The sequence below is a fragment of the Crinia signifera genome, chromosome 6 (genome assembly GCF_055691185.1).
Source record: "Crinia signifera chromosome 6, ASM5569118v1, whole genome shotgun sequence".
Lineage (NCBI taxonomy): Eukaryota > Metazoa > Chordata > Amphibia > Anura > Myobatrachidae > Crinia > Crinia signifera.
The window spans coordinates 239,915,665-240,059,843 of record NC_139222.1 but is presented as its reverse complement, the minus strand read 5'-3'; the positions used below and the strand labels follow the sequence as shown (position 1 = coordinate 240,059,843).

Genomic DNA, 144,179 nt, shown 5'->3' with positions numbered 1-144,179 from the left:
GACAAGAGGAAGGTTGACATTCATTAAGTAGCCCACTGAAGATCAACATTCATCAAGGTCAACATGTCTGAAGGTCAACATGGGGTTAGGTCAACAGGGTCAATAGGGCGACACAAGAAATTGGTCGACATGGGCAAGGTCGACAGTCAAAAGGTCGACATGTGGTTTTTCACTTTTTTATCCCGAATGTCAACATAGTCAACATGGACACTAATAAAGTGCACCGCATCCCCTCACATGGCTCGCATGCTTCGATCACGGTGCCTCACTACGCTCTAGTGGATGGTAGGGCATGAAATACCACCTGCTGGCCCATGCTGGCTCAAACAAAAAGTGAAAAACTCCATGTCGACCTTTTGACTGTTGACCTAGTCCATGACGACCCAATGCAGGTGTCAACCTAATGTCCCTGCTGACCTAACCCCATGTCAACCTTCAGACATGTCGACATTAATGCATGTCAACCTTCAGAGATCAAACCAATGCATGTCGACCTTCCCCTTGTCGCCCTAGTGACCGTATCCCACCAATTTGTGTCCTAGAGAATTTTTTATTTGACGACAATCTACGTAATAGATGCTTATTCTTTTTCTATTTTTTTTTGCCATTGAGAGATAGGAAATTATTTAGAGATATTGGTGACTGTATTTTAATATATTGTGAAGATTCTGAACATCAGCCATATGAATATATACGGATTTACGCGTGTTAAAGTTGATTTGGGAAAATAGAGAAAGAAATCTGTAGATTTAGAAGCGTTAAGCTTGTAATATGAAATTGCTAAGACTTTCCTCTTTGAGTAGAGATGTTGTTGAGGTTATTGGGTATAACAGAGAGAGTGATATTGTCAGCGGGAAAGTGAGTTTTATATTCAGAGACAAGAATGGAAAGTTCATAAAACACAAGGCCCTGTCTTGTCATTTGAACCAGCGGTTCTATTCCCAGTGAATATCACAGCGGAATGGAGGCATCCTGATCTAATACTGTTTGAATTATTAAAAGGTTTGGAGACAAATTCTGAATAATTAACAGTGTCTGAGTATACAGTTATAATAGCATATAGGAAAGAGTCCAGGAGGCTAGATATTCATAAAGAACCAATGTACTGTATGTGAACAAATGCATTCAGTGTCTACGGAAAATCAGAATGTTGGAACCTGTGTAGTACAGGTGTTTAATAATATATGAAACACTTCCATAATAAATATCTAATGGGCAAAAAGGCATGATTGTTATGCTGTGTTGATTTTGGGAGCAAAAAATATTGCCGGTTGGCAATATTTTTTTTTAATTGCTTTGTTTCTTTAAAAAAAATGCTCAAAGCCATCAATTAAATATGTATTCTACTTTCCAACCAAAGTACTTATTAATACAGGCTTCTTTGCATCACGCAAAGAAGCCTGTATTAATTAGTACTTTGGTTGGAAAGTAGAATGCATATTTAATTCATGGCTTTGAGCATTTTTTTTAAGAAACAAAGCAATTTAAAAAAAATTCTAAACAAAAAACAATAAATCCACCAATCAAATGTGCTTCGTCTAGTTGAAGTTAATAATTAATTTGACTAATTCTCACTTATCCCATTCAGTATTTAAGGATTCATTATTTGATGACCTATTATCAGTTTCTTTTTAAGAAAGTCTTTCTCTGGAGTCCAATTGGTATTGCTGTCTGGGAGTCCTCTTTAATGTTGTACTATGACAGTTGCTAGGGGGTGTGAGGAGTAGCTGTGCTGGTATTTTGGTGTGACCCACTCGGATGGTATCCCCGAGTAGCAGTGATGAATGATGTGCACACTATCCGCAATGTGTTTGAAGAGGCTAGGAACTGTCCAGCAGTTTCTGGAGGTATGGGTTTGCCCCAGCATAATCAGGACAGGGATGTGAAGCACAGTCATGCCCCAACATGTTACACACCATATAGTGTACACAAGCACATTGCCACTTTTACTCAAAAGGAGTCCGCTATCGCAGCTGTGGAGTTTGATTGTGTCGGAGGTGTAACGGGAGTGATAGAGGAGGCAGACGACAGAAGGTTTTATGAAGTTCTTGTTCATAAATATAACAGGTGATCCTGAAGAGCATAAACTTCAGAATAATTAAATAAATATCACAGTCCCCCAGGTACCCATATGGATATTCTACTGGAGAAGGGGACCGATAATTTATGTCAAGGTAGGTATAGAATGTATGGGCTACATATGGAATAACGTTTTATTTTTCTGGTGTGTATGTGTGTTTTTTTGGGGCTATTGGTTCTGCTGTGGAACTAAGAGTCCCAGTGTGCCCATTAATACCCTACATGCTGGGACTTGTGGTTCTCCAAGTCCCAGTATGTGGGGGAGGCTTGCTGGGACTCATAGTTAAACAGCAGAACTCAACAGTTAATTCTTCTATTTTTTATACCAATGTCATCAGTCCGATGACCACCACCCTGGGGCACCGGGGGCAGCCCTGTGCTTCAGCCAAGCAGGGTTATTCCTGGAGGGGGGACCCTTTTATTAGGGGGGTCCCCACTCCCCCAGGGACCCTGCCCGGGCTAACTGTCAGGGGGTTAATGGCTTGGCTGGGGAAAGTGTTATAAATAGATTTCCCCAGCTGTGTCATTACCCTGCTGGCTGGTTGGGCCTGATGCTGGTTCTCAAAATATGGGGGCCCCTATTCATTTTCTTCCACATATTTTGAGCCTGGTGCTGGTTTAAAAAATTATGGGGAACCCCTATTTGGATTTTCCCCTGAATTTTTAAAACCAGGACTGGCTCTTTGAGCCCAGGGCTGGTTACGGCCGTGGGAGGGGAAGGGGGAGGGGACCCCATGCCATTTTTTCCAATTATTAATTTCTTTCTATTTTTTACATCGAAGCCTGCACGGATCACTGCCGACTCGTATTTGTATTTAGCAGCCATATATATGGCTGGCAAATACGAATACGACAGCATAAGGCCTCCTATGCCATCAGGGAAATGCGAATCCGTAATTTTCCCTCACAGGTTGGTATTAATTTCATGAATATTTGCCCATATCACATTTATTATGATCAGGTTATACCACGCATTTGCACATTCAGCCCACCACCCCCCTGGGGATAATGAGCTGAAATGCTGGTGAAAAACAATTGAATACCACCCACAGTGTTAAATGCAGTTTACTTTTCCCAGATATTGTAGTTAAACTATGCACATAATGATTTAGGGCGGTATTCAATGTCAGGGTCACGGCAGTCGAGCTTGCTCGACCCGTGACCCAGTCCCGTTCTCGGTCAGGTCGACCGAGAACACGCAGGTGGGATTCAATGTCCCGCCTGCCAGGGAGCGAGAAGGGGGCGTGGCCGCGAGTTGCGGCCGGTAAGAGGCGAGCTGCAGCCGGCAGCTCGTCACTTCCCGGCCGTTCTCGGCAGAACGAGCCCGACAGCTTGTGATGTCGGGCTCATTCTGCCGAGATACCCTGCTCAATGCTGTCGGGGAAGACAGCATTGAATAGGGCCCGGCGGGCATCTCCCCGATTGAATATCCCCCTTAATCTTTCAGCCCATTAAAGAAAAATGGTAGTAATAATTATAATGACAAATACATTGATTGTACTTTATTTTTGATTGCAGGGATAGTACTGCCTGCTTTTGCCTGCAACATACACTGTGATTTGGTATTGACCTAAATCACCCCTACATTTTAAATCCCCCCTCAGTGTAGTGCAGCGTGTAGTGCAGCACGGTTTAGTTAAGGTGCAGAATTTAACACTACAATACTAAATTATTCACTTTCAATTTTGGTTTAGAATTGACAAATTTGAATTCTCATAAGTGAAATGGATCATTCAGGAACAACACTTTACTGACATAATTATGGTACTGTACTGGGTACTGCAATTTGCTGAGTAACAGTATTACATACATAACTACATTATACCTTTTTGTTTCCGGTGAGGTGTAAAGTAGCAAAACTCAGTTTGTCCAGAGAGAATTTAGAGCCTTCTTAAGCTTCTGTGCACATTTTGATACAGTATTAAACTATGCTTGCTGGATGACTGGATCATTTGGCCAGACTTGGAAGACTTACTATAACAGATGTTATTTGATGACCTGGCGATGAGATTCACAATGATGTCTCTTGGCTGACAAACCACACACATCAGTTGACCGACCAGAGCAGTAAATAATGTTTGGCCCAAATATGGAGCTACCTAGGGACAATTTATTCTGAATGAGCAAATTGTCTGATAATATCTATATGGCTAGTTTTACAATGGATTGCTTAAACATAATTGATTTGTAAAGGGTTTAGTTGTAGTCCCTTACACTTACCAATTTAGTCAGATTGCATGGGGCTTTGAGGGTGGTAGGGAAATCGTGCCCAATTTAAATAGTGAAGATCAAACTGAAGAGGAAGATGAGTTGACAGTTGAGGAATGATACACTATATCAGAGAGGAGAGGGAGCTCGCAGCTGAGGAGTGATTAACTAACAGGGGAGGAAGATGACAGTTAGTTGAGGAGTGATTAACTAACAGGGGAGGAAGATGACAGTTAGTTGAGGAGTGATAATCTAACAGGGGAGGAAGATGACAGTTAGTTGAGGAGTGATAATCTAACAGGGGAGGAAGATGACAGTAATGCTGTGTACACACGGTGAGATTTGACATTAGATTTTGACTATATAGTCAAAATCACATGCAGATCGTAAGCAGATCGTATGCAGATCACACAGGTTTTTTTTACCTTGCAATCTCGATGTGCTCTCCCGTGACAGAACAAATCAAAGCCCAGATAGACAGGGCAGCAATGACTATATAGTGAAAATCGAATGTAGATTGTATGAACTGTATGTAAATAGTGCAGATTAAGCAAAGATCGCATAGCACTCGAATCTTAAGTGGAATAGCAAGGGAATCTCACCATGGGCCTTATTCGGATTGACTCGCAAGGCTGTGAAATTCGCAGCCTTGCAAGTCCATCAGACGCCGCCCTCTGGCAGCAGTGCCGGCCGCCCCCTCGCATGCCGCGCCCCCCCCCCCCCTGCACGGCTGCGAATGGATCATTTACATAATCATCCATTCGCAGGTGGGGAGAAATCATTCGATGGTCACCGATCATCAAATGATTTCTCCTGTACACGCAGTTCAGAGTGACCTATATAGTCTCTCTAAACTGCGGGCACCCTGTGCAAGGACAGGGCGGGCAGCCGACATCCCGTGATGTCATCTGCCTGCCCCCCCAGCATATCAGTCACGGCTTCATTAATTAAAGGAAGATGACAGTTGGTTGAGGAGTGATAATCTAACAGGGGAGGAAGATGACAGTTGAGGAGTGATAATTTAACAGCGGAGGAAGATGACAGTTGGTTGAGGAGTGATAATTTAACAGGGGAGGAAGATGACAGTTGAGGAGTGATAATCTAACAGAGGAGGAAGATGACAGTTAGTTGAGGAGTGATAATTTAACAGGGGAGGAAGATGACAGTTGAGGAGTGATAATCTAACAGGGGAGGAAGATGACAGTTAGTTGAGGAGTGATAATTTAACAGGGGAGCAAAATGACAGTTAGTTGAGGAGTGATAATTTAACAGGGGAGGAAGATGACAGTTAGTTGAGGAGTGATAATCTAACAGGGGAGGAAGATGACAGTTAGTTGAGGAGTGATAATTTAACAGGGGAGGAAGATGACAGTTAGTTGAGGAGTGATGATTTAACAGGGGAGGAAGATGACAGTTAGTTGAGGAGTGATAATCTAACAGGGGAGGAAGATGACAGTTAGTTGAGGAGTGATAATCTAACAGGGGAGGAAGATGACAGTTAGTTGAGGAGTGATAATTTAACAGGGGAGGAAGATGACAGTTAGTGGAGGAGTGATAATTTAACAGGGGAGGAAGATGACAGTTAGTTGAGGAGTGATAATCTAACAGGGGAGGAAGATGACAGTTAGTTGAGGAGTGATAATTTAACAGGGGAGCAAGATGACAGTTAGTTGAGGAGTGATAATCTAACAGGGGAGGAAGATGACAGTTAGTTGAGGAGTGATAATCTAACAGGGGAGGAAGATGACAGTTAGTTGAGGAGTGATAATTTAACAGGGGAGCAAGATGACAGTTAGTTGAGGAGTGATAATCTAACAGTGGAGGAAGCTACCAGTTTGAGCTAGAGAATTGTGATGTTTGGAAAGGAAGACATTGAGGTCATATTGCTGATGGTTATACTGTTGCTTTTGGGAACTATATGTTTGGAAATCTTATAATATATTAACCCCTTCCCGACAATTGACGTACATTTACGTCATGGTCGGGAAGTACTTCCCGACACATGGCGTAAATGTACGTCATGGCTTGTAACTGTCACCGCGTCTATAGACGCGGTGACAGTTTCAACATGTCTGCTGTCCCTGACAGCAGACATGTCCGTGCATGCCCAGGGGGGGCTGCGATGCCGCCCCCCCGTCGGCGATCGCTGTGATTGGCTGTTCAGTGTGAACAGCCAATTACAGCGTTTTCTGTGTCACCGGCGAATAACGTTCGCCGGTGACACGCGATCGGAGGTGATTGGTGCTGTAAAGTACAGCACCAATCACCGCGGGGTGTAAGGGTGACACTGGTGTCACCCCACCTCACCCCGCCCGCCCCCAAAGGCCGTGATTGGTCCGTCGGACCGACGGACCAATCACAGCCATGGAGGGGGGTTTAAACTAACGGTGACTGCACTGCAGACGCCATTCCGGTCTGGAATTGCGTGCAGTGCGGTCACCGTGCCTAGCTGCCGCAGTATACTGACCTGAACCTTGCCAAATACTTACCTGATCCTTGCAAATATCTTGCCTGCTTCATCACTGCTTGTAGTGTGCTGGATGCTTCCTGGATCCTGTTACTTGTGACTTCCTGTGTTGTGAACTTGTGCTGCTGCAGTGTAATAGCGTTAGTTAGATAGAGAGAGATAGAGAGAGATAGTGTCAGAGAGTGCTATATTTTGTGCTGCTGCAGTGTGATATAGTTATAGATAGAGACATAGAGAGAGAGAGATAGAGAGAGATAGAGAGAGATAGAGAGAGATATAGAGAGAGATATAGAGAGAGATAGAGAGAGAGATAGAGATAGATAGAGAGGCCTAGTGACAGAGAGTGCTATATTTTGTGCTGCTGCAGTGTGATAGTTATAGATAGAGAGATAGAGAGAGATAGAGAGAGAGAGATAGAGATAGTGACAGATTGTGCTATATATTTTTTATATAACTGACTGCTGCCCCCCCTTTTGTGCTGATCAGTATAAATTAACTGATCAGCAACTTTTTGGGGGCGCAGGTTTTTTTTTATATATATATATATACCTGTCACTGCTGCTGCTGCAGTGTCATAGAGTGTTAGATAGTGAGAGATAGAGAGATAGAGAGAGATAGTGACAGAGAGTGATAGAGAGTGCTAAATTTTGTGTCTGCTGCCCCCGCCTTTTGTGCTGATCACTATATCTGAGGTGATCAGCAACTTTTTGGGGGTGCAGAGGTTTTTTTTTTTTTTAAATATACCTGCCAGTTGCACTGTCAGTTGCACCAAAGGTTGTGCACCTGCTGCCCCTCACTGGTAATCAGTGTCGCATCACTGATCACCTTTTTTTTTTGTGTGTCTGCTGTGGGGTCTTTTTTTAATTTTTTTTTTACACACACTGTGATTTTGTGGGTGTCCTGTGGCTGCTGTGCGCTGATCAGTGACGTACATCACTGATCATCTTTTTCGGCACAGGGTTGATCTATTTTATTTTTTTTTTGATCAAATTCCTGTTGCCTTTGAGCGCTGTTCAGTGACGGACGTTACTGACCAACATCTGTGCTCAATTTTTGGCGCAGGACCTTTTTTTTTTTTTTTTTAACCCCTTCAATTTTTTTTTTTAACCCCTTCAATTTTTTTTTTGGGTATAAAGTATTTTTTTTTTTCTGCACTACATACACACTACACACTACATACCCCCCGGGTTGAAATAAAGTTTGTACCCCCCCCTACACTATACACGTGTTGAAACATTTCACTACCAGTAACACAAAAATAAAAATGGCATCCCAAATGTCATCCCAAATGTCATCCCAGTCATCCAGAAGAATGTATTCAGCGGAGGAGGCATATGCCATGCTTGCTTCTGACTCTGACACAGCCAGTGATGCAAGCGGGGAATTTGAAGGATTCGCCTTAAGCTCCTCTTCCTCCTCTGGTGATGAGGGACCCCCTCAAAGACGCCCCCGTAGAGCAGCTGAGACCCCCCCCCAATAATTGATCTCGTATGGACCCCACCACCAGACAATTTTGAGCCCCAGGTTCCTGAGTTTTTGGCCATGCCAGGAATCCAATTTGATTCCACAGGTCTCAGAGAAATTGACTTTTTCAAATTATTTTTCTCTGATGATTTTATAAATTTAATGGTGGACCAAACTAATTTATATGCCCAGCAGTTTATTGCTCAAAACCCCACGTCATCATTTGCTAGGTGGACCCCTGTAGATGCAGTAGAGATGATGACGTTTTGGGGTCTGGTGTTTCATATGGGCATAGTAAAAAAGCCAGAAATTAGGCAATATTGGAGTACAGATGTTCTGTACAGCACCCCATTTTACCGTATGGCCATGCCCCGGGCTCGATTTGAGACGATCCTTAAATTTTTGCATTACAACGATAATGCACAGTGCCCACCCAGAGATGATCCCACCTTTGACCGGCTATTCAAAGTCAGGCCGGTGATTGATCATTTCAGTGCCAAATTTGAAGACATGTACATCCCAGATAAATTCATTTGCATAGACGAGTCCCTTATACATTTTAAAGGAAGGGTTAAATTCCGCCAGTACCTTCCCAGTAAGAGGGCAAGGTATGGCATAAAAATGTATAAGCTGTGTGAAAGCACCTCAGGGTACACTCACAGGTTTAGGGTATATGAAGGGAAGGATTCAAGAATTGAACCGCCAGAATGCCCCCCCTCCCTCGTAGGTGTTAGTGGAAAAATTGTCTGGGATTTAGTGCACCCCTTCCTGGATAAAGGTTATCACCTCTATGTGGATAACTTTTACACCAGCATCCCCCTGTTTAAGGCCCTTGGTTCAAGAGGTACAGCAGCTTGCGGTACTGTGCGCAAGAACCAAAGAGGCCTCCCAAAAACGCACATTGCCCAAGTAATGAGAAGGGGTGAAAGCAGGGGAATATGCACCGAAAATATGTTGTTGGTCAAATATAAGGACAAGAGGGATGTCCTTATACTGACAACAATTCACGGAGACAGTACCACCTCCGTCCCTGTACGAGGTACCAGTACCCACACCTCAAAACCTAATTGTATCCTGGATTACAATAGGTACATGGGCGGAGTGGATCTTTCAGATCAGGTACTGAAGCCGTACAGTGCCCTGCGGAAAACAAAAATCTGGTACAAGAAGCTGGCCGTGTATATCATCCAGATGGCACTGTATAACGCTTACGTGCTATTCCGTTCTACCGGCCAGAGGGGGACATTTATGCACTTTCAAGAGGAAGTCATAAAGGGCCTAATATTTGGGAACCAGCAGGCAGAGGGCCCCAGTACTTCTAGTACTGGCCCCCGTATTGTACCAGGGCAGCATTTTCCTGATGAAATCCCCTCCACTGGAAAAAAGGGCAGGACACAAAAAAGGTGCAAAGTTTGCTATAAAAAGGGAATAAGAAAGCAAACTATTTTCCAGTGTGACACTTGCCCCGACAAACCCGGCCTATGTATAAAGGAGTGTTTTAAAATATACCACACATCTATGGATTATTAGGTTCATAATTTCACCGTGCTTCGGGGGTCTTGCTAATGCCACATAGCACCCACCATTCATTCCACCAGAATCTGAGCCGCAAAATCCAAAAATCACTCCTTCCCTTCTGAGTCCTGCCATGCACCCAACTGGTATTTTTTGGTCACATGTGAGGCATTGCCGTACTCGGGAGAAATTGCGGCACAGATTTTGGGGTGCTTTTTCTCCTTCATACCTTCTGAAAATGCTAAATTTTGAGCCAGAACTGCATTTTTGTGTAAAAAAATGTAATTTTTCATTTTCACTGCCCACTTGTATCAAAATTGGTGAAACCCCTGGGGGTTTGAAATGTACACTATACCCCTAGATGAATTCCCTGAGGGGTGTAGTTTGCAAAATGGGGTCACTTGTGGGGGGGTTCCACTGTATTGGTGCTTTGGGGGTCTTGCTAATGCGACATAGCACCCACCATCATTCCACCAGAATTTGTGCTGCAAAATCCAAATATCACTCCTTCCCTTCTGAGTCCTGCCACTTTTTGGTGACACATGAGGCATTGCCGTACTCGGGAGAAATTGGGGCACAGATTTTGGGGTGCTTTGTCTCCTTCATTCCTTCTGAAAATGAAAAATTTTGAGCCAGAACTGCATTTTTGTGTAAAAAAATGTAATTTTTCATTTTCACTGCCCACTTGTATCAAAATTGGTGAAACCCCTGGGGGTTTGAAATGTACACTATACCCCTAGATGAATTCCCTGAGGGGTGTAGTTTGCAAAATGGGGTCACTTGTGGGGGGGTTCCACTGTATTGGTGCAACATAGCACCCACCATTCATTCCACCAAAATCTGTGCTGCAAAATCCAAAAATCACTCCTTCCCTTCTGAGTCCTGCCATGCACCCAACTGGTATTTTTTGGTCACATGTGAGGCATTGCCGTACTCGGGAGAAATTGGGGCACATATTTTGGGGTGCTTTTTCTCCTTCATACCTTCTGAAAATTAAAAATTTTGAGCCAGAACTGCATTTTTGTGTAAAAAATGTAATTTTTCATTTTCACTGCCCACTTGTATCAAAATTGGTGAAACCCCTGGGGGTTTGAAATGTACACTATACCCCTAGATGAATTCCCTGAGGGGTGTAGTTTGCAAAATGGGGTCACTTGTGGGGGGTTCCACTGTATTGGTGCTTGGGGGGTCTTGCTAATGCGACATAGCACCCACCAAAATTCCACCAGAATCTGAGCTGCAAAATCCAAAAATCACTCCTTCCCTTCTGAGTCCTGCCATGCACCCAACTGGTATTTTTTGGTCACATGTGAGGCATTGCCGTACTCGGGAGAAATTGGGGCACATATTTTGGGGTGCTTTTTCTCCTTCATACTTTCTGAAAATGAAAAATTTTGAGCCAGAACTGCATTTTTGTGTAAAAAAATGTAATTTTTCATTTTCACTGCCCACTTGTATCAAAATTGGTGAAACCCCTGGGGGTTTGAAATGTACACTATACCCCTAGATGAATTCCCTGAGGGGTGTAGTTTGCAAAAAAGGGTCATTTGTGGGGGGGTTCCACTGTATTGGTGCTTGGGGGGTCTTGCTAATGCGACATAGCACCCACCAAAATTCCACCAGAATCTGAGCTGCAAAATCCAAAAATCACTCCTTCCCTTCTGAGTCCTGCCATGCACCCAAATGGTATTTTTTGGTCACATGTGAGGCATTGCCGTACTCGGGAGAAATTGGGGCACAGATTTTGGGGTGCTTTTTCTCCTTCATACCTTCTGAAAATGAAAAATTTTGAGCCAGAACTGCATTTTTGTGTAAAAAATGTAATTTTTCATTTTCACTGCCCACTTGTATCAAAATTGGTGAAACCCCTGGGGGTTTGAAATGTACACTATACCCCTAGATGAATTCCCTGAGGGGTGTAGTTTGCAAAATGGGGTCACTTGTGGGGGGGTTCCACTGTATTGGTGCTTGGGGGGTCTTGCTAATGCGACATAGCACCCACCAAAATTCCACCAGAATCTGAGCTGCAAAATCCAAAAATCACTCCTTCCCTTCTGAGTCCTGCCATGCACCCAACTGGTATTTTTTGGTCACATGTGAGGCATTGCCGTACTCGGGAGAAATTGGGGCACATATTTTGGGGTGCTTTTTCTCCTTCATACCTTCTGAAAATGAAAAATTTTGAGCCAGAACTGCATTTTTGTGTAAAAAAATGTAATTTTTCATTTTCACTGCCCACTTGTATCAAAATTGGTGAAACCCCTGGGGGTTTGAAATGTACACTATACCCCTAGATGAATTCCCTGAGGGGTGTACTTTGCAAAATGGGGTGACTTGTGGGGGGGTTCCACTGTATTGGTGCAACATAGCACCCACCATTCATTCCACCAAAATCTGTGCTGCAAAATCCAAAAATCACTCCTTCCCTTCTGAGTCCTGCCATGCACCCAACTGGTATTTTTTGGTCACATGTGAGGCATTGCCGTACTCGGGAGAAATTGGGGCACAGATTTTTGGGTGCTTTTTCTCCTTCATACCTTCTGAAAATGAAAAATTTTGAGCCAGAACTGCATTTTTGTGTAAAAAAATGTAATTTTTCATTTTCACTGCCCACTTGTATCAAAATTGGTGAAACCCCTGGGGGTTTGAAATGTACACTATACCCCTAGATGAATTCCCTGAGGGGTGTAGTTTGCAAAATGGGGTCACTTGTGGGGGGGGTTCCACTGTATTGGTGCTTGGGGGGTCTTGCTAATGCGACATAGCACCCACCAAAATTCCACCAGAATCTGAGCTGCAAAATCCAAAAATCACTCCTTCCCTTCTGAGTCCTGCCATGCACCCAACTGGTATTTTTTGGTCACATGTGAGGCATTGCCGTACTCGGGAGAAATTGGGGCACAGATTTTGGGGTGCTTTTTCTCCTTCATACCTTCTGAAAATGAAAAATTTTGAGCCAGAACTGCATTTTTGTGTAAAAAAATGTAATTTTTAATTTTCACTGCCCACTTGTATCAAAATTGGTGAAACCCCTGGGGGTTTGAAATGTACACTATACCCCTAGATGAATTCCCTGAGGGGTGTAGTTTGCAAAATGGGGTCACTTGTGGGGGGGTTCCACTGTATTGGTGCTTGGGGGGTCTTGCTAATGCGACATAGCACCCACCAAAATTCCACCAGAATCTGAGCTGCAAAATCCAAAAATCACTCCTTCCCTTCTGAGTCCTGCCATGCACCCAAATGGTATTTTTTGGTCACATGTGAGGCATTGCCGTACTCGGGAGAAATTGGGGCACAGATTTTGGGGTGCTTTGTCTCCTTCATACCTTCTGAAAATGACAAATTTGGAGCCAGAACTGCATTTTTGTGTAAAAAAAATAATTTTTCATTTTCACTGCCCAGTTGTACCACAATTGGTGAAACCCCTGGGGGTTTGAAATGTACACTATACCCCTAGATGAATTCCTTGAGGGGTGTAGTTTGCAAAATGGGGTCACTTGTGGGGGGGTTCCTAACTTTTAGCATCTTATGGTGCCTAGAAACCTACATGGTGCCTAAAAAATAATCTCATAAAAAGGAGGCTCCAAAATCAAGTAGGTGCTCCTTCTATTATGAAGCCTGTGGTTTGGTCAACGTGCACACTAGGGCCACATATAGGATATTTATGAAAACAAAAGAATTGGGGGAATCAATTTTTAGTCACATTTCTCTAGTAAAATGTACTGTGTTCCTTAGAAAAATGTATTAAAATTGCAAATCTGCAAAAAAAATGAAATTTTGAAATTTCACCTACACTTTGTTTTAATTCCTGTGAAACACCTAAAGGGTTAACAAACTTCCAAAATGCTGTTTTGAATACTGTGAGGGGTGCAGTTTTTGAAATGGTATCATTTATGGGGGTGTCTCACATACAAGTCCCTCAAAGTCACATCAGAACTGAACTGGTCCCTAAAAAAATCAGTGTTTGAAATTTTCTTGAAAATTTGAGAATTTGCTATTCATATTGTAAGCCTCCTAGTGTCCAAAAAAATTAAAAGGAAGTTGAAATAATGATGGAAACATAAAGTAGACATATGGTCTATGTTAGTTATTAACTATTTTGAGTGGTATGATTATTTGTCTCACAAGCAGAAAATTTAACATTTTGCAAATTGCAAAATTTTCCATTTTTTCACGACATTTTGGTATTTTTCACAAAAAAACACAGACTGTATCGACCCAAATTTACCACTAATTTGAAGTACAATGTGTCACGAAAAAACAATCTCAAAATCACTGGGATAAGTAAAAGCAAAAAAAAGTTATCCCCACTTAAGTGAGACATGTCAGATTTGAAAAAAAGGGCTCTGTCAGGAACGCAAAAACTGGCTCTGTCAGGAAGGGGTTAACATCTTTTTTTCATATAGATAGAGCTAATGGACATCCTAATAGCCTACATCTTGTGGGGTGTGGTATATTTCCCCGACAGTCTGGATTCCGTCATTACTCCGTCATCTGTCATTACTCAGACGTCGGAATCCCAACTGCACAGCGGGGGGAGCGCAATGAAGCCCCTTGCGGGCTAGCTGCGCTCGCCACCTATTTTATTCTCCCTCTATGGGGGTCGTGGACCCCCACGAGGGAGCAGTCGGGATTCCGACGTCGGTGTAATGACTGTCGGAATCCCGACTGTCGGGGAGCCGTCCGGCACCCCATCTTGTGGGAGCAGGTGGAATTCTATTGAGGAAGTCATTAAGATTTAAAGAGTCGAATTAAACTTCGAAAACGTTTGGGGGGATGGGCGTGATCACGGAACGCTGCACGTAGGGCGGGAGCCTTTGGCAGTCCCTGGCGTGATGGGAGCTGCACGGTAGCTGAAGCTGTGCAGCCGCAATAATTGTGTGCCCGTGGACCGAGGGAGCTTGGTGAGACTGGCCGCAGCCACCTAATAATAGCAGTAGTTGGAGCGGGAGAGACGCCAGCGCTATTCGTACCGAAGACGCTGGCAGATACTCGGCAGAATATACGTAGAAGGAGGAAGAAGGAAGTGACGCGGGCGGAGTGAGTCAAGCTGGCGTGTCTGGCGTGTCTGGGGCTTGGTGTGCGCCCAAGCCTGAAGACCGGTGACGGCAATACTGTGCAGTGATCAGGAGTAAAAGGAGGAGTATGTGAAGCACCAACGGGGCCGCGAGAACAGTGGAAGTGAGAGAAAGCAAGGGAGGCAGGACGCTTCTCCCGAGGCTAGCCCCAGTTGGCTGGGACGACCTGGGTTGAAGCGGACAGTCCCCGTACCCCCACAGGAGTACCCGTTTGGTAGCAGGACAGGATAAAGTGCTCTACTCCTCCAGAATAGAGGTGTGGTGGGTGGAAGACCTGCACTAGGTCCCGGTGGAGGCCCTGCTCCCTGGGGTCGCCCTGTGTCCAGTGGGGCTATCCAGGTTGTAGCGGGAGCCCCCCCCCCCCTTCCCACCATCAGGAAAGGATATAATCTGCAAGCCAGTGAGTATCCGGCCATTATAAGGTGCCGAGGAAGACCCTCAATCCATAAGGTACTGTGATTGAATAAAAACTGACCAGCTCGTGTCTTGAGGCCCCAAGGACTGGTGCAAAGACGGGGTAACTGTACGGTGGCAAGATGGGTAAAACAGGCCAGGCAGCGTCAGCAGCTAAATTGGATAAGTTTCTAAAAACTTCTGGGGGACCACAGAAAGCTGGGAGCCGGGACCCTAGAGAATCTATGTCACCAAACAAGTCCTTGGGAGGGGATCAGGGCCCGGTAGAGATGAGAGGGGAAGATCCGGTACAAAAATTACTTGAGGCAATCAGCGCTAGTGAAGCCAGACTGGGGGGTAAAATCGAGCAAACCCAGTCAGAAATAGTGCTGTTAAGACAGTCCATGCAGGCTGTGCAAAGTAGAGTCGCAGAGGCTGAGACCAGAGTATCCAACCTGGAGGATGTACAGGGCCCACTGGTGGAGAAAGTAAAATCTCTCGCTGGATCGATAGAAAAAATCCAAAATAGATTGGTGGAATTAGAAGGGAGATCCCGCCGGAACAATTTAAGAATAGTGGGAATACCCGAGAAAATGGAAGGAAATGATCCAGTGGGATGGGTGGAGGGCTGGATAAAATCCCAGATTGGAGTAGAAAATCTGTCTCCTCACTTTGTTGTTGAACGAGCGCACCGGGTCCCCTCTAAACCTCTGCCACCAGGATCTGCACCTCGGACTTTGATTATTAGGGTGCTAAATTTTCGGGACAGAGATAACATATTAAGGACCGCTAGATCAGCCAAAAAAATTGAAGTTAATGGTTCAAATGTCATGTTCTTTCCAGACTATGCTCAAGCAATTCAACAAGAGAGGATTAAATTCGTAAATATCAAGAGGAGATTGAGAGATATGAACATGCAATATTCTGTGTTATTTCCAGCGAGGTTGAGGGTTGTGGCTGATGGTCAGTCACACTTCTTCTCTAGCCCAGAGGAAGCAGTACAATGGTTAGATGGCCAGAAGATATCGAAACAAAGGAAAGGGGCTTAATATGGACGTGACAAAGAGTGCTACATCTCTTCCTTTAGGACTTTGAGCCTCAAGAGTGACATTCAAGGATGATTGAGATATAGATGTATACACCGGGTTGCTAGGGTATAATGTTTTTTTTTTTTTTTTTTTTGGGCTTTTGTTTGGTCTCCGCGTATGCAAGATAAGGGTAATGTATAAATAAGTAGGGGTGGGAATATGTAGCTATGGGTGAAATGCAAAAATCTGATAACATGCTGCTATACCATCATAAATATAGGATGTCGACGATGAGATCAGTGAATGGATACTAGGGAGTGGCAGTAATGTGAAACAGAGTAAGATTCATATATTCTATCTGTACTAGGTGCTTTAGTACCTGTGAAATAGAGTAAGACTCACACATTCTATCCGCACTAGGTGCTCTAGTATTGAGAGAGAATTATCGCTTGCAAAACATGGGTGTTTTTTTTTTTTTCTCTAGCAGAAATATAATTATGACCCGGGAGTATGTATTAAAGTAAGGGAAATGAGATGAGAAACACGGGAGTGGTTAGGGATGATACGATTCAAACACTGCCAGGGACGCCGCGTGTAGAGGGTGAGCCCAGTGAATATGCCCAAGGGGGGGAGGGGGACGGTTATGGATTTCAGGTGGGGGGGCTGGGGGAGTGGGGAAGGGGGGGTAGGGACAGGGGTAAGATATACCTTGGGGAGGCAGGTATATAGGGTGGGGGGGATGGGATGGGCTGGTGTGCTAATGTATTTGGTAAGGGCGGGTGGATATGGCTGGTTATATAGGGGGAATTCAGTGTGGTGGGTGATGGTTTACTGTTGTGAATATAGCAGCAATGGGGGTTAAGATAGTATACTGGAACACACGAGGTCTCAATGACAGATATAAGAGAGCGTTGGTGTTTAATCATATTAAGGGCCTCGGCCCGGATGTCGTATGTCTAGCAGAGACGCACTTGTTAGGCGATAAGAATCTGGCCCTAAAGAGAGCCTGGGTGGGGCAAATGTATTATACAAACTTTTCAAATAATTGTAAAGGAGTTTCATTGCTAATTCATAAAAGGGTACCATTCAAGTGTATGAGGAGTGAAGTGGACTCGGCAGTAAGATATATTTTTATCCAATGTCAAATGTTTAATGTGAACTATTGCCTGTTAGTGGTGTACATACCGCCACCTTTCCATTATGAGGTACTACGGAAGGCCGTTGAATTCGTGGCCGGGTCCGAGGGGTTACCTGTGATATGCATTGGAGATATGAATAATGTACTAAACCCCATTTTGGATAGATGGTCCAAGGGAGGGATCCCAAAAGTAGGAAATAAGGGTTTTGACAAATTCTGCCAAGATGTTGGATGGGTTGATTGGTGGCGAAATGTACACCCTGATACTAAAGCATACTCATGCCACTCACAAACGTTTCAGTCATTTTCAAGAATAGATATGGCTTTGGTCAGTATGGAAATGGCAAGATTAATAGATAATGTGCAATATGGTACGAGGGGGATCTCTGATCATTGTCCCATCGTTGTTACAATACGGCAAGAACAGGAATGCGGGTATAGGGCTTGGAAGTGTCATCCGAGCTGGCTCGAGCAAATTGGATCTAAATCGGAGGTGCAGGAGGAATGGTTAGAAATAATCGAGTCCAATAGTGGGTCAGCGGGACCGGATATAGTATGGGACACAGGCAAGGCATTTGTTAGAGGGATGCTGATAAAAAGAATTGCATACATAAAAAATAGATCCAGACGGGAAGTTAAACAACTGCAGGAGAATGTTAGACAACTGGAATCAGAATATATACAACAAAACACACAATCAGCTAAGGAAAAATGGGCAGAGGCAGTCCAGAAGGCTCTAGAGGAGGAACAGAGGCGTACTGTTAGACAAGAGGCATTCAGAGCACATAGTAGGTATCTGGAGCTTGACAGGCCGGGTAGTTACTTGGCCTCTCTGGCGAAAGGGGACCGACAGGGACAGGGAATCATGAAGATCCAGGATCAATTAGGGGAGGTAGCGGTGAGCACCCCGGCGATCGCGCAGACCTTCGTGAGATATTACAAAGAATTATATGCTAAGACCACCACAGGGGATAGTAGACAAATAGAGAAATTCCTGTCTGGGCTTGAGCTTCCAAAGATAAATGAAGAGGAGAGGGTTGAATTGGAACAGCCGATTAGGGTGGAAGAAATTAAAAAAGCTATTAAGATGTTAAGGATTAAGAAGGCCCCGGGACTAGACGGCTTACCAATTGAATTATATAGCATGCTGGATACCCCGATACTTCAAAAATTAACAGACACATTAAATGAATGTGTGCAGAGTGGAAGGCTGTCTCAGTCTATGCAGGAAGCAGTAATAACGGTAATTCTGAAGGAGGGTAAGGATCCGTTGCTGCCTGAGTCGTATCGACCAATATCTCTTTTAAATTCAGACGGTAAAATCTTGGCCAGAGTACTAGCTAATAGGTTAGAGAAGATTACAAGGAAACTGATACATAAAGATCAGGCAGGGTTCTGTAAGGGATCCTGCACAGCTACGAACATTAGAAGGTACTATGTGTCTACACAAATGGTACGGGGAGGCGTCGGTGAGGGTGGGGTGGTCTCACTGGACGCTGCCAAAGCGTATGACAGTGTCGAGTGGGACTACCTGTGGCAAACCCTGCGGAGGTATGGAATAGGGCCAAGATTTATTAAGATCATTCAATTAATGTATCAAAACCCAAGCGCCAGAATACAGGTTAACGGGTATGTGACCGAAGCCTTTCCCCTGGCAAGGGGAACCAGGCAAGGTTGCCCCCTGTCCCCCCTGCTGTTTAATCTGGCGATAGAGCCGCTGGCCTGCGCCTTGAGGCAGGATGAAATATTGGGGAACATGGGTGAGGGCAAATTGCTATCATTATATGCGGATGATATTATGATTTTCTTGGCAGACCACAGGAAGGGCCTCCCAAGGGTATTGGAGAAAGTTGAGATATTTAGCGAAGTGGCGGGAATTAGGGTCAATTGGACCAAATCTAATGTGATGCCACAAATAGGGACATGCCAGAGTACCAACGATACCGCCAGAGAGGGAACAGTGCTGAAGTGGGTAGATGATATAAAATATTTGGGGATTCAGATATCAAATAAGCCAGAGGACTTTGGGAGGTTGAATTTAGATCCCTTTATGAGATGGTACAAAAATAAAGTAAAAACCTGGGTGAGATTGCCACTTTCTGTAACAGGGAGAGTCAATCTCATCAAGTTGATCGTACTTCCTAAATTTCTATACGTGGTTAGACAGGCACCAACGTACATCCCTAAAAAGTTCTTTGGTACCCTTGATGGCGTGACATCGTCACTAATATGGGGCAGGAAAAGATCAAAAATGAGCATAGAAGCGCTGGCCAGAAGTAAAACCCTGGGTGGTATGGGCCTTCCCCTCTTCAGATACTATTACATAGCCGCACAAATATGGCAGATCAAAGGATGGGTGGTAGGGGAGTGTGATGACAGTATTAAAAAACTGGTAGCACAAATAAAGTTAAATTACACACCCAAACAATTACTGATAGTGGGGAGAGGCGATCATGTACATAGCGCATTAATATCTCAGGCCGAGAAAGTGTGGAACCAGGCGAACAAGATATGCGGTTTTGATGGGAGTGATCCGGAGACTCCGATTTGGGCAGGGAACCCTAATGAAAAAGAGGGGGATGTAGCAAGAAATCGAGAAATAAAAGTGTTCTGGGGTAGATATGGTATCGAGACTGTGAACCAAGTATATTGTGAGGGCAGAGTGAAGTCGTTTGAACAAATTAAAAGAGAATATAAAGTGGACAATAACGCGATGTATAGATATATCCAGCTTAGGCATAGGCTGCAGGCAGTCTTTGGCACACAGTACGTGAAGATAGAGAACTCACCAATTAAGGTACTAATACAAAAAAACAAGGAAATCGGGGTATCAGGAATCTATAAATTCTTGATGTCACAGAAGGATCCCCCTCAGCTAACTAAAATAGAGTCACTGTGGCGCCAGGATGTGGGTGATTTATCTGAACTAGAATGGCATAAAGCCCTCGGTTCCCCCTCTAGAGCAACTTGTGCGGTTAAACACCAACAGGTTCAGACCTTCGTATTAAATAGGGCATATTTGACACCTGTTAGGATCAGTAAGTTTGATAAAAGGAGAAACGACAGGTGCCCTAGATGCCCTAATGAAACTGGCACGTATATACATATGATCTGGAAGTGTAGACAGATACACTATAGGTGGGAGGAGATTGGACACATTATAAGGAGAGTAGGAATAGAGGGGTTCGAGATGAATATGAAGGCAGGATTGTTGGGGGTTATCCCTTGTAGGGGTATCACAAAATTTGATGCACAAATGATTGAAAAGGTAGTGGCACTGTGGAAAACATTGATAGCTAGACACTGGATGGCACCTGATACACCAACCTTGAGTCAGTGGATTAACTTGGTGAACGACACATTGAGACACGAAAGATATGTTTACACTAAGAGACACAAGAGTGATACATTTCATAAAATTTGGGATAAATGGATAAGATCAGAATATTATAGTCACCTGTAAATAGGATAAGGTAGGCACAGCATGTATATATAGTAGAGTGTGAGGTATTGAAATGATTAGAAATGCACACCAACTCAGGGGTGGGGTGGGAGGGGGGTGAGGGCAAGGGGAGGGGGGAGGGATGGTATGGGGGGTAGCATAAGTGGATAATAGGAATATCAGTGAGGAGGTAGGCCCAATAGGCAGTATCAGGATGTGTGCATGTAGGGCAGAACAGTATGATCCCCAGGTGGCTGTGTAGAAAGAGGAAGTGGTGTATAAAAGGGGCAAATACTAGGCCACAAGGGAAATCATGAAGGTTGAGTATGCTCTAGTAAGTCCGCTTGGAAATAGTACTGTCAATAGCTGTCTACATGTGATCGTATCTTATACACTGACTTGGTGAATGTCATGTTCTTTTAAATGTAAGCAATATATAAAAATTCAATAAAGAAATACTTGACATAAAAAAAAAAAAAAGATTTAAAGAGTCAATACAAAGAAAGACAAACCAGGTAGACACTTTGAATCTAGCGGCTATTTCACATTGTGCCTAACCCCCGCAAAGCCTTCGCTTTTTCATTTAGTCCCTAGTATTTATATTTTTTAACATTAATTAGAATTCAGGTAAGACTGTGTTTGTGGGTAGATTGAGCATAAAAGGTGGCACATACAGTATGCTGCCCTTACCAAGCTGAGCACATCTTGTGAATACGGCAAGCTTAGCAAAATGCACTACCTTTAGGATGCATTTAGTGATCTAAATGCAAATTCCATCCGACCTGGCATTATAATAGCACCACAATTTACAAAGCTAATTGGTGGAAACAGGAAACACTGGAAAAGAATAAGACAGCAGGTGTACAGTCGATGCTTTTTATTGCAAAGTATACAAAATATATATTAGAAAACACAATTTTTCTTTAACAAGGTAACAAGAGTCAAACCATATAAAACACCACAGACAGCCAAACAAGATATCTATGTAAATATGTGTGTACAGGCTAAACTTGCTGGAACACACACATGCAAACAATGTGTGCAACATGCCACTCACAATTCCCTCACATACATACATTAACAAGGACAGGCAACACAAAGTAAGCGGTAAACACAATTAGCCCTCTTCCAGAGAACTCCTTGCCCACAGAGACAGCTGTCTGCTCTACTAAGCCAGATGCTCAATAATTAAACAAAGCTCAGTGTGATTCCTTCTTCGTCCAAAAGATTGGTTGAAAGCAGGTAATAACGCTCCCCCCTTGTGGGATTGTGTCTCTTACACTGATTGTAACAGTTACAGTACTTGGAGAAATGTCCAGCGTTTGTGATCAGACCATTTTTCCTTCGGAAAACCTATTAAGAGGTTGCTCTAGGAAGGGAATTACAGAAACAGGCAGAAGATAGACATGTTCATATGTTTTCTTTGTTTATTTTAGCACCCCCGATATTTGTGTTGACTGACATTTGGACCAACTAAGAAATAAAGTGTAAAAGAATGCCACACAGATCGGTCATGGAATTGGTTGTTGCCCACAGTAATTGCACATGATTTTCCACTCAGGGATGTTGATAGTTATAAAATATTCATATTGCCAGTAAGTTTACTGAGGGGTGACAATCATGCAAATAACCAAAATACAAATGTGTCCATGCATTGTTAGGTTCCTCACTGTCCTCATTGTCAATATAACTTGAACTAAAAACAACATGTCAGTCAACTTTTAAGTGCTGCAAATAAGCTCTTTAAATGCCAAAATCACTGACAACTTATTAGAAATAGCTCTCCTGTCAATTTAACATAAAACAAATTAATAATAATACAGGTTGAGTATCCTTTATCCAAAATATCCCTTCTTCGTAGTTTCTAGAATGCAATTTTATTTTTTGCTAAAATCACTACTGGGACATCTCTAACTGGCACTACTGAGGATATGATATGTGACTGGCAATAGCTGGGACATGATGTGTAACTGGCACTACTGAGCATATGATATGTAACTGGCACTACTGGGGATATTATATTTAACTGACGCTAAATATGTGCAATGATTGATTGACATTCAAATTCAGCATCTGAGATTAATCCATTATCCACATGAGCATTTTGGACAAGGGATACTCAATCTATAGTAAGAAGAATAATACTCGATGATATTGAAATAGGTTTGGAATTGTCATCTTCCAGCAGTCCTCCCAGATCACGTCTTGATTTCCTTTTTCTCATATACAGGTATAGGGTAGAATGAAAGTGTGATTACCTTCTAAGAAGACAAGAATCAGGCCTGGACGTTAGCCATAACATAAAAAAACAAAAAAAACATTTGCATTGTGGCCCTTGGTTTTTAAACAAAAAACAAGATATACATTTACCTACAATGAAACAATGGGAGGTTCACGATTATCCCCGATGTTTCACTAATATTTATTTACAGGGTATCCCATTAGATCTCTGGTAGAAAACATGAGAAAACACACAGGCTCAGTGAAACCATGAAAAACCGGTGTTTTTTGAGGAATTTGAATCGGTGAGGCAAAATCCCCTATAAGTTGTGGCTCGTACCAGCTTATCAGGGTAATAGGATAGCCCCCCTCACAAAGCACTTACCTGAAATCAGTGATACCTGTAAGGTGGCAGAAGCTGTTTGGCTCATACTTTGGGGGTATTCAATCCCTGCCACTATTTCGGATGGGGGAAATAGCAGGGGGTGCCTATTCAATGCTGTCTTGACCGACAGCATTGAAGAGGCAGATTGACAGAACGGCCCAACTTTAAAAGCGGTTGGACTCGTTTGTCGTGATCACGTATGGATCAATGCACTGCCGTGTAAGCGGACATGCTCCCTTTCCGAGGATCGGCTGGCGGGACATTGAATCCGCCTCTTGATTTGCGGTCGAGCAAAACGAAAACGGGCCAGGGTCATGGCTGTCGGGATGTACCGACAGTCATGACCCAGGATTGACTACCCCCCTAAATTTCTCTGCAACCTTTGATATGTCTTACCCATAGCATCTAGAAATGACAGAGATGGGTTTAACATGTTTGAGGAAGAAACTTGTTTAGCAAGCATGGCTGTCCTCTCAATGTTCTTCAGAACTTTTCTCCAGAAACTCATCCCCCATTTTACTTTTCTCTGGTTATACCTCCAATTTACATTCTATGTAAGAATTAACAATTAATTAACCCACTGCCCAGAGAAAATGCCCCCCTGAAAAATTGTGAGAGAATTGCTAATGGATCACTAATCGAAATCTACTTCCAAATCCATACTCAATTCCCAAAACATTGAAGAGATTTTGCAGTCTGTTCAAATCTGAATAAATATGAGGTTGCCACTAATCTGCGATTTTAAAGGGCTGGAAGTGGTCAGCGCTAACATCACTGACCCTCCCCCCAAAACTCCTGGACATGCCTGCATTTTTTCTGACACACCCAAAAAATGGCAAGTTTCCACCCACAAATGCTGGCTTCCTGAAGGTCAAACTGCGAGTGGACTGCATTTTACGATCCGTTCGCATATTATGTCACTATTTCCCCTTGCACACGAGAATTGCTAATGGTACATACACACAGTTATTTGATAATCACTCAGTTTGCCTATTCACTGATTAGCGATTCAGGGGGAGATTCTCTAAGAGTCTCCGCCCCCCTTCGCATTTATAATTATCGCATATGTTCTAACATATGCGATAATTATAGCAAAGGACAGCTCTTGCGTTGCGGTGAGAGTCGCCGTGTCCCAGCAGGTCCCGGCGGCTCCCCCCTCCCTCACACACCTGGCGCTGCTGCTGTAGCCAGGCTCTCCTCCTCCCTGCACCCGGAAGAGGATCAGTGCAGGGAGGAGGTCACAGGTCCGGGCAGCACTGCTCTGTGCTGCCCGGACACAGGTGAGGGGGCGATGTGGGGCGGCGGGGGTCCGTGCAGGGCGGCGTTGCGGGGCGGCGGTGGGATGTGGTAGAAGCCCATTGCCTTCTATGGGGCATCGCCAGATTTTTCTGGCGATGCCCCCCGCCGCGTTAACCCGGCGGGGAATGCTTACAGCATCCCAAAATGCAGTAAAAACCCAGATAACGGGGTTTTTACCGCATTTCTTGTTTAGAGAATCTCCCCCTCAGTCAGTTAAAATAATTTGAACTCAATAAAGTCCTCAGTTTTGATACTTGACTTTTATTCTTACACCCTTTTCACATCGCAAAGCCGAGTCAGACCCGAGAACGTCATTCCAGGTCAATCACTTTTACATTAAGCCCGTTCCGCACATTATACAGAGGGTGACCCAGGTTTAACCCTTCTTATAACCCAGGTAGTATTGCTAGGTTGGTCAACCTGGGTTATTAGTTGTGGTGCACCACACCTCGACCTGGGTCTATACGCCACCAATAACCCTGGTCCGACTTGTGATGTGAAAGGGGTATAATAGTAAGCAATTAGAATTCATATTTTTTTGTTACATTAAATATTAGTGTTTGAGTTATAGATAATTTTGCGGTAATTTAAATATATACTTTTTTTTAACGCAATAGTACTATTGGGCTATCCAATTATAGCCTGTTTTTTTTTAGTATGCTGTATATAGCCCATGTATTGTGCGATAATACGTGGGATCCAGTATAAATTTCCAGACCCATGTGTTGTCTGGGATATTGTCGGAAGCATGGAAAGCCTAATCCCCAGTAAGTGCTGGCTAATGGGGCTAATTGGATACTCTGTGGATCTATTAGCTGTTACTACTAATACGGCCCATGTTACAGTATATAAAATCCACCAACAGTCGAGACGTCTGTCAGGTACAAGGGGAACTACCCACCCAAACATGTCCGCTTGTGCGGAAAGAGGGTAGTATTGGCGAATCCACGATGGGGATATTTGTCACATAGTTTTCCATGATATTTGCTTGCGAACATGATTTGTTTGATTCCCCTTGAAAGAAAGAGGTTAAATTATTACATATGGTAGATTAAAACAGAAACGGGCTCGGGGGAACTCTGGAAATTAATGGCGCATTTTCCCAGAATGCAATGTGTGTGGTGCTTGGATTCAGTCACTGTGAGATTAAAATGCAGACTCTAAATGTTTAATTCCTTGCAAGAGCCTCTTATGGACCATATGGCAGCCGTAATGGCTTCTATCTATTCTCGCTGTCTCTCTGCATACACTTTTAAGACTTTGCCGTAAGGAGCGTAACCCTCTCCATGCGGAATAGAGTTGGACTGCATGGAAAATGAGCTGCACATAGTGTTTGTCAGCACTGAAGGGGTTATTCCTGGGTTACACAGGTCTTTGTACAAGCCACGCCGCTGTGGACAGAAGTAAATGAAGTCTGTGAGAGGGAACAATTCTAGGCTACTTTGTGATCAGATGTAGTTAAGAGGTCAGTTTGGGCACTGAAACTTATGTTGCATGTATATAATAAGCACGGATAATCTGTAAAGGCTTTTGCAAGCAGGCAGATAGTCCTTTCCCCACGTCAGGAAAAAACTCAAATTGGATACTTCAGTGGCACTAAAGCCCCATACACACTCACATACACTTGTTGATGCCGGCGGGAATAGAATAAGGGAGCGGCGGCCATGCAGAGGCAACAGGATGTCGGTCATTAATGAGGACCTAACTTGACAATACATGGTCATTGCACACATCGTAAAGCGATATTGTGTGTACATGCGCACATTAGGTATGAGCGACCTTTTCAAAACGGTTTTACAAAATAGTTGCTTCAGTTAACACTTGGCTGCTAAATTGGTTCCTATTCCAACCACACAGCAAAACAAATTAATCGTCATCCCAGCTGTATTCACCAACTGTAAAATGCAAAAATATTGCAGAAAGGAATTCTGTAGACTTACGACACAGAAGCCAAACTGGAAGACTCCTCTGTTATATATCATCATTATATATGCCATCATTGGATTTCTAATGAAATTTGCTATGACTGTCTCATCTCTACTGAGCAACATATATCTCATTATCAATAAAGTCTGTACGTAATCAGGTGTGCTCATTATAGGAATATCCCGCAAACTACCACTATATACAATGAGAAAAAGAATACAATCTTTAGCACAAATGAGGGCTGCCCTTAACCAAACTGGGAGTTACTTTCCCAGTGGAGAATAAACAGTGGTAAATAGATAGGCAGGAAAAAAGCGCCCAGTGGTTAGGTATACAATAATAATGTGATCTTACTTTTTAAGTATATCAAATACGTCTCCTGTAGTCCCAAATGTAAGGTTCAGCAATGTCCAGAGTGGATAATTCTTGTATTCCTCTCCATCAAGATCATGAAATAAAATACAAAAACATACAATGTGTAGTCTCGTTTATACAACAAACTACTATGGGGATCCCCAAGGAAGTATTTAGTCCTTAATGTAGTTCTTCCTTCTCCCACCAGTGTTCTTTCAGATCAAAAAGGTATAGGTTCACCACGTGTCATCCACAGTATACTATTCTTACATGTATGCTTACATGTAGGAAACACCGTCTAAGCACATAAAGGTTTCTTTATTCTGATATGCGTACTTCTATGCTTACTTGCAAAGTATGTGACTCCTCCTATCAGGGTATCTTTATACGAACTCCTCAGACAGGATAATGGTCCAAAAGGTGTGTTCGAAGATTAAGCCAAGATAATGAAAAGCCGGTCTATGGAGAACGGCTACTCGGAAAAAATATAGATGAGAAGATTGAAGAGCAGCCAAGCTTCAAATAGAAGGGTATAGTCATAGTGGAGATCACATGTACTGTAGCTACTCTCCCAAATTCTAAATAAGTTAGGCAGCAAGAGGCGTGATTCTCGGCCTGTGGGGGCGGAGCCAAATGATGTTGAAAGCAAGTTTGTCCAACAGAGAACAAGAAATCAGGTGAGTGAATGTGTTTAGGAAATGTGAGGAAGTTCCATGTGTTAGTAGGCATCCCGTAATATATTCACAAAGTTCTAAATGACTACTGCTGCCATATTACATCATGGGACATAGGGCCTGATTCAGATCTATCGGTGGGCAGCCGAGCACACAAGAGGAAAATCGTTCTTGATCACTCACCAGCGAATGTTTTTCCCCCATGTGCGCGGCGCTGAGTAAGTCTAGACATGCTCGGTGCTGTGGTGGCCATAGGGAGAAGGAGGCCGCTGTTGTCAGCAACCTCCCTCCCAATGGCTGGGCAAGGCCTGTGCTTTCTGGGCCACTGCCAGAAACCTCCGGTGTGGCGCCCCCACACGCCTGTCAATCAACTTGCAAACTGCTAGGTGAAGGGTGCAAAGCGGCACCCTTCACCTAGTTTAAAGGAGACTTTGGGCCTGATTCTGGTTCACCTTCAGTGGACAAAACCATGTGTACTGCAGGTGGGGCAGATGTAACATGTGCAATGCACATAGTTTTTTCCATAAAAGAAGGAGTTTGGCTTTTGTGAGTGAACCAGAATCAGGCCCTTTATGTAAAACAATAAAATCCATAGATTCTGTTTAGAAAGGGTTACATGAGGGATTTGGGTGCTTATTTTAAATAAACTGGTACATAATTCAATGTATGTCAATGTGAAACAATTTCAACTATTAGTTTAATTTGTGCAACCATATGTTCCAGCAGCTGCTATTGATATACTGGGTCTGGTATTTCTACACCCACCAACAAAACCACGCACACGCAATGACTTTCTGGGCTAGATGAGACTGTGAGGTAAATTTATTAAAGCTTCTAGAAATTAAGGCCCTTATTCTGATCGGTGCGGTGTTTTCCGCTTGCGGTCGTACCGCCGATGTTTGTCGTCTGCGCATGTGCAGAGGTCACTCTGCGCATGTGCAAGCGGTTTCGCCGTACGTTTTTTTTAGACGCCGCACAGGGGGCAGAGAGGGGCGTGAAGGGCTACTTAGCCTCATTACCCTATGCATACGCCCCGCGTTTCATGGGCATTCCCATGCAAACGCTGGGCGTATGCATGGTAATGAAGCCGTGACGCATGTGTAGGGGGCGGGCATCTGACATCGCCGGATGTCAGCTGCCCGCCCCCATACATGATTTCATACGGACAAGTGTCCGTGTGGTCTAGGGTGGCGGGAGCTGGTGGAGCGTGCGGCCCTGCATTCGATGGTCGGCGACCATCGAATGCAGGGGCTGCTCCCAAGATGGAGGAGGCGTATCCCCGTCCACTTTCATGCGGACCGCCACATATCCGCGTACGGACGGAGGTGGCGATCCGTATGGAAGGCGGGGATTCGCCTGCACGGTCCTGGCCGCATATTCTGATCTGGCCGTACAGATCAGAATAAGGGCCTAAGTGAGGTGATGTTATCCATAGCAACCAATCAAATTCTTTCTTTCATTTTCTAGGATGCATTAGAATCTTATTGGTTGCTATGGGCAACATCATCTCTTTTCATTTTTAGAAGCTTTAGTAAATGTATCCCCAATAGTTCCACACATGACTTTCTCACTTTAAGCATAACACAGTAAAGCTGGCTACACACTAGTACCTTGATGGCTAACCTCTGATTCAGTTTGGCTATTTGGCTATGCTAAACCTGATGCAGAGCATGCTGAGATGTGTAGTTCAACAACAGCTGGAGTGTCAAGGTTAGCCATCAAGGCACTAGTAGATATATCTGCAGATGAACTGGGTATCGTGTTCTCCATAAACGCTGCCCAATCCATCAGGACTGAGATCCCAAATGTGCCCGACCACTGAGCTGTCAATCAACGGTGGCTCCCGGCATGGCTGTACAGGTGGTTGGCGGATCGCCCTTATACACAGCACGATGCGCCGATATATATCTATGTTGCACAGCCGATGCAAGATATCTGTGAATGCGGCCTTTCACAGATATATTGATTTGTACAGTGTGTACGCACCTTTACACAAGCAATAATACAGATAATACAATACAATAATAATACAGACAGCAACTTATCAGATTCTACTTCTTATCTATTTATCACCTTCTAGAAGATAAAAGCTAGAATCTGTTTGCTATGGGCAATTTCCCATCTCCGGCCACCCAGCAATTACCCAGCATTTTTGAATGACAGGTCATTTTGCCAGGTGTAGCCTGACCCCAATTCACACCAGAAGCATATTCCCGGTTTAAAGCTTTTCAACCCAGGAATTTGCTGAAAAACCCAAGTTTTTCTTTGGTGTGAAAGGCTCAACACGGGTCTTAAATCCCGGTACTCCGACCCTGGTCAAGAGCAGGGTCGGAGTGCTGGGATTTAAGACCCGTGTTGATCCTTTCACACCAAAGAAAAACCCGGGTTTTTCAGCAAATTCCTGGGAATTTGCTTCTGGTGTGAAAGGGGTATTAGTAAACTTACCCAGTTTTGTCCTATTGCATTACACACCAAAGCTGCGCAAATCAGACTCAGGGACTCGCTAGGCCAAAATCTACTCAGGTGGCTATTTTCTTTTTAACCGTTATCTATACAAGTAACATCATTATATCGTCCTTCTATTGTAGATTTATTGATCCATTACTGTAAATCTTTCACCTGCAGACCCAATATTCCTGAGAATGTAGAGCACCAGCTTTATACGTCATGCCTCTTTGATGTCAATGCCGTTTTGTTGCCTTTTCATTAAAGAAAAACCTGATAAATCGTCCCTAGAACGGTTTGTTGTCTTATTTCTGAATAAATCCAGGACACAGAAATCACGATAAGACTTTCCTATCCGTAGGTGGACACTGCTGGGCAACGCTGATCTAGACATCTTCATTTTCACTCAGAAAACCTGCTTCCTCCTGGACACTTAATCTAGCAATCTTCACCTCTGTGTATCCCAATTGTTTATGTGCAAAGCAATATCTGCTAATAAACAAGACACCGGTATCAAACATCCCCGTAGTGTCGTTTGTGAGCTTGAAATTGTACTTTTCGTTTAATAATGTAAAAATCCAATATCACAGTGTTAACCCCGTCAGTGTCAGAGGACAGCCCTGACGATCTGTCTGTACTTGCTGCTGAGGATGTGTCTGGCAGAGATGAGGTATGATCGGTTTAATTGATGAACACAGTATCTGGCAATGGGGTTATATCCAGGTCTGACAGAACACGAGGCAGCACAGCAACGAAGGATTAGTTAATATGAGAGCGCTGTGTAGCAAAGTGCTGGCTGAATGCATTTTCTGCAGTAAAGACTTACCTAATATAAATAAAGGTTACAGATCGCCATCAGCAACTACAGCAACAGAACTATTAGCCATGGAGTCACACAATACTTTATAACTAAGCTCAATTTGATGACATCCCCAATCACTAAAAGACATATACATCTATCCCCTATTGATGGTTCCAGTGTGAGCAGCAAGGCAGTGTCCTTCTGAACCAGGGAATTCAGAAGTAAACTATAGATGCCCATACAACAGGGTGATTTCATGTTGATTTTGTCACTGTCATCCGATTGCGGCGATAAATACTGTATGATAATAAATGTTGCGTGAGCATCACATCGGAGCCTGTGCAGCACAGTAGATCTGTCACATCGCCAGGGATTTCTCCCCTCAGAGAAGTGACCCTAGTGTATGGGCACCTTAAGAGGACTTTGTTGGAGTGCAGAGCACCACAAGAAAGACTGGGCTTGTTATGGCAGCTATATTATGTACTGTAATCTTTTTCTAGTGGCACTTTTAGTGATGCTATTGCCTAGAGTGTTGGTTCCCAATGTTTTCCTGTTCAAATAAGCCTATGGATAAACCTCACTTCATGATTGTAAAACCAAAGTCTAAATAGCTATTGCCATATTTTCAATCTTTTAATTTCTTAGCATCCAGTCTGTTTTACGCCGACCTTTGCATCACTCCCACCAGTGGCGTAAGTTCGTCCCAATTGCCCGGAGGCAAGATAAATATTATTGCCCCCAAATACCTCAAACAGTAAGACAGGTCATAGCTTCTAATACAGGGTGTGGCACTTGCAAAAATGATGTTAGGAGGGGGAGTCAGCCACAGAGGCCATATCAACAGCTTTCAATTGAACTGATTCAAACGTTCATTGGAGGAGAGGTGCCCCCTTGGGAGGAGGAGTCTGGTGGCAGATGACTCCATTGCTTCCCAGAGTTACGCCTCTGACTCCCACACTTATTAGTAAGGCTCACATCTACTCCTGCTGTGCCACAGTGTATGGTTTGGATACCAGCACCCTTTAGAATATACTTATAGTATAGTGCTGTCATTATATGGTGCCGCTGATGGCTGCCTAGGATCTGTGCCGCTAGTCAGAACATGTACCCCGTGTCTCCCCTGTCGCGTTCGTTATCTGTACTGTTTTTTTTTTTGTTTTTTTACCTGCTACCTATCTGGCTGTTACAATCGCCAAGTGGCTCCGCTGAATGGCTGCCTGGGTGCTGTACAGCTCAGTAGATATATGTTCCCCATGTCCGTGTCCCTCATCAGGATGCATCTAGTGCATATACGTGTGTCATATATATCTGTACTGTCACTGTTTTACTTGTTCCCACCCTGGCTGTTGCACAGCAATCATAATATACACAAGTATACCTGGCCGATAAAGCTGATTCTGATATAACACTGTTATAAGTAACAACATTATATTACTCTGCAACACACTGTGGTTTAGTTATATACACTTTTTTTCAATTTACTTAAGTACATATAGAAAAACGTAGAGGTTAGAATAGTAGAATAGCTAGGATCTATAATGTTTGTAAATGGAAATGCTGTATATCAATGGTCCACATTTACAGTTAAGCATCACAACATGTTACTGTTGCTGCTGCTGCTATATTGTACTGGGCAGTATAACAAGCAAACTCAGAATTCACTGAGCTTTGTTAGACCTCAGAGACAGTTATGACAACAGTATTCTGAGCTTTCAATCATTAAGGGGTCTAGAGCGTCCCATAGCACCGCAGCAGATAGTCTAGGATTCTGCCGTAACTAGGGGTATGCGAGTGGTGCAGCCACCTCCACACAGCACTCATATTCAGCTTGCAGGGTCCTGAAACCCTGCAGACTACGGAAACCCCATATAAGGTGCCGCAGGCATAGCTCCTCATCCTGGTACCAACTGCCCCATCCCCTCATTGTGACATCATAACACCAAATGCTCCTGGGCCCGCCAGCAGGGTGGAACATTGCAATATTTCTGTGCTGGTCTGGGAACCAATAGTCTAGTAATTGTGGTAAGTAGGAAACACCTCCATTGTATAATGCATACACATAAAAAAAATAGAACAGCAAATAACAAATATCTTTGGAATGACCTGAATCACAGAGTAGGCCACAATGAGAAGAGGCTGGTCCACTGATCAATGATTGCATGGACGAGTATAGTGGTTCATATGCTTTCTGCACATCACAAGACTGACACTAATGCCCTACTGTACAAAGACCCTGGCTGTACGTATCATGCAACGACACCTTCCCAATGCTTAGTGGTTACCACCACCAGTCTGATCTGTGCACTCACAGGTTACCAGAAGATAGAGACAGCTTCACATGCATCATATCGATCTTCCGTTCAAACCCACATTACGGGACACCTAATGATATTACATGCATGTACACTGAAACACATCCATCATGTCCTTTTCATCAGTGCCACACACTGAAATGTAAGTGCTGAACTGTGAGACTTCGCACATTATGTGTTACACAGCAACACAACAGGGAACATGGGAAGTGCACAATGATGTCATAGGATTCCGATACCTGATGATGATGATGATAAGTGCGGCACTGGACATTGTATGGAAATATTGAGAGACAGTGGCAGTGTGAAGATTCCTGCACCGTTTTGTGACAGAAAACATGGGTCTCCACACACGAGGATGGATTGGTCATGGTAATCTAGATAAAGCAGGTCAACATAGCTCAGAGTAGTGACACAGCACCGTCAGAAATAATGTATTAGATTCCTTATGAAGACTGAGAAGTCAGCAGATGATACTATGCTTCCTGGATGTCACAGAGGCTAGGGAAGTTGTCACTGCACTTATTGCAGCGCTGGTCACACACACAGAGAATGCCTGGTACCATACACACACAGTGCAGGAAACCTCCTAAATGAGGCTATGTGTGGCTACGAGTCAGGTCAGACCACTTGCTGGTCATACGGGGCCCTCTGTCATGCCCTCATGCATCAATCCTTCAGTGTTGTCTGCGACTACTGGCTCCTCCTTCTTCTGGACGCTGGTCTGACAGAGGCATACAGAGGGACGGTGGCAGGAGGAGTGCGTCAATGCAGGGTAATGCTGCCGGTAGCACACATAGGCTAAGATCAAACCAATCACACCTCCGACAAAGGAATCTGTGAAGCAAAGAAAATAAAATGATGCCAACCTATTCATACCCACAAGGAATAGAGAAAATGGGCCTCAGGGTAGGTGGTCTTAGGCTGTGCCAAGGGGTAGCAGGGTTGGAGAGACGGCACCTGGGTTTCTCTCTTCCACTTCCCTCACCTCTTTCTCCCCTTCAGTCAACACTCCACAACCACTGAAGGGTGGTCAAGAAATGTAATATGTGCTAAGTGAATCAATTCCATCTGCCACCTTTACCATCCATGGAATATGATAACCGTCCCCCCTGTGCTGGTTATCAGTGCATGAGTACGTGAGTTACTCAAGAGGAAAAATGCTGAGGAAAGCATAAGTGGCATCTATGGGGCTGATTCGGCATGGATAACAGGAAAGATCCTCGTTATAAATGGGCACAACAAAAAGGGTGTGTTTGAGGGCTCCTAAAATGTATGCCTACAACTGGGCAAAGGTCCATTTTTGATTTCCCTTTGGCTACTGCTCCCCCATTACACTTCCACCAGCTGCTCTAGAGAAATTTTCAAGATGGGTGTGAAGGGTTTACGGACAAGATGTGGCCTGTATAAATCTTTCCGACTCTTCCTCTGATAACAACACATGTGGTTCCAAAATGATAATAGAAACAAATCAGGCGCAAAAATAAAACAATTTAGAAATTAATAACCGTCTAATTATTTTGAGCGTGTATGCAGCTCCCAATTGTAATCTGGAGTATTACAATAAAATTTAAGAACAAAAAAATAAAATAAAATTAAGAGAAATATCCAAAATGAGTACAATGTCAAAGGGAGACTTGGTGGGGTAAACTTTTACTAAGATGGGAGTTTCATTGCAGGTGGGATGTTACCCATAGCAACCAATCAGATACTATCTATTATCTTCTAGAACACAGGTTCTCAAAGTCGGTCCTCAGGACCCACACAAAGTGCATGTTTTCCAGGTCTCCTCACAGAATCAAGTGAAATAATTAGCTCCACCTGTGGATCTTTTAAAATGTGTCAGTCAGTAATGAGCGCACTTGTCGGGTGACCTTGAAAACGTGAACTGTGTGGGGTCATGAGGACCGAGTTTGAGAACCACTGTTCTAGAATGTGCTAAATAAATAAGAAATTAAATGTAATTGGTTGCTATGGACAACATCTTCTCTTTAACAGAACTCCCATCCTAGTAAATTCACACCATTGACCTGTAGGTATGGTTGTAAACCAAGGCAGACGACTTTCATCTACCTTTGTATTTTTTCACTATGCTGTGCTCTAATCCAAACATTATTCTCATCAACAAGTCCCATAAATGACTAGTTATGTAAAAAAAATAAACTGCGGGGAAAAGCTGTATCTCGGTCGATTAATATGACAGAGAATAGATCTATATCATTTGCGCGTTAGCAACATAGCAAACATTTCATGATTCGGATGGGACCAGTAATTTACCATATACCTCTTGGTACTAGGACACCGTTAGCCAATCATGAATAGGTTACAGCCATGATTGGCCCATGTGTGTCAGACATCATTGGTGGGCCGGAGGAAGCTCCTCCTCCATCACCTAGCACTGCAGAGCTCTTACCTTGCCAGTGATGCTTGTAATCACACATGCGCGACAGGGCGATCATCATGGCACAATACAGGGGCAGGATTGCTGCACAGAGACGCCAGCTTCTTCCTTGCCCTAACTCTGTGAAACAGTGCAGCTTGCCTGCCAGGTAGAAGGAGGTGAACCCCAGACCAGAAAAGGCAACTACAACAGAGAGAGCACAGAAAGACACAGTGAGAGTCCGCTGGTGAGAATAAATAAAATAGAAAGAACAATAGATTTGCTTAGTAATATTAATAACTTGCTATGATTGTATATTTTGAAATTTTGCAATTACATTCGGAAGCACAGATATACTGCATGCCCATGTACAATAATCATTAGGGATACACAGAAAAGGAACCAGATATTTCAAATAGTCTCAGCCCAAAGACAGTTCCCAATAAAGCACTGATTTACTTCTTTCTCACTCTCCCATAGGCAAAGAGACTTGGTGCAACCCTTAATGAGTATTATTCATGACCCCATGGCAAGCCACATCATCATTCCGAGCTGTACAATGATTTACTGCAAACTTTGATTCAATTTTACTGCAATACATCTAGGACCATTATTAACAGGCAACCCAGCTCATAATGCTATTAAATGTCATCTCTGCAAGGAATGGATTTCCCCAGAACGTGCACTGCTCTCCATAAAACAACAGTTACTAGATCATTGCTTAACTGTACTTGTTCTCTGTGTCTGTCATCCCCTCCTTGTCACCCTCTCCCCGTCACCCTTTCCCTTATCACTATCTGTCAATCTTCTCAACTCTCTGCCTCTCATTGTAATCCAATGCTTCTCCCCCATCACCTTTTGTGAACTTTTTTCTCTCCTGTGGGTACCTATGTGTGGGGTTTTTTCTTGTGTAGGCCTATGTGTGTGTATTTTTTCCTATCGGTACCTATGTGTGGTACTTTTGTGCTTTTCCATGTAAAGCCTATGGTTCTATTATATTTCTGTTTGGGTTATGTAGGTTGTTTTCAATATCTGTGACTAAGGTATACAGTATGGGATTGGTTTGAAATCCCGGCGGTCAAAATCCCAACGCCGGAATCCAGACCACCAAAATCCTAACAGGGAAGGGGGCGATCCACGCCCCTTGCAGGCTCGCTGCGCTCGCCACGCAGCGGGCCCGGTGTCTTGCTACGCTTGGCACACTAATTTATTCTCCCTCTATGGGTGTCGTGGACACCCACAGAGGGACAAAGTGCAGCGATTTTGCCGGTCGGGATTCCGGCGTCGGGATTTCGACCTCCGGGATTTCAACTGCATCCCTACAGTATGAGTGTTTTTCTTGGGTTGGGGCCTATGTGTGTTCCTATTAGTGCATATGTGTGTAGTGTGGTGAAACGGTTAGTTGCACCAGGGAGCGCAGTATTTTTTCCTGCCCACAACTTCCCTGTAGAGGATTAAAGAAAAGCTATCCAGCCTCAGAGATAGTGGTTTTTAGGTAAGAGAGCCTAGTTCAGTGCAAAGTGTGCTTGAGGTAGAGAAGGTGGTATCTCAAGCACATGGCTCTGGTCCAGGTTTTTGGACCTACACAACCACAGCTTGAAAGTGATCTGGTTGCAATAGCAGGGATTTAAACCCTGCTCAGCCTGCTGCTTGGCACGATGATGGCAAAGAATGGCTAGTTCCTAGGTCCTAAGCATTGTAGTGCCAGGGCCTTGGACTGTCAGTGAACAAGGGCACTGAGACACCGCACATACGGAGTGCTGGGTGGAGAAATGTGTTTCTTCTGTTCTTCATCTGACGTTTGTTTGCTAAGTTAGTTTTGTGCATGTATGCCATTAAGTACTTGCACAAACACTGAATACTGCCTGCTGCTAGTTTTTCCTGTTGGAGCCCATGGAGCTGATTCAGTCCTGAACACACGGCTGCTACGGCACCGCTACAGTGAAATTCTGTCTTGCAAATTAATGTGCACATGTGTACAGCTGCACATCCATTCGCAGCAATACCAAAATGTCCAAAAACCATGGTATCAGGCTCACCATAGAATGATTTTTACACTGGCCTCCATAGCCCTGGACTTACTTGGCAGTGCGATGGGAAAAGGCATATCCGGCCTGGAGCTGATGTCACAATCACTCCCATAAAAAGCTTAGGCATTCCTAGCATGTTCCAGGAGACTGCCAGCATTTTTCTAGGCACGCCTGCATTTTTCTTAGCACTCCCACTAAACGGCTGGTTTCCACCCCCATATGCCACATTCCTGTCAATCACCTGGCGATTGCTGTGCGTTTAGAAAAAGTTGCAGGACTTCATTGCAGGATGGCCTCGCGCATGCGTACTGTGATCTGTATGCCTGCGCAGTGTATCGGTAATCGGACGCTGTGTGAATTCGCAGCTGTGCACTCAGGTCTGGATCAGGACCTATGTGTATTTTTTTGCTGTGGGTGCCTCTAAGCATGATTTCCCCCCCCTGTGGTAGCATATGTGTGCATGTGTATTGTTTACAATGCGGTCTATAAGTTTAATTATTTCATATGTGTGTGTGTTTTCCTATTGGTGCCTGTGTGTGTGTTTTCCTATTGGTGCCTGTGTGTGCGTGTTTTCCTATTGGTGTCTATATGTGTGTGTGTTTTCCTATTGGTGTCTATGGCATGTATTCAATGAGCCTGATTCGCCATGTTTTTATGGCGAATTTGTGCTGTTTGGCGAATTTTTGACAAAAACGGTGAATCACCCTATTCAATGACCACATGGCGAATACATTTGAAGGTTTTTTTCGCCATGATTCACCGAGTAGCAATCGCTATCTTTTTATGGAGAAGTGGAATGTGAACTTTTAAAATAAAGTGTTTTGTTTTTTACATTTGGTGTCAAAAAATCAGGAATTTTATTCTAAAGAGGGGCATGCTATTTTTATTCATGTGCTGTAAGCACATGAATATATATTTAATTAAAAAAAAAAATATATTTTTTTTTTATTTTTTTTTGCAGCCAGCAGGGGGCGCCGGAGCCGAGCCGCTCATTACATATTCATATATTCACTGCACCCGATCGTTACGATCGGGTATAGTGAATATACGGTCCCCTGCTGGCACCCCCGTGGGGCAGCCTGTGCTGCCTGGCACCTGGGGAGCCCACCTCCCCCCCACAAACGTTCTGGGGCAGGCAGAGAGACTTCCATCTCTCTGCCTGCCACCGTCCTCAGGCTCGCTGCGGCATTCGCCGCAGGAGCTCATATTCACCAGTCAGGGGCAGCGAGCCCCTGACACGTTGAATACCGGAGCCGGCGAGGCTCCGGAACGTGGCGAATGTGCAGCGAATCCTAAAAAGGATTCGCTGCACCTCGCAGGTATTCTCATTAAATACCGCCCTATATGTGTGTGTTTTCCTATTGGTGTCTATATGTGTGTGTGTGTTTTCCTATTGATGTCTATGTGTGCGTGCTATGTGAGGTATTTTTTAAAGGCACAGTCATTTATAAAGGCATGATTTTATCTTGCAAATGTAAATGATTACCCCTTTAAAATACCTCCGGCCACACCACATTACATCTGGCCCCATAACTTACTGTCCCATTACATTTTTCGGTACTTGTTTCCTAGCAGGGCGCCACTGATTTTAATTGTATGAAATCGGGTCGATCGCATCGCATGCGACAAAATCGCATTGGAAATCGCATTTTTACATTGGAACCAATCCACGTTGGCATGGAGTTGATCTTATATAGTGTGGCGAGCGCAGCGAGCCACCAAGCCCAAAGCGTGGCGAGCGCAGCGTGCCCCGCAAGGGGACGCGCATTAATTCAGACGTATTACGCGTCCCCTCGCCACGCTTCAGGCTCGGTGGCTCGCCACACTATGTAAAATCAACTCCACGCCGACATAGATAGTGGGGGTATGAAAAGATCGGAGGACGCGTACCGCTGCGCTCGCCACGCTTCGGGTTGACGTTGATCGTGGCGTTGCGTTAACAATGGGGGGGCATTTCACATAATTAACCATGAGGGTGGGTTTACAATTAAAAATGGGGTCTGGGGGGCATTTAACATTGGGTCCAATTTAAAATCGGGTCTCAGGGACTATTTTTACATTGGGTCAAATGTAAAAATCGGGTCGGTCGCATCGCATCGCATCGCATCACATGCCATTATACGACGGGCGCCGTGCTAGGAAACAAGTACCCATTTTTCATACCTCCTACATTAAAATAACCTTGTTTTGCTTTAACCCCTTCCTGACACAGCATGTTTTTGCCTTCCTGACAGAGCCCTTTTTTTCAAATCTGACATGTATCACTTAAGTGGGGATAACTTTTTTTTGCTTTTACTTATCCCAGTGATTTTGAGATTGTTTTTTCGTGACACATTGTACTTCAAGTTAGTGGTAAATTTTCGTCGATACAGTCTGTGTTTTTTTGTGAAAAATACCAAAATGTCGGAAAAAAATGGAAAATTTAGCAATTTGCAAAATGTTAAATTTTCTGCTTGTGAGACAAATAATCATACCACTCAAAATAGTTAATAACTAACATAGACCATATGTCTACTTTATGTTTCCATCATTATTTCAACTTCCTTTTAATTTTTTTGGACACTAGGAGGCTTACAATATGAATAGCAAATTTTCAAATTTTCAAGAAAATTTCAAACACTGATTTTTTTAGGGACCAGTTCAGTTCTGATGTGACTTTGAGGGACTTGTATGTGAGACACCCCCATAAATGATGCCATTTCAAAAACTGCACCCCTCACAGTATTCAAAACAGCATTTTGGAAGTTTGTTAACCCTTTAGGTGTTTCACAGGAATTAAAACAAAGTGTAGGTGAAATTTCAAAATTTCATTTTTTTTGCAGATTTGCAATTTTAATACATTTTTCTAAGGAACACAGTACATTTTACTAGAGAAATGTGACTAAAAATTGATTCCCCCAATTCTTTTGTTTTCATAAATATCCTATATGTGGCCCTAGTGTGCACGTTGACCAAACCACAGGCTTCATAATAGAAGGAGCACCTACTTGATTTTGGAGCCTCCTTTTTATGAGATTATTTTTTAGGCACCATGTAGGTTTCTAGGCACCATAAGATGCTAAAAGTTAGGAACCCCCCCACAAGTGACCCCATTTTGCAAACTACACCCCTCAGGGAATTCATCTAGGGGTATAGTGTACTCAGGGGTTTCACCAATTGTGGTACAACTGGGCAGTGAAAATGAAAAATTAATTTTTTTACACAAAAATGCAGTTCTGGCTCCAAATTTGTCATTTTCACAAGGAATGAAGGAGACAAAGCACCCCAAAATCTGTGCCCCAATTTCTCCCGAGTACGGCAATGCCTCACATGTGACCAAAAAATACCAGTTGGGTGCATGGCAGGACTCAGAAGGGAAGGAGTGATTTTTGGATTTTGCAGCTCAGATTCTGGTGGAATTTTGGTGGGTGCTATGTCGCATTAGCAAGACCCCCGAAGCACCAATACAGTGGAACCCCCCCACAAGTGACCCCATTTTGCAAACTACACCCCTCAGGGAATTCATCTAGGGGTATAGTGTACATTTCAAACCCCCAGGGGTTTCACCAATTTTGATACAACTGGGCAGTGAAAATGAAAAGTTACATTTTTTTACACAAAATGCAGTTCTGGCTCAAAATGTTTCATTTTCATAAGGTATGAAGGAGAAAAAGCACCCCAAAATCTGTGCCCCAATTTCTCCTGAGTACGGCAATGCCTCACATGTGACCAAAAAATACCAGTTGGGTGCATGGCAGGACTCAGAAGGGAAGGAGTGATTTTTGGATTTTGCAGCTCAGATTCTGGTGGAATGTTGGTGGGTGCTATGTCGCATTAGCAAGACCCCCGAAGCACCAATACAGTGGAACCCCCCCACAAGTGACCCCATTTTGCAAACTACACCCCTCAGGGAATTCATCTAGGGGTATAGTGTACATTTCAAACCCCCAGGGGTTTCACCAATTTTGATACAACTGGGCTGTGCAACTGAAAAATTACATTTTTTACACAAAAATGCAGTTCTGGCTCAAAATTTTTCATTTTCACAAGGAATGAAGGAGACAAAGCACCCCAAAATCTGTGCCCCAATTTCTCCCGAGTACGGCAATGCCTCACATGTGACCAAAAAATACCAGTTGGGTGTATGGCAGGACTCAGAAGGGAAGGAGTGATTTTTGGATTTTGCAGCTCAGATTCTGGTGGAATTTTGGTGGGTGCTATGTCGCATTAGCAAGACCCCCAAAGCACCAATACAGTGGAACCCCCCCCCACAAGTGACCCCATTTTGCAAACTACACCCCTCAGGGAATTCATCTAGGGGTATAGTGTACATTTCAAACCCCCAGGGGTTTCACCAATTTTGATACAACTGGGCAGTGAAAATGAAAAGTTACATTTTTTTACACAAAAATGCAGTTCTGGCTCAAAATTTTTCATTTTCATAAGGTATGAAGGAGAAAAAGCACCCCAAAATCTGTGCCCCAATTTCTCCCGAGTACGGCAATGCCTCACATGTGACCAAAAAATACCAGTTGGGTGCATGGCAGGACTCAGAAGGGAAGGAGTGATTTTTGGATTTTGCAGCTCAGATTCTGGTGGAATTTTGGTGGGTGCTATGTCGCATTAGCAAGACCCCCGAAGCACCAATACAGTGGAACCCCCCCACAAGTGACCCCATTTTGCAAACTACACCCCTCAGGGAATTCATCTAGGGGTATAGTGTACATTTCAAACCCCCAGGGGTTTCACCAATTTTGATACAACTGGGCAGTGAAAATGAAAAGTTACATTTTTTTACACAAAAATGCAGTTCTGGCTCAAAATTTTTCATTTTCATAAGGTATGAAGGAGAAAAAGCACCCCAAAATCTGTGCCCCAATTTCTCCCGAGTACGGCAATGCCTCACATGTGACCAAAAAATACCAGTTGGGTGCATGGCAGGACTCAGAAGGGAAGGAGTGATTTTTGGATTTTGCAGCTCAGATTCTGGTGGAATTTTGGTGGGTGCTATGTCGCATTAGCAAGACCCCCGAAGCACCAATACAGTGGAACCCCCCCACAAGTGACCCCATTTTGCAAACTACACCCCTCAGGGAATTCATCTAGGGGTATAGTGTACATTTCAAACCCCCAGGGGTTTCACCAATTTTGATACAACTGGGCAGTGAAAATGAAAAGTTACATTTTTTTACACAAAAATGCAGTTCTGGCTCAAAATTTTTCATTTTCATAAGGTATGAAGGAGAAAAAGCACCCCAAAATCTGTGCCCCAATTTCTCCCGAGTACGGCAATGCTTCATGTGTGACCAAAAAATGGCAGGACTCAGAAGGGAAGGAGTGATATTTGGATTTTGCAGTTCAGATTCTGGTGGAATTTTGGTGGGTGCTATGTCGCATTAGCAAGACCCCCGAAGCACCAATACAGTGGAACCCCCCCACAAGTGACCCCATTTTGCAAACTACACCCCTCAGGGAATTCATCTAGGGGTATAGTGTACATTTCAAACCCCCAGGGGTTTCACCAATTTTGATACAACTGGGCAGTGAAAATGAAAAATTACATTTTTTTACACAAAAATGCAGTTCTGGCTCAAAATTTTTCATTTTCAAAAGGTATGAAGGAGAAAAAGCACCCCAAAATCTGTGCCCCAATTTCTCCCGAGTACGGCAATGCCTCACATGTGACCAAAAAATACCAGTTGGGTGCATGGCAGGACTCAGAAGGGAAGGAGTGATTTTTGGATTTTGCGGCTCAGATTCTGGTGGAATGAATGGTGGGTGCTATGTGGCATTAGCAAGACCCCCGAAGCACGGTAAAATGATGAACCTAATAATCCATAGATGTGTGGTATATTTTAAAACACTCCTTTATACATAGGCCGGGTTTGTCGGGGCAAGTGTCACACTGGAAAATAGTTTGCTTTCTTATTCCCTTTTTATAGCAAACTTTGCACCTTTTTTGTGTCCTGCCCTTTTTTCCAGTGGAGGGGATTTCATCAGGAAAATGCTGCCCTGGTACAATACGGGGGCCAGTACTAGAAGTACTGGGGCCCTCTGCCTGCTGGTTCCCAAATATTAGGCCCTTTATGACTTCCTCTTGAAAGTGCATAAATGTCCCCCTCTGGCTGGTAGAACAGAATAGCACGTAAGCGTTATACAGTGCCATCTGGATGATATACACGGCCAGCTTCTTGTACCAGATTTTTATTTTCCGCAGGGCACTGTACGGCTTCAGTACCTGATCTGAAAGATCCACTCCGCCCATGTACCTATTGTAATCCAGGATACAATTAGGTTTTGAGGTGTGGGTACTGGTACCTCGTACAGGGACGGAGGTGGTACTGTCTCCGTGAATTGTTGTCAGTATAAGGACATCCCTCTTGTCCTTATATTTGACCAACAACATATTTTCGGTGCATATTCCCCTGCTTTCACCCCTTCTCATTACTTGGGCAATGTGCGTTTTTGGGAGGCCTCTTTGGTTCTTGCGCACAGTACCGCAAGCTGCTGTACCTCTTGAACCAAGGGCCTTAAACAGGGGGATGCTGGTGTAAAAGTTATCCACATAGAGGTGATAACCTTTATCCAGGAAGGGGTGCACTAAATCCCAGACAATTTTTCCACTAACACCTACGAGGGAGGGGGGGCATTCTGGCGGTTCAATTCTTGAATCCTTCCCTTCATACAGTATACCCTAAACCTGTGGGTGTACCCTGAGGTGCTTTCACACAGCTTATACATTTTTATGCCATACCTTGCCCTCTTACTGGGAAGGTACTGGCGGAATTTAACCCTTCCTTTAAAATGTATAAGGGACTCGTCTATGCAAATGAATTTATCTGGGATGTACATCTCTTCAAGTTTGGCACTGAAGTGATCAATGACCGGCCTGACTTTGAATAGTCGGTCAAAGGTGGGATCATCTCTGGGTGGGCACTGTGCATTATCGTTGTAATGCAAAAATTTAAGGATTAACTCAAAACGATTCCGGGTCATGGCCATACGGTAAAGTGGGGTGCTGTACAGAACATCTGTACTCCAATATTGCCTAATTTCTGGCTTTTTTACTATGCCCATATGAAACACCAGACCCCAAAACGTCATCATCTCTACTGCATCTACAGGGGTCCACCTAGCAAATGATGACGTGGGGTTTTGAGCAATAAACTGCTGGGCATATAAATTAGTTTGGTCCACCATTAAATTTATAAAATCATCAGAGAAAAATAACTTGAAAAAGTCAATTTCTCTGAGACCTGTTGAATCAAATTGGATTCCTGGCATGGCCAAAAACTCAGGAACCTGGGGCTCAAAATTGTCTGGTGGTGGGGTCCATACGAGATCAATTATTGGGGGGGGGGGTCTCAGCTGCTCTACGGGGGCGTCTTTGAGGGGGTCCCTCATCACTAGAGGAGGAAGAGGAGCTTAAGATGAATCCTTCAAATTCCCCGCTTGCCTCACTGGCTGTGTCAGAGTCAGAGGCAAGCATGGCATATGCCTCCTCCGCTGAATACATTCTTCTGGATGACTGGGATGACATTTGGGATGACATTTGGGATGACATATGGGATGCCATTTTTATTTTTGTGTTTCTGGTAGTGAAATGTTTCAACACGTGTATAGTGTAGGGGGGGTACCAACTTTATTTCAATGTAGTATGTAGTGTGTAGTGTGTATGTAGTGCAGAAAAAAAAAAAAAAAAAAAAAAGGTCCTGCGCCAAAAATTGAGCACAGATGTTGGTCAGTAACGTCCGTCACTGAACAGCGCTCAAAGGCAACAGGAATTTGATCAAAAAAATTTGATAAAAAAAAATTAAAAAAAGACCCCACAGCACCCTCAAAAAAAAAAAAAAAAGGTGATCAGTGATGCGACACTGATTACCAGTGAGGGGCAGCAGGTGCACAACCTTTGGTGCAACTGACAGTGCAACTGGCAGGTATATATAAAAAAAAAAACCTCTGCACCCCCAAAAAGTTGCTGATCACCTCAGATATAGTGATCAGCACAAAAGGGGGGGGGCAGCAGACACAAAATATAGCACTCTATCACTCTCTGTCACTATCTCTCTATATCTCTCTCTATCTCTCTCTATCTCTCACTATATATCACTATCTATCACTATCTATCACTCTATGACACTGCAGCAGCAGCACTGACAGTTATATATATAAAAAATAACCCCTGCACCCCCAAAAAGTTGCTGGGGGTGCACAAAAAGGGGGCAGCAGACACAAAATATAGCACTTTCTATCACTATCTCTCTCTATCTCTCTATCTCTCACTATCTACCACTCTATGACACTGCAGCAGCACTGGTATATATATAAAAAAAAAACCTGTGCCCCCAAAAAGTTGCTGATCAGTTAATTTATACTGATCAGCACAAAAGGGGGGGCAGCAGTCAGTTGCACACGCAGTACAGCTGTATATATATAAAAAATATATAGCACAATCTGTCACTATCTCTCTATCTCTCTCTATCTCTCTATCTATAACTCTATCACACTGCAGCAGCACAAAATGTAGCACTCTCTGTCACTAGCCCTCTCTATCTCTCTCTCTCTATCTCTCTCTATCTATAACTGGAACACACTGCAGCAGCACAGCAGCACAACACAGCACAGCACAACACAGGAAGTCACAAGCTCCAGGAACGCTACAAGCTGTGATCAGGTAAGTATTTTGCAAGGATCAGGTCAGTAAAACGGCAGATTGGCACGGTGACCGCACTGCACGCAATTCCAGACCGGAATGGCGTCTGCAGTGCAGTCACCGTTAGTTTAAATCCCCCTCCATGGCTGTGATTGGTCCGTCGGTCCGACGAACCAATCACGGCCTTTGGGGGCGGGTTGGGTGAGGTGGGGTGACACCAGTGTCACCCTTACACCCCGTGGTGATTGGTGCTGTACTTTACAGCACCAATCACCACCGATCCCTGTGTCACCGGCGAACGTTATTCGCCGGTGACACAGAAAACGCTGTAATTGGCTGTTCACACTGAACAGCCAATCACAGCGATCGCCGACGGGGGGGCAGCATCGCAGCCCCCCCTGGGCATGCAGGGACATGTCTGCTGTCAGGGACAGCAGACATGTTTAAACTGTCACCGCGTCTATAGACGCGGTGACAGTTAAATGCCATGACGTACATTTATGCCATGTGTCGGGAAGTACATCCCGGCCATGACGTAAATGTACGTCAAATGTCGGGAAGGGGTTAAAAATAATTGTTGTTTTAATCTACCACCTACTATATATATAAAAGCATAGGATATTACATTTTAGTAAAATGAGTGAATGCTGAGCTTTGCAAACAACCTCTGTCTCCACCATGCAGATGTGTCCATATACACTTATAATCAAATGTGCCAAAATCCCCCATTTAGCATGCCATATACTGTGCAGTAACCACGGCAAAACACTAAAAACAAAATACCTAATACACTATGGGAAAACTCTGGGGAAGATTTCACAATGAGTGATAATTCTTATCAGCACTCATTAAAAACGCTCCAACCAAACTGCTCCTAGTTGTCATGTGTCTGAAAAATGACAGAAACTGACTGGAGGGAGCACCATTTATAATTCATAACGATTGACAACAAGAATATCACCCGTTGTTAACATTTTTATCCTATAAAAGTACATTGGAATGCAGGAGCATTCGCATGTGGTTAAAAACCACATGCGATGCTCGAATGCAATCCGCTGGTGGGGGGCAGAGGGAATGCTTTTTCAGCGGCATGGGGATGTGGAGAGGGGGCCGGAGGGACGGTTGACGGCGTGGGAGACGGCGGGCAGAGGGCAGTGTTGTAGCTGTAGTGCTAGCAGGCGGCGGGGGTCAGTCAGCGGTTGTGGCAGAAGTATTTAAAACACTGGGCAGCCCTCTGATTGGATGAGATAGCTCAGCCAATCAGAGGGCTGCCCAGTGTTTTAAACACTTCTGCCGCCACCGCTGACTGACCCCTGCCGCCCGCTAGAGCTACTTCTTGCGCTACACAATGCCGCCCTCTGCCCGCCTTCTTCCAGCACCCGATGTGCCATCTCAAGATGGCATGCGACATTGGGTGCTGTAAAGGGGGCACTTTAGCACCACAAGATGCGATCAGGTTCCATGGACATCGCACTTCGATGTTGCATCGAATCCGATCGCACAAGTGTATGGGCAGCATAAGACTTAAGATTGTGGGGAGAGTAGCAAAACTGAGGACAAAGTATGCAGCCAAGTACCAAGTACACTATGGTGCTGATTCAGACCACACGCAATGTTTAGCTAGTCCTGCTATTTTTTGCAACGATGTTTGCGCTAAACTTCCTAATACCCTTAAGGCACATGAGTTAAACAGAGTGTACAAAGAAAGGCGCTGTTGAGATTGATACACAGGGTACCAGCAAAGTGATGGGCATTGCTGGGCAGTTATGTTATATGCATACAAAAATGTTCCATTCTGTGGGCGTGTTATTGGAGTGTCACGGACCTGTCAATGAAAGCAGCTGTGTTGAGACGCACAGCCATAGGAGGCCACAGTCAGGCAGAGATGCTTCTTCTGCAATGGGGCTTTAGTGATGTGACTGATGAAGGTGTCTAGATGCACCAGTCAGTATTTCTCCATGTACATTGAAAGTGAGAGTTTGTGGTGGCATTTGGTAGTAGGTACTGTAGTTGGCAGGTGACCACCAATAAACACTGCTGCGTCCACTTCCATCGTCAAGCAAAATGGAGAAAACAAGTAGCTAGCACAGAAATCGCTAACCGTAATTCATGCCAGGTATCCTGTACCATATGGGAAAGCTGTACATTTGTTTAAGTAAAGTCCTATCATACCTTCCAACATGGCCCATTCCAGGAGGGACACAATGCTCTGTTTCTGGACTTTCCTCAATGTATGATTGCCAACACCTGTTTTAAACAGGTTAATGGATAAGAATGGTGCTTCCACACAGGTGATGGTTATCATAAATCAATAAGAAAGTCCAGGAATAGAATATTCTGTCCCTCCTGGAGAGGGTCAAGTTGGGAAGTATGTAATATGAGGACGCGGTCATTAGGTTGACAGCATGCTGGTTGACAGTCATTAGGTTGACACCACTAGGTCAACATGGGTCTAGGTCGACAGGTCATTAGGTTTACACAAGCATTAGGTCAACATGGTCTAGGTCAGGGCTGGCCAATTGCAGCCCTCCAGATGTTGATGAACTACACATCCCAGCATGCCTTGCATCAGTTTCAGCATGGCCACATAGCAAAACTAATGCAAAGCATTCTGGAATGTGTAGGTCATTAACATCTCGAGGGCCGCAATTGCCCAGCCCTGGTCTAGGTCAACAGTCAAATGGTTGACATGGGGTTTTTTTCTTTGTCTTTTGAGCCGACATGTGCCGACAGGCGGAATTCCATGCCCTACCATCCCCTAGGGCGTGGTGGGACAATAAAATAGTGTGCCGAGTGTAGCGAGGCACCGCGCCTGAAGCATGGCGAGCGCAAGCGGTGCACTTTATCCTGTGTCCATGTTGACATTCGGGTAAAAAAAAAAAAAACAGTGAAAAAACACATGTTCCATGTCGACCTAGTGGTGTCGACATAAAGACTGTCCAACTTATGGTAGACCATATGACCCACACCCGTCCTATGGCAGGAATATTTTATACATGCATCTCTAAATATTTATATTAGACAAAATCAAAGGGAAATCTTTAAACGAGATGCCTTTGTATATCTTTGTATAACCTATTAATGTAGCACAATAATAGTATAACAGTGTCTCATGTTATAGGCTTATATATAAATTATCGCATGCTTCTATTTTTACACCGTTTGCTTTCATGATCATTTCATTAGATAATTTTATATATATAGTTTATCATCTAAATATCATGTTATAATGTAGCGCATAATTAATGTCAGAGCCAGCACTCTCCCTGCACAAGTATATGACAGGCAGGCCCTGCACTGACAGCTGAGATAAAACGGAAATTCTTTAATCACCGGTAAAGCAGATCAAAACATCCTATTAATTATCAGCTGCAGAAAATGAACAAATTCTATCCAGAAACTGGCCTTGATTACAAAGCTCCCGAAGCAAGAGAATGACACAAATTGTCTTGTCACCTCCGGGAAATTAGTTATATTTTCAGAACACTTAGAAATATGATGCCACAGGATGATAAACGTGCTGACAGTCGCGGCGGTTCTAGATTGCCATTCATCCAGGCAACAGGTTCAGCTCAGGCAGTCAAGCTGAAATCTTTCTAATAACCATTCTCCCAGCATGTACCACTTTGTCTTTGTCACCGTATTACAGATCCTGGATACAGAACACTGAGCTGTCTTCCTGAGTTTTAGTGAAATGGTTAAGTGACGGAAGAGAATTAACCATCCATTGACCAGGGCTTGAGTATATTTAATACCAGTATTGTTGAGATTAAAGGCACACATCACATGAATTTAAACAGACATAAATTCAAATTGAAGTTACTAGTTTCCACCATATTGGCTGTTTAACCAGTGGTTCCAGAACATCTCATAGTCTGTAAACCAAATCACTGACTGAGCTTGTTACAGTGGCGCATGTCAAGGGGTGAGAATTATAAAGAAATATGTGAATTCTTAGTTCTTGGAGGTCATGTGTTCGAAGAAGGAAAAAAGGGAGCGCGTAAGGAACTTAGCAGATTTACTAAGCGCCGTGAAGAGATAATGTTGCTGGTACTTTATTACTGCTACTGTACCACAAATTGCTGGAAAAGGTAATGCTGACTATGATAGAAAGCTGTTCAGAGCACAAATCGCAATGCATCTTGCTCCGTATATGGGTGTATAGCCAGAGATCATTCTGACTTCTCATGTTAACTTCTGTCTACCGCCGAAAACACCCACAATGGGCACATAAGCGTCAGAACTGGACCAAGGAGCAATGGAAGAAGGGGGTCTGATCTAGTGAATTACGTTTTCTTTTATAGCATACATATGGATGGCCAGGTGATTTTGGTCATTAACCTGGGAAATAGATGACACAAGGATGCATTAGGGGGAAAAGGCAAGCCGGCGGATGCAGTGTGATGATCAGGCCAATGTCCTGTTGGGAAACCTTGGGTTAAGGCATTTATTTGGCTGTAGGTTTGACATTAATATGACTGACTGGGATGGATTACATGGATTCTGACCATACTCTAGGAGATGTGTATACACAGAACTAAGGGGGTTATTCTAGTTCATTCTTTCTGACAAAATCCTTCTTAGATGGACAAAACCATGTGCACTGCGGGTGGGGCAGATGTAACTTGTGCAGAGAGAATTAGATTTGGGTGGGATTTTTCTTCAAAGTGAGATCTATATTGCAGTGTAAAATAAAGCAGTCAGTATTTTCCCTGCACAGAAACAAAATAACTCACCCAAATCTAATTCTCTCTGCACATGTTACATCTGCCCCCCTGCATTGCACATGGTTTTGTCCATCTAAGAAGGATTTTCTCAGAAAGAATGAACTAGAATAAACCCCTAAGTACAAAGTCAAACATGTCAGTGGCTTTCACCCGGGACCCCTGAAAGGCCACCAGTCTGGCTATGCATGTACAGATTGATGATATGAAGGAAAAAAGACAGCAGAAGTTGGTCGATGGAGTGAATAGGATTGTAGGTCAGGAATGTGGTAGGAGGAGTGAGCCCATGAGGCAATGTGGTGGGAGGAGTGAGCCCATGCTGCAATGTGGTAGGAGGAGTGAGCCTATGTGGCAATGTGATGGGAGGAGTGAGCCCATGCGGCAATGTGATGGGAGGAGTGAGCCCATGCGGCAATGTAGTGGGAGGAGTGAGCCCATGTGGCAATGTGGTAGGAGTGAGCCCATGTGGCAATGTGATGGGAGGAGTGAGCCCATGCGGCAATGGCCCATGTGGCAATGTGGTGAGAGGAGTGAGCCCATGTGGCAATGTGGTGGGAGGAGTGAGCCCATGTGGCAATGTGGTGGGAGGAGTGAGCCCATGTGGCAATGTGGTGGGAGGAGTGAGCCCATGTGGCAATGTGGTGGGAGGAGTGAGCCCATGTGGCAATGTGGTGGGAGGAGTGAGCCCATGTGGCAATGTGGTGGGAGGAGTGAGCCCATGAAGTCAGAGCAGTACATGCATCCCCATGTATCAACTGCCAGGAACAGTCACAGCAACCAGACTCCAATCACTCTTAGCATTACTCCTTTGTATGGGGGAGGGGGGGACGGGACTGAACGTCTTGCAAACTATTTTGGGGGGAATTTCCAAACAGGTTGAGCGAGGAAACCTGAAAACTTTAATAAATAAATAAAGTGAATTAATAAAGAGGTAAATCTGCACTCAGCTATTGTAGATTGGGCACTATTATTGACAACCATGCTGCTTTATTCAGCATGTAACCTTCTCGGTGATACTGTATGATGATTAACAGAAGTGATACCGGGGGAAAAAAAAAAAGTAGAATGAGTGAACATTGGGTTTAATAAAAGATCACCTTGAACTTAAGTGATAAGTGTGTCTACAGCTAAAGATCAGGGTTTTTGGTACTTATGTAATATCTGGGCTCCCATTTTTCTGGGATTTATGAGACCGCATCCCCTGGCGGGGCTCGCTACGCTTCGGGCACGGTGGCTCGCTGCGCTCGCCACACTATATAAAATCAACTCCATGCATAGTTGCATTGTAGGGGTATGAAAAAATGGGGTGCATTTGACATGGGAGCACAGATAATACATAAGTACCGGGTTTTTTTCCCCCCAATATTAACTCAAACGGTGCCAGAAAAGTCTAATATATAGTGCTGCAACAATTATGTTCAGTATATATTTGTTCCATAAATAGATAGGATGGACCATGGTTCTATGATTTTTGTTTATTTTTTAAATGTATTTTTATTGAAGCATAACCATCACCTTATAACAACACATTAGTAAATACAACACATACAAAAAGTTGAAATGATGAAGCTACATTACCCCCCACTTCAAAAAGCCATAGTATATGTTACATATAACATGTAATGAAAAACCACAATAAGATTGAAAAATATTTAAAAAAGGGAAGAAACAAAAGCACTATAAAGCGTAAGGTGGTGCTAAGCTTACACCACATATTTTTCAATATACCCAAATGTATATTTTTTAATTCCAATAGTACAATGCAGATAAACCAAAGCAGTATATATATATATATATATACAGGTTGAGTATCCCGTATCCAAAATGCTCGGGACCAGGAGAATTTTGGATAACGGATTATTCCGTATTTCGGAATATTTTAATATTTCAATGATGTATTTTGAAGTATCTTGCATTTATGCTGTATAAACACATAATATACACACAAATATATTTTATTACCACATAAAATACACACAAACATATTTTAATTGTTCAAAAAACAAGGTTTCAAAACGTGAAACAAAATGTGTGTACTATCTCAGCACTGAATTTGAATGCCAAGCAATCATTGTCTTGCACATATATAGTGCCAGTTACATATCATGTCCCCAGTGATGCTGTTACATATGTCCCCAGTGAGTTTTTAGCAAAAAAAATAATTTTTTTCACTTTCTGGAATGTCCGTATTTCGGAATAATTCGGATAACGGATATTCGGATACGGGATACTCGACCTGTATATATATATATATATATATATTTATCCTTATAGAAAGAGAAACAAACAAATGCAAAGGGGAAAACAGCAGGGGAGGGGTGATGGAAGGAGTAGAAACTAGCCCTAGGTCTAAGAGAGAGAGGAGAACAGAAAACAAAGAAGCAATAAAGTTTGTGCCCAATCTTATTTACTGCTGCTGGAAAGGAGGGAGAGTCATGATGCTTCCAATGATGTAGTAGGCAATGGACTGTGTTAAGCATCTGGGAAACTAGTTGATCTAATACTGTATCTTAAGAAGCTATGGGGAACCCTAAAAGAAAAGACCATGGATCTCTAATAATCACAGAGTTGGTCACCCTACTCATCAGGGCTGTCACAAAAAGCCACTAATTTTGGGCATGACCCCTAAATGCAAATAAAAGTGTCAGTCCCACCAAAACCCCTCCAACAGAGTGGAGATGTAACCAGAATATTCTATTCAATCTGGCAAGGACAGAAATGTATTATGTTGATTATTCTTATTTGATGTATTTTTGGTATTCCGGTAATCCAACCATTGAGCTCATGGACTGCTCACTTATAAGAGAAAGTAGGCCTATCCAGGAGTCTGGTTAACTTTATCTGGAGTCCAGGATCCCTCTATAGAAATGTGCTAACCGCAGACATGTCAGCAGGAGTTCACCGGCCTGCTGGGTTTATTAGCTCCACACTGCATGCATGGCAGGAGCAGGTCTCGTGCATCCAATCACTAATTATTCACCTGTCTGCAGCCAAAATTCCAGGGAAGTCCAGTAACAGAGCATTGTGTCCCTCCTGGAGAGGGTGATGTTGGGAGGTATGATCAAGTGTATCCATTTTCTATCAGCGTTCCTATACCCACAGGTCACTCCAGTCCCCTTGTTTCCTGTATACCTTATCCTGTGGGGCTGTTTGCTATTGTTATCTTTATCAGTAGTGGGTGACACGGGCAGAGGCAGGGGCGGATTGGCCATTTAAGTCACCGGGAACTTTCCCGGGAGGCCGGCTGCATGTGAGGCCGAATGTTGCCCAGACATGGATGGCTCCACCCACTCGCGGGTGTAGCGCCACCCACACAATTCGGCCAGGGAATCAGCTCATGTGGCCTCATTTCCTCCCACTGGTGAACTTGCGGGAGGAGGCTCGAGGACTTGGCACCACCCCCGGCGGATGCTGCCGCCGGGACCTGCGAAGGGGTCATCATGTACAACTTGCAGCCCCTTGAACAGCCGCAGGTACTGCAGGCTGCCAGTTCTCTGCTTCCTGTTCCTGCCCCAGGGATTATTAGAACAGACACGCTGAAGTCCTGCTGCGCCGCCACCGCTCTCTTCCTCCTAGACTGCACAGCACTGACAGTGACTGCCAGATGCAGTCACTGTGCTTTGGGCTGGCTGCTGTAATCGGGACTCTCAGCTCCGATCAGGCAGCTCAGCAGGGACCAGGCAGCAGCAATTGAGGACAGCGGGTAGGTTTAAAAATGGCTATGGGAGGAGGACTGCTTTGCCTGACCAGCAGTAGCAGCTCCTCTTCCTTCTCAGTATGATTTAGGGATGGGTAATCATATGATGTTTCATCGGTAACATCGGATTTATGGTTTCAATGTTCGATGTTTAACCCTGCAATGTTGAGGATCCAATGTTTCATCTACATCGCTAGATTTCTCCCCCGATGTTTTTTTCAATCTTCCAATGTTTTTTCTTTTGTGTGTCAATGTGTGCTGCTTTCAATGCTTTGCAGCCAGCTCACTCTCTCCTTGATTTATATTCATTAAAAACTTAAGAGACTGATAAAAAAAACATTAACAAACATGACAGTATCGCTGCTGGCTGGGCTTTCATATGTGTGTGTGGCTGTGTGCTTCTGCTGTGAGTGGTAGCTGACAGTGAAAGACAGTCTGGCCAGCCATTCAGCAGCACACAGGACAGCCCCACCCCTGCCTCACTGCAACTGGTGCTGTTAGTGAGTCACTGTTGCAAAGGTCTGGTTTGCATATCAGTGCTGATATACAGACCACACTGTGCTAGAAGCACTACAGCAAACAGCGACACTCCAGGCAGGGAAGAGGAACTGCATGGGTTTTCAAAGATAGCGGGTGCTAGAATGAACAGTATAATATGATAGTCACTAGTAGTGACATTGTGGTGAACTCCCTTCATATTTATTTATTTATTAATAGTTTCTTATATAGCGCAGCATATTCACTTGCGCTTTACAATAGGAGACAGTGATACAACAAACTGGGTATTTACAGTCAGTCAAAGGTATGAGGGCCCTGCTCGCAAGCTTACAATCTATCAATTGATTTATTATTATGCAGCAAGCATATCACAGCGCCCTACAAAGGGCCTGATTCAGTTGTGGATGCAGACATGTGCACAGTTTATTTCTGTGCAGTGATTTATTAGTAACAGCGGCTGCAGATACTGAGTGACAGGTACAGTAGTTTCTATTTGAGGGAGGGGATGGGGGCTGGTTTGTCAAATGCAGACGTGTTTCAAATATTAATTTGCAGTTGCACTGGCTCCAGCGTCTTTGTTCTGATGGTTATTCTAAGCAACAATAGGGTTGCTCAGATGTTTGATGTTGGCAATGTTGCATCTTTTATACTTAAGTGGTGGATTTGAGAGTGCAACTGCATCCACCTCTGAATTAGGCCCAAAGTTTTTTCATATTAAAACAGTCGTGATAAATGTATTTAAATTAAAGTATTTTTTTTATGAATTAGCAATAGCTTGCTATTAAAAATGCCAGCATAGTCATGTTTTTTTATAACTTGTTACGGAGAGTCAGAGAGTATCATGGAGAACCCACTAATATTCTGGAAAATTATGGAACCAACATACCCAAATCTTGCCAAAATAGCTAGATGATATTTAACAACTGTGGCCACTTCAGTACCTTCAGAACGCCTGTTCTCTAAAGCTGGTGAAATTAAAAGTAAAACGAGGAATAGGCTAGATGGGAAACTACTGTCAAAATTACTTTTTTTTCTGCACATGAGGATATGAAAATTTGGGGGCCAGTTTGAAAGAAAGCTGGACTGGAGTCTCACCTTCCCCAATTTATGTTATTCTCCCCCCAGTTTTTATTTTGTTTTATCCACCTGTATTGTGAGGCCCATAATTAATGTACCTCAATAGTAGATTCCTATTTTGCTACAAAGAGTTTTTTTCAATGTACTATGTGATTGTTCTATGTAGTATGTTCTATGTTGCACTGTGTGTACAGTTTGTTTGTTATTTTCTATGATCAACATAAGTTATTAGCCTGTTGCTACAGTTAAAAATCTAGGTAAAAGTAGCAGATTGTGAGTTGTTGCAATAAAGTTTTGATAGTTAATGCTTCATGTTTTTTTCCTTCCGTAACAAATTTGATTTACCCCAAAACATGAATCATATACCCATTGTGTGTGTAGAAACTGTAAGCCTCCAACAAGATAAACTTAATAGAGGGATTATTTATCATTTCAGAAGCTTATTAGTGTATTATATGCTTTGGTAACCAGTTTATTTAAAAAAATATCGAAACATCGGTTAACATCGGGTTCACAGTACCAATGTTTAGGTCTAAATGATGTTTTGCAACCAATGTTGAAAAACATCATTTGACCGATGTTTTCTTTCGATGTCCCATCCCTAGTATGATTCATTGTAGGGGGGGTGATTAAGATATGACACTAGATCTCATTAAATTGCGTCATATTGGCTCCGCCCCCTCCCACCGACCCGCGATGGGGAAGCTCAGTGCTTTTTTGGGCACACCCACCATTTTTCTGCATTTGGATTCCCTATGCACCATCCTCCTGCCCGCCCTAATGCCTGTGAACACCTCGGCTTCTCGTAATGTGCCTGCAAGATTTTTCAGGTGCATTGCTATTGTGCGAACACTTTGCTGCACAGCATAGTGCTCGCACATCACCAGTATCCCCCTAGCTGCGAAGCCACAAATATGCCACCCCCAAACAGTCTGTACACACCTGGTTTGTCCAAACTGCACCCCACCATCCTGGCAACGGTCCATCGCTTCCCCGTTGCACTCCTGTTGCTCACCCTGCCTTCCCCGCTGCACCTTAGACTGTGGTCGTTTTTCTTCTATGATATTATCATTTTGGTTTGACAGTTCTAGTAATTAGCACAAGAACTTAGCAGTATAACCTATTTGCTACTAAAAGACAATAATATATCACAGTGTATTCAGAAATACAGAAGTCTTTTATATACTCACTTCAGCAAATGTAGCATCATTCTCACTGTCTTGTCCATTTTGTGAGCAGACATGGAAATAAGGTGCAAGGGTGAGAAAAATAGGAGGGAGTGGGATGTGGGAGTGATGGAAGGAAGGCCTATGGTGCATGAGTGGAGAAAGATAGGAGGGTGTCGGGATGAGAGATGGAAGGAAGGTGTAAGGTGCAGGGGGTGAGAGAGATAGAAGGATGGAGTGGGGATGAGAGAAGGAAGGTGTATGGTGCAGGAGTAAGAGAGAGCGATAGAAGGAGGAAGTGGAGTGCAAGGATGAGAAATAGAAGGAAGGCATAAGGTGCAGGGGTGAGAGAAATAAAAGGAGGGAGTGATGTACAAGGGTGAGAGATGGAAGGAGTGAGTGAGGTGCAGAGGTGAGATATGGAAGGTGGGAGTGAGGTGCAGGGGTAATAGATGGAAGGGAGTGAAAAGTGAAGGGCCATAAGACAGAGGGTATGAGAGGTGCAGGGGGTAAGAAAGGGAAGGAGGAACATTGAGAATCAGGGGTGATATGAGACATTCAAAAAGGGGAATAAAACAGATAATGTATGGGGAAGAGGATGATGGACACGGGAGGTAGGGAACACAAGTTGGGTAACAATATGGTTACTTGTACTATGTATAAAAATAATCTGAAACTGATTTTATGTTAGGGAATCCCTACATTTTTCTGTGTTTCTAGGTATATCCCAGACCCTGGTTAAAGCAGTGGCACTTGGGTGCTGGTGCAAAAAAAGGTATATTTGTGTGTCACATATTCCATATATGTGTGACACACAAATATACATTTTTTGCACCAGCACTGTACTGTGGTGAAACGGGTAATAGCGGCTCTACTGTGGTTTAACATGTATACGGGGCTCTACCATTGTGTTGTGTGTATAAGCAGCTCTACTGTGGCATAACATGTATATGTGGCTCTACTGTGTAGCGTAACGTGTATTAACAGCTCTCCTGTGTGATGTAATGTGTAAGTTTCTCTACTGTGTGGAATAATGGGCCTTATTCAGATCTGATCTCAGTACAAATTTGTTTGGAAAATGGGCAAAACCATGTGCACTGCAGGTGGGGAAGATGTAACGTGCAGATAGAGAGTTAGATTTGTGTGAGTTATTTTGTTTCTGTGCAGGGTAAATACTGGCTGCATTATTTTTTCACAGCAATTTAGATTTCAGTTTCAACAGACCCCACCCAAATTTAACTCTCTCTGCACATGTTACATCTGCCCCACCTGCAGTGCACATGGTTTTGCCTATTTTCCAAACAAATTTGTACTGCGATCAGATCTGAATGAGGGCCAATGTGCATAAGTGTCTCTACCTGACATAATGTGTGCAGTGAGCTCTACCTGGCAAAATGTGTATAAGGGGTTCTACCTGGCATAATGTGCACAAGGGGCCACTCACTTCAAGCTGCTCTATAGAGTTCCATACAGGTTCAAGTGACCTGTCTAAGTTGGCCAGAAGTTAGGGACACCAAACTAAAATTTTACTTTCTCCCTCATCCAAAAATTGTTCTGACATCTCTGCATACAGGAGAAGTTCGAGAGTCATTTGGCACACTTCATTTATCCAATTGATGATGTTATGTTATGTTGGCTACGCCCATCTTTTTATTTGGTACAGCCCACACGAGGCCACTTCCAGAAATTTTCCAGGGCCACTTTTAGTCCCCAATCCGCCACTGGGCAGAGGGCCACAACCTGCTCATCAGGTGCCACTAAGTCCATGTCTCCTTGCAATCAGCCTCTGGTGAATATGCATGCTAGACCCCTCGTCTCTGCCTTGGGTGTAGCCAACTATCCACTACTGATTCAGTACTCTTAACAACATGTATGTAACACTTAAGGATAACAATACACTCTATATATTTTCCATTGTCATACAAGCAATCCCTACTCTATGCATTTGGTTGACTTGCAAGCAGCTTTGATATATGCTACACACAACACTTACTCTTCCTAGACTTCTCACCTACATCCAGAACCAATAGTGATGAACAATCTTAGCACAGATACACAACCAGACGCTTCTATTCTACAATAATAGAGATTTTCAGGGTGAAATGTAATAGGATGAGACATTCAGAAAGTGAGAGATTTGGTAAGAAACCTCCAGGTTTTTTTTAAAGCGGCAATCATTTACACTTCAAAATCAAACTGGCAGTGTAAATGATTGCCGCTTTAAAAATCAAAACTTGAGAATTCTTACCAATCTCTCTGAATCTCTCATCCTATTAAATTTCCCCCTCAGATGTTGTTTGATATAGCTCAGAATTCTGCCAGGTTTCGTGCACAGTGCAATGGTCTGCTACTAGAACAATGAAATCATAACTACTGTTGCATCTGCATTTATCTAATGATACCTTCCTTCCTGTCTAGTCATATGAAAGCTGCAAAAGAACGTAAACAACCGTACTTCCAAAGTGCATAACATAGCTCACCAACCTGCAAAAGGCTTGAGGCTTGCAGGAAATGACCCTCTCTTTCTACCACTAGGTGGCATCTGTGGACATGGCAAAACGTGCCTGCTTTTACAATTATAAACTGTATTCCACACTCAATGCAGCACAACCGAAGTAGTGACATGTGTAGTCCTTATTGTGTGTAGTCCTTATCCTTATTATTATTATCCAGTTGGCCTGATAGTCTTGCTTTTATTACAGGAGACATAGCCTGGTATAATGGTCACAACTATGTGTTTGTGCAATCCCCTTATACCATGTAGTGATGCCTCACAACTGTTCATTATAATGAATGATGTAAACATAAATTAGATAATAAATCATGTATTAGACACTACAGAAATACAGAAATAATAACGTCCCAGACAGAATTGAAAAAAGTATAAGTTATTTGGTACTTGTGAGTTATCTGGGCGCCCGATTTCTAAATCGGGTCGGATCGGGCACATCGCATCGCATCGCATGCGACCATCGGATGCGATGCGATGACCCGATTTTTCCATAGGAATCAATGTTAAAATGGACTGAGTCCATTTTAACATGGAATTCAATGGGAAAAAGGGGTCCTTTTCATACCCCTACTATCCAAGTGGGCATGGAGTTGGATATAAACCTGTGTCGAGCGTAGCGAGCCACCGAGCCCGAAGCGTGGCGAGCGTAGCGAGCCCCGCGAGGGGACACAGAATACCGTCCCCTCGCGGGGCTCGCTTCGCTCGCCACGCTTCGGGCTCGGTGGCTCGCTACGCTCGCCACAGGTTTATATCCAACTCCATGCCCACTTGGATAGTAGGGGTATGAAAAGGACCCCTTTTTCCCATTGAATTCCATGTTAAAATGGACTCAGTCCATTTTAACATTGATTCCTATGGAAAAATCGGGTCATCGCATCCGATGGTCGCATGCGATGCGATGCGATATCGCATCGCATCGCATCTGATTGTATGCCTTAACTTAAGGCATACAATCAAAAAATCGGGCGCCCAGATAACTCATAAGTACCAGTTATTTTAAAAGTAAAGATAAAGATAAAGTAAGATAAAAGTAAATATTTTATGTCGCAGAGACAATTGCTTTCATCCTAAAGATAGTTGTCGCTGGAATTTATTCTTGAAAGCTCTAACAGTGAAATCCCTTCAATGGACCAGTTCAATAGAACTATTAGGCTTCAAAGCTCAAGCCCGATCACACAGGGCACGTACATTGCTTTATATCCTGAGCCCCTGCAGTGTTACTGCTAGTAGATAGCCGTCCAATTCAAATCTGCCCTGCAGCGGTCTGTGTGCTGGTACTGCTCTCACTGCTGCAGGGAAACATTGAATTAAATGTCAGTATAGATACCCAGACGCTGAGCATCTCCGATCAATATTACCCTGCAGAGTTATCTGCGACACCAGCGCTGCTCTCTCCCTGCCATGTGTGTGGGCCGCTGAGTTATTGGAAACAGGATTATATGTCCTGCTAAAAAATCTTTATGTGCAGTCGTTATATGGCCTTGGAGCGTTGACGTTAACTTAAATATCCTTTTCTTGAAGTATTCCATTATAAAAGGTACAGATTATGGGGGGCATTCAATGTGTGCTGAAATTTCCAACATGCGGAAATATCAGCATACACCTATTCACTGTGGCCGTGGATCGCCGAAAATGGATGCAAATTCGACAATTTAGGGGCTGTTTTCGCCAATTCAGATTCAAGTTTTTTAAAAGCCGAATCTGCATTGGCAAAAACAACCTTTAAATTGTCAAATTCGTGGCCGTTTTCTCCGATCTTCGGACTAATCGGCATAAACTGAATAGGTCAAATGTAAATTCGCAGGGAAAAGTGCAATATTTCCGACTTTCGGAAATATCAGCACAGATTGAATTATATTTTCCCCCATGGAAAAATAGCTAGAATTTTGTATGATACCAGTGAATCCAATTGTGAAAAATATGTCTACACTATCTATATACAGGTGAGTGCTTTTGTACAGTACTAGATGCGATACGATCTAGTACAAAAAGTACTGCCACATATATATAGTTTTTAGGAGCTCTGCGATGTGATGTGCACAGGAGAGCGCATCGCATTGCACCCAAAAAGCACCTTTTTATGGGCAGTTTAAGCCCCCGATTTGTTACATGTTGTTGTTGCAACATCTGAATACAATAGACAGCTGGATTGTTTTTATTACTGATTCACAAAGTATTTAGTAGCATATTATAAAAATAATAGGGCAGTAAGACCTTCTTCTTCTTCGGACTGCCACCATCCTCTCCTTCTGGAAGGCAGAGCCAGCTGAAGGAGGAGAGGGAGGTGGGGGCCACCTACAGGGAGAAAATGTGTGGGTTCCTGAGGGGTAAACTTTCCCATTGGATCTGCCATCGGCTGGTTTTGCCTTATAACTGATTGTTGATAAAATCATGCCAGTTACTTTATATCAGAACCTATTGTGTTCCATGGTGTTCAATAAAGTCTGTTGTACAGAGGGAGTCAAAATGTGTATGTTTAATTTGTACTGTGCCCATAATTTCTGATGCCGGCCCTAACTGCAGACAGACATTTTGAATTATGATGTATGATTTTTTTTTTTCTTTATGACGATTACTGGCAAAGAAGCACAAACAGGTGGGCAGTCACAAGATGGAAACCAGCGCTGTCCATCTTGGAATAGAGTTACTACAATATAATATTTTGTGAAGCCTTGTACAGTGCTGCTATGTGTGACTTATACAAGGTTGGACAGACCTTGCTTTGATATAACTACCCATGATATCAATGTATCATTGGCCACGTTTTTTATTTTTTACACCTATTGTGAGCTTCAAAGATATATGCCAGAAGGAGGAAGTGTGTTAATTATTAATACTTCCCTCATGCAGAGCACTGACAGCGTAATGTGATGCCCTTGTGGGCTGCGGTGTAAGTCTTGGAACATAAATCTGCTTTTCATGTATTCCAGTTTATTCAGTAGAGTTTCATTTAAAACCATTTAGCAATTTTTAAAAATACTTAGATGCTGGAAATATTTAATCCAGAGGGTGGTGGACGCAGTATATAGTACCAATAAGTCTAGATGCAAAACTGCAGTCCAAACTGATTCTTTGGATGCTATGGGCCTTATTCTGGTTCACATGAAAAGCTGGGAAATTTGCAGCTTTGCGTGTTTTAAATGTTGCCCGCTGCCCGCACCAACACCGGCCCCCCTTGCACACTGAGTTCCCCCGCGCACGTCTGATTAGCATAAACATCCATTCGCAGCTTGTGTGCGGGGAGGAAATCATCCGATGGTCGCCGACCATCAAATGATTTCTAAAGCACTCGCAGATGTAAGACACCTCATCTGCAAGCGCCTTGTGCAGGAAGTGGTCGGGCAGCTGACATCCACTGCAGTCAGCTGCCCCCCCCCCCACACACACACCATTGGGGAAATACCATGAGTATGCCCAGGAGCACAGCCCGTCCCCGCCACCCCAAGCTTGCACTGCTAGATGCAGACTGGACGGCAAACAAGCAGTTTGCCACGCTCGCTTGCTCCAAGTGGCTGCACATGTGCATAACAGTTTATGCGCAGTCTCTCACCATTGCTCCCCTGCGCTAATGGACATGAACAATGTCCCATATCTTACTTAGATGTAAATGCAGGTTTATCTCTATAACCTATAAGCATTTATCGATTGGCACGTATTGGCTGATATTTTGGCAATTAAATTGAACAGCTGACATGAGTGCGTCTACGGGTGTGTACCCCCATTATATATCTCAGTGGCGTAACTATAAAATTTGCTCCCCCAAGCCAAAAAAGTATCCCCCCCCATGGCATTTTTTGCAAAACAAACAGGGCTGTTTCCAGGCATTGTTAAGTTTAACTGAGGGTTGTGCACTATCGCACCAGGGAATAAGGAGTGGGAGGTCATGCGCGAGCCCGTGACCGCTGTTTAGGACGGCCACGGCGAACCCTACACTCTCTCTGTTGAGCACCTCGGGCAGATGGCAAACCCCTGCGCGTCCAAAGGAGTGAGTTATGTCCGCTCCAACCCCGATGCAGCTAGGTCTATGTAAGGACAAAGAGCTTGCAATCGTCAGAGGTCGGCTCAAAAGGAATGACTAACTAACGGGCCTAAGCTGATAATAACCCCTATCTGCCGGCACCAGGCCAAGGACGGGATTGCTACCCAGTCGCACACACAAGAGAGAGTAGGGGGAATCTCCACAGTAAAACAACTAGCCAGAAATCAAATCCCCAAAACCGAAATACACAGGATCGCCCTGCCTAACTGAAAGACTGGAGAAGGATAAATGAAACAAAAAATAGAACCTGGTAACCACCAGGAAGGGTGACAGGCAGGACCCACGGAGGGGAAGAGGCCTGTGCCCTCCAAATAAAACTGACAGGCAGGTAGCCAAACAGAGGATACAATGGCCAACTGACTGCGGAAAAATCAAGGAAATATATCCAGGCTCCACCGGAGCACTTACGTGACCTGGGAAGGATGGAAGGACCTGAAGGAGACCGCAGAGAAATAACTGGACAAATAGGCACAGACCAGGAACCGGGTCTGAAAGCAGCACACCAGGATGACAGCAGGCACGCTGGAGAGCCTCTGCCAAGAAGACCAGGGAGCTGAAAACGCCGGAGACCAGAGACAGCTTGTGGAGCTATAACCGGCGTCTGTTTGTAGCAGACGCCGGCCTTTTCTTTGAAACTGGCGCCCCCTTACTGACGCCGGCATCTGACGTAGTCAATTGCCGGGCGGAAGTCCGGGTGCTTTGCCTAGCAACGCCCGGATGCCAGATTGCGGCCTGAGACGTTGCCTAGCAACGTCCCCCGACCCGCTCAAGTGCACGCCCACCGCCGACCGTCCGGAATCCCCAGTATCCGGACGGCGGCTCCTGAATTTAGGGGACCGCCGGAGAGCGTTCCCGGCACTGCTGCGCTGCCCCTGCACCACCGTCGGCCTGGGATCCCTGGCACCTGGGCGACGGTGTCTAACAGGCATTATGGCTCCCAATGTTAACAGTAAAAATGTGCCCCACTAATAGGCATTTTAAAAGTAAAGAATGCACACATTTTAAAAAAGTATGTGTGACCTGGCACATTACACCACACACCGTAATGCCCATTACACAAAATGCCACACACAGCAATGCCCATTTATCAATATACTACACATTGTAATGTCCCTTACACATTATGCCACACACTGCAATGCCCATTACACAATATGCCACACATCAGAATGTCCCTTACACATTATGACACACACACTGTAATGCCCATTACACATTATGCCACACACCAAGAAACATTAAGCTATTACAGGTCTCCTGTCAGATTCTTCAATAATGTGAATGCAACAATTACCCCTTTGTGTGTGTGTGTGTATATATATACACACACACACACACACACACACACACACACACACACATATATATAATGTAAAAAATGGAGTCACTCACCAGTCTTCAATGTGATACAGGTACTTTTTAATAAGGCAGCATGGCAGGGTAAACAGGCATCGACGTTTCGGTCCGCCTCTGGGACCTTTGTCAAGATATATATATATATATATATATATATATATATATATAGCCCTACACTTTTACCTATTTGAAATGCCCTGCAGGGTGGTGCAGCTGAAGGCAGACTGGTTGCTGCCCTCATCCATTATAGCTCACTCTTTCAATGTGCTGTGAGAGCGGAGGTGGAAATAGGAATCTGCATGAGAAGAGAGCTGTTGCCAGGTGATCACGGGTGGGGGAAGCTGAAGCCAGGTGATCAAGGGTAGGGGAGGGAAGCTACCGCCGGGTGATCATCTGTAGGGGAGGGAAGCTACTGCTGGGTGATCACAGGTAGTGGGTGGGGAAGTTGCTGTTGGGTGATCACGGGTAGGAGGTGGAAACCACCAGGTGATCAGCCCTCTTGATCGCAAGGAGTGGGGAGCAGCTCGCTGCCACAGGGTGAAAGCGGGTAGCGGAGGGAGCTGCTGCTGGATGATCATGGGAAGGGGGAGGGGAGGAGGAGGTACCACAGGTGATCATGGGGAGGGGGGAGCAGCTGCCTCTGGGGGATTACAGGGCGATTGGGGAGTGCAATACTGGCCTGCAGACACCGGCACCACATGCTCTAGCCCAGTGATGTGCACTGCTGCTAGGCGGACTGCACCCGGTGGCAGCTCAGCAGCATCATGGCAGCGGCGGCCCCCGCAGACCCCGCTGGCTCCTCCAAGCCGTGGCGGGGCCTGCGGGAGCATAGTTACACCACTGATATATCTGTGAAAAACATAGTTCAAGGAGATATTGAATTGGTCCTGCAGCACAGTCAACAGCTGATATATATGTAGATATTTCAGGGCATTGTGCTGTGTATCCTGTGCAGATTGCTCATATACTCGCTGCAGAGGCCATCGGTAACTGAGAGCACAACTGGCTGGGCACATGTAAATGGCTGTCAAGTTGTGATGTCAGACACAACACATTGGGCCGACATTTGGTAAGTGTGTATGCATTACTGATCGTCAGATAGGTTGGCGGACTGGCTGAACGGCCAACCCATCAGTCTAGGGTGTTTTCAGCCTTAGTAGCAACATGACATGACAAAACCTCTTCAGGAGACATTTGTATATCTATTTGCGACTAAGTCTGAGTCTGTAAACACAGTGCTACTATGCGTTCCCTTTGTATATAGATTCAGACTCAGTCGCACACACATATAAAAGTGTCAAATATCAAATGAATCAGTGCAGTCTCCAGAAGAGATTTTGTCACATCAGGTTGCAACTGAGATGCAAACTCAGATGAAAAATAAGTGCTTGGATGGCTCACTTGTGCCAGGCACCTCGTGCAGCATGTCGTATTGAGGCAGATTTGTTAGGCAGTCCTTAAAGAAGGTGGTAAAACACTGAAACGGTATAATGGATGGGTGATTATGTAAAACCCCAATTGCTGAATGCATTGGTTTTTATATCATGTTTATTATGTCTTAGGCTGGATTAAAACCATTTTGCATTTAAGTGGTGTGCTGGCTACCCGTGTTTTGCTGAACTTTTGTAAGTACTAGGACACATGTTCATGCCTACTGTATATGTATTCTATAACCATGAGAACAAGTGCGACTAGGTAACAGCTTATGTCCATTATACAGTATATAGATTGTAAGCTTGTGAGAAGGGCCTTCCTAATGTTTTCACTATCTCTAACCACCTAGTTTGTCACTATTTACAATCTTAAAGTGCAACAGAAGTTACTGAACTATATAAGAACCTTTAAAAAAAAAAAAATTCTACGAAAGCTCACATCACAAAGTATTGCTTGTTTGTCCATCATGTGACTCATATCGCCCAAATTATAAGAACATTAAATGTCCCTGTTACAACACAGGACATGTCTGTCAAGGTAACTATTAGAACATTTGTGTGAAGGACAAATAAAAGGCTCACTGCCCCTCCTAAGCTGCCCAGGTTCAATAAGAAGCAGAATTAGATGGAAAAAGGGCCCCATTTATCTTGTGTTCATTTGTTGGGACAGCTAAATCCTTAGTAGATTACTCCATCTCCCCAGACAGCCGCTACAGCCAACGATACAGTGAGTCATTCATCTCACAGATCCCATGTGTCTACCTAAAGCCTACGGGAAGAGCTTAGAGGTCCAGGCAAGATGAGCCTTAGCCACTACTTTCACATCACTGCTTTGTCATCTACCGCTGAGAAATTCCTAACGATCTATAATACATACCAGGCATTTTCCATGTACTGCTGAATAAGGGATCATGGTACTACAAATATACTCAAGCAACCTGTGCATGTTTATATGTTGCAAGACTCGACATTGCAGTGTAAAGTATATACTTATGCAATATAGTATAAAACAATTACATATGTTGTATATTGTATGCCTTGCCAAGTTACTCATCAAAATAATATTCTCACCAATGCAACCTCAGGTTGTGAGTAGTGCAGGTGGCATTAGTAGGTATATTATTTTGATGAATAAACACTATAATATACAGCAGAAGAGAAACACACAGTGTATTATTATTATAAGTCTAGATATAGAGCACCACAAATGTCTACAGCGCTATTGGTCCCTGCATCTAGCAGTCCTATGGTGTTCCTGGTCCTGCACTGTTCCAGCTTGCCCTGCTCCGGAGTCCTTGTTCCAGCTTCAGTTGAGTACCCGTGTATTGCCTGCTACCCTCTTGCCTTCAGTTACCCCTGTATCCTTCTGGGTATCTGCACTTAGGGCTTGTCCCATGCAGTATAGGGAATTGAGGGAAGAGGTTGTTTTTCTTATTGAGTACTATCATTTGTGCATTGTTGCCATTCATTAAGTGTTTGTATTCCACCATCTCTGCATTGTTGCAGTTATCTCTTTTACGTAACACCTCCTCAGTGCATTATCACTGATAGCGTCCCGTGTGGGGTCCCCGGGCCTGCCCAGTCTGGGAGTAGTTAGATCTCCTCTTGCTCCCAGTCTGTTTTCACGAATACGTTGTCCCATCATAAGACCTGCCTGTAACGGAGACTGGGCGGACCTAATTCGCCCTTACAGCCAGGACGAGTACAGGTGAAGCCTAGCACCGCACGTATTCGTGGACCCCGGGCTGGGGCAATAGAGTTAGGGAGCAGGTCCAGGGATTCCACCCTAACAGTAGTCTGACTTTTTTACGATAATAAGGGCAGCAAAGATATGGTGAGAGGCTATATTTAGCAAACGCTGATGACAGAATGGGGCTAAAGCCTGGAGAAAATGCACAGTAGGAGCCTGGAGTGAGGTAGGAGGTAAGCCTGGGGAAACAATGGGTAGGAGATAATCTGTAGGAAAGGTTGGAAGGAGTTCAGCATAGTGGAAATGCAGGGTAGGAATAAAGCCTGGAGAAATGGCAGGGTAGGTGCGAAGCCTGGAGAAATGGCAGGGTAGGTGCTAAGCCTGGAGAAATGACAGAGTAGGTGCTAAGCCTGGAGAAATGGCAGGGTAGGTGCTAAGCCTGGAGAAATGGCACGGTAGGTGCTAAGCCTGGAGAAATGGCAGGGTAGGTGCTAAGCCTGGAGAAATGGCAGGGTAGGTGCTAAGCCTGGAGAAATGGCAGGGTAGGTGCTAAGCGTGGAGAAATGGCAGGGTAGGTGCTAAGCCTGGAGAAATGGCAGGGTAGGTGCTAAGCCTGGAGAAATGGCAGGGTAGGTGCTAAGCTTGGAGGAAAGGCAGGGTAGGTGCTAAGCCTGGAGAAATGGCAGGGTAGGTGCTAAGCTTGGAGGAAAGGCAGGGTGAGTGCTAAGCCTTGAGAAATTGCAGGGTAGGTGCTAAGCCTGGAGAAATGGCAGGGTAGGTGCTAAGCTTGGAGGAAAGGCAGGGTAAGTGCTAAGCCTGGAGAAATGGCAGGGTAGGTGCTAAGCCTGGAGAAATGGCAGGGTAGGTGCTAAATTTGGAGAAATGGCAGGGTAGGTGCTAAGCCTGGAGAAATTGCAGGTAGGTGCTAGTCCTGGAGGAAAGGCGGTATAAGATTTAAGGTTATAGGAAAGGCAGGGTTGGAATTAAGACTTGAGTAATATGAGGTAGGTGTTATGGCAGGAGGAAAAGGCATACTAGGAGGTTATACGAGAGAAGGGAGGATAAGTGGGATAGAGTTTGGACTAATTCATCTATAAATCTGTTGCCATACTAAATATATATAGATCTGGATTAAATACCCGATATATCTATATAAAAAATATATATTATTCCCACCTTTGCAGTTATCTGCGCATTTTGCTCTCTATTTGATCTCTATATACTTTTAAATTTACCGTGTGAATATATGGTGTTGATTTATAGGGGTTCTCTAAAGACTATCTAATATAGAAACACTGAGTAGGTGAAGAAATAGTCCCAACAATTGCCCCATATACCTGATGTTGTATTATTGAACATACGTAGAGTGCAAGTCGGACTACCAACACAGACCCAGAATATATGTATGACACTGTTTTCAATGATATTCCGTGTTTGTACTCATCGCACCCAATAATAACAATTAACCTCTTGGAATCTACAGTACTGTTTGTATTGTATTAAAGTCCTATATATATATATATATACCCATTGGACACACTGTTTGCATCATAACCTTTTGTTTTTATTAGTATCTTTATTTGTATTTTTATGTTTTGCCGAAAAGAAATATAAATTGGTCTAATTGATTATGTAATTAATTGATCATTGAGCTAATTTAGTGCCTTTAAATAAAGCCTCCTCAAGAGCACAGTTACTCGTCTTGATAAAGTTCCCAGCCAACGATGGGAACGAAACGCGTTGACGTCATAATTTCACTGTGAATTGGAGATCCATTCAGCATACCGCCAGCCCAATCAACAGCTGAAGTGCGGCTTTTTTCACGCTGCCAGCAATCAGCAGCTCCCCTGCTCCACGCTGACTGGGACGGGCTTGACACAGACTTCCCTTCCGATTCCCCGCTGACCTCCCACCCCACCTCCAGCTGAAGTGCAGCTTCTATCTACGCTGCCGGCAATCAGCTGTCCACAAGAACCGCTCGCCACGCTACAACGAACGACTGTTACCAGCCAAAAGCTCAAAGCAGAGTAACTCCAGCCACTGCTACAACCCGCTCCTTACACCGCCGTGGTCAGGACGGTGGATCCGTCACTGAATACAGGAAGGTACACCGGCTTATTGCCGAGAGGAGTGGAGGCTATACCCGGCAGGAGATCGTTCCCAACTAACAAAAGGGACAGCTCGCTGGAACCATCTGTACAACAGCACGGCACGAGTACTGCCGAACAGGGTGAGCATAACATACCTAAAGTGTGATTATAAGTATTTCTAACAAACCTCACCGGACAGCCTACACACAATATACTTATGTGGGCATAATCTGGAAACCCCCCTCCCCCTCCAATTTATCTGGCATTGCAAACTACTACCTACAATATTGTGTCGACCAATTGACATTGCTGAATCCTGCTGAGCTATTTTAGCTATAAATATTGGGATCCCAATTCATTGTTCTACCTTTTTGATTTTTAATATTGTGTTTTTTTATATAATGTATTGAATGTATTTTTATGTACTATTTTTCCATTTATAAAATTTGAAATAGCAACAGTGTGTCCGTTATTCATTTTATTCAGCCAAGTTAAGTGTACTCCCAAATTACTGTGTAATCCAGCAGCGCAACTCACTTCAACCCCTTCCATACATATGAAGCGGACATATTTTCAGAAGGGAGGGGTCGCTAAACACTCTAGCATGGGCTCTTTCTTCCCTGAATACCAAGTTGTGTGCTTCCTAGTGAAGCGGGTGGGCTGCAGGAGATCTGGTCACTCTTTCATGCTTGCAGGGGACGACACCATTTTTTTTAATCCTCCTGCAACTTGCGGGAGAGAGGGAAAGTATGGGTTCATTTATTGTAGAATGTTACATATATCTTTATTTCCTGAATACCAAGTTTGTTGTTTATATATCTCCTATTTTTACAATAACAATAAGGAGATGACCTCTCATCTTCCTACAGCTCTGCGAATGATACATTGCTGGCCCGTGTAGTAATCCGTGACTGCATGAGAGTGCAAATAAAACTGAAGGCTGAATACCACAGGCGCGCTGTCAGAGGTCTCACAATGCCATACATCATTGCTTTCATGTAAGAAATAAACAAAATCCAATTAACCAGCAAAACTGCCAACAAAAAAGATTTCTGTATCAAAACAAAGCTGTCATAATATCCTTACTTTTTTATCATCATTATTATCATTATTATTATCAAGGGTTCCACGGCGCCTACCAATACATATATGAGCAAAAACAAGAAAAGAACCACTTACAGTACAATTAAATTTAGGACAAGTACATGGTAAATAAAGACAGGTGCATCAGAGGACAGGACACTTTTAAGGTGTCAGAGATACTGTATATATATATTCTAAAGGCGGCCATACACTAGTGCAATTTGTCCTGATTTCACCTGGTTCCTTAGGATCGTGCCGAGATAACAGGTGAAATCGGGAAATTGCATGTGTTTTAGATCCGCTCTGCTCCGATGCGTGGTCTGCGCACATCGGATCTAAGCCCCTAGATCGCAAGTGCTGCATGTAGGATCTTTAGGATCACTTGCTGTAATCCCATGTGATGTATCACATGCAATAGGACAGAATGTGATATATTGCATGCGGTTCTGCCGCCCAGGAATGTCCTATGGGGCTCAAAAGGGATCGGGTTGAGCTACACTGCTTGCGAGAAGTCGCATCTGTGAATGGCCACCTTTAGAAAAGCACATGAGAAGAGAGGGCCCTGCTTGTGAGAGCTTACATTCTAAAGGGGAGGGGCAGACAGACAGAAGTGAAACGGCAGGGATAGAAGTGAGCAAAAACAGAAGGTTGGGATAAGAGATGGCTGGGTTTAATGAAGAAGTGAATCTTAAGACCCTGTGTAAAGTTGTGTAGGTAGGAGGAGAATCTGATAGGGCGTGGTAGAGAATTTCAGAGCTAAGGAGCACAATGGCTAAAATCTTGGAGGCAGGAATGGGAGGAAGTATCTAGTTGGCAGGAGAGGCGGTGTGCATTTGTGGAACGAAGAGATCGGGTGGGATTGTGAAGAGAGATAAGGTCAGATATGAAGGTGGGAGAGGTATTTGTGATGGCTTTGTGAGTGTGAGAAATCTGAATTGTATTCTGAAGGGGGAGCGAGGCCAGTGTAGTGCTTGTAAGAGAGGGGAGGTGGACATAGTACGTTTGGAGAGGAAGATGAGCTGGGCAACAGCATTGAGGACAGATTGGAGTGGAGAGAGAGGTGTTTGTCAGGGAGGCCACATAGGAGTGCATTGCAGAGGTGACTAGTGAGTGGATGAGGGTCTCTGTAGCAGCCTGGGTGAGAAAGGGTCTGATTCTGGAAATATTTTTAAGGTGGAAATGTCAGGACAGGTGTTGAATGTGTGGTTTAAAAGAGATGGAAGAATTAAGAATAACTCCTAGGCATTATCTTAACTATGCATGAATAAAATATACTCTTGACTGTATTTCTGATTGATTATTTTTTACACTTCCATTTAATATATATTATTATATTATAGTTTCATATAAACTCAATTTTCTCAGTATCGTTTGCCTGGGAGTTCAAGGGAAATTGTGGGCAACATTGTATTGTTTTCATATAGTCTAGTGCATTCCTAGCTTTAGATGAAAGCTGGCTACACACTGGTTCCAAATGTAAAACCAAATAGCAATGAAAAAATAAAGCAGTCCAGCATTTGTGGGCTACATATAAAAGTGAACAGATATGTATCCTGCATGCTGTTGGCAATAAATCATAAATATTACATTACATTTCTATTTTCCACACAAAATTATACAATTTCTGTACTTTTACATAGTGAGGGAGACATTGGAACTGACAGTGTATGTGGTCTACATGGCATTGACCACACCCACACAGCATCAGCCACACCCCCTCTGCTTCTCATAATAGCCAACATTTTCAGCACTAGGCCCATGAAGCCCTTAATCCAGCCGTCCCCTTCCTTATCCTCCTTGATTTCCTTTAGCTTCTCTGCCCCCCCCCCCCCCCTTCCTCTTTATACATCTTTTGTATAATCTATGTTTTCCCCCAAGGTAATCAACTCAAGATTCCAATTAAATCTGATGGCATCATCGTTGCAGCTGCCCGCTTACAGAGGAAAAGGTGGGTTACACAGTTCATACTGAATCAAGTTAGCATGGCCCCACCCCTAACTTCACAATGCCGGTAATGTGGGCAATGTGTAGTGAGGGTGAAGATGAGGTCGCATGCAACCAGAAGGCTCCGTATAGTGGATCCAATCCAACTGTTGTGTGGACCTGGCTGCTCCCTCCCAAGCGAGCAAGTCAGCAAGTATGGCTAAAGCATATAATAATAGTACATTATACAAGGTGCCAACAATTTTTTTCAGAATTACACTTGTTTCAATTTAAGTATTTTCTTGCCCTATAGATGTCATGTATTGCATTTACATTAGCTATGATTTTCCTCAAGGCGAAAATAGACAAGGATTTTGTTTTCAGCCTCATAGGACTGCTTACCCAAGTCCGGCACAAGATCGGGCCACTGCAGTGCCATTGCTGGTATTTCTAAGCCGTTGCAATGACAACTCACCCACTTGGCGGCTAATAGGCTTGACCCCTTACTGTAACACTTGCGTACAGTATCTCATAACAATGAAGGCACTCTACTATTATCATTGGGGTAAATGTATTAAGCCTTACCAATAAGATAAAGTGGAGGGTGATAAAGGATCAGCCAGTCAGCTTCTAAATGCCATTTTTTCAAACACAGGCTGTAACATGGCCGTTAGGAGCTGAGTGGCTGGACTATTATCACTCTTGATCACTCTCCACTTTATCTCTTGTTAAGGCTTAATACATGTGCTCCAGTATTTCTTGCCTCAGAGAGAGGTTCATGTGGCCAAAAGTGGTATACTCACATGATGAGTGGATACTGGGGAAACTCTTTCTACCCTCGGACACGAGACTAGCGTCTCCAGTGCAGTGCATCTCTTCATTCGACACCCCATCAGGAAAGCAGCGATAGAAGAAATCAGGACGGGGTCTGAAAAGTAAAATAAAGGGATTTTTGTAAGAACTTACCGTTCGAATCCCTTTCTCTGATATGGTCCTGGTGACACAGCTTCACATTGGGATGTAGGAGGGTCCGCAGGAGCCAGGCACCTATCCTAAAGCTTTTGGAGGGTAGGCTCCTCCCCTACTGCATCCCAGATTCCTCAGTTCAATCTTTCAAAGCCACTGGAATACATTAACTCAGTACAAACACCTGCACATATTATATGCACAATTTTAAATTTAACTTTTCAACCAATTATAACATGAAACATCATGAACACTGGCATACTTACTGAGCGTAAGGGAGGGATCGCTGTGTCACCAGGACCATATCAGAGAAAGGGATTCGAACGGTAAGTTCTTACAAAAATCCCTTTTTCTCTTTCAATGGTCCTGGTGACACAGCTTCACATTGGGACATTCCAGAGCCGGTCCTTTTGGGTGGGTACGCTCAGGTCTGCAGTTTTCATCACTGCTTGCCCGAATGATGCGTCCACCGACGCGAACTCATGGAACCTATCGAATTTGGCAAAAGTATGAACAGAAGACCAAGTGGCAGCCCTGCAAACCTGCTCAGCTGTTGCCCCATGTCGAACCGCCCAAGAGGAGGCAACCGACCTGGTGGTATGCGCATTAATCCTGGCCGGTACAGGCCTACCAACTTTAGTATATGCAAACGCAATAACAGAGCGCAACCACCTAGCAATGGTCTGCTTAGAAGCAGGCCAACTAAGTTTGTGTATGTCATACAAACCAGTAAAGTATCAGTCTTTCTGACACTCTTAACTCTGTCCACATAAACGCGCAAGACGCGCACAACATCCAAATTCCTCAATTTGTCCCTTTTCCTAACAACCCTCTGGGGGTTGAAACACAGGCAGAACAATCTCCTGATTTAGATGAAAAGCAGAGACTACTTTTGGTAAAAATCTAGAGGTACTGTCCGAAAGGCAGCCCTATCATCATGACATATAAGGGAGGAAGACTTGAAGAACAAAGCAATCAACTCCGATATTTTTTTTTTTTTTTTTTCTTTCTGACGCCACCGCCAACAAAAATACCAGCTTCCCTGAAAGGAAACTAAGGTCAACCGACCTTAACGGCTCAAAAGGCGCCTCTTTAAGGTACTCCAGAGCCAGAGATAATTCCCCTGGCGCTACTGGTTGGTTGTAGGGAGGTTTCAATAGATAAACCCCCTGCAGGAAGGTCTGTACTTCTGGTTCTAACGCAATCCTTCTTTGGAAAGAAAAATTGACACGGTCGAGATATGTACTCTGAGTGACTGAAGGCCTAACCCAGAGGAAAGGCCCTCCTGTAAAAAACTCCAACAATTTAGCCATTTTAAATCTCGATGAGCGTGACCTCTGTCTTACACACCACCAAATATAGGTCTTCCAGGCCCCAAAATAATTTACAGAAGACACTGACTTTCTGGCTTTCCTCATTGCGTTAACCACCGCCTCTGAGAATCCTATATTCCTCAAAATGGCGTTTTCAACAGCCAGACCGTCAAAATTAATCGAGCTGAATCCAGCTGGTTGAACGGTCCTTGTTTTAGAAGGTCTGACCTCAGAGGTAGACGCCACGAGTCCACAGAGAATCTCTGAAGCCTCGAGTACCAGGATCTCCCTGGCCAATCTGGGGCCACTAAAATTACTAGAATTGTCTGGGCCTGTATTGTTTTCAACTCTCTTGCCAGCATTGGAACTGGCGTTAAATCATAAAGAAGATTCCCCTCCCAGGGGATAGTCATGGCATCCACTGCTTCTGCCAGTGGATCCCACGTCCTGTCATACAACCTGGGTACCTGATGGATGAACCTGTATGCCTTCAGGTCCCTATCCGGGGTTTCCCCCTTATTGTAATCTAGTGGAATACTTGTGGATTCAGCCTCCATTTTCCTTCCATCAGTTTCTCCCTGCTCAGGAAGTCGGCCTCTATATTCTCCACTCCTGGTATGAAGATTGCTGATAATGCTAGAACATTCTGTTCCGCCCACAAGAAGATTCGGGACACCTCCCACATGGCCAGATTGCTGTGTGTGCCTCCCTGGTGATTCAGATACGCCACAGCTGTGACGTTGTCGGTCTGAATGCCTAAAAGGGAGCTCTTGTAATCTTTTCTCCCGCCAGAGAAAACCTCTTCCACACAGCCCTCAGTTCCAAGATGTTGATCAGTAAGGCAGACTGTAAAGTATCAGTCTTTCTGCTCTAAAGTCCACAAGCCCTGCAGACGCAGGTCCACGACTACTGCCCCTCAGCCTCTGAGACTGGCGTCGGTAGTGACTACCACCCAGCTCCAGGACTGCAGGGACCGACTCCCCCGAAGGGAATCCACCTCCATCCACCATTTTAGGAAGGATCGAGTTTCTGAAAACAACACCATTTGTTCTGACCTCAAGGTCTGAGTGTTCCCTGTCCACTGGGACACTCTAGAGTGGAACCTGGCGAACTGTAACGTCTCGAAAGACGCCATCATCTTCCCCAGCAGTTTGAGGCACCTCCATACTGCTGTGCTCTGAGACCCTAGGATCTCCTGTACCAAGGCAGCCAGATCCCTGGCCTATGCCTCTGGTAGAAACACCCAATGCAACTGGGTATCCAGACCAATCCCCAAGAATTGGAGTCTCTGTGACGGCACCGATTGAGATTTTTGTAAATTTAAAAGCCAGCCGTGAATCTGCAAAACCTGATGGTTTCTGCCAAGTGACTCTTCACTTGTCTGCTGACTCCGCTTTAAACCGCAGGTCGTCCAAAAATGGAATAACCATGATTTCCGTCAGTCGAAGCACATCCGCCATTTCTGACATTATTTGGTGAATACCCTTGACGCTGTGGCCAGACCAAAAGGCAACGCCTGTAATTACAGGAGAAGGTCTCCTATTGCACACCCCAATAGTGCCTGATGTTCCGGGTGGATAGGAACCTGCAAGTATGCGTCCTGGACCTTCATGGACGCTAAAAATTCTCCCTGGTCCCGGCTTAGCAGCACAGACCGTAGAGACTCTATTTTGAAATGGTCTACCCACAAATGGCTATTAATGCCTTTAAGTTTAGGATCAGCTGAAAGACCCGTCTGGTTTGGGCACCAAAAACAGAGTGAAATAAAAGCCTTTTTTCCCTCCGCTCTGGGGACCGGGACTACCACACCCTTCTCTAAAAGAGAATGAGCCGCTCCCAAGAGAGCTGTACGGAGCCGAGCCTCCTTTGGTAGTGGTGTAGGAATGAACCTTCTCGGTGGAAGAACTTTGAAGGGAATCTTTTAACCCTGGGTTATATTTCTAACCCAAGCGTTCCGGTCTAACAGTGCCCCTGCGTCTCTGAACAGTGACAGACGTCCCCCCTCCTTAAACACCGCCGGGCAAAACCCCTGGCAGTATGCGGAGGATTTTTCCTCTCCTATGGTTTCTTATAAAAAGAACCAAATTTTGACTTTGGGGCCTTGCCCCTGGAGGACTGAGACTATCCCTTAAAAGACTGTCCTCAAAAGGACGCACCTCCTCTAGGGGAGGGCCGAAAGGATGGCCTGAAAGCAGAAAACCTTGATGTCTGCTTTGGCTGCAGGGGTAGGCAGGAAAGTGCTTTTTTCCACCTGTGGCCTGCTTATTAATCTCTTCCAGTTGTAAACCAATAACAGCTTTCCTTTAAAAGCAAATGCCTCTAAGCCTTTTTAGACTTGTTATCTGCCCTCCAAGCTATAAGCCAGAGCACTCTCCTGGCATTCCAAACACTGAGGAAACTCTGGCAGCCATTTTGAGAGCTTCCTGCTCAGCCTGAATCACCTTTCTGCAGCAGCATTAGACTTCTCTGCATAGTAACAACACACACAAAACAGTATGTCAACTAGAGCACAGGTCACTGACCCACCAATCCTGGCCTTAGAGACCCAGACTGAAGCCAATCAGAGGACTTGCTTGCTTGAAGGCTTGCACTGGTAGCACAGTGGCTTTTGACAAGTATACCACAGAAGCCTCTACCACTGGAACATTTTCCCAGAGGTCTGCATGATCCTCAGGCATGGGATACAGGCTTAACCATCTATTTTGGCATCTAAAGCCTTTTGTCAGGGGTTTTCCAATAAATCTTGTAAACCCTTGTCTGCAGAGAGATATCATTTCCCTCACGCTGTCTCTTAAAAACAACCTTAGCAGGAGTTTTTTACTTCACAGACAAATTCAATGTCTGTTTACAGCAGTAATCAAATCCTCCACCCCTGAGGGTGAGGACTCTTCAGAAACATCACCCTGAACCCAGGGTATGTCTGTGTACTCTCCCTCCTCATCAGCAGCTAATAATGGCACTGAATAAGACCTTTTAGGGGTCCCCCCAGAATAACCATAAAGCTTGTCAAACAAGTAATTTAAACCTGCTGATTCCCATAGCAGTATCCTGCATGACTTGTATAAGTCAGGATCTGTCTGGGTCCGAGGCAAAGAGCTGGCCGGACTGCTGAGAGAATGGCCCTGGTCTAGGGAAATTACCAGCCATCACTCTGCCTGTCCAGTAATGCACCAAAGCATTTTCAGACCTGTCTCAGGGACTCAGCCCTCGCAAGGTCCGATGCACTACCCTCTGGGGTTCACTCCCCATGGGTTTCACAGCAGCGCATAAAATACAAAAGCCCCCCTTAGGGACAAATTTCAGTGTACAACCACTGCAAGCGCTCAATGCATTAAAGGCTCCCTCCCCCAAAACCACAGACTGTTGCTCAGACATGATGTTCTCAATAACACAGTCACAGCATTAAATGTACATACATTATATACAGTGTACTCAGTCACTTAGCTTTCTGTAGTCTTCAGAATGGGGAAAGCGAAGCCCAGGAAATCCAATCACTCTGTCAGGATCAGTAAGCCAGCTCAGCTCCGCTGCAAGCGTTCTGAATGGCGCCAAAAACAGAGTGAGGGAAGGGACCAAGTCCCTGCTGCTGCGGGGTCTGTGACTTTTGGCGCCAACTACCCCCAGACAGCCGCTCCCATTGTAGGATCTCCTCGTTCCAGTATCTCCCCCTCAGCTGGGGACCACTCGGAACATGCCTGTAACAACACTGCTGTCCTCTCAGTATAGGAGCTCAGTGTGTAAGCTCCGCAGAAAATGGCCGCCGCCATCACGGAGCGCCTGTCCCCCATGATCCCCACCTAGCGTGAAGCCGGTTTCAGAGCGCTCCGGAGCCCAGGCAGCTTCTTAAAAGAAGCTGTAAGCGCTGCACAGGGAGGCCAGACAGCGTCTCCCTCGTGCACAGTGAGCTGACAGGACTCGTTTCTGTCAGCTCCTGCTGCGCTAGCAGTGCGAGGATTCACTAATGAGAATCCTCACACTGTGCCTACCTAGCTAGTGTAGAAGTTAATAAAATAATAAAAACCCTAACTAACTCTACTCCTTCGGCTGCTCCAGCAGCCCTTTAGAATAGCACCCACTCCAGTGGGCACCTAACACGAACTGAGGAATCTGGGATGCAGTAGGGGAGGAGCCTACCCTCCAAAAGCTTTAGGATAGGTGCCTGGCTCCTGCGGACCCTCCTACATCCCAATGTGAAGCTGTGTCACCAGGACCATTGAAAGAGAAATATGTTCAACTCTTGACAAGGCAAAGAACTGACCACTAACTTATATTAAGTGGATGTAGTGAGCATCCTCACAGTCAGGAGGCCGACGGGCGCAATATCGACAGCGGCACCACGAATGTCAGAATCCCGACACATTCCGCCGGTAAGTCTTAGGGTTAGGCTTCATGGTGGTGGTGGCGGGGGGGGGGAGAGCCTTGGGTATAAGTGGAGGGGATTCAGGCTATGGGTGGAGAGTAAAGCTGGGTACACACAAACGATGTTTGTACCAAAATATTTGACCAAAATGTTTGACCAAAATATTGTTTGGTCATTAGCAAGATTTCATTGTGTGTACGCTCAGTTTAACTACTTCTGGGCTCAAGGGAAATTGTCAGTAAAGTTGGAACAGTGAACAGTCACCCAATACGTACCCAGGGTGTGTTGAGATTAAAACAGTCGGGATGACGCTGTTGGCATTTTTAACCATCATATATAGGTATGTAAATATAGTTGTACTGTAACTCACAGGGTTTTAAATGAAGAAAAGACACTTGCTGTAGTGTTCTACGTTTCGGTTTATTTCAAACCGTCCTGATGACTGAGTGCCGCTTACAATACAACTAAATTCAGACGCATTAAGAAGGCACCGGGTAATTGATTTAGCCTATTAGGGCATGAGTGCCGGACTCTACTGAATCCATACATATAAATATATATATAATATATTTTTTCCAACCTGTCGCCTTCAGAAATATCCCGAATGAAACTTACAAGTGAGTTTACTGTGCCATTATTCTCACGGTACCAAATTGTCAGGAACCGCTTTTCATACGCTTTTCTATGAAAAGCAATGAAGAATAATGAACACATTACACGGGGGTGTAGGAAGATTGTCATACTATACACTGAAGTACTGCTGCAAACTATTCCTCTCACTTCCAAGAACTTATTTTTTAATGATACAAGGAACGGAATGTTACACTTCAGGAGAAGCACAATATCTGTATTAAAATATGTGAGGAATTGGACCAAGTCACCCAGGGCTTAAGCTTCAGCAGTTTTCTTGTTGGGATTATAAATCAGACATAATAAACCTACCTTCCCACTATGAGTTTGATCGTGTTGGTGCAGACCCCATTCAGAGCCAGTGCTAGGGAGACGGCTGTATGAGAGAGAAAACAGCAATGGTTAACGAAGCATATTTTTGTACCTGGGCACATAACTAAACTCGCTAGATGCTAGTTTTGCTACCGGCGCTATATCTAGGTATGCCAATCCGGGGGTTCTGCGGGATCCCGGGATTTAGGGCATTTTTGTCCGGGATTTGCACATGCGCATTTTATCACTTTCACATGGGCCGTGCTGAACACCAGCAGTGCACGGCTCAGACGCACAGTAATGTTAGAGGTCACGTTGCGCAGCCATGCACTGGCCTGATCCCACCCCAGTGTGTGCCTGGAGTCACTTTGCTTCCTCCTCCAGTGTCACATCTGCTGGAGTCACCTCCCCCGCCAATGCATCTGCCTGGAGTCACCGCACCTCCTCCCCCCGCCCGCTGCTGTGTACAGGGCCTGGCTGCCCACAGTCTTCCTGCTCTTACTCCTCTCCTGCAGCCATGGCAGCACAGACAGGTAATAATCTGCTGCAGTGGGCACCTCAGCCATTCAAATACATTCCCTCACATATCAGGAGGCCAATCCTGGGAATCCTGGGACTGACAGTTTTTTTATCCCAAATCCCGGGATTGAAAAAAAATGGCCCGGGATTGGACTCCCTACTTATATCCCTTTGTGTCTCTCCAGCCTCAGACTACTCCCTGTGTATCTATAGCTTCATGCCCGGCATACCTCTCTTGGCTCCAGGCACTGACAGCACTTTGTGTAGCAGGCAGCCAGTGAGAGCTGCGAGGAGCTGGGGCTCCCTGCAGCACTTTAATGCACAACTCTGAGATGGACATTAAGTTCCTTATAAAAAGATAAACTGAATCTTTTTCTTTCAATTTATACTCGTGTCCAAGTAATTTATTATCATTGTACATATCAATAGAACACACTTCTTCATTAAACCAATCAATCGGGTTTATTTATACTATTCTTAAATATCGCATTTATAGTGCCCGAAAATGCTTTTTTTCCTTTGTTTAAACTCTCCCTTTGGTAATAAAAGTAATAATAATAATAAAAACATTAAAACCTGGTTATGTTGGATCTCAAGGGATGGCACAATTAATCTCACTTAAAAATGTATCTCACTTTTCCAGGTTAAGGAGTGTCTAACTCACTTATAGAGGTTCATACAGTAGTTGTGTCACTAATGCTGCCACTATGCTAAATAAAAATATGTACATTAAGTACCCGCTTGGTTTCCATGTCCCTTCTGTTATCAATGATCTGAGGTAGAGACTCCGCAGTTTCAGAGGTTCTAAAGGGGATCATCTGATTTATAGAGGTTAGTAAACTGCACTAATCTCTCTTATAGATGTTCTAAAAGCAATTCAGTTATAGAGATGATTATTACTAAAAATCAGTCTCTGTTATGGACGTTTGACAGTCTCACTAACAGAGGTTTTTTGGTGCAAAAATGCCGGGACCTCACAATTAGCCACAGTAAATTGGAGATACAACTAAAGATTTATTGTCCAATGTGGCTGGTTGAAACAAAAATCTGGTACTACTGTATCTGCATGACTGTTTTTGTCAGTTTTCCTGCATTTCAAAGCATATCGTCAACTGTCATTTGCACCCTTTTTTGTTCCAACCAGCCAGATTCAACAATAAATTGGTAGGTGTATGGCCAGCTTAATAGAGGTTTCCCACTTATCCAGGTTTGACTGTAATGATAATAAAAATAATAATGAAAATAATAATAATGATTTCTAATATAAATGGTTTAATCGCTTCAGGAATACTGGTACACACATATGTGTATGTTTACTTAATGGCTATTTTAATGTATACTTATCAAATCCTTTCAATATATGAATCATGTTTTTCTTAACTTGAAATTTATTAGCTTTTCAATAAAATATATAAAATAAATATTTAAATTATATATATTTAAAAAAAAATTATCGCCTGAAGAGGTTAATGTTTTTTATTTATGTAGTTCTAGGACAAGCTGTGTCCATCATACAGTATAATGTAGTTATAACTACAGTAGGATTCAAAAGTATCCCAGAATTACACCAGTATAATATTAGGAAGAACGGGCAAGGCTTGGTATAGAATACATTTGTTCAGCTTCATATTTACCATTTAGATTTGACAGATTTATGTAATAACTTTGATTTACAGCATATAGGATTTCTGCCTTTAGAAAAGTTGAAACGTGTAAAATGTATAATTGTCTTTATGCTGTACATTATTTATTCCTTATTAAATAAGATGCATAGTCCAACAACTGATGTAATATGTCTCTGTCTCCTCAAGGTCTCAGGTGCATGTCTCATGCGCACGCGCGTCCCAGTATCACGGCAGCTGGGCAGTGTCTCCCTGCCATCTCTGCTTCAGGGAGACGGGCAGGGTTCAGGGAGGCGAGGGGGACCGGCGTTGATGGCAGGGGAGGCGGCGGGGACCCGGGGCAAGCTCCATTGCCACAGGGCGTGTGAGCGTCTCGTGTGCGTGCGCCCCTGGTGGGAGCGGCCGCTGGCGATACTTTCGGCAGCCGTTGCAAAGACTAGTCCAGCTCCATCTGTAAATTGATCATTTCATTTGTCATTTTCACCAAAATGTGAACAGAAAGCAAAAGAATATGTCTCTAAATAACTACATGTTATCCATAGATAGCCTTAAGGTTATTCACTTGTCCCAAAATTTGGCAGTTATCAAGGATTTTGTTTCACCTGCATGAGACAGGCCAAAAATTCCAGTCTTGCTTTTTGTGGCCGCAGATTCAATGGGTTATTGTTGGAAAATGAAAAAAGAGATGAAAAAAAAAAATCATTGAAAACTTAAAAATTAAATTCCCCTATTGCAGTGATTTTCAACTGTTTTTAACTTGCGGCACACGAAACAAGATTTTAAAATTGCCAAGGCACACCACCAGACCCCCATATTGAAAAACACATTGGCCCCCACAGTAAAAAAATAAAAACTATTGAGCTCCATACGAACAAAAACAATCACACTGGTCCCCACAGGTATAAAAAATAAAAGTTACGGCTTTTTACAAAAACATTAATGTTAAAACACAATTTTAATAGATAGAATATTTCCCACTATGAGGCGCAGCTTACCCAAACAGGCTTCCTTTATTTCTGTTCTGTCTGTCCGTTGGATGATTTTCACCACAAAAATCACAGCAAGGGGTGCAAGAAAAGAAATGGCCTGTGGGAAATGAAACAGGCATTGTTAATGCTTACTCAGCACATATGCACAATACATGCTATTCGGTGAGATGTGCCAATATCTAGCCTATCCATTCCAAAGAAAGTAATTACCTCACTGAGGAGGAGATAGGAGTGGAGGTAGATAAACTGCCAACCATCAGTTACTAGCTGTCACTTTTAAACACAACCTGTAACAGTTAGGAGCACATTGGTTAGTACTTTAGTTCTCCACGTTATCACTTTCCAAGGTTAGTACATATGACTCTATGGCATAAAACCTTAAAAAGAGGACTTCCGAAGGAAGTGGCTACGCTACGGGACTCCACCTGGAACACAAAGTCAACCTTGCACCGAGCATAACACCACACATCACAAGTGTCACACCCCACTGGAACGGGAGGCACCATACACAGAACCGCAACCCCCTGTGCCCTCTGAAGTTAGTGGAAACATAAAATCTGCACACCGGTGTCATCCCAAGGTCACCATCTACAGAACCTGGTCGGTTCAGAAACACCAAAAGACAGTCTGGTAAGTGATTGCACAGCGGGACGCTGCGCAGAAACACTTAGACTAGTACTAACCAACCCCAGTTGGATTTACACCACATTACTGATCTTGTAGTTTCAATACATCCTTAACACTGACATTATATACATCCCCTCACCACTTGACAGTGATGTTATGTTCCACATAAGCGGTCCATCTTCTGAAGATTTCTGGCCAATCAGATGGGAGGCCACTGATTGGCTGAGAGAATTTTCTCAGCCAATAACCGGCCAGCCAGTCCTTTCTAAATATTTTTTCAAATTCAGTAACTGCTTCCCGCTCTGCCACCTGGCAAATAAGCTACGTGCTCCCAGCCGCTGATAAGACCCCGCTGATTTTTTTTATTTTTATATTTCTTTATTATATCAGGTTTTCATATAACAATCAAAGGGATACACAATCCCCTTAAAAACATACAAAGCATACAGAAAAATACAAAAAAAAAAAATACAGAGAAATACAGGAAAAACTGTACAAAAACACACAAGACGTAACAGTGACAAGACAAGATGTAATATCGTCTTAATCAATGTTTTCATATTTTTTTTTAAATATATTCGACACCGCTGATTTTCATGTATTATTATTATCCTTTATTTATATGGCGTCACAAGGGTTCTGCAGCTACCAACAAAGTACCGTATGTAAACAAGTGAGAAAAGTACTGTACATGATATAAAAAGTATTCTGAATTAGCGGTGACAACATTGAAATAAGCAGTAGGGTGTAAGAAACTAAGGGGAATATGCAATATGGGATTCTGACTGTCTGAATCCTGGCCCGTTTTCATCTGATCTGACAGTAACTCGACAGTTGGAATTCAATGTTGCGGTCAAGTGTCGGAAAGTCTGATGATCAGTTAAAATGGCTGCGAGATTGTAGAAAAATGGCCGTGAATTCGACAATCCTTGGCCGTCTCCGACAAAACAGATCAGACTTTAAATAAAGTCGGATCTCACACCCTTCAATGCTGTTGTTAACAGCAGCATTAAATAGGTGAGTGCCGATGTTGGGAAATATCAGCACATATTGAATACCCCCTTAGGGTAGTTAGGTGCTGTTGTTGGCAGTATGGAGTAGATCAGTGATGGAGAACCTTGGCATGCCAGCTGTTGTTGAACTACACATCCTAGCATGCCCTGCAACAGTTTTGCTATTTGGCCATGCTAAAACTGTTGCAGGGCATACTGTGATGTGTAGTTTAACTTGAAGTGCCAAGGTTCCCCATCACTGAAGTTGATGATAGTCAACAAAAAAGAAAGCACATGAGGGGAGAGGGGTCTGCTTGTGAGACCTTAAATTCTAAAGGGGAGGGGCAGACAGACAGGGGTGTTACAGATGGGCTTATTATGCAGTTTGTCTATTCCTTACACAGTGTAAAATAGGAGGAGGTATAAAAGTGATTACTTACAAACATGAGCCGTGTAGGTATGTTATCTGACTGCACCAGAGGATTTTTATACAGCCAGATCTCCTCGGGTTGGATAACACGTTGGAACGGGTCTAGAAACTCTGTAAACCTAGGGTAGATTATCAAGAATAATAGTTTAATCAATTAAATATTGCACATGTCATATAGTTGTCATTCATATAAATTAGGACTAGAAATTATTTAGATTTTTGATTGCCATTATTTTAAAATACAGTAATAAAGCATACTGAATGCACCATCAGTGAACCCAGTGGTAGTAAATGTCAGGCACTGAGTATCGAAATCTGGCATCTTAAACTTACCTCTCACATGATAGAGACATAGCGGGGTATTCAATCTCAGTCGATATCTCCGCTGATATTTCCGCTACGTATTTGACAATCCAGCAACTGTTTTCAACAACAAAGTTGAATCTGCATAGACAAATCCCGGATTTTTCAGCTGGGATTGAATTCTGATGGCCAATACTTCCGCTGAGCCAAAATATCAGCTGAGATTGAATACCCCCCCATAGAATGTGATGGCAGATAAGAACCTATTGGCCCATCTAGTCTGCCCTTTTTCATATATCTTTTTTTGGCAACTTCACACCTATTAGGCCTTAGTTCTTTGTAAGGATTTTCATATGCATATCTAAAGAATATTTAAAATTACTCTTTATGTCTTAGACTCAACCACCTCCAATTGGAGGCTATTCAACTCATCCACTACTCTTTCTGTGAAGTAATTTTCCTCCAGATTCAGGGAGTGTCTCTTCCTTAGAAGAATCTCCCTCCTGGACCTTGAGTGGTGGGTTTTGCTGGGGCAGGACACACCTTCCAGGGCAGGTGTGTCCTGTCCCAGCAAAACCCACCACAGAAAGGCCCCCCCCACCCACCTCTGCCGTTTGTACGCCGGAGCTTCACTGCCGCCGCTGCCCAAGCCGCCAGTCACAGTCAGCATTGACCACAGGTGGCAGGCTCAGGGATGTTCGCGGCGGCTCGGGAGGACTCGGGCGCCTGAACTCCTGAGCGCTCCCGAGTCCTCCCAGCCTGCCGCCTACAGATGGAGCCGGCCTTAACTTTGCAAGGGCGAATTCTATCACCAGCCCCCTCCAGCGGCCGGCTCCCGCCAGCACTTTGCACTATATAGTCATTGCTGCTCTGTCTATTTGGCTTTTCGATTTCAGTTGAACAGGAGCGCACATTGGCATCGAATCGGGATAGAAAGCTTAAAAACATGTTCTATCTCCATACAATGTATATGCGATCCTGATTCAAATTGTACCGTGTGTACACAGCACAAGATTGAACTGACCAACTTCCTACACTCCACCTTACCTCACACAATCTCATTATCTACTGATTGCACAACTATCTCCTCCTTCTCCGTTAAAATACACATTCAGCACTTCTCACAAACCTGCCATTTTCATCTCAAAAATATTTCCTGGATTACACCCTTTCTCATCCAGGATGCTATAAGACCTTTATCCACTCACTGGTCATCTCTAGACTCGACTACTGTAATCTCCTCCTATCTGGCATCCCTGACAAACACCTCTCACCACTCCAATTTATCATCAATGCTGCTCATCTTCATCTCTAAACGTACCATGTCCACTTCCCCGCTCTTACAAGCACTATGCTGCCCAGCACATCTTCCTTACAAAATGCACTACCTCCACCTCCACTATCTACAGGCCCTATACTGACCTTTACTTTCAAAATCCAATTGAAGCTTCTCACACTCATGTATACTCACACTCACGTATAAAGCCCTCACCCACTTACATCTCTGAGCTCATCTTTCCTTTCACTTCTGCCCATCCTCTTCGGTCCACTCTTTCAGACCACACTTTTGACCCGTTATTTTGCCATTTTTCACCATTTTAAAATGGTAATTTGTGCAGTCTGAAAGGTGCAGAGTGAATTTACCAGTTCTATTGATCTGGTATTTCTAAACGGTAATAAAGCAGGATCCTACCTGTTTCAGACCCGTTTTTTCATCCACTGATTTCTATGGGTTAAAACGGGTTCAGTCTTGTGAAGGAACAAAAACTGCATTAAAATACCATTTAAGGACAAAAACTGCACTGAAATACCATTTAAGGACAAAAACTGCACTGAAATACCATTTAAAGACATGCGGTGTGAAAGGGGTTTTAGTTGGCAGACCCGTTTTTAGAAACATTTTAAAATACCTGGTCAAAGCCAGTTTTGCGGTCTGCAAGCAACATAATGCACGCTGCCTCTCCTGTCTACTGATTACATCCTCCCTCTCCAACCTCCAAGATTTTTCATGTGCTGCTCCCTATCTCTGGAATTCTCCCCCTCTCCACAAAACTTCAAACAGGCTCTCAAAACCTACTTCTTCACCAAATCTCATCCTAACTCTCAATGCTCACTGTCATCCCATCTGTGTCACCCATCTGTCCCTCTACTTTAGAATGTAAGCTCTCATGAGCAGGATGGTGTTCCATCATGTGATTTTCTTTCTCTTACTTAAACCATCTTCGATGGCAATAAATCCTGCAGTTTTCGGCTGCCCTGATACTTATTTCAGTATCCCCTGCTGATTCAGCTATGTTTATGTAATGTGTACTTGTCTTCTATTGTATTTAACTTTAAAGCCCCATAAACACTAGTGGACAAGGGATACCACCGATATACTTAATTATATCGGCGGTGCCACTAGACAAACAAGATTAATTCAGTGACATCACATGCAGTCGCTGATGATACAGTAAGACTGATACAGACAACGTGGAGGAGGTTTTTTTAATGATGCATGGGAGTGGGCATCGCTAACGATATTGAGCATACATACTACACGTTTTTTTTTAAAACAATACTCAGTAGGGCCCTTCTGATTGATATCTTATAACATTGTGTAGTGAGTCATTGTTTCTGGATTTGCTTATGTACTCTGTAATTGGGAGCTGTGGCCCCTTGTGTCGCCATATAAATAAAAGATAAAAAATATGAATTCACAGGCACACAGTCGCAGCCATAGCAGTCCATGGTCAGATGGAGCAAATTAACCTGCCATACAGGCAGTGCAAGTTTTGAAGATGCCACCGATGTTGATGTAATAGGATGCACCAATCGGTATGGCAGCAAACACGGTGCTAAAAGTCGTCATCTTAGTCCTTGCACATTCAGCCCTTTGCATAGACTTGCCAATAATTGCTGCTGTATGAACATTTGCGTGCGACATATAATCAGGCCCTATATAAATACTCAGATGCTTTCAGTGGCCTGTCTGAGCTGCCTCAATTGTAATTCCACTAATAGGTATCGTTCATTTATCATGGGTGTAAAAACAAAGGCTGCACTTCTGGTCTATCCAGCCAATGACAGTGTGATATGATCAGAATTCAGGCAAATGCAAAATAAACAGTACAAAGAAATATAATAAATCTAACACTTATCTCCCCCAAGCAAAAAAATACAACAAAAACCCCATAAACCACAGCTGGTTACATTTTACTCAGCCAGAGCTTAAATGGGATTTAGACTGGTTTTGTTACCTTTGCAAATATTCAGGTAGGGCGGAAAAAACAAAACATCACACAGAAGGTATTATATGAAGAGAGAGCAGCCGCATTATGTAAATCTAAATGCTTCACGTCATTAACCTCTTTCTGACAAGAACTAGATGAGAGACATAAGAAGCCTCAAACATACGGCAGGGTAGCAATTGGTAGAAATAAAAACTTTGTTCTGTGTTGACACAAAAAGCTTTTACTGCTTAAAACAGATATGGTTCTCCTCGTCTCAGACTAATGAGAATGTGCGGGCAGAGTGGCAGCAGAGGAGGAAGGCAGCCTGGGAAAAAAGTGCAATAGGAAATCCGCTAATGAGACAATACAGGAGAGCATTACCGTCTTGTAATAAGATGTGACATGGCTGCAAAGAGAGTAGCAGGTGTGGCTGGCAGCTTCTGACAAAGGCCACAAACTTTTACAGCTAAACAGTGATCACATGAACATAAATGCTATAAAAAGAATCCTGGTATTTATCTTATAGTTTTTTTTTTTTTGTTACTTAAGGCATAGACTACCATGACAACCACAGTCACAGAAAATTAAGCAGGAGAGACTAAGCGGAGAGAGCTGTGAGCCTGTGCATAACTGGCAACAATATTTTATTTCAACGATGTCCAGAGACATTATGAAAAGGAGATAATGACTACAGCTTGATTGTTATTACAGGACAGCCAAGAAAATGACATATGTCATATAGCTACCTAACTAGCTCTTTATCCTCTGTGCTGAGGGTTTTCTACTCCCTGTGACTATTTTGACACTATTTGGGAAGGTCATATGTGCACAAACAATAACTAGTACTGTTGAAAATGATCACAAAGGATAGGGGGGGGGGGCGGCAGGGGGTCAGCGATGCATGGGGTCAGTGACGGGCAGGCTGCGATTTATCATGTGCTGCTCCCTATCTCTGGAATTCTCTCACTCTCCACTTCTCTACAAAACTTCAAACGGGCTCTCAAAACCCAATTCTCCGTCAAATCTCATCCTAACTATCAATGCTCACTGTCAACCCCATCTGTGTCACCCCTGTCTGTCCCTCTACTTTAGAATGTAAGCTCTCAGGAGCAGGGTGGTCTACCTTCCATCGTGTGCTTTTTCTTCTCTTACGTAAACACCTGAGTCTCTCTGCCACAATATATATGTGATTCTTTTCTACCCTCACACTGCTCACAAATGTTAAAATAACAACCTAGTGCTCTGCAAATCTTCAGATCTCCACTGTGTCTGAATCGGGACTGTGCTTGCATTGCTAAGACGACCACCACTGGGGTGTGGGAAGTGGTGGCCACCTAGCAGTGCACATTCAGGCAAGCCACAAAACTTCCATTCACGGTTCTAACTCCACTAAGAGCCTTAAGGGGTGATTCAGCATGGCTCCCTAAGCAGGGGAAGGTTAGGCTACAGGAGCGAAGGGTTAGGTTTTGGCTATGGGACGGGAGCATTAGACTACAAGACGGGAGGGTTAGGGTTTGGCTACAAGAGGGTACGGTAAGGCTACAGGCAGTGGGCTCCCTGGGTTTTCTTCCCTGTGGTAAAGGTAAGGCTGCGGGAGGTGTGGGTTAAGAGGAGGGTAAGGGTTACAGTACATAAATGTTTCTGGATTGTGACAGTTGGGATTTCTGCTGTTAGTATTTTACAGCATCCTGACTGTAGTGATCCTGTACCCAACCCGGCCAGTGCATATACACTTTTTAGACTATGGAAACTAATGTACGGTGTTTTTAACTAATTACTTTTTTTAAGGAGAACTCAGTCCATAAGGCTCACAGCCCTGTTCTCTAATTGTTCGCTATGGGCCAAATTTGCACCCTTGTTTGATGTTTGTTGTTTGCACATGTTTTTTGGAATAATTTGAATAATAGATCTCCGGATACGGGCTACTCAACCTGTATAATCTTTTTTATACAACATTTTGTATTTGAATTTATATAACAAATGTGAGAGACGCTGGCATTTTTAGAAGATATTTTGCACATTGCTCACAGAGGTGTTGACACTCAAATGGTTAAGCAGCTCCTATACCTGCCCCTGGAATTTAATTTTTGTTTTGTAGTATATAGCCTAAGCAGATACTATTTTGATCAGCGGCAATGAGTTACCAGTGGAGCGGGGCATCACCAGCTGTGGTCGTGCAAAACATCCATTCACAGTGCGGTGGGGATATTCGCAGTGTGGTGGGGGCGTGCGGGCGGCATTACAAGAACCAATGAGCAGCAAGAAAAGCTGTTTAGTGAGCCAACCATAATGACCTTCTAACTGCACTCTGAAAGGGCACAACAATCATCCCATATGCCTCATATATGCCAATGCACCCCCCCCCCCCCCCCCATTGGGTCACAGACACAACTATCTCCATTATGGTAGCTTGGACTGTTTCTAAACTTAAGCTTACAGACAAATCAGTAATGTCTGAATCTGTTGTTTAACCATTTTCCAATGTGCCCATCCAAACCCCATTTACCCGAGGAAGGCAAAGTTTTCCATCTCTGACCCTTTGTCAGTCAGAACTATTTGCAGAAATATCTGGATTGTTGGGGAGTATGGGATTCAAGGGAAACCTCATTCAAAAATCATCTGTGGATAAGATTCTCAGTACACGTTCGCGAATGTTAATAGTTCTGCAGCTCACGTATTTCACATTGATGTAAGTCATTTCATTAAAGCTCCATTAACCTGCCAGTGTCCTGTTTCAGCACTTGTTTTATTATGAAATACCTTTTAGAAACAGATGTTTGTGTTGTCACAAGCGAAGCATGGAATTAAATCTGGCTTTGTGTGATATACAGCCACTGAAAGAGAATTATAAATAGCTGTAAATATTTGGATGACAGGTCCAGAATGCAATATGTAATGCTACTAACATACGAGCAAAATACAAATGACTCTATACTGAATCAGAGCATATTTTGCACTTGTGGTGCACACAAAGCTGTGAAGTTGATTAAACTTTTCAAACGATTCGTCTTACAAGATTGAAAGTCAAAGGTAGGCAACTACGAAATACATCAATCCAGTGAATAATGAGACACAAAGCAGGAGTCAATCCGACATCCCAAAATGGAATAAAATGTATTTTGGGTGATCCACATGACGCCGGAGAGTTCTTGCAAGTCCCAGCTGAGGTTGTCGTAAGTTTTGTCAATATTCATCATGTAGACAACATCAAAGTGGTCATAATGTTGATATGTAGCATGTCAACAATAACCAAGTCAACATCCATCATGTTGCCACTGATGAAATGTTGACAAGCTTAGAATATTGTCATTATGACTTGGTATGGTATAGTCCGTTGGCTCCTTCTGTGTCTTCCAAGTCCACCAGTGATGCCATGATGTCATCTGCTGTATGCAGGGCAGCTTTCAAGATGAGCATTGCTAATACTAATCACCTAAATCTTCTTACTATTGCCTAATCCTATCCTTCCCTCCCGCAGCCTAACCCTAACCTTCCCCCTCGTGCCTAAATGTAAGTCTTCCCATCCAGTCCCTGCAACACTTCACATTTTGACATTGTGAACATATCAACTTTCTGCACATGCGGATATTTTCAATATCAACATTTTGAAGTCACAGATGGAGCCGCCGTCAACCAGCCTGCCCGATTGCCAGACCTCATGTGCTGGCGGATGGCGGACAGGGACTAACGAGCGACTCATTCGCTTGCGTGTCCTCGTCAGCAAGGCTTCCCTGCCCATCTCTGCCTCAGGGAGATAGGCAGGGAGCAGGGGCAGGCTGGGGCAGAGCGGACAGGAGTGGGGAGACGGGCGGAGGGCTGCTACCACCTCTGACAGATGGGGCGTATGAGCATCTCATGCACGCAAGCCCCATTCTGTCAGAGGACGCTAGCTGGTGGGTGATGGCGCATGGCGATTCTATCACCTGGAGCAGCTCTAATGAGAGCTACACCATCTGTCACATTGTAATGTGGACATTATGGCTACACTCCCCAGAAATCAGTTCTAATCATGCAAGTGAAATACTGTATTCTCTTACTTCTCCATTTCATTTGTATTAATAGCTTTTACATATCTTTTTAGCAGTGAATTTTCTCAGCATGGTTTCAATGATTCTTATCAAATTAATTTGCTTATGAATTTAAATAAACGCCACATATTTGTACAGGTTGAGTATCCCTTATCCGAAATGCTCGGGACCATGAGCATTCCGGATAAGGGAATATTCCGGTTTTTGGAATAATTTTCTTTTAGCCATACTTACCTGCCCCTGGTGGGTCCCCGATGGTCCCTTGGCGTCCATGGAGTCCTCCGGCGTCCACGGCAGGCCACCAGCATCGTCTCCGGCGTCTCCAGCAGTCCCAGGAGTGCTTTGCACAAGTTCCCAAGGGTTCTAATATTCCTAATTCCTTTGGTACCTACAGGCCAGGTGCATAAGAAAGAGTTTTATTTTCGAGCTTCTAGTCTCTGGATGAGTATAGAAGATGCAGACGTATTATAAAGTAGTGACTGTTGAGCAAATGTTTCACAAGTGATTAAATATACCCCGTGTGTTAAGGAAAATGGACTCTCTCACCGCTGTCACTAACTTGTCATGAACAGCACTCATTGGGCTGTTGTAATGTGGTTGTGACAGGGTTAATAAAAAATATCCACCTGGTCTATCTGAAAATAATTATACTCTCATTTTCTTATATACTACATATTAGTTCCCAATTTCTGCCACCACTAAAGGGGGGAAGTGATGTATTTCCACATTTTTTTCTCCGGCAATTTAATTAGTCTGTTTTTTCTAAGCAGAAAAAATCCTTTCAGAGATTTTGTTTCACCTGCCTCGAGGCAGGTAAAAAAAAAATGAATTTAAGTCAATCCCAGTTACTGTATCTCATTTACCCAAATAATAATATGTAGTACAGGTCGGGTATCCCGTATCCGGGCATCCCATATCCGAATTATTCCAAAAACCGTGGTTTTTTGGAATAATTCAATCCCCCCCCCCCCCCTAACCCTCTTTTAATACTTACCAAGTCCTCCGGCGTCCAAAGCAGGCCTTCAGCATCCTCTCCGGCGTCTCCAGCGGTCCCAGGAGTGCTTTGCGCGAGTGCGCGCGCGTCGGTCACCGGCGCGCGCGCACTCGCGCAAAGCACTCCTGGGACCGCTGGAGACGCCGGAGAGGATGCTGAAGGCCTGCTTTGGACGCCGGAGGACTTGGTAAGTATTAAAAGAGGGTTAGGGGGGGGGGGGGGAATTGAATTATTCCAAAAAAACACGGTTTTTGGAATAATTCGGATACGGGATGCCCGGATACGGGGATGCCCGGATACGGGATACCCGACCTGTACTACATATTATTATTTGGGTAAATGAGATACAGTAACTGGGATTGACTTAAATTCATTTTTTTTTTACCTGCCTCGAGGCAGGTGAAACAAAATCTCTGAAAGGATTTTTTCTGCTTAGAAAAAACAGACTAATTGAATTGCCTGAGAAAAAAATGTGGAAATACATCACTCCCCCCCTTTAGTGGTGGCAGAAATTGGGAACTAATATGTAGTATATAAGAAAATGAGAGTATAATTATTTTCAGATAGACCAGGTGGATATTTTTTATTAACCCTGTCACAACCACATTACAACAGCCCAATGAGTGCTGTTCATGACAAGTTAGTGACAGCGGTGAGAGAGTCCATTTTCCTTAACACACGGGTATATTTAATCACTTGTGAAACATTTGCTCAACAGTCACTACTTTATAATACGTCTGCATCTTCTATACTCATCCAGAGACTAGAAGCTCGAAAATAAAACTCTTTCTGATGCACCTGGCATGTAGGTACCAAAGGAATTAGGAATATTAGAACCCTTGAAGTGGCAATTTTTTTCAGTCATAGTTTTCCCAGTATAATATAAAAAAAAAAAAACATGCTCATTATACATTTCAAGACATCCAATTTCATACAATACAATACATACCAAAATTGGAAACGCTAAAATAAAACACAAATTGATAAAAAAAAGTCTTTCTTTAGGAATATCCTTTAATTTGCAATTTTTTTCTAATCCAAAGAGAAATAAAAGCCATATCTTTGTTCTTTATAATGTTCTTTATAATAAGGAATCCAAGACAGATCTTGTTTAAATCCAAAAGGGAAAGCTTGTTCCCCCAAGGGAAATTTCTTTAAACTCTTTCCCTTGCGGAAATCTAGGAGAGAGCCACTTCTGTTAATCTAAAGGGAAATCCAAGGTGTATGTCTTTTTGTTCTCCACTAGAAAGTAACATGAAACAAAAACGTAAAGATGACACATACTTCTGAACTTGGCTGCATGCAGCAAACTACTGGAAGAATCAATAATTGATTGGGACTACCTTTAGCTGCAATTACAGGGGGTTCTCCCAAGCTACAGGAGCAGCGATAGAATTGACTGCTGAGACTACAAACTTTCGTTGATTAGTCAATAGAGATTAATTTAATCTCTATTTATGTGGGGAGAAATTTCATGTACAACTGTTCATGTCAATCCCCTCCCTATTCATGTCAACATGTAGTGCGTGACTCCATTGAAATAAATGAAAATACCATTACGTTCAATGGGAAAACATTTCACAGTGCTGGTTAAACTCCTAGGGTCTATTTACTAAGATGGGCGTTCTATTGAAGATGCAGCCAATCAGAGTATACAGTATATATTATCTTCTGGAAGGTGCTAAATAAATAAGTAGATTCTGATTGGTTGCCCATAGCAACATCCCATCTTCTATAGAACTCCAATGTTAGTAAATAATCCCTCTAGTAAGCATGTACAAAATGTGCTCCCACCAACATCAACTTTTTAAGTGGTAATATGCATCGGACAAACAGTATCCAAATTATATTGTCACAAATGGGCTGCAAAGCAACTGAATGCAGGCACGAGAAGTGAATATAAATTGAAATGAATACAAAATGAACAAAAATGAAGTAAACGCAAGTCAGAAGCAGCAGGGTTTGAATGGCATCTCCCTTTAATAAATAGCCCGACGTCCTGTTCCCATAGAAGCCCATACATACTGACCATACTTTCCAGCAGTACCTACAGAGCTGCAAGGAGGCTGACAGCAGGTCAAGCTGGGACACACTGGGCAATTTAAGCCGCATTTCTAAGCATACTGAGTAGATCTCTTAGAATTGAAGCACAGATCGCTCTGTGTGTACCCCCTATGTGTGGTCCCACACGTTGCCATCGCCCACAGTGAAATACAGTTCATGCACTGTCTATCCTATATATATGAAAAAAGAAAAGAGGGTAAAAAGCGCTATATGTAAAAGTTCTCAGTCCAGCAGCATAAACCTATGCAATAGGTATGATGGTTCACCAAAGTCCCAAATTATACGGACTGCAGCTCCCTCAGAAATCACTCCTGGGATCTTCAGGGGTACTTGTGTAGTATCACGGCTCCCACGATGGCCATCGTACAGGGAAAAATCGCAGCGCATGCGATCGCATGCGATGCAATGTCATTTTTCACAAAAAGTATGGACATGAGTTGAAATCATGTGAAATGCACCCCAAATGTCATTTTTCACACTGTGCCACCCCCACTATCAACGCCAACCCGAAGTGTGGTGAGCGCAGCGAGGCCGCGAGGGGCGGCGGTACGCGTCCTATGACCTTTTCATACCCCCACTATCCACGTTGGCGTGGAGTTGAGAATAGAAAGTGTGGTGAGCGCAGCGAGCCACCGAGCCCGAAGCGAGGGGACACGGATACCTGTGAAGCCCGTGAGGGGACACGGATACCTGTGAAGGTATCTGCGTGCGCTCGCCTCGCTTCGGGCTCGGTGGCTCGCTGCGCTCGCCACACTTTCTATTCTCAACTCCACGCCAACGTGGATAGTGGGGGTATGAAAAGGTCATAGGACGCGTACCGCCGCCCCTCGCGGCCTCGCTGCGCTCACCACACTTCGGGTTGGCGTTGATAGTGGGGGTGGCACAGTGTGAAAAATGACATTTGGGGTGCATTTTACATGATTTCAACTCATATCCATAATTTCAGTGAAAAATGACATCGCATCGCATCAGATCGCATGCGATCTCATGCGATGCGATCGCATGCGATTTTTATAAAAATGCAGAAAACGCGGTAAAATCACATCGCATCGCATGCCATCGCATGCCACTACATATGGCATGCGATGGGAGCCGTGATACTACACAAGTACCTCTTCAGGAATAGAAGGTAGCTGTACAAAATAGAGGAAGAGAGGGGCGCTCCATAGTGCATAAAACCAAAGTGCATTGACAAAAAGCCAAATGTTGCTTGTACCAAACAATTTATCAGTGTGTGTGCTGGATATGAGGGTGTGGCTACGGTAATGCTCGTTGTCTCTCATCCAGGCCGACCCTTCCCTGTCTGTTCCCGCAAGGGCCCTGGCATGCTGTGTACCCAGTGTGGGGAAACAACATGGGCTGCATGTTCCCGATGGTGCCCCGGACTGGTGCTTTGGAGCTGATCAGGCCTGGTAACATATATGTTTAAACCCTGTGGTATCCAGCCCACCCTGATGAATTGTTTGGTATTATCCAATAAAAACACATGTTTTATGCACTCGCTGCGCTCGCCACACTTTCTATTCTCAACTCCACGCCAACGTGGATAGTGGGGGTATGAAAAGGTTATAGGACGCGTACCGCCGCCCCTCGCGGCCTCGCTGCGCTCACCACACTTCGGGTTGGCGTTGATAGTGGGGGTGGCACAGTGTGAAAAATGACATTTGGGGTGCATTTTACATGATTTCAACTCATATACATAATTTCAGTGAAAAATGACATCGCATCGCATCAGATCGCATGCGATTTTTATAAAAATGCAGAAAACGCGGTAAAATCACATCGCATCGCATGCCACTACATATGGCATGCGATGGCATGCGATGGGAGCCGTGATACTACACAAGTACCTCTTCAGGAATAGAAGGTAGCTGTACAAAATAGAGGAAGAGAGGGGCGCTCCATAGTGCATAAAACCAAAGTGCATTGACAAAAAGCCAAATGTTGCTTGTACCAAACAATTCATCAGTGTGTGCTGGATATGAGGATGTGGCTACGGTGACGCTCGGTGTCTCTCATCCAGGCCGACTCTTCCCTGTCTGTTCCCGCAAGGGCCCTGGCATGCTGTGTACCCAGTGTGGGGAAACAGCATGGGCTGCATGTTCCCGATGGTGCCCCGGACTGGTGCTTTGGAGCTGATCAGGCCTGGTAACATGTATGTTTAAACCCTGTGGTATCCAGCCCACACTGATGAATTGTTTGGTATTATCCAATAAAAACACATGTTTTATGCACTATGGAGCGTCCCTCTCTTACTCTGTTTTATACAGATATATAAAACCAAAGTTAATTGTATTTAATAGAGGAAGTGTACTGCTATATTCCATGTTAAATATGCACTCTAGGGGGTAAATTTACTAAGATGGGAGTTCTATTAGGGACAGCACGGATGGTGTAATGGTTAGCATTACTGCCTCACAGCGCTGAGGTCATGCGGAGTTTGTATATTTTCTCTGTACTTGCGTGGGTTTCCTCCGGGTACTCCAGTTTCCTCCCACAATCCAAAAATATACTGGCAGGTTATTTGGCTCCTAACAAAATGAACCCTAGAATGTCTGTGTGTGCGTGTATATGTGGTAGGGAAAATAGATTGTAAGCTCCACTGGGGCAGGGACTGATGTGAATGTTCAAATATTCTCTGTAAAGCACTGCGGAATATGTGTGCGCTATATAAGAAACTGTTAATAAATAAATAGGATGTTGCCCATAGCAACCAATAGTTTCTATTTCTTATTTATTTAGCACCTTCTAGAAGACAATGGACAGACTCTGATCCCATCTTCAATAGAGCTCCCATCGTAGTAAATGTAAGTGTCCTCCTATGATGGCTACTGCCTGCGATAGTCCTCGACAACAGGGCGGCGTTCATAAACTGAGTACCTAAAAAAGCTTTCCCGGGATTGTACGCTTCTTACCTTTAATAAATAGATCATTGTACAGGATATATAAGGGTCAACTCATGAAAACAAATTCAGATCAGGCCACTTTCTTTTCAGCGCGACACGATGGAAATGATTAGATTAAACATCTCCATTTCCCTGCTAGAAAGATTTGTTATAATGCAATAAGTGCTTGTAAAAGAAGGACGCTGGCAACGTATTGTGAATTATATTGTTTTTCCTATATATTTGTGTGGAAGCTACATTATCTTTAACCTTATGACTTGCAATATCCATTTCCTATCCATGCTGTAGCCATAATTACTGATACATGGCACTTAAGCTTTTTCTAATTCCTGTGTGAAACTGATCCATGGGGGTGATTCAACACCGCTCGCTACACAGCAGTCGTTCGAATCCCGGCAGAGGTTAGTGCATCCCGCCCCATGTGAGAAAGATACGCTGTTATTTCGGAATTATTTATGGAAAGCATATACTGTATTCACAGCATATGTGAACAGAAAGTTAATGCTAGCAAGCCAGGACATCCTGCGGACATAGGGCCAAAATTATTGCTGGAAGCTATTAGCATTGCTGCTGCGTCTTTAGATGCAGAAGTGATTCTTTAGTATGCTAATGAGGCAGGAGGTATCGAAGGAGAAAAGATGCCTCCTGACAGCAGCACAGATCAGAGTTCTGCATCCGAATCACTATGATAGTTCCAGCATCAGTCATCTGAGAAAGCCAAAGGCAACTCCATTTGGGCAACTGTGTAGTGGAGGCCAGGAATCCTTGGCCTCAGCACTCCCCGAAAACCATTTTATTGTTTTTAGTGCTTATTGTTAGGGCCCATACACACTGGTTGATTTTCAGTGCAAAAATCGCTCAATACGGGCGTTTTTAGCTGAAAATCGCCCAATGTGCCTGCCTCAGCGACGGACTGCCGCATCATCGCTAGCTAAGTAGGCCATCTGCTGGTTTTACCAGCATGTCTATCGATGATGGCTGGTTTTTCAGCCATCATCGGTAGGTGTGTACGGCCACCGGGCTGAAAGAGGACAGACTTTCAGCCTGGCAGACCGCCCCGCTCCCTCCCTCTGCTCTCCGAGCCTGCTCCACACGGAGCATATGCACCATCACGCTGACCGGGCCGCCCTGGCAGTTCCCCTGCCTCGACTCCCCCGCCCGGCTGCACAGCAGTGACAGCACGTCAGAACGCCCCACCCTGCTCCCTCCCCCTGCACAGAGCCCAGCAGCAGGGTCTCCTACATTGCCCACCAATGATTATTAACCAGTAATATATACATTGTAGGCACAGGCCAGCATTGTATATACTACTGACACCACTGCATGCCAATGTTTTATTTTTAAGCCAGTAATACTGTATATACATTGCTGGCCCAGGCCAGCAACGTATATATTGTATTACTGGCATCACTGCCAGCCAATGTATATGTATTTTTATGGCAGCAACGTATACACGGCTGGCGCAGGCAAGTAAGTATACGTTATTGTTGCCACTGGCCACCAATTTATATTTTGTTATGGTGGTAACATATACATGTTTGGCACAGGTGAATGGATTTCTCCCTACGTGCAAATAAAATCGTAGCCGTACACATGGGCGGGATTTGACCTTGGCAGGTGGTGTTTACCTGATTGTTGGGCTCCAGATATATCCAGCGATCAGTTCTGTATCAGGCCCCAAGAACAGAAATGCACGGAATAATATGGCCTCTGCTCCCACCTTTGAAATTTAAAACCCAGCCCATTATGGAAATCGCCTTTTATATGAAGGATTTTCAGCAAAGTCTCCTGAAAATCTCTTGTTCGTTGGGAATATAGCTCAGTGTGTACGCACTACTTTGGTGAAAGATATATCTTTTAGAGATTTTGCCCAGCAAGTATGGACAGTGATGACCGCTGTCATCGTTGGGGGGAAAGCTTCTTAGTGCATACACACTGAGTGGCGTTCCCCCTGCCCGGCACCGTCAGCGGGGGTGGACGGCTTATCTGCTGGTAATACAAGCAGATGAACGGCTTTCCTGACGATGATGCACATCACCGCTCACCGTCGGGCCATACACACTGGGCTATTTTGAGCTGAAAGCCACTTAAAACAACATTTTTAAAACAAAGTTTCAGCTGCTTTCATCTCAAAATCTCCCAGTGTGTATGGGCCTTAAGTCTTTTGAAATGAAAATCTCCTAGTGTGTATGGGCCTTTACATTGCAGAATACACAGAATAAGCATCAAACATGCAGTGGAATTTGTGGGATAAAATGTGACCAGTACATGTAAACTAAAGTAATAACAAGATAAATGTTGATGAAAGTACACTATCTCAACAAAGGGAGACTTTACAGGGATTACTTAAAATACAGTGCCACCTACTGTCACTCCAGTATAGCTTCTCATTTATCCCCCATCAGAAATTAGCTTTGTCATGGAGGTGCTACAGAACACATAATATGTTTCTCATTAATAATATAGCATTAGAACATTTTTCTGTCCTTGGAACAGAGGCCAATGCCAATGTTTTCTCAGGATAAAAATGGTTATGCGTCCTTCCAAAGAGAAATACATGCGTTAAACTACTCCCTCTCAACTACGTTATGTGAAGCACTGTGCGGCAGGTAAATGGAATCCATGAGGACAGTTTTAGGATTGTTTTATTTATCCTTGTTGATTTTTCTTTCACAGCAATGCTTTGAGCATCACATACAGGCAGGACTTCTGTCTGTGATTAAATAGATTTGACTTTCTTTCGACAAAACAGCTGTGCTATGGCAGAACCTTAACTGCAGTACAGTAATACACATCTCAGCATCAATCTGTTTGCATGTCTTGATTTGAAAACTATACTGTTGTGAAGTCACTCCCCGGAGAAGGGTTAGCAAGCCCTCAAACAATGAACACCAAGGCCCTTATTCAGATCTGTGCGGCCGGAGCCGCATACGATGCTCCGGCCGCACAAACCAATCCCCGCCCACAATACGGATCGCCACGGCCGTCCGTACACGGACGGCTGGCGATCCGCATGAAAATGGTGGGGCGTACGCCTCCACCATGGTGGGAGCTGCCCCCTGCATTCGATGGTCGACGACCATCGAAGGCAGGGCCGCACGCTCCCCCCGCTCACGCAAGCTTATACCACACGGACAATCGTCCGTGTGAAAGCTTGTATTTGGGCGGAGAGCTGACATCCGGCGATGTCAGCTTTCCGCCCCCATCACTGGCGTCATAGCCTCATTACCATGCATACGCCCCGCGTTTGCATGGGAACGCCCATGAAACGCGGGGCGTATGCATAGGGAAATGAGGGTATGAAGCCCCTCACGCCCCTATACGCCCCCTTTGCGGCGTAGAAACTTTATGTGCGGCGATTTCGCCTGCACATGCGCAGATTGACCTTTGCGCATGTGCAGAGTGAAAACATCGGCGGTACGGCCGCACGCGGGCCGTACCGCTCAGTTCAGAATAAGGGCCAAGTCTGGAGACTGACATCAAAAAGAAACAAGATTGTGACCGGCACAGACCTAGAACTAAAAGACTGTAATTAAACCAACAGGATTTAGAGAATGCACCGTTTAATATAAATTAATAGAAACACTAATGTGTACGCTTAATATTTTTTTTATAAAGTTTATAACTTTGTTGTACATCTAATAAGCATCAAAATACAATTTTTCACCTTTTGATAATCTTTGCAACACTAATAATTTTGTGCACAGTGCAAGAGGCCCCAACTCTGGAATACTTCAAAAATTGACTCCTGATTACTGAAGCATTTCCTTATTTATTTAGTTATTAATTTATTAACAGTTTCTTATATAGTGCAGCATATTCAGTTGCGCTTTACAATAGGAGATCGTGATACAACAAACTGGGAGTTTACAGACAGTCAAAAGGTAGGAGGGCCCTGCTCACAAGCTTACAATTTCATTAATTGTTCTTTAGTACAGTGGTTCTCAAACTCAGTCCTCAGGATCCCACAAAGGTCATGTTTTACAGGTCACCCGGCAGGTACACAGGTGCACTCATTACTCACTGACACATTTTAAAAGATCCACAGGTGGAGCTAATTCTTTCACTTGTGATTCTGTGAGGAGACCTGCAAAACATGCTCTGTGTGGGGTCCTGAGGACCGACTTTGAGAACCTGTGTTTTAATATATCCACGCTCTGTATTTTACGATAGGCTTTCTGTACTGTATTATGTGCATTCTATCTGATAAGCACCTTGAGTCCTATTGGAGAAAAATCATTAGATAATTTTTTTTTGTAAAAATAAACATATTTATGTTTATTTATGTATATAAGGTATTTAAAAGAAAGTGTTAGGTGCGTACACACGGTTCAATTGCGTTTTCGATTAAATTTCTATTAGATGTGGACTATTCAAACTGCTCTGAAGTTTTTGTACTCCTTTTTGATTTCCACTATTTTCTATTCGATTTTCCATTCAATTTGCTATTAGGTCAACACTGGCTTTAGGCAGGAGTTGGACATCGAATTGAATGCTGCAGTGAACACGTTAGATTTGTACTATCTACTATTAGATTTCCACTATATAGTCTTGAAAGGCAAGGCTTGGAACTGGAAATGCTCTTTTCCGATTGCGAACCTGAGGAAAGCCTGGTGCGGATGCCATATGGGAATGTGAAGGTATGCGTCCTTCACGTCCAAGGACACTAGGAACTCTCCTCCTTCGAGGCTGGCCACATCCAACCTCAGAGACTCCATCCTGAACTTGAACACCCTCAAAAAGGGGTTCAAGGATTTCAGGTTGAGGATGGGTCTCACCGAGCTGTCCGGCTTCAGTACTACTAACAGGGTGGAGTAATACCCTTTGCCCTGTTCCTGTTCCGGAACAGGTATTATAACCTGGGAGTCCTGCAGCTTCTGTACAGCTTGCCTGAGGACCAGCTGATCCCTCGCCGCAGCCGGGAGCTGAAAGAATCTGTGTGGCGGCAACCTGTCGAACTCCAGCTTGTAGCCGTGCAAAATAATACCCCTGACCCATGGACTGAGGCAGGAATCCTCCCACACCTGGCTGAAAAACGACAGCCGTGCCCCATCCACGATTAGATCTCGTGGTGGGCAGTTGACATATTGCCCAGCAATTCCTCTTGGATTTGGGCCTCCCAGGTATGAATGGACTTTGTCATCCAGCAACTAGCAAGTACCGGGCACAAAGCCGACCCACTGGCCGTAATCATAGACTTGAGGGTACCATCTAGTTTTTTATCCACTGAATCTTTAAGTGTGGAAGTCCCGGGCACTGGGAGTACCATCTTTTTTGACAAACGGGACATTGAAGCATCTACAACTGGAGGCTCCTCCCACACCCGCCTGCCGGTGGCATCAACGGGGAAAGTGGACTTGAAGCGTTTGGACACTTGAAATCTCTTTTCAGGATTTTTCCAAGCCGATTTGAAAGCATCTTCCAAATCAGCCTGTTCAGGGAACACCACATACTGCCTTTTTTGAGACACAAAAAAGGTATCACCTTCTACAGGTGCAGCCAGAGGAAGGTCCAGGACTTCTCTGATGGCTAAAATTAAAGACTCAGACCCCTGTAACAGAGACTGAGACCCCTGAGAATCTGTTAGGGTATCATACACATCCTCCCCTTCTTCTGTAGCCTCCTCCTCAAGAGTCAGGCATAACTGCAGCTAAATCACGCTTGCGTGACACGCCACCCATGGGAGTGACTATTTTCACCCTGGCAGAAAGGACTGTTAAATCCTGCTGCACTTTCTTAGTTTGCAGGGTATTTGCAGTCAGCTGCATGGACACAGCTTCCAGCATATTCTTAATGCTGCTAGCCCAGGCTTGTTCCTGAGGCTATGATCCTCCACACAGTGGTGTGGGAATACCACTAAACTGTGGTGACCCCCCACTAGTCTGGGGTGACATACAGTGTATACAAGTGACTTGTGAAGTAGATGCAGGGGCAAACTTAGTTCTGCAAATCATACGGGATAACATTCTAACCATCTTATCAATGTTATCCCCCCCCACACACACACACACACACACACGAAACACCTAACAATCAGAGTCAGTGTGAAGTGTATAGAAGGGGATGCGGTCAATTTCCTGGCGGTCGAAATCCCGGCGTTCAAAATCCCGACACCGAAATCCCGACCGCCAAAATCCCCAAACTTTCTCCCTCCGTGGGTGTCCACGACACCCATAGAGGGAGATTAAATTAGCGTGCCGAGCGTAGCGAGGCACTGGGCCCGCTGCGTGGCGAGCGCTGCGAGCCTGCAAGGGGAGGCGATCCACGTTCCCCCCTTGTTGTGATTTCTGCGGTCAGGATTCTGGTGTCGGGATTTTGAAAGCCGGGATTCCGACCGCCGGGATTCCATACCAAATCCTATATAAGCTATGTGCAGTCTCTAACACTTAAGGTGCCCACAAACGCATCGATCCCGGCGTGCGTTCTGTGCTTAACTAGCACACATCACATCGCATTGCATCGTATGCCTTGTGCATGCGATGTGCATGCGATGCGATAAAAAGCTAGTACAAAAAGTATGTGCAGCACATACTTTTTGTACTGTGCGATGAGGTGCCGCGGGAGCGCGCACCCCATCGCATAGCATCACACCATCGGGATCGGTGCGTGTGTGGGCACCATTAGAATGTGTGCCCAGAAATGCTTAACAAGCAAGTGGGGAAAGGACTCAGAGATACTGGGGGAACCAGCACACCCTTAACCTGAGCTCCCAGATTGAGTAGCTGGTTAGCAGTAATAGATAAAAATACACAGAGTAAATATCTATATAAGTATGTGCAAGGCTATAAACACTGTAATGAGCGTTGTATAAGCTCAATTTCACTTGCTGTCTCTGCTGAAGTTCTCCTCCACCCAGTCTGGAGCTGCCAGCACCGCTGAGGAGTGTCTGCTGCTGTATAATGGCACCCAAAGCATGCAGAGAGAAGCAGGAAATTGGTTCCAGAGAACGGTGTCCCCACTCTGAGTAAAGCCCTGCCCTTTACAATGGTGCTAATGCATTTACTAATCTTTATACTGGTGCTGTTGCTATTCCTAGCAAACACATTAACACCTGCCCTGATGGTCCAGAGGCAGTGTAAAGCATCCAGTGTGGACAGGGGGCTGTGCGGTTCCTGTGCAGGGACACAGCCATTGCCGCCACCGTCATCATGCAGCACATCAACCGGGGTACCCCACTAGAGGGGACCCCGGGTAACACTCACCGCAGACGTCTTCGGACTGAGCCAGGGGTGTGCGGCAAGCTGGGGGTGTGAAGTGCTGCAGCGCAATGCCTGCCACGACAATCACCCACACAGGACAGTGGTCCTGAAGCAGGGACAGTTCGGTACCTTGAAAGGCCAGCAACTGTTACCCTCCCCTAGCTTCCCACAATAGAGGGAGCTGTTTAGTCCAAAACCAGCTCCCCAAAATAACAAACAAAATTAAATGAAGAAAAACTCTCTTGAGGAGCTCTGTAAGTGCAGTCTCTCCGAGGGCACATTTTTCTAACCTGAAGAAGATGTGGAGGAGGAAGTAGAGGGGTGGAGCCAGTACACTCACTGTAAAGAGTTCTATGTGCCTGTCTCCTGCGGAGGACCTCTTCTTCCCCAATGTATTGAGAACCCAGTATACCATATGAAGGATAGTGAAATAATAATACTGTAATTATTAGAGATAAGCAGTTCAGTTCTCCAGGAATCTGAATCCACACAAGTTTTATGGATCCGAACCAAAACCTTCCCACCGTTCAGGATTCATATACTGGTTGCTTTGGACAACCACTACACTTTGGACCTTATTCTGGTTGAATAAGACGTCACCCTGTGAATGCAGATACGCATGTCCCCCCTTGCACATAAACATCCATTTGCAGGCTGTGGGGGAACACCCACATCATTTGATGGTCTGGTCTGAGGTAACCTTAGATGTGAGTGGGCATTCAGAAGGAAGTGGGCCTGCAGCTGACATCTGGTGATGTCAGCTTCCCACCCCCGGCACCCACATCACCGGCGATTTCCATGGGAATGCCCAGCGTTTTCATGGGAATGCCCATGAAACGCTCTGCGTTCCCATGGGCGCGACTACCCACCGCCCCAAGCCCCCCGGGCGCACGGTGGCTGCGCATGCGCAAAACATCGGCCCCCGTGCAAACGTACAGTCCTCGCGAAGGGACCAGAATAACACCTTCTGTCTCTCTCCAAGGCCTGACACTTCTTCAAGTTTGTATGCAGTGAAAGTAATAGTTTTAAAGGGCCTTAGGGCCAGATGTACTAAGCTTGAAAAGTGATAAAATGGTGAGTGATAAACAACCAGCCACTCAGCTCCTAACTGTCATGTCACGGGCTGGGTATATCACTCTCCATGTTATCACTTTTCAAGGATTAAGGTCCATACACACTGGGCGATTTTAGCCAGCGTGTGTGGATAATGATTATGGGGAAAATCGCTGGGCTGAAAAAGCTCAGTACATGATTTTCACTGGCTGGACGACTTTCTACATGCAAATACGTCCACTCCGTCTCTCAACGGCTGGAAATACCAGCCGATGAGCGGCTGGGCCGGCAATAATGCAGGAGCATGCATCAGTGCTCACCAATCATTACTGCCCTGTACATACTGGGCGGCTTTCAAACTGAAAGCAGCTCAAATTAGTGAACTGAGCTGCGTTCAGCTCAAAGTATCCCAGTGTGTATGGGCCTTTAGCACTTGTTGTGGCAGCAGATTTTTACAAGCACTGCGTCAGCAGAGGAGCAATGATAAAAAAGTTTGTTTTTCTTATGACAAATCGCAGTAAGATGAATACACAAGAGCGATTTTGGAACATTAATTTTCAGAAGCAAAAGCTGGTTTATTACAAAAATATATAAAAATAAAAGGATCATTTTTCTGTGCAGTGAAGCTTTGTAGGAGATGTGTTTTCTCTGGGAAATATTGCTCGTTAATAGCATTAAAGCACTCAAAAATTATTTTACATATATAAATATCATAATAAACAGTCGATGCACTGTGTATGGATGATGCTTGGAGTGCAGGCAGTGCACTATTTATGGTTTATGGAAATGATCTGTGGGAAAGAGATTTACAAGGTGATAATGACAGTGAGAGGGGCTGGTGACACAGACATAAACTATGAGAGCAAAGCATGCTTAGTTTATGAAGCCGTTGCACTTCTGCTACACTCTTCTGAGTCTCGCTCTCCCAAGGGTGGGCGATCTTGTATTCACAGGAAGCCTCACCCAGCAGAGCAGGCTCAGTCTCACAATAAATCACTCCCATGAGCTACGGTCTCCAGCAGATATTAAGTTTTACCATGAATGATGAATATCCGAATGCTCTAACACCGTCGATCAAAGACCTAGAACTGTGCCTAAGCCAGTCCTGGCCAACCTGTGGCTCTCCAGCAGTTGTGAAACTACACATACCAGCATGCATTGCCACAGTTTTAGCAGGTTGGGATCGTTTGGTCTACAGCAAGTTGGTCGACAAGCATTAGGTCAACACCATTAGGTTGACATGGGGAAAGGTCGACATGGGACAAGGTAGATATGGGTCTAGGTCAACAGCGGTCAATAGGTCGACACAAGCAATAGGTCGACAGTGTCTAGGCCGACAGTCAAAAGGTCGACATGGGGGTTTTCACTGTTTTCTGACACAGTCGACATGGACACAGTTTCCAGTGCAAATTCTTTCTCAAAATTTCTCTTTCTATTATAAAGATGTGTAGATATTTATAAGATTATTATATTATATTACCTATTTTGCATATTTTGGCTTAATAAATAAATATAGACCTGCTGGCATTATAAGGCAAAAGTATTGCGTAACCCACTTAAGTATCACTATGACAACCCACTGTTCCCTAGCCAAACAGTAAACCAAAGTTATTACCAATATGTAGATTGAGATTTTTCCGGTTATACCTCTGATATATATATCCTTTAAGTCTATCAGGATTCCCCCTTATAATCCTTTTCTAATAATGTTGCTCTAATATTTTTTTTTTTCTAAAGCTGTCCCCCCCCTCCGTAACTGGGAGCCGCAAGCATGTCTTGCGTTCCACCAGCCGGAGTTGAATAGCCGGAAGCCCCGGACTTCCGGCTGCGTTCCACAGAGCTTAGAAGACGGCAACTAACTCCGACTATATGCCGGAGGATTAAGTGGCGCCACGCCCCCCATCTCTATCCACGCCTCCATTTGAAACCCTATTAAGGGTTAGTTACTGTTTACATGTCCTTCTAAAATACCCGCAATTTCGCGGAATATTAATGTTATGAATATGCGTTTCACAAACTAAAAGTTGGACGTGGCGTGCGTTCCAACGACCGGAAGTGGTACGCAATCAGGTATATTATTGTTATTAAAACTGTTTTGTGTAAAAATATTTAACACGTTTATATAGACTGCCTCCTATCATCATTTTTATATCCCTATAATTACAGAGGGCGATTATTAAGGTTGATTTCAAACTGATCAATAGGGTAATGGAATAATTGTTATGTGATGCACTTCCTGTTTGAGGGTATAAAAACCCTGACCTAACTTAGAGTGATAAACCTTTGAAAAAGTTGTCAGAGAACAACGAAACGCGTTAGTTTACACCTGTATGTTGGACATTGGACTTGGAATTGTTCATCCCACTTGGACCAGCTCCCCAACAATATTTATTCCTTGGATCACCAAAGTTTGTTCAAAATCCTTCTAACTGGACCTTTTCATCTGGGACTCCACCACCTGCCAAATCACTGGAGACCCCCTTCCTTGGCTTGAAGTCAGGGAAACCTGACCCTCTCGCCATTGGGAATAAGCTGAAGGGTCCTCCAGTCAGGTTTATGGACACCCACAATAACCAGTACCAAATGGATTACAAAATGGGAGATTAAGCTTAATCATCTGAAGGGAGCACCAATAGGAACAAGCTGGACTGATACTAAGTATAAATTCCTTTGTCCTTCTGACTCAAATTTCAAAAGTGTGTTTGTCAAATATATTATATGTTTTTTTAATATATATATTGATCTATCAACTATTAAGATAGTCGACATTATTTTAATAAATATTTTTTTATTTATTTAATGTGATACCCAATTGATCTTTTTTTATTTTTTTTGAGAATGATATCTCAGTCAGAGCTCCATCACATCTTTGCTTTGTTGTATCTTCTTTTCCAATTGGGGGTGACCTCCCCAGGGTGTGAGCAGCTAGCTTAACATCCCCCCCACTAGCGCCTATATAGTTCACCTTGGTGAACAAAAATTTTGACATGGTATAAGAACTTTGACTTCCCACTCCATTACATCATCACGGACCCATCCCCTATTACATTATGTCCCAAATTGCAGCATTACATTAGCGGGGGCATGGCTTTTAGATCAACCCCTTTCCTAGGTTTGTGGTATGACCTCCCATCATTAGACCAAAGTCTGAATGCCAACTGCAGGACTGGAAGCTACAAAGACCCTTGCGGGCTTGGTGGCTTGCTGCACTCTCCATATGTTATATGCTCCCTCTATGGGAGGGAGAATAGCACCTGTAAATCAAAATCTCAACTGTCGGGATTTTAAAAGTCGGGATTCCGATGGTCAATTCCGACCTATTAGCAGTGGATACAAGTCTTCGCTTACAGTGACTGAATTTTGCACGTGTCCTGACCCTTATGGCTCCGAACACTTTTGTCAAAGTCATCCTTCCAGCACTATAGGACTGACCCCAAAGAGTCTCTGTTAGTGACTTAGGGCCTTATTCAGATCTGAGCTCAGTACAAATTTGTTCGGAAAATGGGCAAAACCATGTGCACTGCAGGAGGAGCAGATGTAACCTGTAGAGAGAGAGAGAGTTAGATTTGTTTGAGTTATTTTGTTTCTGTGCAGGGTAAATACTGGCTGCATTATTTTTACATTGCAATTTAGATTTCAGTTTCAGCACACCCCACCCAAATTTAACTCTTTGCACAGGTTACATCTGCTCCTCCTGCAGTGCACATGGTTTTGCCCATTTTCCGGACAAATTTGTACTGAGTTCAGATCTGAATAAGGCCCTTGGTTCTGGAGGACGCCGGAGTTTAGAGTGATCCAACAACAGCGCTTGGTTGTTAATTTATAACATTATAAGGTAATGCAGCGTCAAGTGTTCAAAGTGTCAGCTGTCACCCCAGCTCTATTCAAAGATTACAAATTATGTGCCATGCAAATTATGAATACAGTAAGGAAAGTTTATTATATAGCACACACATATTCCGCAGCACTGTACACAGTCTAGTTGAACATTCACATCAGTCCCTGCCCCAGTGGAGCTTACAATCTATATTCCCTACCACATGTACACTCACACACAGACTTTCCAGTGTTAATTTTGTTAGAATCCAATTGACCTATCAGTATATATTGGATTGTGGGAGGAAACCAGAGTACAGGGAGAATATACAAACTCCGCACAGTTAGGGCCATGGTGGCAATGGAACCCATGACCTCAGCGCTGTGTGGCAGTAATGCTAACCATTATACCTTCCTTGATGCCCCCTTCTTCATGTCAGTAAATATATATGTGCCCATTCTAGATACGCTATGGTCATAGACTTCTGTAAGATGGTGTCTTCCACTTCACACAACTGGAATTTTGTTCATCTCTAAAAATGATTAGAACAGATTCTCAAGCATTCCTAAAGCTTACTCAAGACATTCCCGATACCACATAGTAAATCACATTTTTCATGCCATGTGTGGCAGAGAATTTCAAGTGGTGCGCTAGCGTCTTCATAGAACACTTGTCATAAAAGATGTATGCTTTAGGGCTTTGCTATTCCATTTTATGAATTTCAGCTTTTATGGATTCACTCAACACATAGCACAGGTGAGATATCTACATTAAGTGCAAGGCATCAGACATAAGAAAATGACTTTTACTGCCAGGCTGGCAATAAAAAGGAAATCAATGCAAACAACAGAGACATGTTTTCTCCAAAGAAAAGAAACGATAAAACAAACATCTAATTGGAGTCTGTAAATGAGTACAAGAATTCTCCAAGGCTTCCCTTAATGCGAGATGACAGACAGGCACTTTACCTTTTTCTAATGGAACAAAAATATTGGTTGTACAGTACAGGCTAAGAAGGACATAGTGCAGTATTCAATGCCGGTGCGAGCGGCCGGCGAGGGGGTTAAACTGCGAGGATCACAGAAAACCAGTGATCCTCGCAGTTTAACCCCCGCGCCGGCCGCTCGCACTATGCAACGTTCCGGGGGAATCCTCGCAGTCACAGAACTGCGAGGATTCCCCTAAACTGCGAGAGCCGCGGCTAGTGCAGCAAACTCGCTGTAATTAGCCTCGGCTCTCGCAGATTTTGGAGGCACATTCGCAAATTCCCCCTCGCTCAAAAAACGGAGCGAGGGGGAATTTGCGAATGAGGGGTGTCAGTTGAATACTGACAGGGTGAGCGGTGACTGCGAGCAAAAAGTCCTGCTCGCAGTCACCGCTCGCCCACGGCATTGAATATATGCCACTATGTTAGCCAGGCAGGCCAGAGGTTAACAGAATGTCACGATGACCTCAGACTACATTCTGCACCAGGGTTCCCATCAGAAATCGTGAGGCCTGACACAAAAAAAAAAAGCAGCCCACCCAGTGGGTCAGAGCGCTGGATAATGTGGGTGGGGCTACAGCAGGGGTGGGGCATCAATAAGTGCAAAAACCAGTTTAAAAAATTGTGTTTGGACTGTGGGGATGGGTGTTATTATAATACATCAATTTTTCATTGGGCCTGACACAGACCTGTGCGATTTCATGTGTAAATTCGCAGCCTAGTGAGCAGGAAAACGGCACACGGTGCCCCACCGAACCCTGTCCCCCCGCCGCCCGAATCCACTTGCCAGCATGCGAGCAAATGTATTCGCAGCCATGCACTTGGGCGGGGAGACACTGCGGCAGGACAGCGTTTACCTGATCGCTAGGCTCCGAACATTCGCAGCCCAGCGGGCTTGAATTGGGCCCATGTCCGGGAATTTATACATGACTTCAGTGCAGAGGTGACATCCGGTACTCCGCTCTGTATCTCACGCGTACTAGAGACACATTCGGCCACACTACTTAAAAAAATATATTACAAAAAAAAAAATTGCATGCTCCCAGAATTCACAACTGATTTCTGGTTTGTTCTAAAAAATTTAATTTTCTTATGCCGTGTTCATACTGCGAGTGTGAACAAAGTGGCTTTTACCCGGCAGTGCACCAGACCCTGTTCTCACTACTAAGGCAAATTCCCGGGTGAAGAAGTTGTACCCAGTGATTTGCCTTGTATCACGTTTTTATTTTTGCACTTTGAATGGGTCAACCCGTGTCTGCATACCCGGATCTCAAACACTGGTAAAAAGCAGGATTGGATTTTGACATGGGTTGACTCATTCACACTGAAAAAAAAAACAGTGTTAAAAGGCAAACTACCGGGTCGACATGCTAGACACAGAAATTTGCCTTGCAGTGAGAACGGGGCATTACATGGGCAATTTGGTGCAAATTTTTTTAGATGACTAAAAAGTAGCACCCTATTACATCTCACCCTTATACCACTTTCAGACAGAAAAATCCCCAAAACCCAGGTATTTCCCAAATACAAAAACCCGGGTAAGACTCAGCTAAAAGTTCTGACCCCTTTCACACAGCATGAAAAACCTGGTTATTTTACCGTGTCGAACCCTTTTCACTCAGAACCCTGATTTTTCCTGCAATATACTGTGTCATAAGGAAAGGAAAGTTTTAAAGGCACATAGAGATGAGGTCATGAAAAGTGGGTGGTGACTGCTCACTGCATTGCATTAACCATGGCATGACAAGGATATGTTGTAAACAAGATTTATTGTTTTTATATACTGGTAGGTACATGTTACCTCACATGGCGGTGAGTATATTTGCAATGTTTGAGTACACTGTGGCATCTTTGACTGTCCCAATCATCTCTTTGTAGATCTCCTCCACCCCTTTCACTGCCAGCAGCTCTCACATCTAGCTCCTTCCAGTGGGCCATGCTGTCCTTTCTGCAGCTCCCGATAATGACCTCGGAGCCCAGCCCCAGTGCCATGCTCTCCCAGCCAATCAGAGAGGCCCATCCTCACAATCATCCCGCAGCCTGCCAGGAGGACCAATCAGTGCCTAACAATGTGTAATAAGCCCAAAAACCTGGGTCGCACCTTTTTCGACAGCCGGCGACCCAGGTTTTTGAAATTCAGATCCGGGAAAAACCCTTGTAAATTCCAGGGTTGAAGCCCTGGTATTTTAGATCTGGGTTGACCCTTTCAGACAGAAAAAAAACAGTATCTGCCATCCTGGACCAGGGTAATTCCCAGGGTTTTTTTTCTATCTGAAGGGGGTATTAGTAGCAGATTCATCACAAAATGAAAAGTAGACCCTTTGATATGTTGCATCTTTACATACATATCAAGATCACATCACTGTAGGAGCTTGTGGTATTCCATTTGAGCACAAATGTCCATCTTTTGAAAGTAGAGCCCTTGATAACTCCAACTGACCCTCTTATTACAAACTGCCCGTGGCTCTTAAATTTACATCTGCATTGATACATTTTGTTACACATCCCAATGCTTTGTGATGCTTGTGTGATGTATGTCCTGATCTGTTACATCCAATGGTCAGCATATGCACATCCCTCTGAAAGTCTGAAATTACGCTGCATTTTTTAGGTAAATGGCAGAAATGTAGAGAGCTACTGTATACTATAGAACTGTCCAATTTCTATTGTACCTATTCCACATTTCTAGACATTTCCTAGCTGTATTTCAGTTCAGAACAGTTACCGTTTGTATGGTTACAGGGAACCTAGATGGATCCCAGAAAAAGTATTATCAATCTGGAGTTTGTCATGTGTGAGAGAAGGTTTGCTAGCTGCTTCTAATGAAACTGAACCAAAGGCTAAAATGAATGTGTCACACTCATATCTTCTCTCACCAAGGGAAACGCAATTAAATAGGAATATAATTTCACATTGGCTGTTAGATAAGGTATCCAGCAGGGGCCCCAGGCGCTGTGAGAAATCACAGTGTGGCACAGAGTGGAATACAGCCCACTGTCTCTATGACTCACAGGTGACTGCCTTAGGAGTGCACCATTCTGCTGCATGTTTATTTGCATATTCCAAAACCTCATTGTACTAGAAATGTACGCATCATAGGGGCCTATTCATCAAGTGGGATAGATTTGTTATACATGCGGTAACGGATCCCTTCAGCATTGCTGCTACGTGGGAGGTACCATTTATAGCTCTAATGCACAGCACGGTCCTGCTGTGGCAAGCTCATATACTTGTAATGGGGTGCTACATACATCATACTTCTAAAACTGAAAGTTTTTCGGAGTTTGATTGCAGGAGTCACGCGCAGCTACTAATTAGGGCAGTATTCAATGACAATACTCGGCATGTGCAGGATTCGCTGCACAGTCGCCGTGTTCCGGTGGGCTGGAGCCTTCGCTTCCAGTCCTCGCTGTCACAGTATTCAATGCCGCAGGGAGCCAGGGGACGACGGCAGGCAGGGAGATGGAAGTCTCCCTGCCTGCCCCAGAATGTATGTGGGAGGAGGTGGGCTCCCCGGGACCCAGGCAGCACAAGCTGCCCCCCCCGGAAGAGCTAGCAGGGGACCAGGTAGGGAGCCGCTTGCACTGCTCCCGATCGTGCATATGTAATGATCGGGAGCAGTGAATATATGAATATGTAATGAGCGGCTCTCGGCCCCCTGATGTGTAAAAAAAAATATATATATTTTTTTTATTAAATATATATTAATTTGCTGTAAGCACATGAATAAAAATAGCATGCCCCTTCACATAATAAAATTCCTGATTTTTTTTACACCAAATTAAAAAATAAAAAAACTTTATTTTAAAAGTTCACATTCCAGTTCACCATAAAAAGATGGCGATTGCTACACGGTGACACACGGCGAAAATCACTTAGAAAGCAATTCGCCATCTGATCATTGAATACACTCACGGCGAATCACATTGAAAAACCCATTGAAAATCCACAGCGAATTGTGGTGACTATCAAACGGTGAATTGTCCGTCATTTACTGTTCGCAGTTGGCGAATATTGCACGTTGAATAAGGTGATTTGCTTTTTCAGTAAATAGATTCACCTTAGAGCATGAAAATAGCACACATTCGCCGTAGAACATGGCGAATCAGCCTCATTTAATACTGCCCTTAGTGGTGCAGGAAGTAGCGGCCAGGCTTGTGGGGACAGCTGTTTTTCAGGGCAGCTGTCTCTGCAACAGAGCAATTCTGAAATGCTTCTGCAGTCTCATATCTGCAGCCGACACCCATGACAAGTCAGATAACTAATGGGTACTAAGGGCCTTATTCTAGTTCACTCTTTCTGACAAAATCCTTCTGAAGGTGCGTACACACGGGAGCGATTATTGCAAACATCGCTGGCAATATGGTCGCTGAGCGACCATATTGCCAGCGATGGGAGTGTGGGAAATAAGCTCTCCCTTTTTTCAGCCCCTGAATGGTCGCTGGTGGGAGGAGCATGCTCCTCCCACCAGTGACTTCCCCTGCCTCTTCTCCTGGCAGTGTGACATTTTCATCTGCGACAATCTCTGGTTGCAGATGAAAACGGGACACTGAGCAATACGATTGCTGAGCAATATATTGCCAGCGATCATATTGCCCCGTGTGTATGCACCTTCAGATGGACAAAACCATGTGCACTGCAGGTGGGGCAGATTTTACTTGTGCAGAGAGAATTAGGGTGGGGTTTTACTTCAATGTGAGATTTATATTGCAGTGTAAAAATAAAGCAGTCAGTATTTTCCCTTCACAGAAACAAAATAACTCACCAAATCTAATTCTCTCTGCACATTTTACATCTGCCCCACCTGCAGTGCACATGGTTTTGTCCATCTAAGAAGGATTTTGTCAGAAAGAGTGAACTAGAATAAGGCCCTAATTGAGGGTTAATAGTAAATGTATCACATAAAGAGATATCTGTGAAAAGGCAGTGGGCCAGGTTTACCATAATCCACATTTTCATTGTAGGTGATACATCAATTTCTCCTCAACTTGCAAGGTGAACATGAACATTTTCACACATATTTAGCAATCGCCACTTGCCAGAAGATCTGGAAGCAAAGGCAGAACTAAAGGTGCCCATACACGGCAAGAGGGTGCTGTGCGATGCATGCTCCAACGGGCATCCCTTGCTTTTTGAACTAGGAACCAGCAGCAGCCCCTGTCACCCACTGTTCTTCCTTGTCACAATCTTCCTCCCCCTGCCACTTTTTGCTTCTATCCCCAAAGCAAAGAAAGTTACCCATATAAAAGAAAAAAAGAAATAACAGAAACTACAACCTACTAACTGGAAATGTTCAGACATACGAAATAAGGTCCCAGCATTCAATGTGCTCTACATTGTCCATTGTGTCCTTGCAGCCTGCAAGCAACAGGACATTCCTGATCTCAGGTGCCCAATCGCCTGCAGGAACGGTTTTATGTCATATAAAACTAATCGCACCTTTGCTGGTTCTGTGTAATTGGCCACTGTGGACCAAGATACCAAGTCAAAGTATTATCTGACTCTACCAGATGCCCGAACACAAATAATGCCTTTTCATAATTCAGCCCAGCTAAACACTGAAGCGAATGAATGTACATTGGACAGCTTCAGTCCTCAGTGACCCAGGTGCAAGTACATGCAGTCTGCCTACAAATGAATGCAGTGAAGCCAGCGATAGAAGGAATCCGTCAGTAAGAACACCGGGTTTTCTAGGCTGTAAAAGATTTTAATACCTAATTAAAAGATGTATCGGAAATGGCAGTTTTTCCTCCCACGGATGGCAGCTAGGGCTGACTCAGTTTGTGAGGAGAATTATGAGGAACGGAGGTTTCCACACTGTTTGCAGACATAACATGAGTGAAGCACAGGCAAGTGAGAACAACGGGCAATTAACATGGCAAAACAAATATAAAGACATAGGCTCATGTGCTGACATTGGGCAGGATGCATTAACATCCTCCGCCACACATCGCTGGCATTCGCATTGTTAATAAACGCATATCCACTAACATATGCGATTATTAACGCAAAGGACAATTTTTCTGTTAAGAGCTGTCCTTTGCGTTGTGGCCGGCGATATGCAGCGTGTCCCCCCTCCCTCCCTGGACCCTTACCCGGCTGCTGCTCGGCCAGGGCTCTGCCTCCTCCTCCTCCTCCCTGTACCCAGAAGAGGTGCAGGGAGGAGGAGGTCACTGGTCCGAGCAGTAGAGCAGGAGGCTGTCTGGACAGAGGTGAAGGGGGGGGAGGTGGGTGTTGCGGATCGCACGGGGCACGCAAAGGGAAGCCCATAGGCTTCTATGGGGTTACGCCATCTAGAACTGGCATAATCTCCTGCGGCAAAGCCCCGGCGGTGGGGCTTTGCTGCTTAAGAAAATGTGGTAAAAACCCAGAAAACTGGGTTTTACAGCATTTTTTGTTTGGTGTATGTGAGGTACCATTGTGAGGTAGTCGGGTGTGGTTCATTAAGTTAACAATGTCAACGTTGACACCAAAACGGTTACACTGGAAAAAGGTTGATACATTGGAAAAATCGAGTTTTCCCCACATCATGCTTCGGCCAGTTGTCTCGTTCTGCTACCACCACGATATAAGCACACATTTACGCTCCCAATCACATGGATGGTATGAAAACGCCCAATACTGTAGTTGAAAATTATCCCCCAAAACTCATGTCAACCTTTTCATGTATCGAACGACAGGCATAATGAAAATATGACAGCTTTAATAAATAGATTACATGGATGGCGCTTGAGTGGGTTTCCTCCGGGTACTCCGGTTTCCTCCCACAATCGAAAAATACACTAGTAGGTTAATTGGCTTCCAACAAATATAACCCTACAATGAATGCGCGTGTGTGTGCATACATGTGGTAGGGAATATAGATGGTAAACTCCACTGGGGCAGAGATGTGAATGTTCAAATATTCTCTGTAAAGCGCTGCCGAATATGTGTGCGCTATATAAGAAACTGCTAATAAATAAACTTGTAATAATAAAATGAAACAGAACAATTACAAGTCCTGTAGATAATCATTGATTCATACTGATATTCCAAAATATATATAGTATATTTATCTTTACACTCCTGTGGTACATTTCAGGCCATTACAGGTTATAAAACTTAAACCATGTGTTAACTCCCGTCCCAAATTGATAAAATGATTTGAAAGTCATTTTTTATCTTCCTCTGCTGTCTTTTAGCAGAAATAAAGTATGTAATAAAACTGTTTTACTGGTGTCAAAGAAGACCTGAGAGCTCTGTAATGAGATCTCTATTGTTAGAAGATAAACAGCCAAAACTGGATTTATTTTTATTTATTAAGAGTTTCTTATATAGCGCACACATATTCCGCATCGCTTTACAGAGAATATTTGAACATTCACATCAGTCACTGCCCCAGTGGAGCTTACAATCTATATTCCCGACCACATGTACACGCATACATAGACATTCTAGGGTTAATTTTGTTGGGAGACAATTAGCCTAGCAGTATATTTTTTGATTGTGGGAGGTAATCGGAGTACCCGGAGGAAACCCACGCAAGCACGGGGAGAATATACAAACTCTGCACAGTTAGAGCCATGTGGGACTCGAACCCATGACCTCAGTGCTGTGAGGCAGTAATGCTACCCATTACACCATCCGTACTGCCCCAGTATTGTTCCAAAAGATCACATAACATAAATGCTGACTATTTCTTACCTGGGATCTGGCAATCCTACCAGATCTGGTGAGTCAGCCAATGGTCAGAGAAGGCTATCAGTGCGTTCATGATGGACGTAGTGACTGAATGAAAAACTGCAGTGTACATTTACTAAAGCTTCTAAAAATTAAAAGAGGTGATCAGATTATGTTTTCTAAAACACAAGGGTGATAAAGAGTGATAAGCGTGCAGCCAATCAGCTCATAACTGCCATTTTTAGACATAACCAATAACATGACACTTGGGAGCTGACTGGCTAGATGTTTATCCATCTTTATCACCCTTGCTTTAATCTCTTTTTATGGCTTAAAACATCTTCCCCATAGTGCTATTAGTAGATCTAGCAGTTTACTATTTGTCAGTCTTATGAGCGAATCAGAGCAAAAGGCATTAAACTGCTTGCACAAGAAACTGATTTTACCCAACTTGGCTGAAGAACCAATTACATCTGTTTTATGGTAATTGGGAGGAAATTGCTGCTCGGCATTTGCATCCATACATTACCAGATTTTCATTCCCACCAGCTTATGTTCTGACACATTTTGGTGGATTCACATGTTTTTGCCCAGCGTGTATGGATAACGATTATGGGGAAACTCGCTGGGCTGAGAAATGCTTAGTGCATACACACGTTTTAGTGGGCTTCCTCTGCGGGCTCCAGTTTCCTCCCACAATCCAAGAATATATGGATAGATTAACTGGATTTTTTTAAAATAAAATATTCCCTGTATGTGTGTGTACGTGTTGTAGGGATTATAGATAGTCAGCTCCACTAGGGTAGAGACTAATGCCCCTTTCACGTCGCAATGCCAGGTCGGAACTGGGATTTTGATCTCGGGTCAGACCCGGTACTATCCTGGTGCTTTCACATTAAACCTGGGTCGCCCATTATACAGACGATGACCCGGGTTTAGCCCTTCTTATAACTAGGGACCATTTATTCTGGATCTGGATTTGTCAGCCAGGTGTTAGGTTTTGAATTTGGGTTTTTCAAAAACTGACAAATAAAGCTAAAATCACATAATTTGGGCGTTTTTTGTCTCTAGATTATTATTTACCTAAATAACATTCATTTCCAGTCATTTGCAGACAATTTGTACCACATTACACATTACAGCTCACAATGTTGTTTTCATCCACTTCACTCGTACTGAAAGTGGGGATGCAAAAAAAAAAAAAAACTATTTTTTTTCTTTTATAATAAACAGTATTATCAGATGGGGACAGCCCTCATAGTACCGTATACAGAGTGGGGTTAATTATGTCCAGCCAGTACAGGAGTGACAGTATATAATATGTATGTATAAACTGCAGTATGCAGTGCACACAGTAGGGTTAATTATGTCCAGCCAGCACAGCAGTGACAGTGTACAGTATGTTATTATGCACTGCAATGTGCAGTGCACACAGTGGGGTTACTTATGGCCAGCCAGCACAGCAGTGACAGTGTACAGTATGTTATTATGCACTGCAATGTGCAGTGCACACAGTGGGGTTACTTATGGCCAGCCAACACAGCAGTGACAGTGTACAGTATGTTATTATGCACTGCAATGTGCAGTGCACACAGTGGGGGTAAATGGCCAGCAGAGCCACTACAAATTAAATAACACAGTCTAGCGTATGTAGATTGTGTTTTTAAATCCAAAATGTAAATTAATGGCAGCGAGTCCTCACACATTTATAACATAACACAGAGCGCGCTGGCGGAGCATGCACACAGACGTACGCAACGAGCCGCGTGGTTCAATGCCTTATATGGGATCCAAGTCTCACGAGAATACAGCCGGCATCGGCTCACGAGAGGGTTCCGTGTCTGGCGAGAATTCAGACTCAGATTCACATATTTTTTCGTGAATCTGAGCCTCTCATCACTACTTATAACCCGGGTTGAATTGCCAGGATGATCAACCCGGGTTATAAACTTTGGTGCTTTCACACCACAACTCGACCCGGGTGGACACTACAACAAACGACAATTACCCAGGTCCAAGGTGCGGTGTGAAAGGGGTATGATGTGTATAACTAAATGTTCTCCGTAAATAATGCTGGGTACACACCAGGACGACTAGGGCCCGATCCCCACAATCTAGATCCAATTCCGACCAATTGGATGTAGATTGTGTGCTGATTGGGCCCTTTTCTGACCTGCTGTGGACCGATACCGATCCGATGCGCGGTCCCGCGGGTCGGTCGGTCGTTATTGAGATCATACCTGCTGCAGGTAGGATCTCAATGACGACCATACAGCCGGGTGCGGGTCGCCATCGGATCGGACCCGCTCACGGTGCACATCGTGAGCGGGTCGTGCCCCCCCGCGTCACCGTGAGCGGGTCGGACGAGACACTGACGACCCGCTCACAATGTGCATCGTGAGCGGGTCGTCCTGGTGTGTACCCTACATAAGACTGTGCTATGTAAATAATTGTCTCTATTATACATCAATTATTAGTACATTGTTTCTGTGGTAATCATGAGGTAATGCTACTGCTACTTTTTAAAATCCGAAGTACAAACCTCTATTGATACTTTCTCTGGTCAAAGGTTGACAATATTGCAATGAAGACGATCAGTGGCAAAAATTGCAATAGCTTATATTGATTTGTCCAATAGAATATAGAGCCGTCTTTTTTAGCCGATGAATCTAACGTAAAGAAATCAATGGCATAGCACGCATAAGGAATAGCGGTAACTACTGAAACATTGAGCTGTGTATTCAGACATTAATCTAAGGGACAAGCAGCAATTCAATTCCAAATAACCTGATTATGGGAATGTGGGTAAGGAAGCCTATTATAAAATGTGCGCTATTAAAAAAGAAATGAAAACCATAGCAATAGCTAAAATAATAACATATACTATCATGCTGATTTAAATTACTTTAGGTATTCAGGATTTTCTAGCAATATTAATTTGACTCTGTGGCACTGTGGAAGCGTCTTCTGTAAGAATGAATGGAACATCACAATGTTATAAAGAAACAGAAGGGACCGTGGCTTGATTGGCTTGTTCATTGGTACAGTATGGCTTTCATGCATTGCCTCCAGGGGACTGGTTTGAAATCCCGGCGGTTGGAATCCTGGCGGTCAAAATCCCGACGCCAGAATCCCTCCCGCCGAAATCCCGACAAGGGGGGGACGTGGATCGCCCCCTCCCGCCTCCAGAGTTGTCAATGGAGAAGCCTATGTTATCAGTTGTGTGGGACAATCATTAGGCCTGATTCAGACCTTTTCGCTAGGCTGCGTATAATCGGTTAACGCCGCCCCGGTGAATGCACGCCCCTCTGCCGGCCAGATCCGCTCACTGCGCTGCACACAGAGGAGAAATCATTTGATGTTCATCATCGAATGGCTTTTCGCACCAGAAAGGTAAGCCAGGAATTACTTTTCTGCTGCACGCTGATGTCCGACTTGGGGGAGCGCGTGACATCATGTGACATCGTCTGCGTGCCCCAACAGGCCGGGGAACACCTGTGTTCCATTGGGTGCCCGCCCAGCATTTCTATGGGTGCGAACTCTGTTTTTGTTGGCACACCCATGAACCGCCGGGTGTCCGCCCCCCCCCCCCAGAACACCCCATGGCTGCCAATCAATGAGCGAATGCCCCGGCAAGTGAAAATCTCGCCGAACGCATTCACTGTTGGCGTTTGCACATGTGCATTAGCGCCTATGTACATGCGCAGGCCCCCGTCATCTGAGACGGACCTGAACAAGCAAATCTGAATCAGCCCCATTGTGTCCATGTGTATTAAATTCTCTACAATGATTCAAATATTTTGTTAACAGATTCTTTAAAGCAATGGTAGGTAAAGTCAAACATTTTCAGTGGTCATTAAAAAATGAGTCACTATCAAACAATGAGGCTTAAAATAAGAGAATATGTTTCCTTTAAACATCTTTTAACCACCTACAGTGCTTAGGCCAAGCAAGATTTGTCCTAGCCACTGCAAGAGTTCCAGTAACAATATAACGTACATACTGTCCACCAGCCATTGCTGAGAGTAGGGGGTTGAGTAGTTTTTACTACATTATTTTATTGGGGTGCAATAATGTTACTGCGACAGCACTCGCCCATCCACTACAGTACGCGGAGCATTTGTGTACTACCTCCCCCATCCTGGCACTACCAGACATCAGGACTCATTTGTGCCCATTACAAGTGTGATCACAAACAGATAGATTCTGCGCACTCTATGGAGGTTATTCTGATCGGTGCGGCCAAACGTGCGTACGTTCCATTTTAACGTACGCACTCCGTATGCGGCCGTTGGGGTTAAGTCCACCCACAAATCAGCCGCATACGTACGGCCAGAAACAACGCCTAAGGGGAGTGGCGTACAATTGAGCGTACGCCAACGTACACGGACGGACCAGCCCTTAGACTCCGACAACTGGCGTACAACAGAGCGTACGCCACCATTTACGGACGTCTCTCGTCCGTCTTCCCGCCGACTTCTTGCGGCTATCTGAGCGTACGCCAGCTTGTACGGACGGGTCCCTATTGTTTTCAATAGAAAACTCAGCTTATGTCACCGCTCGTGAGAGTGAGCGTACGTCCGTGCACGCTGGCATACCCTTCACATATATGGACCTGCAAATCTTGCCTTTCAACTATAATTCTGACAATTAATTAATTATTCTAATTGTTATTCAATTATTGTTTTCTATTAACTCAATTGAAGATTGTGTGCAAAATAGTGGGCATGGGCTTAAAACATTGCTGAAACATCCTTTGTAGGTGTTAGATGTGGTTTATGTTATTGTATCATAAATACAAAACCTATGTTTGTATTAGAGTGTACACGTTGACACATGTCGACTTGTGTAGATTGAGTGTGCTACTGTGTAAAGTCTATGAAAGCACGTAGTTAATGTGTATAACTTTAACAAATACCTACCTTAGCATATATAAGCAGGTCTTAAAAAGATTCTTACCTTAAATTAAACAAACCTTTAAATGTCGAGAAGTATAGAAAGATAAGCTTCCAATGTGTTTGAGTGCTGTGTGTGGCTTGCAGGTAGTAAAATCATGGTTTGGACTTAATAGACTGCAGCATTGCTTATTACATTCAGGTGTATGTGTTTGAGTAGTAATCAGCGTAAATTAGCAAACCCAGGCGCACGCTGGCATGCGGTATCTGTAGGGGTGGTCTGAGCTGGCGGTTGGCGGCCGCCTGTTTTGTGTCCGAAATGAACGGTGCTTTAGCCGATCGTGCGGTAGTAGCACCGTTCATTTTTGGTGCACACCCCCGTGTACGCCCATAGTTACGCCCATTTTCCCTCATTATTTCGTCCGCTCCCCTCAACACGCCCCTATGCCGCCCCCAATGCCCGTACTCTCGCGTACAGGTTTTTTCGCACGGAGAGACCCGTCCGTAAGCGTTGTGGAGTGTTCGCGCCTGCGCATTGGCGATTGTACGCATGCGCAGATCATGAAAAACCCCGGAACGTATGCGTACGGCCCGGCCGCACCAACCAGAATAAGGCCCTATGTGTGGTATGTATAGTGAAATGGGTAGGGGTGGGGAGGTAAGGTATGGAAGGGGGGCGGGGTGTGTGTGGAGAATGAGAGACGGGAGAAGGGGATGGGGAATGAATGGTGGGGGGGTGTCGGGGGGGTATGATGATACCTAAATGACAGTCAGGACGATAAGTGGTAAATGAGAAATATTTATTGATATAAACAATAAAGATGTTAATAGGCGGGTGTTCCGCTATAGCTGGTGTCGACACAGTCAAAGGAGCAATGTCGGTATATGTCGATGCACACTTTACTGTCTCTATAGGAGCCCTTGTGGGGATTGGGATGCCAACAGGTTCCCTTTTACCATATGTCCTAATGGGACATATGTCTCCTATTGAGATACAGTGAGGTGTGGAGTCTCTGTGGTAATTGACAGCGTGCTGATGATGAGGAGTCCCTTTGGGAATCAGGGTGCCAACAGGTACCTTTCTACCATAAATCCAACGGACTTATGTCTCCTACAGTGTTTTGTATGCTGATCAATTCAAAAGTCTGATGGTGAAAAAAACACAGTTCTACAGGGAAGAGAGCAGGCAAGTGGCGGCGTCCCACAACTTGCTTCTTACCCTGTTAGCTGTTGTTGTGCGGACGTCCTGGGCTCACTGGGAGTGCCGGTCGGTCCTTTGGTTACTGCAGCTGGTGCAGCGTGGGTGTGCGGTCTTTCCTCCGCTCCTAACGGGTGCCGGGTTGCCGGTCTGTTGGACGCGGCGTGTCCCGGCGCGCTGTGATGACGTCAGCGTCTCGTGCTGACACAGAGGTAACGGAGGCGGATGGATGTGTAGAGAGGCAAAGTGCCTATGGATGCTGTGCGGTCCAACGCGTTTCAGCTGTGAGACAGCCTTTGTCAAGGATAATTCATGGAGATATACGGAGACGCGCAGAGATGGCAGCTGCTGGATTGGAAGAGGACGTCACTGTGACCGCCCAGCAGCTTGCGCACATATGCTGGAGGCACAGTGACGTCCTAGAGAGCGTGGGGGCGTGGTTTATATCTCCCAACCGTCTCGGGAAGCCGGGACTGCGGTAAGCAGTACCGTGACGACGGGACATCGGCCGTAAATCGTGAATGTCCCGCCGAATCCGGGACGGTTGGGAGGTATGGATAAGGCAGCTAAGATAATAATGAAACTCTTTATATGAGACACAGATTATCATTTAAACTATTTGACAGATTATTATTTAGTCACACTTTTGCAAACTTTAAAGGTGCATACACACTGGGCGACTATGCCCAGCGTGTATGGACAGCGATGATCGCATTCATCGCTAGGTGGAAAGCTATACACACACACTGAGCGGCTTTCCCCCTGCCCGTCACTGACGGAGGGGGGGGGGGCGGCGTTGCATAGTGGAGCGCTATGCAAAGCCGTCCTGAAAGCAGCACATCTGCTGGTATAACCAGTAGATAAACATCTTTCCCGGCGATGTTGCGGGAGCGCGCAGCAGCACTCACCACTCATCGCCAGGCCATACACACTGGGCGGCTTTGAGCTGAAAGCCGCTCAAACCTGTTGTTTTGAGCGACTTTCAGCTCAAAGTCGCCCAGTGTGTATGGGCCTTTAGAACAATATGTCAGATCTTAGCATCGGCCAAGACGAAGCACATCATTTTAAATTATAATAAGGCACTAGTAAAGGCTCATACACACTAGATGATTTTCATTTCAAAAGACTTTGCCAAAATCTCTGAAAGATATATCTGTCACCAAAGTATTGCATACACACTGAGCTATTTTCACAAAGAGCAAGAGATTTTCAGGAGGTGAAAAATCCCATACACACTGGGTGACTTTGAGCTGAAAGTCGCTCAAAGCAGGAGGTTTGAGCGGTTTTCAGCTCAAAGCCGGCCAGTGTGTATGCCCCAGCGATGAGCGGTGAGTGCTGCTGCGCACTCCCGCAACATCGCCGGGAAAGCCGTTCATCTGCTGGTTATACCAGCAGGGGATTACATGCTCATTGCCAATGGGATCCCAATGAGGGATTACATGCTCATTGCCAATGGGGATCACATGCTTGTTGCCAAGGGGAATTACATGGTTGTTGCCAGGTGTTTCATGCTCAACTCAAAGTATTACATGTTCGTTGCCCAGGGGGAGTTAAATGCTCGTTGCCCAGGAGGAGTTCAATGGTTTTATTGCCCGCCCATCAGCGCTGCAGAGTCTCTGACCGCATCACGGAGACCCTGTGCCCCTCCAAAGATGCCCACCATCGCAAAGTGTGGGGTGCAGCACCCTGCTACTCTATTGGTGCCCCAAGCTCAAGCTCCACCCTCCCTACGCCCCTGTTACCGGCATATAAACAAATGTGCATTGGTGGGCAATGGTGCCAGTAGCATATACATTTCTGGCCTGTGCCAGTAATGTATATATTAGTGGGATATAAATAAATGTGCATTGGTGGGCAGTGGTGTCAGTAACATATACATTGCTGGTATCCGGACTATACTATACTGTGCCAGCAATGTATTACTTGTGTATAAATACCTATATATGTACATTGGTGGGTGGTGATGCCAGTAACATATACATTGCTGGCCTGTGCCAGCAATGTATATATTAGTGGGATATAAATATATGTGCATTGGTGGGCAATGGTGCCAGTATCATATACATTTCTGGCCTGTGCCAGTAATGTATATATTAGTGGGATATAAATAAATGTGCATTGGTGGGCAGTGGCTGTCAGTAACATATACATTGCTGGCACAGGCCAGCAATGTAAATGTTACTGACACCACTGCTCACCAATGCACATATACAGGTATTTATACACCAGTAATATATACATGCTGGTATATAAATATATGTGCATTGGTGGGCAGTGGTGCCAGTAACATATACATTGCTGGCCTGTGCCAGCAATGTAAATATTACTAGCTTATTGCTAAATTACACATTGGTGGGCAGTGTAACGACTGCTGCTGCAGCGTGAGGGGAAGCAGTGGGAGGGAGCGGATTGGCATGTGGCGTGTTCCGCACTCCGTGTGTGGAGCAGGATGAGAGAGAGAGCGGGAAGCCTGTGCTGTGCTCTGAATGGAGCAGGGGGGAGAGTGGGTAGGCAGTCAGGCACCATGTAGTGTGCTCCTTTTGGAGCAGGGGGAGGGAGGAGGGCAGGCCGAGGGGTAAGTGTGCTCTGTGTGGAGCAGGGGGAGGGAGAAGGAGAGGGCGCCGGGCTGATGCTGGCTCATCTATCAGCCATTATAGCAAAAAATGCTGGTAAAACCAGCAGATGAACCACCTTACTAGCGATGATGAGGGAGCGCGCATCATCGCTAGTTTGGTATCGCTGGCTCATACACACTTGCCAATTTTCAGCTGAAAATGGCTCAAAATGGCCTTAACTTTACAACAGTTATAGAATGAGGATAATAAGCCAGCAATGTTATTTTTATATGGCACATAAAGTGGATGTAGCTCTTTAGAAGCAAATGACCGTAAAATGCACAAATATTCAAACAGACAAACCCTCTATATAAATGAATGACAGTTCCCTGGGAGAGCAGACAAACAGTATCAGAACTGTTAAATGAGAGGGGATGCACTGGTGAATGCAAGAGGGCGGAGGACCCTGCCCTCAGATCTTACAGTATAGGGCCATACACAGGTCCGATTTGGCCTGTTTTCACCCGATTATAATGGATCCGGTGAAAAGAGGCCAAATCGGACCTGTGTTGACATCCGATCCCATGTGCTATGTGTACGACTTCTGACTTGGCCCTCTTTCCTGCAGCGGAGAACGCATGCAGAAGAACCTAAAAAGATCGGTAATTATTTCCTAGAACGGCCACACCGATTTTGATCGGGTCGGTCGCATCGCGTCGATCGCATCGCATGCGACCAAAGACGCGATGGCCCCGATTTTTACATTGATTGAAATGTGAATAGGGTCCCTGGGACCCTATTTTACATTGGATTCAATGTAAAATTGTCCCCAGACCCCAATTTTAACCCCCTCAACGGCACCCAGCGATTGACGCCAACCCGAAGCGTGGCGAGCGTAGCGAGCCCGCGAGGGGCGGCGGTACGCGTCCTCCGACCTTTTCATACCCCTACTATCCACGTCGGCGTGGAGTTGAGAATATAAAGTGTGGCAAGCGCAGCGAGCCACCGAGCCCGAAGCGTGGCGAGCGTACGCATATAACTTCACAGGTATACGCGTCCGCTCGCCTCGCTGCGCTCGCCACACTTTATATTATCAACTCCACGCCGACGTGTATAGTAGGGGAATGAAAAGGTCAGAGGACGCGTACCGCCGCCCCTCGCGGGCTCGCCACGCTTCGGGTTGGCGTCAATCGTGGGATGACGTTCACAATGGGGGGGGGGCATATACAATGAGAAATGGCCCATATTGGCCCATTTCCCATTTTTTCCCGGATTACAATGTTAAAAATATTTTAACATTGAACCCTATGGCAAAATCGGGTCTATCGCGTTGGTCGCGTCGCGTGCCATGTTAATGCACCCGACCGACGCGATGGACCCGATTTTGCCCTTGCCGGCAAAATGGACCTGATTTCAAAGTTAAGGTACACGATTACCCCCGATTGTGGCCGTTCTAGGAAACAAGTACCAAAAGATCCTGAACACACACACATTCGCCAGTATTCAATGCTCCCGATTCACCATTTTTTTTTCGGCGAATCAGGCTTTTTTCACTCCTTGCGGTGATTTTTTTTCACTGAAAATCTGATTCACACCATTCAATGTTCACTGGGCCTTATTCAGATCTGATCGCAGTACAAATTTGTTTGGAAAATGGGCAAAACCATCTGCACTGCAGGTGAGGCAGATGTAATATGTGCAGAGAGAGTTACATTTGGGTGAGTTATTTTGTTTCTGTGCAGGGTAAATACTGGCTGCATCATTTTTACACTGCAATCTAGATTTCAGTTTCAGCACACCCCACCCAAATTTAACTCTCTCTGCACATGTTACAGCTGCCCAACCTGCAGTGCACATGGTTTTGCTCATTTTCCAAACCAATTTGTACTGAGCTCAGATCTGAATAAGGCCCACTGTTCTGCGAAAGCCGTGAATGCCGGACAGTTCTCCGTTTCATGCTCGCTGCAATTCGCTGGTGTATTTCAATGGGGTTTTCACTGGGATTCGCTGAGAGTGTATTCAATGCTAGGATGGGAAACTGCTTTCTCCCTGATTTTTGCCATGATTCACCATTTTGCATTCAACATCTTTTTAAGGTGAACTGGAAAGTGATCTTTTTTTTTTTTGGTGTAAAAAAAAAACTGATTTTTTTTTTATGTGAAGGGGCATGCTATTTTTATTTATGTGCTTGAAGCACATTCATATATATTTAATTTTTATAAAAAAAAAAAATTTTAATGTAACATTTTTTTAAACAATTGTTTACACTTTCACCAGCAGGGGGCCGGGAGCCGCTCATTAGATATTCATATATTCACTTCACTCTGGTCCCGGCTTGTTACCTGCGGGACCAGAGGAGCGGCTCCCGTCCCTACCCCTGCCCCGTGCCAGCATTCCCTGGGGGCAGCCTCTGCTGCCTGTGCCCCAGGAGCATTCCCCCAGAAAATTCTGGGGCAGGCAGGGAGGCTTACATCTCCTTGCCTGCCTCCGTCCATTCACATTGAATAGGGTGACAGGGAGGGCTGGCAGCGAATGCTCCAGCCCTCCAGAACCCTGCAAATGTGCAGCGAATCCTAAACAGGATTCGCTGTACAAGGAGAATACAAACATTGAATACTCCTCTATAGTATTATTAACACTAAAGATGGTCTGCAGTATAGGCTGTATAAAATATATTTGACTAACATTAATAATATCGGTGGTTAGGAAAAGGTTAAACATCCCATGAAAAATAAATGCACAAACATAAGAGAAACGACAGGAGACAAAACTGCACTATCTGAGCGCAAACTCTTTCACCTCATGATAAGGTGCCTGTCTCTTCTTCCTGGCAGCTATTCTCTGGACCAGTGCACTGATTGAGCGCTCAGATCCACATATTCCAGAAAACTTTGTACAAGCGGCTGCTAACACCGGACATGTGCAGCAGCTCCATACAGCTCCTTAAACTGCATGTAATGGCGGGGGCTTTAGTTATCGAATGCCATTGCTATCGTGGTCATAATTTTAACTGCCGGATAAGTGGGGATCAGTGGCAATAATGCGTCTTCATCCAAATGCTAATCCAATGTACTGTTCTTGTAATTTGTACACAAAGCAGGGCAATCTGAATTTGTATATGTTGGTAGCAATGTCTAGCACTGGGGTAGCCAACTCCAGTCCTCAAGAGCTACCAACAGTTAATGTTTTCCAGATCTCCTCACAGAATCACAAGTGAAGTAATTAGCTCCACCTGTGGATATTTTTACACAATCAGTATTTATTATGATACAATAACAGGAATACACTGTAATATAGACATTTTCATCGGGATTTTTAAAAAGTGCGCCGAGTATCAAGTCAAAATAGCATACAGTCCGTATTCCAATTGTTGGTAAACGTATGCCTGTGGATATTTTAAAATGTGTCAGTCAGTAATGAGTGCAGCTGTGCAGCAGCTAGGTTGTCTGGAAAATGTGACCTGTTGGTAACTCTCGAGGACCGGAGTTGGCTACCACTTTACTAGTCATTCTTCAAACCCAGCCTGTAACATGTTAGTAAGGAGCTGATTGGCTGGCTGGTTATCACTTCCACAGTATCACTTTTGTGATTGTGGAGAGTCCAAGAACAGAGGAATCACACCATTATCATTCTTGTTATCCAAGTTTTACATGAGAAGAAGCGGAAGTATTACCATGTCACTAAACATTTACTTCGATAGGACCAGATATTGCATACAGCAAACACAATTCGGAATTACATACATCACAAAGATGAGCTCTGGCTGTCCTCCTAAAGATTACAATATGACATCCCGTTGACAATGGCTCCAATATCATGGGACCCATAAGCCCCGTACACACGGGGGGAGATATATTGCTCAGCAATATATTGCTAGCAATATATTGCTGAGCAATATATTGCCCAGTGTCTCCTTTTCATCAGCGACCAGAGATGGTCGCTGATGAAAAGGAACCTCTGCTGGCGGTGCCGCAGAGGTAATTAGCTGGTCGCAGGAGCTAGCTCCTGCGACCAGCGATTAGAAAGGGGCTGAAAACGGTAGCGCGCACCCGGCGATTTATCGCCGGGGCACACTCCCAATCACTGGCAATATGGTCGCCAGCGACCATATTTCCAGCGATTTCAGCCCCTATCGCCCCCGTGTGTACACAGCAATACACTATATATATTGTCGGTTTTTCTCATGTGCTCAATGTAATAGTAAAAAGATTCTTCTGCAAGTACTAAAGTACTAAAAGCAACCTAGCAATGTCAAGGACACTGAAATGTCCATCTGATTGCACAAGAAGTGCCTGTACTATACATCTTACAAAGACAACATCACCTTAGGTACAGTAGATGGAATACTTCTTTGGCTATGCTCAAGAGACTGTATGACCACAGAAAATGCATCAGTGACTACAGTAGTTTATGATGAGTAAAACCTTTGTGAGAAACTGCAAAAAGTATATGGAAAATATTTGCAACAATGCCCAGATGTGGGAACGGCCATGATATGATTCCCTGCAAATCATGGCATTAAATCCCTTCCACTTAACAAGATAAATTGCAGGATAACACAGACAGATGCAAGTATAGTCATACCCAATATAGGTTATTCTAATCCCTTCGCATCCCCTGTGGATTGTGTGCATGTGCAGACGCAGGGTGCGAGCGGCCACGGCTAAAAGGGTGTTCACCCCCCGCACGCACCAAAGATTGTGGGGGGGGGGGGGGCAGCCGGGCGACACCCCCATGGGAATTCCCAGTGTTACATAGGTGTTCCCATGAGAACGCTGGGCGTCCCCATGCAGATCACCCTATGACGCAGGTGTGGGGGAGAGGCAGCTGACATCACTCTGCATTCGCCGGGCAGGGCCTGGTGGACTCACAAGGCTGCGAATGCGCAGCCTTACGAATAAACCATAATACCCCCCAATGTGCCTGATAGCACTGCCACCTGCTGATAAGACCAGTGGGCAGAATTATGCAAATTTCCCAGTAAAATTCCTTGCCACCCATATTCTACTACAGGGTTTCCCACATTCAGCCTTCAGGGAGCAGTAACCGTGCATGTTTTCCATACTGGTGCACAGGTGTATTCAGTAAGGACTGACACATTTTAAAAGATCCACATGTGGTACTAATTACTTCACTTGATTCTGTAAAGAGAACTGGAAATCATGCACTGTCAGTGTTCCCAAAGTAGTGAGGAAGCGGGACCTCCGAAAAACAGCTGCCTATCCCATACTTATCACACTACTTGTCACTAAGGAGGTACCAGACTCCTTACCACCGTTCCAGGCCCCAGAGGTGGGGTTCGAGGACATTTCCCTGGCTGATAAAGAAACAGCAGAAACCGGGTAGTGGTAAGACCCTTTTGGGGTAAAACATTTGTGACAACTACCATGTTTTCCCTGATTTATCTGCTGTGTTATATCACAATGCTGTTAAACTTGATACTATGACTTAAACAACATTTGACATATCTTCTAGAGAGAGACATTTAACAATTACTGCAATATTCCTCAAATTAACTTGTATGAACTTGCAGAGTGACAATATCGGTGCATATCCTTGAAATTACCCAGATTTTCTCTATTTTCTAATGCCTCTTATCGTTTCTTCAATTCTTTCCTGTTCCTATGCAATTATCCTTCAGGTGCACTTACGGCAGAGTACACCACTCATTGCCCACCAATACTGAAAAGCATGTGGGAGAAAGCAGCGTGTATAAACGTCCAATCGTGTAACATACTTGCTCTTAACCTATAAACACTTTCTGGGTAAATCCTCTTTGATTGTGAGTATATTTTCCATGCCAGGGCACATGCCAACCAGGGGGTACCCACTCTAACATATAGAGATCTAATACCCAATCTATTTAATATCCATATCTGCTACTGTCACACGGATAGACCCGCTCAATTGGAAGGATTGGTTGAGCCAATCCGGATAGAACAATCAGCAGCAGTCACCGTGGAACAAGCACACTGCAGGGATATACTGACACCAATTTTTTTTTCTTTCCTTTTATGTATCAAATATCTGGATATATTGCATAGTACTTTATCTCTCTCAAGACAATCCCAATAGAAATCCCACCCAGGAGGAAGGGACCCCTTCTTTTATCATTCTTAAATAAATTACTAAGAAAAGAGGGAATGGGATCATTCGTCAGACTGCATTTAGGTCTACAGTCATTAGGTCGACTGGCAGGAAGGTCGACCTGACTTAAGGTCGACATGGGCCAAGGTCGACATGACTTAAGGTCGAATTTGCATAAAGGTCGACATGAGGAAGGTCGACTGGTCATAAGGTCGACATGGGTTTTTCACTGTTTTTTGATCCGAATGTCGACACAGTCAACATGGACACAGTTGGCAATGAGAATCGGACCCTCGCATCGCTCGCTTCGCTATGCTTCGGGCACGGTGCCTCGCTGCGCTCGGCACACTATTTTATTCTCCCACCACGCCCTAGTGGATGGTAGGGCATGAAATACCGCCTGTCGGCACATGTCGGCTCAAAAAACAGTAAAAAACCCATGTCGACCTTATGACCAGTCGACCTTCCTCATGTCGACCTTTATGCAAATTCGACCTTAAGTCATGTCGACCTTGGCCCATGTCGACCTTAAGTCAGGTCGACCTTCCTGCCAGTCGACCTAGTGGGGTTGACCTAATGACTGTAGACCTAAATGCAGTCTGACGAATGACCGCATCCTGAAAAGAGTAATAAAAGGCATTTATTCGTACAAGTGAAAAAAAAAAAGTATTCCGATTCTATTAAACTGCAAATACAAAACTACAATGCTACTATTGCAGAGAAGCTGTTTCCACACCGGAGGAATCCTAAAATTTGCATCAAGTGGAACATATTAATGTACTAGCACCTACGATGCATTTATTTTTTGTGCGTTTGTGTGTTGTACTGTTTTTGCGTGTGTGTTGTAGTGTATGTGGGTGTGTGTTGTATTGTTTGTGGTGTTATATGTATGTGTGCGTTGTGTGTTTATCAGTCCAATCTGTAAGTGTGTGAGGTGCGCTACGTATACATACGTATGTGTGTGTGTAGTGCACTGTGTGTGCTTATGTGGTGTACTGTGTGTGTACAATGTGTACATGTGTGTGATGTGTAATATATGTATATCCACAATTATTCCTAATTGTTTAAGGCCTCCACCATGTTAGAATGTGTTTGCATTCATACTCAATGACAGCAATGAAATCAGGTGTGGTGCTGTTCCTTCGTCATCTGTTTCTCAGGTTGTCAATCTTTTTTCCAGATCATCAATCAAGGCAAATTTAACCTTGGTGTTTTTTACATCTCTAAGAGAAATTTTGCAAAAAACGCCTTTGTCTAGAGGTACCTTGATGCCGAATTTGGTGGCTCTGAGTGCGTGGTGTCTCCGCAATGTGACAGACACGCACACACACTCTTCAAGTTATTATATAGATATGCCCTCTGGTGAAGTCCAGATGATTGTCAATTACACCCTAATAAGTAAAAATGCAGATATGAATTAAGACGTCCATCTCCTGCCTGCAACAGACCCTGTAATGCTTATGGCAAAAGCAGGAAAGATGCATTGGGGGTACAGACAAAAGTAAAACCCTCTGCTGTAGGTCCAGTTAATGTCACACATACCTAACTAGCAAACAGCTGCACTACCTGTGCTTTTTCCTTTCCTGTCCACATTTAAATATTCCCTAAGGGGCAAGTGCTAGAGACACAGCTATGATAATTGCGTCATCTGTGTGCACTGAGAGACATGATCGGAAACCGACAGAATGGCCTAATGCATACTTGCCTACCTGACCCTCTCCACGAGGGAGAAAATGCTCTGTTCCTGGACTTCCCTGGTAATGTACGATTGCCATCACCTGTGGTGAAACACCTTTCTTATCAATTACCTAGCTCCCCACAGGTGATGGCAATCCTACATTACCAGGGAAGTCCAGGAATAGAGCATTTTCTCCTGCATGGAGAGGATCAGGTAGGCAAGTATGGCCTGATAAAACACAGGTATGGGCCTCCAAACACCTACTCTGGTGATCCACGGAACCCGTGTGATAAATTTAGACACACGGTCCCAGGGAAATCAACCAAAGCAGGTGAGAAGGACCAGCTAATCGGGCGCACAGCAATCGATTGTATCAATTAATCAAATCGAAATAATTATTTTTAAAAAGAAGAAAAGAGTGTAACTTGCTGCTCTCAATTAAGGCTCTCTGCAGTCCTTAATAAAGTTGAATACAAAAAACAGATAGAATATTTTTCTAGAGAGCGCACGAAACACTGCAAAATTTAATCATATAAAGATATATAAATTTATTTAATCATAAATAAAAAATATATAATATTAACATTACATAAAACATGCAATTTAAACGCTGATCCTTTAGAACCAATAAAAGAGTAGTAATAATTTCCTTTAGGAAAGAAACGTGTCCTTTTGCCAATAGCTGTCAGAACACTGGCAGTTGTGTGTTCAAGTGGCAATTTTGTTAATCAGAATATTTGTATCCACTTGTTTAATCTGTAACCAATTGTAGCATAATAGACGATTGGAATATACAGAGTCCAGCGATTGCCAGTAAAATGGATAGTGCAATTGGTCCGTGGCTTGGACTTATTTTGTATGGAAAGTCAGTGGTAAAACATGCAAAGTTATTTAGCCACCCGTAAACTGCTCACTCACTCAGTCGGCATACGGTGAATATATAGTGGTGTTTGTAGTAAAAACAGCTGCCTTCAAGGTACTGGCCGCGTGAAGGATTTCCACGACCTGACCACAGCAACGAGACCTGCTCGCTGTGTCAGGGAGCCGACCGCCTTCAGACGGACGCTGCGGGGGAACAGTTGTAATAGCTGTTGATATCTACCTCAGCTCCCGACGGGTCTTTTAATAGCTTGCGCTGCACTCCGTTTCCAGCGAGAGTGTGCAGACCTCAGTGTCGCTTGGAGACAATGCTTCCTGTGAGCGCAGTGAGGTACGGGTGGGCGCAGGACACGGATCAATAAACGGACATCAAAGGCATCAATGGCAGAGGGGAGTCTTGACGCGTTTCTCCGTCATATAGACTTGACGGTTTCCTCAGAAGATACTCCCACTGTTACGCTGTGGTTATTTAAATGGTTATTCACCAATCAGGATAGCAAAGCTAAAAGGATCACCTATATTGCATTTGTAATCAAGGCGGTATCAATGTAATCAGACATTATAAACTCATCTATATGTGATTCAATGGCAAGTTTCTTAACTTAGACAAGAGGGAGAGTATATACATATTGAAAAAGTACCTATTTCAAACAGTAGTAATATTTTTATTGTTAATAATAGTCTATATCAGCGGCATGAAACAGACACATAGTATATTTAGAAGAGAACATGAAGCCCATTACACACTAATTGGTATTCATTATCAACATATTGAAATGTCTGTCAATAGTATCAGACATAATATAGCGTCTGTGGCGCAGCACCCAAGGCAGAACTGCAGGCATCCAGGAAACCAGGGTTCTAGTCCAACCAAGGACACCCAAAACCAAACACCCACAAATACACAAACAAAAATAGCAATAACCCATGTATTTTAAGTTCTAAAATGATTACTCATTATTTGTTCCTTATCTATATAACCATTTAATTTTTTATTATTTTTTATTTTTTATATATATATACTCTTTATATATCCTTTTTCAATTAATCCTCTCTCTCATCACAAATAAGACACAAAAAGGGCGTGCATATAAAGTATTTAAGTATTTTAAGTATGGCCTGATGTCTGGACAGTCTGGGAGAACATCTTGAAATTCTGGAGTCTCCTGAATACTCTGGGAAAACGGTCAGCCATGAATTTATATTGTCTAAAAGAGAAAGTTACTAAAAGGAAACTACCCCCAAAAAATGAAAAAATAACTAAAATGCAAAAAAAAAAATATATGAAAGCGTTTCCCTAAATGGGCAATGCTCAGGTACGTGAACATAAAGTCCCGTGCATCTCACTCTTTGACATTTTTTGTCTGTTGGTCTTTTAAGAAATTTTTGATACATGAAAATTCAGATCTGTTCGCTAAGCTGCGTGTGATCGCCCAAATAGTGTGATCGCCCAAATACAAACAAAAGTTGATAATGCTATCTACGGAAACCCAAAATAAAGCTGGGTAGAAGATATATATATATATATATATATAGTACAATATATCACTCCCGGTACTGCCGATCCGTCAGCTCCAGCTGTTGTTCATTAAATTATCCCATTGGAGGTGCTACACCTCCAATGGGATGAGTGCAAGGCAAACATGGTGTGGTCACATGTAGTTTGTAACAGTAAATCACACTGTCCTACAGTGGATCTATTAATGGGTAAGGCAGATACAATGTATCAGTACATCATATCACCTTGACACACCACCACCTGGTGTATACCCAGCATAACAATACTAATTATCCACCCTGCAGTACCTGGACCATGCTGTGTTGCGTTGAATGTTCTCCACAGAGACCTACGGAACCTGCTTGGAAGTGGGAGCTACTAACCAGCAATGGGATCAGACATACTGGAACAATGTGTCAGTAGAACTGGAATAATTTGAATTTCTGAGGAATTTGGGAGTATCAAAAAAGGCTAAATTGTGGGGACTTCTGTCTTTATATACTAATACAGGACCATCATAAGAGAGTTCTCGATACGATTTACAACAAATCAGAGGACAGCAGCGCTATCAGAGTATACTACCCACAGATAGCATTATAAAGAAAATCAGGTAATGGGTACTTATCCCTTATCATTTAAAACAATCAACATTTAAATGTTCTGGAGACAAGAATTTCAAATGCCATCTCTTTACCCTTTTAAAGGTCAGCAATGTAGTATAATAAGTGAGTAACTGTCATGCAGCGTAATACAGAAAATAATAATAGTGCATTATAAGGATGTCTCTGTATATATGGGACATACAGGTATGCTGTGCTAGCCTTCTCCCAAACATCCAGCAGCACCAATACCTGACCCCAATAGAGGTAATATCACCAGGTAAAACTGTTGATGGGCTTGGCAGAGGACAACAGACTAAATTAATTTCAGAGGAGCAATTTCACCTGCGGTGTAAACAGTTAATATTATCACTTCTTCCCTAAGGGCTGCCAGTGTGTATGTAACCCTGTCATTGCTGTTCTGTAGCGCACACCTCATCTGGTATGTTACAGTGCATTACAAATCAGTTATACTGTATCAGCTAATTACAGTAATGAATCTGGGCAGACGTGATGTCCTTTCATGTACAGCTTCCACATCTACTGTATGTACAATAATTATACTGCTGCATCCCCCCCACTCACAGTCCATCACCTAATTACTGCAATCATTGTGTATTGCACTGAGGCTAATGATAGAACAGATCACACCTGCAACCTGGGAGACACGTGACCCAGTGCACACTGCACAGCCCTGGGAGGGGGATAACTGTGTGTGTGTGTATACTGTAATACACTATATTTAGTATATATCACATAATAACATGCTATGTGCAGTACACCAGGATGTATGCCCCCCACACTACAGTAATGGCAGATTACCCAGGATTATCCCTGCCAGGCACACACATGAGATAAGAGGATCACACAATGCTCTTATACAGGAGTTGCAAGGAACTTGCAGACAATGACAGCACTGCAGGTATACACGGTGCAGCACACTGTCACAGGCAGTTGCATATGGGAGATTATATCATATGTGTATCTAGATAGATAGATAGATAGATAGATAGATAGATAGATAGATAGATAGATAGATAGATAGATTCAACAGAAGGTGAAACTATCTCTCTGTAAAGTGTTACTTTGAGGAATAGAGGGGCTTCCTCCTAGGGTAAGCGGGCAGGCATGTGGTATGTGGCTAGGAAACAACAGGTGTGGGCTACTGGCCGGTGTTATGTGTAATACAGAGGTAGGGGCAGTAGGGTGACCCCAGCTTGGTGCACAGTTATATACATACAGGAGCAGTGTCACTATACAAAGGGAGGGGGCTCAGCCCCGGTACTCACACAAAGACCCCGAACAGCAGCGCACGGACTCCGAGCTCCTCCAGCAGCGCCCTCATTCTTCACCGGCATCCGGGGGACTGGCACCGCCGGCGGCACTGCACTGGCTATCTCCGGGACCGCTAGACGCGGGAGAAACGCGGGAGCACAACACGCACTGGCAGCAGCCGGCTCTCAGCACAGCACAGGGGGCGCACAGCGCTGCCAGCTGCCGCCATCCAGAGACTAAAGCCTCCACCTGCCCGGGAGAGACCTCAGAGTTACAGAGAGGAGCAGGAGTGCTGCTGTCACACACAGGAGGAGTGGGGGCTGGAGTAAGTGGAAGAGACTGGAGTGCAGTGCTGTCATACAGGGAAGTGGGGCTAGTGTGAGAGTATGCGAGAGGGCATGGTTAGCTGCTGTCACAGACAGGAGTGGGGCTAGAGTGACTGAGAGGGGCTAAAGTGAGTTAGAGGGGATGGAGTGCTGTCACACACAGTGAGAGGATATGGAGTGCTGCTGTCACCCTCAGTAGTGAGTGAGCTGATGTCACACACAGGAGTAAGAGGGACTAGAGTGCTGTCACACTCAAGAGAGGAGCTACAGTGAGAGGATATGGAGTGCTGCTGTCACCCTCAGTAGTGAGTGAGCTGATGTCACACACAGGAGTAAGAGGGGCTGGAGTGCTGCTTTCACCCTCTGGAGTGGGTACAGAGTGAAAGTGAATGAGAGGGGGCTTGAGTGCTGCTTTCACCCACTGGTGTGGAGCCAGAGTGAGAGTGTGAATGAGAGGGTCTGGGGAGTGCTGCTGTCATCCTCAGGAGCATCTGGAATGTGCCTGCGGGAGACCTTCAGTCTGGGAGACATGATGATATATCAGGAATCCAGGAGCTGATGCTGGCAGAGCATGGCATAGTATACTCTCTTCAGCCACCTATTGGGCTGTGGCATTACTATACTTGGATGTCACGCAGCAAAGCTAGGATTCCCCCACTGCAACAGTACAGGATCTCCCCCTGTGAAATGAGTACTAGCTTCCCTCCTCCATACACTGCAGGTACTGCCCTGCAATGCAAATCCAGTGCTCTCACAGGATAAAGAGGACCTGTCATTTATCCGCTCTGCTCTGTAATCTCTTTTCATTAGACTCCAATAAGATATGTCTCCTTTCCTGCATTGTTTAGTCACAATCCATTAATGCAGACTCTCCCCTGTAGCCTTTTTTATTGTGGATAATTCATTACTGTATATGATTGCAAGCTCTTGTGTCTAAGGTTGCTTTAAAATGCTACTAAAACATATTTGACACCAATTATAATGTTTAGAGCAGAAAACCGTACACCGTTATTCAAGTATGTTCTAGAATTCTGCAAATGATGGACTATAAATATAGAATCTGAATTTTATAGTGATCCATCATCATTTCTGGTATTCAGCCTGGCTATTTCATGTATTAGATAGACATGTGCAGCTCCAGACCTTAGCAATGCTAAAATATGTCATCACGGATGTCAGGAAATTCGCCCTCAGGCACAACACAAAGCTGTAAAAATAATGGCAGAAACTTGCGGACTGTGACAGAATTAGATGAAATAGGGACGTCCATAGGAGAGCCAACAAGGGACCTCTGTAATAAACTCCAGATTGAGCAGAGGCCCAGAGGGAGGCAGAACCCTGAACTAACTCTCTCTCTCTGTCTCCTGTCTCTGTATTTCTCTCCCTCTCTTCCATTATTATTATCATCATAAAATTAGGTCATAATACATGTGGAACATGCAGGTTACACCTAACTTGCGCGTCGCATATCCCAGATCCCACACAAACGATACAGTCAGTTTACCGACGGTCAAAATAGCAACAACCGTTGGCAAACAGTCAAAATACCGACACGTTCAAAATGCCTCAATTCACTATGGTCGAAATACCGACATTAAATATCTACATGCGTTTTTCATTTTTTTTTTTAAGATCCAAGTGTTATTTAGTTTTTGTTTTAGCCAACTTATTTGTATCTCTTTCATCGTCCTCAAGTGAGTGCAACGGGTATGGATCACTAGGAAGTCAGCATGATGGTCGACACCATTATGTTGACATTCATTAAGGTCAACATGCAGGAAGGTCAGCGTGACTGTAGGTCGACATGGGTTAGATCGACATGGTCATTATGTCGACACAATCATTAGGTCGACGTGGGGAAGGTTGACAGTCAGAAGGTCGATATGGGGTTTTTCAACAAAAATTTGTCCCAAATTTTGACACAGTTGACATGGACACTGAAACGTAGTGCTGTGTCCCCTCGCATGGCTTGCTGCACTCGACATGCTTTGGGCACAGTTTTATTCTCCCACCATGCTTTAGTGAATGGTAGGGCATGATGAAATACAGCCTGTCAGCACATGTCGGCTCAAAAAAAGAAAAGAAAAACCCCATGTCGACATTTTGACTGTCGACCATCCCCATGTCGACCTAATGCTTGTAATGACCTTGTCGACCTAACCCATGTTGATCTACAGTCATGTCGACCTTCCTGCATGTCGACCTTAATGCATGTCAACCTAATGGTGTCAACCTAATGCTTGTCGGCCATCTGCTTGTACACCTAATGACCGTATACCAGTGTAACTATTTCCTTGCCCAGAGTACTTAAGGTAACATTCCTATACAGTACCTGTCCTCCCAGGCTGCACCAGACTCACTATACAGTATGCAGTACATACTGTACCTCCCAACTGTGTTTTGATGTGTTATGATTTAATAGGCTGCATTCTCATTAATGGTGGTTCAACGCAAATGTGGGTTCTACTATAGTAAGATGTGTTAATGATTAGGCACACAGATTGCCGGCTGCCAGTCTGATTTGGGCTGTCAGGTATGTGTATTCATATGATTAGAAAATTATATTTGCCCATGAACAAAAAAAAACATCCGATTTCTTCATTTTAAGACTTTCCACAATCTGGCATTTGTTATGCACCTAGCGTAAAGG

The 144,179-nt window shown here is 44.2% G+C and overlaps 1 protein-coding gene across 1 annotated transcript; it reads right to left on the bottom strand.

The window, feature by feature from the left end:
• Positions 1-30,001: 30,001 nt before the first annotated feature.
• PLPP4 (phospholipid phosphatase 4) lies at positions 30,002-142,226 on the bottom strand. Its single transcript, XM_083149166.1, has 7 exons — positions 141,218-142,226; positions 86,330-86,438; positions 84,277-84,367; positions 81,141-81,204; positions 74,363-74,487; positions 35,643-35,813; positions 30,002-34,066 (listed from the first exon to the last, which is right to left on the bottom strand). The coding sequence occupies exons 1-7, from the start codon at positions 141,271-141,273 to the stop codon at positions 33,867-33,869; spliced, it is 816 nt and encodes a 271-aa protein (XP_083005292.1). The 5' UTR covers positions 141,274-142,226; the 3' UTR covers positions 30,002-33,866.
• Between the last annotated feature and the right edge of the window lie 1,953 nt (positions 142,227-144,179).

Excerpts from the sequence above, each read along its gene's own strand:
- PLPP4 (XM_083149166.1), bottom strand. The coding sequence starts at position 141,273 with ATGAGGGCGCTGCTGGAGGAGCTCGGAGTCCGTGCGCTGCTGTTCGGG. Across the intron at positions 86,439-141,217 it reads CTGCTGTTCGGGGTCTTTGT|GTTTACAGAGTTTCTAGACC; the intron begins GTGAGTACCGGG and ends AATCTACCCTAG. Across the intron at positions 74,488-81,140 it reads ATCAAACTCATAGTGGGAAG|ACCCCGTCCTGATTTCTTCT; the intron begins GTAGGTTTATTA and ends TTTACTTTTCAG.